The 118,787-nt window shown below is 53.3% G+C and overlaps 10 protein-coding genes across 19 annotated transcripts; 5 read left to right on the forward strand and 5 right to left on the reverse strand.

The window, feature by feature from the left end:
* The first annotated feature begins 31,142 nt into the window (after positions 1–31,142).
* On the forward strand, positions 31,143–43,719 carry SNX32 (sorting nexin 32). The gene is made up of 13 exons (XM_047071772.1): positions 31,143–31,178; positions 39,735–39,839; positions 40,232–40,342; positions 40,489–40,610; positions 40,788–40,911; positions 41,071–41,175; positions 41,370–41,475; positions 41,650–41,725; positions 41,988–42,027; positions 42,771–42,857; positions 42,971–43,130; positions 43,211–43,296; positions 43,629–43,719. Exons 1-13 carry the CDS (start codon positions 31,143–31,145, stop codon positions 43,680–43,682), a joined length of 1,212 nt encoding a protein of 403 aa, XP_046927728.1. The 3' UTR covers positions 43,683–43,719.
* Positions 43,720–45,025: 1,306 nt separating this feature from the next.
* Positions 45,026–48,585, reverse strand: CFL1 (cofilin 1). Its single transcript, XM_047071454.1, has 4 exons — positions 48,484–48,585; positions 46,243–46,550; positions 45,887–45,963; positions 45,026–45,670 (listed from the first exon to the last, which is right to left on the reverse strand). Exons 1-4 carry the CDS (start codon positions 48,484–48,486, stop codon positions 45,558–45,560), a joined length of 501 nt encoding a protein of 166 aa, XP_046927410.1. The 5' UTR covers positions 48,487–48,585; the 3' UTR covers positions 45,026–45,557.
* A 2,294-nt stretch (positions 48,586–50,879) lies between these two features.
* On the forward strand, positions 50,880–56,716 carry MUS81 (MUS81 structure-specific endonuclease subunit). Of its 3 annotated transcripts, none has more exons than XM_047071508.1 (16): positions 50,881–51,235; positions 51,324–51,453; positions 51,697–51,782; positions 52,333–52,431; positions 52,554–52,622; positions 52,785–52,870; positions 53,381–53,521; positions 53,701–53,796; positions 53,886–54,007; positions 54,104–54,201; positions 54,770–54,886; positions 54,987–55,082; positions 55,234–55,362; positions 55,438–55,541; positions 56,063–56,190; positions 56,283–56,375. In XM_047071508.1, exons 1-15 carry the CDS (start codon positions 51,101–51,103, stop codon positions 56,160–56,162), a joined length of 1,608 nt encoding a protein of 535 aa, XP_046927464.1. In that variant the 5' UTR covers positions 50,881–51,100; the 3' UTR covers positions 56,163–56,190; positions 56,283–56,375. The 3 variants fall into 3 exon arrangements, with proteins under 3 accessions (XP_046927465.1, XP_046927464.1, XP_046927463.1); XM_047071507.1 differs by having other exon boundaries at positions 50,883–51,235; positions 56,107–56,190; positions 56,283–56,716; XM_047071509.1 differs by lacking the exon at positions 56,283–56,375 and having other exon boundaries at positions 50,880–51,235; positions 56,005–56,174.
* Positions 56,717–57,126: 410 nt separating this feature from the next.
* Positions 57,127–63,797, reverse strand: EFEMP2 (EGF containing fibulin extracellular matrix protein 2). Its single transcript, XM_047071510.1, has 10 exons — positions 63,672–63,797; positions 63,393–63,441; positions 62,510–62,716; positions 61,796–61,918; positions 61,196–61,312; positions 60,937–61,056; positions 59,408–59,527; positions 59,194–59,320; positions 58,544–58,739; positions 57,127–57,430 (listed from the first exon to the last, which is right to left on the reverse strand). The coding sequence occupies exons 1-10, from the start codon at positions 63,780–63,782 to the stop codon at positions 57,269–57,271; spliced, it is 1,332 nt and encodes a 443-aa protein (XP_046927466.1). The 5' UTR covers positions 63,783–63,797; the 3' UTR covers positions 57,127–57,268.
* Positions 63,798–67,663: 3,866 nt separating this feature from the next.
* CTSW (cathepsin W) lies at positions 67,664–71,066 on the forward strand. 2 transcript variants are annotated; one of them, XM_047071187.1, is made up of 10 exons: positions 67,664–67,775; positions 68,043–68,127; positions 68,938–69,051; positions 69,437–69,591; positions 69,685–69,781; positions 69,873–69,953; positions 70,060–70,185; positions 70,384–70,448; positions 70,533–70,736; positions 70,819–71,066. In XM_047071187.1, exons 1-10 carry the CDS (start codon positions 67,689–67,691, stop codon positions 70,927–70,929), a joined length of 1,125 nt encoding a protein of 374 aa, XP_046927143.1. In that variant the 5' UTR covers positions 67,664–67,688; the 3' UTR covers positions 70,930–71,066. The 2 variants fall into 2 exon arrangements, with proteins under 2 accessions (XP_046927143.1, XP_046927142.1); XM_047071186.1 differs by having other exon boundaries at positions 69,437–69,781.
* A 160-nt stretch (positions 71,067–71,226) lies between these two features.
* Positions 71,227–75,521, reverse strand: FIBP (FGF1 intracellular binding protein). Its single transcript, XM_047071188.1, has 10 exons — positions 75,327–75,521; positions 74,931–75,129; positions 74,648–74,774; positions 73,425–73,525; positions 72,803–72,936; positions 72,383–72,491; positions 72,243–72,306; positions 71,879–71,965; positions 71,693–71,790; positions 71,227–71,351 (listed from the first exon to the last, which is right to left on the reverse strand). Exons 1-10 carry the CDS (start codon positions 75,409–75,411, stop codon positions 71,282–71,284), a joined length of 1,074 nt encoding a protein of 357 aa, XP_046927144.1. The 5' UTR covers positions 75,412–75,521; the 3' UTR covers positions 71,227–71,281.
* A 2,111-nt stretch (positions 75,522–77,632) lies between these two features.
* On the forward strand, positions 77,633–78,605 carry CCDC85B (coiled-coil domain containing 85B). The gene has a single exon (XM_047072167.1). It carries the CDS (start codon positions 77,754–77,756, stop codon positions 78,360–78,362), a length of 609 nt encoding a protein of 202 aa, XP_046928123.1. The 5' UTR covers positions 77,633–77,753; the 3' UTR covers positions 78,363–78,605.
* A 561-nt stretch (positions 78,606–79,166) lies between these two features.
* Positions 79,167–85,368, reverse strand: FOSL1 (FOS like 1, AP-1 transcription factor subunit). 3 transcript variants are annotated; one of them, XM_047072163.1, is made up of 4 exons: positions 85,270–85,368; positions 82,795–82,995; positions 80,721–80,828; positions 79,167–80,286 (listed from the first exon to the last, which is right to left on the reverse strand). In XM_047072163.1, the coding sequence occupies exons 1-4, from the start codon at positions 85,357–85,359 to the stop codon at positions 79,864–79,866; spliced, it is 822 nt and encodes a 273-aa protein (XP_046928119.1). In that variant the 5' UTR covers positions 85,360–85,368; the 3' UTR covers positions 79,167–79,863. The 3 variants fall into 3 exon arrangements, with proteins under 3 accessions (XP_046928119.1, XP_046928120.1, XP_046928122.1); XM_047072164.1 differs by lacking the exon at positions 80,721–80,828; XM_047072166.1 differs by lacking the exon at positions 79,167–80,286 and having other exon boundaries at positions 80,715–80,823.
* A 12,088-nt stretch (positions 85,369–97,456) lies between these two features.
* On the reverse strand, positions 97,457–99,690 carry CUNH11orf68 (chromosome unknown C11orf68 homolog). Of its 4 annotated transcripts, none has more exons than XM_047071469.1 (2): positions 99,554–99,690; positions 97,457–98,859 (listed from the first exon to the last, which is right to left on the reverse strand). In XM_047071469.1, exons 1-2 carry the CDS (start codon positions 99,673–99,675, stop codon positions 98,103–98,105), a joined length of 879 nt encoding a protein of 292 aa, XP_046927425.1. In that variant the 5' UTR covers positions 99,676–99,690; the 3' UTR covers positions 97,457–98,102. The 4 variants fall into 4 exon arrangements, with proteins under 4 accessions (XP_046927425.1, XP_046927424.1, XP_046927427.1 ...); XM_047071468.1 differs by having other exon boundaries at positions 97,457–98,862; XM_047071471.1 differs by lacking the exon at positions 99,554–99,690 and adding an exon at positions 99,145–99,495.
* Positions 99,691–99,912: 222 nt separating this feature from the next.
* Positions 99,913–104,131, forward strand: DRAP1 (DR1 associated protein 1). 2 transcript variants are annotated; one of them, XM_047071830.1, is made up of 7 exons: positions 99,913–100,161; positions 100,407–100,479; positions 100,591–100,684; positions 100,974–101,093; positions 101,193–101,307; positions 101,522–101,610; positions 101,984–104,131. In XM_047071830.1, exons 1-7 carry the CDS (start codon positions 100,120–100,122, stop codon positions 102,087–102,089), a joined length of 639 nt encoding a protein of 212 aa, XP_046927786.1. In that variant the 5' UTR covers positions 99,913–100,119; the 3' UTR covers positions 102,090–104,131. The 2 variants fall into 2 exon arrangements, with proteins under 2 accessions (XP_046927786.1, XP_046927787.1); XM_047071831.1 differs by having other exon boundaries at positions 99,915–100,161; positions 101,214–101,307.
* The last annotated feature ends 14,656 nt before the right edge of the window (positions 104,132–118,787 follow it).

Here is a 118,787-nt window from a genome sequence, read left to right on the forward strand (position 1 = left end):
CGTCGAGGATGGAAGTCGAGTCCTCTGGTCAGAGCTGAAAACAAAGCAGACAAGTGTGGGGTGGGAAGACTTTCTAACAACCGGAAGTGCTAGGAAGGTTTATACCTTACCTTTTTATGTGTTTTCTATTTTTTTTTTTTTTTTTTTTTTTTTTACAATAAGCATATCTGACGTTTACAACCAGAAGAAGATAACGTTGTAAACTAGTTTAGGGGTTTTCGCTGCCACAAAGTTCAACACATCCATGGGGAGACGGGGCTGCCCTCCCCCGAAAAGCGAATGTGATCTCGGACAAGGTCACAAGTGTGGCGTCAACAACCAGAACGGCCTCCCTCCACTTTGGGCTGCTCACCGGTCAGCCGGTCTGAGGCCCAGCCCTGTCTCGTGCTGTCTGCGCGGCCCCCGGGCAAGTGACCTCGCCTCTCAGCTTCCTCATCTTTAAAGGGAGGTGGGTTCCTAAGTTCGAAAGTCCCATTCTGGTAGAAAGACTCTGTGTCTCTAGGCCCCCATCTCGATAAAATCTTTGAAAAAACTCACAAACTGCAGTGGAGACGGGGAGGCGAGAAGGGCTGAGAAGCCGCTCGGCGGCCGGCAAAGACCGGCAACACAGCTGCTGGCTTGGGGCAGAGGGAAGGCGTCCCCGGGTGGTTCCAGCTGGCAGAACCTGGGCCAAGACGTGAGGATTAGGCGGGGGCAGACCCCGCTGCAGGGAGGGCAGGACTTCCAAGCCCCGGCACGGCTTAGCCATGAAGTGGCCGCATGGGGTGGGGGGGGGGGCCAGCGGAGGGGAGCCCCAGACACTGTCGCTGGAGGGCCGGGAAGCCATTTGTAAGGAATTCCTAACAGGACTGCATCATGGGACTGAAGGCTGGACAACACAACCCTCAGGACTCTACCCATGACATTCTAAAAGGTGGGGGGCCAAGGTGCAGCGGTCATGAGTTCCAAACCTGTTCACCATTCCCAGGAAGGCAGAGCCAGGGTGGAACGCCAGTGAACCGCATGGAATGGGACAGAAAACACTGGGAAGAGACCAGCTGGGGGCGGCTGTCTCATACTCTGGGCTTGAGGTGATGGGGACCTGGACTTGCTGGGGGAAGCAGGCCCCTTCTCACTGCCTCTGGCCCTCGCCCATCCCCTAGGGCCACCCAGAACCAGGCCACTCCCTCGGGACACCTGACTCCATGATGTCCTGCCCTCCTCGCGTCCAAGACCAACGTGCCCTCCTCCGTTCCTCACGCACAGCCCCCTTCCCGAGTTTCCACAGTCTGTTTTGACGTTCCATCCCCCATCCCCCACCCCCCAGGGAAGGCTGGCAGATGTGCAGATTCTGGTCTTGGGCAAGGGACGTACATAGAGAATTAGATCTTCCAGGTTCTGTTTCCTGAATATAAGAGCTGGGCATCAAGTGACAGATTTCCTCTGTTCTTCCCTTGTTCTCTCTGTGTAAATGGGCTGAGAACTTCTACCCTGATCGACGTTTCAAAGTAGAATAAAATACCAATCAGGTAACTACCGATGTGCTCAGAGGAGAGGGCCGGGGAGCCAGCCGCCCTGTGTCACCTGCCTCGATCTCAAACGGGGGCACCGCCAGCCCTTAGACTTCAGCTCTCTCTTCAAGCTTAAGGGGTGGCCACCCCCCGCCCTGCAGAGAGGAAACCCCGGGCGGGGCTGCCCCGGGGCAGACAGCAAGTGCCACAGGGTGGACCGCTCTGTGCCAGGCTGCTGGGCCACGCTGCCCATCGGCATCAACAGCGGCCATCTCATCCTTGAGAGCAGAGGGACCGCAGCATTCCGGGTGGGAGACCAAACGAGAGAGGCTCCGAGGGCACCTGGGAAGGCCGGGTGTCACTCACTCACTGCTGACCCCAGAATTCTCGGAGCAGGCGTTCACTTCAGGCACACGCGTAAACAGCCCTCGCACAGCAGCTAACCACTGCTTCCATCCAGTGAGCTCTTACTACGCGCCAGGCAGCTTCGAGCTTCGCTTCCCTCTGACGTCATCACTAATCCCCACAATGACGCCAGGAGGTAGCTATTACTGTTCCTATTTTTAGACAAAGAAATTGAGGCTCAAGGAGATTAAATATCTTGCTCAAGGTCACATGGACAGCAAGCGATGAGGCCGGGCTCTAGCCCGAGGTTGGTTGGACTCTCAAGCTGGGGCTCTTTCTTGTCTCTCAAATTCTCCACGTTTATGAAACGGGAGGGTTTTTCCTTCCCATTCTCTACTAATTCTCTGGACCCGGAGCACCCACTCTGTGTCAAGCACTGTGCTGACACATTGGCTTTGCAAAGATGAATAAGGTCACCTTCTGGGCCACGGAGGTGGCCCAGTCCGTGCGGGAGGGGGGGGCGGGGGGGGGCGGGTAGGGAGGGACAGGTGCACTAGTGGGTGAGCACTGAGGACAGCAGGAAAGGGCTGCCTCGGAGCCCCACCCTGGAGCACAGATCTCTGAAGCTCCCCAGTGCCCCCCATGTCAATAGGGTTGAGAAAAGGGAAAGGAGGGAGAAACCCGGACAAGGTTGAGCGCCCACCTACCAGCCCCAAGGTCGGCACTGTTTTCTGTCCAGAAGAGGAAAGTGAAGCCTAAAGAGGTCACATACTGTCAAGGTCATCATAGCCACCTGACTCCTGGCCAGATCCCTAGGTTCTCACCGTAGAGCATCACACTGCCTTCCCAGAAAGTGTGTGGGAAAAGGAAAAAAGAAAAGGTAGTTCTGGAAACTCCTAAGCCCAGCTGCAGAGACCAAGGGGGCCAGGGTGTCAGAGTCTAGCTCCTCCCCCAGAAATGCCAGGTGGCATGTCCCTGCTAAAGTCACAGCCACGGCCATCTTCCAAACAGGCCAACCCTGGAGAAAGGGCGGGAGGGGAGACACTTAGGGGAGTGAGAACAGGTCATGGCGTTCCAAACCCACAGGAGCGCCGAAGTGAACTCCCAACACCCACCCGCAGTGTACCCTGACCTCCTCCCTACAGTCCCAGTTTTCCAAGGTAGTGATCTTGGTGGGGAAGAAACTCATCCCGTCCTCACCACCTAGGCTCGTCCGGCCGGCTCCTGCTCAGCCCCCTCCTGGCCTCCCCCACCTCTGGCGGGGGGGTGGGGGGGGGCTCCAGGTAACAGGCCTGGGCGCCTCCTCCTCCCCATGCCCACGCACAGGCACAGGGCAGGGCGCAGGGCGCAGGGCGGGCCAGTTGCTGAAGGACACCAGGAGAACTGGTAGGACTTGTGTCCCTTTTGCCAGAGGCACAAACAAACCTGCCAGCGGTAATAACAGGGCAAAGGAACGGACCGCCTGGGACTCAGGAGGAGGACCGCAGGATCTCTGCCAGCGCACCCCTGCCATTAGGACCCTGCTCGGAAGCAAGAGGGGCCCTCCGAGAGTGGGGTTCTCTACATTCCTGCCCTGACAGACCTGACTAGTACCGCCTCCCCCACAAAACGCCTGCTCGATCGTTCTCTTCCACTGTTCTCGAGGGGTTCTGAGAGGCGCGTGTCGGAGTTTTCTGAAGCATTATGCAAGAGCCTCTGGGGGTCCACCACCACCCCCAGCCAGAGGCCGGTATAAGGGGGGGAGGCAGTGAGGTTTTGGAAGTCGGGGCAGAAGGGATGGAAGCCATCCTTACCGGGATTGGTGACTACACGGGGAGGAATGGTGTTCCCCAAGGAGGCCAGAGTGCTTCTGGGGTGAGCACTGGGGGAGGAGAGCTTTACAAAGTTGGCTTTATTGGGGGGAGGGGGGAGGGGGGAATTTGTTAAAGAAAACGTAGAGGAAAAAGAGCAAAGCATCTATGGTCCATTTGGGAGAGTTGGGTGGGGGGAAATCGGTACGTACCCAAATTCAAAATGGTGCATTAAAATGCAACGTAGGGGCGCCTGGGTGGCTCAGTCGGTTGAGTGTCCAACTTTGGCTCAGGTCATGATCTCACGGTTCATGAGTTCGACCCCCACATGGGGCTCGCTGCTGTCAGCACAGAGCCTGCTTCGGATCCTCTCTCTCCCTCTCTCTCTCTGCCCCTCCCCTGCTCACTCTCTCTCTCTCAAAATAAACATTAAAAAAATCTTTTTTCGGGGCGCCTGGGTGGCGCAGTCGGTTAAGCGTCCGACTTCAGCCAGGTCACGATCTCGCGGTCCGTGAGTTCGAGCCCCGCGTCAGGCTCTGGGCTGATGGCTTGGAGCCTGTTTCCGATTCTGTGTCTCCCTCTCTCTCTGCCCCTCCCCCGTTCATGCTCTGTCTCTCTCTGTCCCAAAAATAAATAAACATTGAAAAAAAAATTAAAAAAAATCTTTTTTCAAGTGCAATGTAAATTTTAGCTTTCACATAGAGAGTTCTTACATACCAATTAAAAAAAAAAGAAAATACACACCACTGAAAACTGTTAATAGTATGGATGGGCTATTTGTGAATGAGCTTCAAATGACAAAAATCGTATGAAAAAATTCAGCTTCATTCATAATCAAGGGAATGAAAATTAAAATCAGACCTAGAAGTCTATCATAAAACTGGTCATAATAATGAAAACTAGGAACAATCTAGATATTTAATTCTAGACTACCGTTAAAAATTATAATGAAATATTATATATCTAATAAATACGATATCACAAAAATATTTACTAACAGGAAAATGTTTACAATATGTTAAGCTTAAAAAGCAGATTCCAAAACAGTGTTATGGGCAGGCACATTTTATATTCCGGTATACACAAACAAGTCCACGTGCACACCATAAAAATCATGGAAGACTAAACACCATGGCGTTCATAATACTAAGTTATTACTCAGTGGTGGAATTCGGATTTTACTGTCTTGTTTGTTTATCTACACTTCGTACTTGTCCTCCAATGATCCCACATTCGTTTTGTAATGAGAAGAAACCTTTACGGTGACTTTGATTAAGAGTTTTTGGAAAAGGAAATGTAAGAACCATTTGCTTCGTGTATATACTCTTCTCCAAGAAGTGGAGATTCTCCTCCCACTTGGTGATCACGGAAGTAGGGGTAGCATAAGAATGGGCGGGAGGAAGGCTGATGTCGGAGGTCACCCAGGGTGCAGAGCTGGGGCCAGGAAAGAGACCCCAGAATCACAACCCTGACGTTACTCTGGAATCGCTACGGGGCCCACGACCTTGTATGGGAAGCCCAGAGGATTTGGGGCGCCTGGGTGGCTCAGTCGGTCAAGCATCCGACTTCAGCTCAGGTCGTTATCTCATGGTCGGAGCTCGAGCCCCACGTCAGGCTCTGTGCTGACGGCGCAGAGCCTGGAGGCTGCTTCGGATTCTCTGTCTCCTCTCTCTGCCCCTCTCCTGCTTGTGCTCTGTCTCTCTCTCAAAAATAAACAAACATTAGGAAAAAAAAGAAAGAAAGAAAGCGCAGAGGATTTGCAGTCAGAGGATGTGAGTGACTCTTATGTCTGCGAGTTGGCACCAAGGAAGATGCATTATCTTTCTGAAACTCAGGAAGTAACAGTAACACAGGATTCTTGTGAGGATTAAATAAGATACTTATTTGCTTTGTGAGGTGTAAATCCCTAAACAAATGTTGGATGTTGTGGTGAATAACATTAATCTCTGGTTCATCTTGAGCAGGAAGGCTGGCCAACTGCTACGGTCAAGTTTGCGCTGGCTGTTGAGAATGCTGGAAATGCCGGAGGGGAAAGATGATGTTCCCACGGGGTTCGGGCAAACTGTTAGATTTCCTGGGCCATGGTAAGAGAACATAAAAAGAAACAGAAAACAAACTTACTCTGAGCTCAGAGGGAGGTGTTTGGAGACCTTCTGACTACTGTTTAAGGAAAGAATACGCAGCCTGTGATGAGCAACCCCGGGTCGGTCACGTGCTGGGCCCTGGGAGAAAACGGCACAAAGCGCAGAGGTCTGTGACTCCCTTCACCTGTACTTGTTTACTGATGTTCCGGCAAGATGCTTGGGGGCTGAGTTGGGTGGACCGAGGATGCCATAGCTCGTCATCTAAGGAGACTGGGAGAGGCTGGGTGGCGGTTCCGGTTAGGTGGGTCCCCACCCTGCACGAGACAGGGAAGTCATGGCTTCTGTGTGGGGGCGGTTGGCGCGCTCATGAATCATAAACCCCTCTCGTTCATAACTGGTTAGCTGGTTCTTGCAGCGCCGCTCACGGTTTCTACGCGGTATGGTGCTAAACGTACACCCTCGAAGAGCACCACTCTCTTGGTCCCACTGGACGAAAGGGATTTGCCGGTCAGACGACAAGCTTTCCGAGTACCGACCACATTTGGAGACTCGGTCTTGGCTGCTCCGCTCCAAGGCCTTCAAATGAGGGGCATAATCTCCGCTCTCCTTTTCTTCCTTTTTTGCTCCTTCTAGGACGCCCCTCCTGCCTTGCCTTCTGTTTACCTCCTTTCCTTCTTCAGAGTTGGTCTCATTGATCTTCCTCTCCCTGTTCCTCAGTTTCCCTCTCCTTCTCCTCACGGCCACCTTCTGCAGTTCTGGATCCAGCCAGCACCTTCCCCTGTGCCCTTCATGTCAGAGGCACCTGCCACTTGGAGCCACCCGATGCCAGGGTGTCCTGAGCTAAAGCCCACCGGTCTGCAGTGAGAGGCTGCCCCTTCTGCCGGGGTCGCTGAGGCTTCCTTACTCCTCGCTGCACCTCGTCCCCTCCTAAATTACCCAACAAGACTTTTCAAATCTTTTTGTAACGAAGTTTTTTCCTAATCCTCCTGCCAACCTGGCTCCCTGCCCCCACCCCAGGCCCCTCTCTCTTCTGCGGGGGCCTCTGATCCATCTACACCTCGCTGAAGCTGACGCGTCCTAGACTGGAAACACGTTCCAGGTGTGGCTTCGCCTCCTTGTTGGTGATGGGCAGAGGTGGGGACAGCCTTGTGCTCGTGTTGGCTGTCCCCTCTCCCCCACTCTAGGCTCTTCAGGGCTCTTCTGTTTATCCCCGCTATCCAGCTGAGAGATGGGGGGGGGGGCGGGAGGGGAGGTTTTTTTCGGTCTCTTTTATTCCTTAGAGCCTCACCCCACTATATTTTTTCTAATCTAAATCTCATTTCGAAATCTCCTACCCAAAGGGTTTCCCAATGCCTCCTGGTTTTGAATCAACCTGTTGTTTACGGCACATCCAGATCAGAAATAGAGATGTCACGGGGGGAAGGGAGGGGGAAGGGGGAGGGGCGGGGGAGGACTAGATCTGATCCTACACCCTGAAGACACTCATGTGCCTGAGACAGTCATTGGATTGGTGGCACCTGGACAAACAGATCTATTCCCTCCTTATCTCCCGTGAAGGAAGAAGTCTCAGCCAAGTTGAGGACAAGCACTGGCCAGAAGGCAAATACCAACTTGGCCATATTCCTCCCCTGGGGAGACGTCTGAGGAAGAGCTGTCAGAGTAGGTCCAGCGGCACTGGGGGAGAGCCCCTCTCAGCAGCCCACGGAGTTCTCTGCCCCCCAAGGTGCCCAGTCCCTCTCAGGGGCCATTTCATAAGAATATGCATCTTAGTCCCCGACCCATGACTTAACAAGGCGGAGTTCTGGCCACAGGGACCCTGAGTCAGGAGCAGCCTCTGGGGCAAACACAGAGAAGTGGGTCAGTGGTTGTTTTGTTGTTGTTTTTTTTTTTTAAACAAGCGAAGCAGGTTATTCCCTGTATGCGAAGGTTGGCCCTGGTAACCTGACAGCTCTCCGTCACCAGCAAGGAGGGGTCACCTGTGGTCCTATCCACGGGCCACGCTTATTCTCCAGAAGAGGCTGAAGGACCAGTTTGGGGCTGAAATGGCAACCCGGACCTCTGTGTCGTGCTCTAGCCAAGACATTTCACCGTGATTTTTATTTTAAAAATCTATTCGAAGCCCCCATTCTGTATCTAATTCCCAGAGAGCCAATCCCTTCATCTAAACGAGCGGAGTGGAATATGGACCTTAAGTCAGCCTCTAGAGGCTCTTGTGACCCTCTCCTCGAGGGGAGTGCCGCAGACAGCAACTAGGCCTTCCTGCTCCTATAATTTGAGGAGAGAAAACCACACTGGCTGCCACAGCAAAGCTCCCACTCTTGGCACTTGGTGTCACTGTCGTTTCACCTTGCCTCCGCTCAGAGCCTTCCAGTGACTGGTGGAATCACCATAGAGGAGCAGAATCCCCTCTCCCTCCTCTCCCGCCCCCCATGCACACGCACACACACACACACACACACACACACACACACACATGCACAGATGCTTGGGCAGGAGCCCAGCTCTCCTGAGGAAGGGCAAGTGTCCAGGCAGAAGGATGACAGGAGTGCCACATGGTGAATGGAACGAGGAAGGGCCCCGTCTTCCCTGAGCAAGGCTTGGGTGGAACCCAGGCTCCTGGAAATGTTGGGTGTTGACTTCGCCAGTGTTTTCGTAAAGCTCAGAATTGTTCAGAAGACCATCTAATAGCATAAACGTGCACGTGCAAACACTAAGAGTCACTTGACATCGAGGGGCAAATTTTGGTGACGGAAACACAGAAATGACCCATTTATAGCTGCAAGGCTGGCTGTCTCTGTCCTTTCCAAGACCTTGGCTACCAAGCCTTCGTCCATCCCCGGTGCAGGATTTGACACATTTTTTTTTTCTTCTCATAATAGCTTTCGGCAACCAAATGAATGCCATATTCCCTTTTAGTTAGCTTAGTTAATTAGCATAATTAAACGTCTCCTCTTGCTGTGTTCCAGGGCCACTGGTCTCAATCCCTTTTAGCCTCTGCTGTTTCTCTTTCCTCATTCAACCACTGCCAGGCTCCTCTCAACAAGGATTTAATGAGCTCCCGCTGGACTCGGGGCCCACTCCGGAGTCTCCTTCTGCAAACCTCCAACCCCCAATGTGCCTGGTCTCTAGAAGATTCTTTCGTCCTTGAGGCTCTCCTGTAGGTGAATAACTCTTAGGAGTATAGTGGCTCCCCCTCCTCTGGGGCACACGGACCTAAGAAATCGAACTCCTTTACCACCCATGAGGGAAGGTGGTTCAGGGTAAAGGGGAGGCCTGAGAGTCCCTAAATAGCACAGGTTTAGCGAAAAGCCACTACCCAACGAGGAGTCTGGAAGGGGCCGCCTGCCCAAGCCACGTCCGCGCTTCGACCACATGATCTACAGCAGGTCACAGCATTGACAGCCTAAGAAGTTCGACGACATCTAGGTGACGGGGCTTGCAGCTACTGTGATGTTCCCTGAGCCCTGGTCACCCGGCTGTCCTGAGCAAGAACTCTCGGGAAGGGGGGGGCTTCACTGTGCCCTGCCAGCTGAGTTCAGACATCTCGACACACAAAGGAGCGGGGCTCGCCATCTCCCTGCGGCCTCGTCTTTGAAGACAGCTGGTGAGAGTACCTCCTAGGTTCCTCCGTTCCACCTTGTTCCCCTTTGAGTCTACCTTCGAATGGTTCCTGGAACATTCCGGGGCTGGAACTAACTATCTAGTCTGGTAAGTCATGCTGGAGGTGACCGAAGGCCCCCATGATGAGGAGTCACAAGGGGCTGAACTGCCATTTATCCTATTTCTGGAGATAAGAGTGTTGAGGCTAAGGTCAGGAGCGAGCGGCTCCAACCAAGAGCACCATGTGGCACTGTGTCCACAGCCCCAGCTGCTTCCTCTCGGGCAGCATCCCCAGGGAAGCAGATGCCAGAAGCCCTGGGCTGTGGGGTAAGTGAAGTGAGTCAGCCTGTACTCCTCCTGAAGTAATTCAGCATACTTTATGAGCTTTGTCCCATTGATCTTACTAACGTCCAAGGAAGGAAAGAAACAAGGAAAAGGGCAGAAGCCGTCGCATTTCATCAAAACAAAGTGAACGTGGAGGAGGAGCCTTTAGGTGAATGAGCCGATATTCACCCAAAAATACAATGAAGGGGGCACCTGGGTGGCTCAGTCAGTGAAGCGTCCAACTTCAGCTCAGGTCACGATCTCACAGGTCATGAGTTCGAGCTCCGCGTCGGGCTCTGTGCCGACAGCTCGGAGCCCGGAGCCTGCTTCGGATTCTGTGTCTCCTTCTCTCTGCCCCTCCCTTGCTCGTGCTCTGTCTCCCTCTCTGTCTCTCAAAAATAAATAAACATTTAAAAAAATTTAAAGACAACGAAGAAGCACATAGAAACCTAAAAACACAGACCCTGGCCCTGCGGCCACAGCAAATCAGACAGGTGATCGTGTGCGTGTGCGTGTGTGTGTTTGTGTGTGGTTCGGGTCCTCTACTCTGGTGGCCTCTGGTAATCTGACGGATCAGACTGATTGCAAAAGATGGCAGAATTTGATCCCTAGGTGCTAAAAAGGGAACCAAGGGACAAACATCCCCCCCCACCACCACCCTGCCTGCCTCAAACTTTGTAAATGACAGAGACGCTCACCAGAGTAATTAGCAGAAAAAACTGTCAGCTAAGTGGTTTGAGAAGGTGTGGCTGGAAGCATTCTATGTGTTTTCTCTAAAGCCGATGTGTAGACAGTCAAAAATACGAGTTTAACGAGCTTATTAATTTGGAGTGACTCTTCATATCTTATAGTGAGGTCTGGGGTTCACCTACTTCACCTTTGACATCAAAGAGGTAGCTACAGGGTGTTTGTCCCTGAACATTTCCTCCCAAGTCGGCTCTGGGGACGCCTGCCTCAGTTTACCTTTCTACCCAAACAGGCAACCGACCCAAACAATTCAGTCCCCAGTGTTTCATAGAGGGAGATAATGTCTGGTGCTTAAAGATGCTTTATGACCTTTCTTATCTCCTGCTGTCCCTCCTTGTTCTGCCCCCAGCCACCTGAAATACCTCCTGAAATTAATAGATACTTCCATGGTGTGGGGCAGCAAGGTCACCTCAGTTTAGCACACTACACGGTGCTGATATCCTTCAGGAACTTAGATGTGTCTTGTGAGAGCTGGAACTCATCCCAGTTAACTCCTACAAATTCGTAAGTTTCTCTAAGGCTCCAACTCAAAGCATTTTTTTTCTTTTTTTTTTCCACGTTTATTTATTTATTTTTTTTTATTTTTGGGACAGAGAGAAGCAGAGCATGAACAGGGGAGGGGCAGAGAGAGAGAGGGAGACACAGAATCGGAAACAGGCTCCAGGCTCTGAGCCATCAGCCCAGAGCCTGACGCGGGGCTCGAACTCACGGACCGCGAGATCGTGACCTGGCTGATGTCGGACGCTTAACCGACTGCGCCACCCAGGCGCCCCTCAAAGCATTTTAATTCCAGTAATACTGCTTGCTAGAGTGCTTTCTAGCCCTTTCGATCTACAGTATTTCTAAACATTAATTTAATTGAACTTAAAAGAGATCGTGCCTAATGTGCCACGACGTGGCGAACAAATCATAAAAACCGTGTCTTGCTGACAGGGTAAGTCTAACTCGGGGAAGAACCCTCTCAGCACTGTGGTCCCACAGCGGACTACAAATCCCGAACCGCCGCAGGTGCTCCCTCGAGGCACACGTGAGTGACGTCACTCGCCAGGGGCTTGGCTGCCCTGGCTGGATCTAAGACGCTCTCCCTCTCCATTCAGTTTGTTCTTTAGAACTAATATTTGGGATGCCACTTCAATAGTTTATGCTACTTCTGACCCATGCCAGCCTGGAGACTATGATCAAATAAGCCTGAAGCTGAATCCTTTGTCACCATTTTTTCCAGAGCCCCAGGACAGCATTGTGACTATCCAGGGCTACGTGTGGCCTTGCTGTCCCACACCATGGAAGTATCTATTAATTAAACAGACAGCCAACCTTATAACTAGGTCAACCACATATATTCCAACTTAAGCCCTTGACTCCATTCCTTTCTTTTTTTTTTATGTTTATTTATTTTGAGAGACACAGAGAGAAAGAAAGAGAGAGAGAGAGAGAGAGAGAGAGAGAGAGAGAGTGCCACAGAAGGGAAGGGGCAGAGACAGAGGGAGAGAGAGAATCCCAAGCAGGCCCCATGCTGTCTGTGCCAGCGTGGGGCTCGATCTCATGAATGATGAGATCATGACCTGAGCCAGAATCAGGGGTCAGATGCTTAGCCAACTAGCCACCCAGGCGCCCCTCCATTCCTTTCTCTGAAAGATTATTTAGGGGAAATTTCTCACTGACCAATAACATATCTCATGACTTCTGACATCTACCTCAATACACTGAGCCTTCTCTGTGAGAGTTTTCGTTTTTCAGACTCTCATTCTCATGGATTTTCCTGTGATTCTGAGGCTATAATCAAGACAAAAGGAAAGTCCCAATCCCGTGTGTGCTGGCTGAAGGAGTACAAACCTTAAGATAAGGGAATCTTGGGGGTGCTTGGGTGGCTCAGTTGGTTAACTGCCCGACTTCAGCTCAGGTCAGGATCTCATGGTTCATGAGTTCGAGCGCCACATCAGGCTCTCTGCTGTCAGCACAGAGCCTGCTTCAGATCCTCTGTCCCCTCTCTCTCTCTGCCCCTCCCTCACTTGCGCTCTCTCTCTCAAAAATAAATAATAACTGGGGCGCCTGGGTGGCTCAGTCGGTTGGGCGTCTGACTTCGGCTCAGGTCATGGTCTCATGGTCCGTGAGTTCGAGCCCCGCGTCGGGCTCTGTGCTGACAGCTCAGAGCCTGGAGCCTGCTTCGGATTCTGTATCTTCCTCTCTCTCTGCCCCTCCCCTGCTCAAGCTCTGTCTCTGTCTCTGTCTCTCTCAAAAAATAATAAACAGTTAAAAATAATAATAAATAAATAATAAAAAGATAAGAGAATCTTAGAAAAATCATCATAACATTCTAGGAATTCATGGTGCAAAAGTTCCTGATTCTACCCTCCTACCCCCAAACCAGTGGGAGACACAGACCCATCCTTCCCTGGGCTGACTTATTTCCTCCAGTTATTTATTTATTTTTAACATTTATTTATTTTTGAGACAGAGAGAGACAGAGCATGAACGGGGGAGGGGCAGAGAGAGAGGGAGACACAGAATCTGAAGCAGGCTCCAGGCTCCGAGCCATCAGCTCAGAGCCTGATGCGGGGCTCGAACCCACGGACCGCGATATCGTGACCTGAGTTGAAGTCGGACGCTCAACCGACTGAGCCACCCAGGCGCCCTTATTTCCTCCAGTTAAGCATCTTCCTCTGAGCTCTCTTCCAACTGAATCAGTGCCCAACCGGTTACCTCCCAGGGCTCCTCCAGGGCATCACCAAGTAGAAGTCCTTCCTAGGGGGTGATGGCACCATTCGGGAAGCCTAGCACCTCCCTGAGAGTGCCACCCTAGCCCCTCTGCCTTTGGTAGGTGCGTGGGGGAGGATTCAGGAAAGAGGGGTGCCTTGGGGTGTAGCAGCCCAGGTCCAAATGAGTAACTGAGCCCAGGGGGCAGGGAGAAGGCCCGAGCAGGGAAGGAGCTTCGTGAGACTTGGCTGCACAGGTCTGAGCTGGAGGCCGTGCTAGAAACTGAATGACGAAACAAAAACTCCTTCTCAGTAGTGATCAAACTCCCAGATTAGCTCGGCTTTATTTCTTTTCCTTTTCTTTTTTTCCAATTCATCTCTGTATGAATTTTTTCCTCTGGGCACATGAAACTTGCACTTTTCCTCTTCTTCTTCAGGACTCATGCAGAGGCAAGAGAAGTGGGAAGCACCCGGCTCCGATTCTGTGCTGGATCAGATCGCAAGATCTTTCTCCTTACAAGCGTCAAATCTAACCAATAAATGTGTTGGTCGGATATTCACTGAGTGTTCTGAACCAGGGGCCCCAGCAGTGAGGAGTTATGAAAGCCACAGCCTCTGCCTTCAGGAGCTGCTGTGGGACCAATCAGGCCAGCACGGCCGTTCCTGGCTTTCCGCTCCTGCCCTTGAAAGAGTCTGTGCAAGGTCAGATTTTTCTAAGTGGAAGCCTCAGCCCTTACTGACTCACTGGGCAATCAGACACTTTTTCATTTAAGACTCATCTCCCACTGGTAACAGCTTTTGAAAGTTAGCCTCCAGTGTGTCTGTCCTCCCTCCTACTCAAATGCTCTAGAAGAGCTTCATATTTAAATAAATCCGAGTGTGAATCTCTGGTGAAGTGAAAAAACTCCTTCTGTAAAACGAGGAAGTCTTCCCAAATTTGTTTGCCTTAGCTCAGAATGGCATAAAGAATTTTTTCTAGAACTGGTCTCCGTTGCATATTCTATATTCTTTTCATCTTTGTGGGTTTTTTTTTTTTTTGAATTTCCAAAGAAGAGGTTTGCCACCTAAACCGCAAAAGGGTTGATTACCAATTTCTGTCTTTCTGCCTCAAAATCTTTAATGTCCTACAGATACAAGTCATTATTACCAAAGGACCTGCATCATAGGTGAAAGAGGAATTGGAAGTACCCTCACCGGTGCCCTGGGGATCCCAGCTCTGCTTCACTGCCTGGGTAAGGTCATTGCTAAGGAGATAACGCCTGTCACGGCTCACAGGCCTCTCTGGTGAACACATTTCAGAACCAAGAATTGGTGGCCATCTGATGCATGACCTGGCGAACGGCCAGTGTATCTTCGGTCTCAGAAACGGAGATTGTCCCAGAAAACCGAATGCCACAAGGCTGCCCACAGGACAGCTCTCAAAAGCCGTTTTCTGCTGCATTCCTTCCAGGGCCTGCTCAGGGGCCTCTAAATCATTTGGTCCCTGGGTGCTCTCCCAAGCCCACTGTCAAGACACCCGGTGTTTACAGCCTTGATTAGAGCAGACATTCAAACAGTCCTTCAAACTGCCCTATCCACAGTTTTCATTTCCCCCTTTTCAAATCAGTCTCCCCTTTTAAAAAGAAATGTATCAGGGGCGCCTGGGTGGCTCAGCCGATTAAGCATCTGACTTCGGCTCAGGTCATGATCTCATGGTTCGTGAGTTCAAGCCCCGTGTCAGGCTCTGTGCTGACAGCTCAGAGGCTGGAGCCTGCTTCAGATTCCGTGTCTCCCTCTCTCTCTGCCCCACCTCCACTTGCGCTCTGTCTCTCAAAAATGAATAAATGTTTAAAAAATTAAAAAAAAAAAAGACATATCAGCAGTAAATGAACATAACTCTGTCTACTGGTTCCAGGAAGGAGGTGTTATTGTTCTGTAACAAACTGGCTCTTTCCAGATTAAAAAGTAATTACTCTAAAAGAAGCTCTTATGGTTAAAATTAAACCACAGCCCCAAAGCTACTAGAAACTGGACTTTGGACAAATGCCAAAGAGGACAGTCGCGGGCATCTTCCCGAGAAGAAAGGGAAGAGACCCACCAGAAGGAAGAGATCTCCAACAAGTGGTCACATTCGAAAATGAAGTAAAATGTTGGAACGGGTTCAACCACCCTACTTCAGTTAGGAGGCACTTTTTAACAACATTAGGAAAGCGAAACTAGCTGTGGGTGGGGTGGAAACGCTGCCAGGTCACCTTGCCTAAAGAAACCCGGCGACTGCGCCTACATGACGGACGTGCAGCGTGGGCACTGCCGGGGCTCTGCTGGACCACGTGGCTACGAGGACCACGCCAGCAGTTTTTGTGGCTCCCCGCCCAGGGGGCTGTACCTACGTTTTGGTGTTCCCTGGCTCGTCACTCGAGGTAACTTGGGTTACTAGCCCTGATTTGTTATTCCGTAGCGTGATTAAGAAACAATCATCTGGGAAAACGCAGACGCACACGTGAGCGTGCAAGAAAAGGCCTGGGGGAGCTGAGAGCTTGCTGGGTCATGAGTCTGGGGGCGGGGGCGCTGGAGGGCAGGACCCAGGAGCTCTGGTGAGGTGACTCCGAGGCCAGCCTAGCAGTGCCCTCTCCTGGAAGGCTGGGAGCACACCAAGTGGGCTGGGTGGATCCTGACCAACAGAGCAGGTCTTAAACCCAGTCAGGTGCAGCGCTGACCCCTACTGGACAAAATGCTTTTCAGCTCTACCAGACGGAGGGCTAAAGTGAAATAGAATCCCCACCAGGTGGCACGAGGCAAGGCACGCCCTTCTACGCCTCAGTTTCCACGTCTACAAAACGGGAGCAATGGTAACGCTATCTGTCGCCGAGTATCTCAACAGACTGATAGCAGGAGGAAATGAATGAGAACGTCACCGCTCTGACCTCAGCCCCCGCCTTCCCACTCTGTGCTAACACAATCCAGGTCACTTCCCGGAGGTGATCTTTCTTTCCAGTGTCTCTGAACTAAGAACAATATGGTCGTGCTAGCCTGAGCTTTAGTAGCTAGTAGCTATTAAACTTCTCACTTCTAGTAGCTTTTGTAACTCCACAAATGTTTTCTTTTTTTTTTTTTATTTTTTTTTTAAATTTTTTTTTCAACGCTTTTTATTTATTTTTGGGACAGAGAGAGACAGAGCATGAATGGGGGAGGGTCAGAGAGAGAGGGAGACACAGAATCGGAAACAGGCTCCAGGCTCCGAGCCGTCAGCCCAGAGCCCGACGCAGGGCTCGAACTCCCGGACCGCGAGATGGTGACCTGGCTGAAGTCGGACGCTTAACCGACTGCGCCACCCAGACGCCCCTCCACAAATGTTCTCAACACAATTTTCAAAGCACTTTTTTCTTATAAGCATTGATCCAATTTAAATCAATTTCCTGGTAATTACATGTTCAGAGCCTAAATCCCCACTAGATTACGAGTCCCCTAAGTGAAGGCCTGTGTGTCCTTTGTCCCCGCTATATCCTTAGTACCGACCTAGCCTGGTGCCCGTCGCATAGTAGCTGCTCGATAAATAGCTGTTGAATAAACACACGGAGGAGTCATAGGAACTGGGGAAGGCCAGCCAGAACCGGAACGGACAAAGTCAGATATGGGGGGAAAGGCTTTTTTCAAGAGGGGCTGCATAAACGAATCTGAAAATCTTAAGAGCAGGATGATGAAAAAGTCTGAAAGTAGTCAGGGATGGTGGGTGCACGCAGAACGAATGGACTGAATGCCACTGGAGTACACGCTTTATGGGGGATAATTACATGTTAGGTGAATTTCACCACGACAATACAAAAAATGAAAGGGCAGGACTGTAATATAATAATTACAATCCTGACGATTTAGACACTCTACAAAAGCCGGGTAAAGTCAACACAAAGACAGTAACTTTTTACACAGTGCCTGACGGTTGACATAGATACTTCCGTAAATGATTTTGTCTGTTCCTCCCAACTAGCCCATGGACTCGCGGACGAGGAAACGGCGGGGGCAGGAGTTCAGCTGGTGACTTCTGATTTCTCAAAAAGGCCAGGCCACTTGCCACTGGGGAGTCCTCCCCGCACCCCCACCCCCCTCACCCGGGGAAGGACTTCCTCCAAACAGCTGCTTCTCCCTCCCCTCCTTCTGGGCCCTGCTTCAGGAGTCACCTCATCGGAAAGGCCTTCCTACATACTGTGTCTAAAAGCGCAGGCCCCTCACTGCTGCCTCAGGTCATTCTCTCTCCCTTACCCTGCTTGGTTTTTCTCCAAAATTCTTAGCTCAGGTTACATATTGACACAGTTGGTTTTTTTTTTTTTTTTTCTGTCACCTTCTGTGACAGCGCAAGTTCCAAGTGACAAATGTGTCAGTTCTGTCCTCTGTTATAATCCTGACATCCCGCACAGCGCCTGACAAGTAATGGGTGTTTAGCAAATATTTGCTAAATGAAGGAAGAAGCAGAATTTTACCACGCGCCTGGCTGATCTGGGGCACCTAGGCTTTTTAGGCCTCACCACAGAAATGAAATTATAACGCGGCTGAGATAAAACACCAGTGGTTCGAGTCCTGTGACAAGTGCCACCTTGCTCACGAGCGAGTCCCTGCATGCTCCTCTCGTCCCCAGGAGCAGGGCACCCGTCTGTTGTGTCCCTGGCTGTCAGCATGGTGCTGAGTACCTAGTACCGACATGATATCAATAAGGAACAGCGGATTCCGAGTGACGAGTGACGCGGATAAGAATGGAAGAATTGGTCAAACGCACGCCCGGGTCCCACCCTGGGTGTGCACCTCAGGCGTAGGGAGTCTCTGAGGAGGGAGGAGAGGAGGAAGAAGAATGCTCTAGGCAGGGGTCAGAGTCCAAGGCACAGCAGTGTGACCTCAGGAGCCGGTGTAATCTGTGGAGGAACGGCTCCAGAGACCGGATTGATCTGCACCTCGAACCTGTGCACTCACGTCTAACCCCCCGGGGGAGAGCTTGCGGGGCTGGCCTCTCGAGAGTGGGGGTGGTGTGGTCTAACAGAACAGACGACCCTTTAGAGATGGACAGTGAACTCTGAGACCCAGGGGCCCTCCCAGAATGGTGCTCGGTGGCCTGAGACATTCCAGCCCAGCCGCAGCGGCTGCCTTCTTCCAGTTCCTGAATCAGGTGGCGTGAGGGGAAACTGTCTGGTGTCACTACAAACAACACAGATTAGGAGTCAAACTCCTACAACTCTGACGTCAGCTCTATTTCTCATTTGAACCCGTGTCTCCGAGTGCAGCTTACGACTTGCAGACAATCACACAAGCATAAAATCCATCATGTATCCAAGCTGACCGCTGCTGCGGGAATGGTTACACCTTTGGTGCAACAAAATATTTAATATGGGGGGGGGCACCCGGGTGGCTCAGTTGGTTAAGCGTCCGACTTCGGCTCAGGTCACGATCTCGCGGTCCGTGAGTTCGAGCCCCGCATCGGGCTCTGTGCTGACTGCTCAGAGCCTGGAGCCCGTTTCGGATTCTGTGTCTCCCTCTCTCTCTGACCCTCCCCCGTTCATGCTCTGTCTCTCTCTGTCTCAAAAATAAATAAACGTTAAAAAAAAATTAAAAAAAAATATTTAATATGGGAACATGTTTGCCACCCTCACATTTTAACTTAGTGGTACAGAAACATCTTTTCAAATCTTGAATAAATCATAAAAATTTTAAAATAAAATTTTGAAATCCAACTTCTGCAGAGAATCCCAAGCTACGGAGTGTAAGCTATGGCCCACGCACGCCTCACACACATCCATACGTGCACACGTATTTTCCTCCAAAGCTTCCTTGTAACATGCCCAAAGAAGCCAGTTCAAAACTCAGGCAAATTATTAAGTTCCGAACAAATTCAACAGAAAGAAGTCACGGCATGATTTGTATAGCTGCCATTACATCTGCTGTTTTCCACGGCACGACTGAGATTTCCTTTCACCTGGTGCTGGTTTCAGGAACTGTGACCGTTCACTTTTGTCCCACACTGCCTGTACGTGGCCCTCCTCCTGTGGGCATTCAAGTGTGGATGGGTAATTATTTTTTCTCAATTCCCACAGCATGAAGGGAAAAAACAAACAAAGCAAAACGTGTTGTTTGTTTTTATCTTATATTCCCTGAAGTTCAAAAGGAGAATTTAACCGTCAGTGGAGGCCTGGGCTTGACACAGGATGAAATGCACAAAAACAGCCTCGCATCAGACTGGACCAGCTTGTGGCCGAGGGATGCAAACTCCGGCACCCGTGGAGGTGGGCAGGGACCCCAGGCCGGTGAGCTCTGGCCAACGGGAGAGCACAGGTCCCAGCTGAAGGAAACACAGAACAGGCAGCAAGGGTTGCTATATGGGCCCAGTATGGCCAGATTTTCTCACTTTTCAAGATAATCAAGGCTGGGGACCCTGGCTGGCTCAGTCGGTTGAGCAGCCGGCTCTCGATTTTGGCCGAGGACATGATCCCAGGGTCGTGGGACTGAGCTCTGCTTCGGACTCTGCGCTGAGCATGGAGCCTGCTTAAGATTCTCTCTCTCTCCCTCTGCCCCTCTCCCCTACTTGCACCCTCTCTCTCTCTCTCTCTCTCTCTCTAAAATAAACAAAATGGGTGCCTGGGTGGCTCAGTCGGTTAAGCGTCCGACTTCAGCTCAGGTCATGATCTCGGAGTCTGTGAGTTCAAGCCCCGCGTCGGGTGCTGTGCTGACAGCTCGGAGCCTGGAGCCTGCTTCGGATTCTGGGTCTCCCTCTCTCTCTGCCCCTCCCCCATTCATGCTCTGTCTGTCTCACTCTCAAAAATGAATAAATGTTAAAAAAAAACTTAAAAAATAAATAAAATAAAATAAAATATTCAAATTAATAATAATAAAAATAATCCAGCAGGCTTTAATGTGACTCTCTAGATTTTTTTTAACATTAGCAATCAGTTCTAAAAATGTTTTTAAAAATATTCTGTAAGACAAACACAACACGGCTATGGCCTGATGGGGTACCCAGAGGCCTGTCTGTGAGCTTTGGGGGGGGCAGAAGGTGGGTTCAGCGGGCTCTAGGCCCTAATCTGCCCCTTGCGTAATTGCTTTCTGAAGTGGTCACTTCACATCCCAATCGGCTGGTCCCGAAATTCAGTCAGCTGCTGAAGCTATTCTCTTGGGTTCAAATCCTAACCACTACCCACACTATACCTACCTTGTCGCCTTGGTGGAACACTCCAGGCTCCAACTTCCTCTCCTACAAAATGCGAGTAGTAATACAATCCCTCTAATAGGGCTATTATGGCTATTATGGGATTAAATGAAATGAGTTAGGGCAAAGTGCCTAACTACAGAGCAAGCACCGGATGATACGCGTCAGCTACTGCTATCCCTAAGTGTGGTGCCTCCCTCCTCACCAGCCATTCACAATTCATTAGCAATCCTGTTCAACAGGACTTCTAAAACCCTCTCCAATCTATCCTCTGGTTTTTGTCCCCACTTTCTCTGCTTTAGTTCATAGCCTTGACCTCTCTACCTCGAACTGTTCATTCTTTTTTTTTTATATTTTTTAAGGTTTATTTTATTTTATTTTATTATTTTATTAATGTTTGCTTATTTTTGAGAGAGAGAGAGACAGCACGAGCGGGGAAGGGGCAGAGGGAGAGGGAGACACAGAATCCAAAGCAAGCTCCAGGCTCTGAGCTGTCAGCACAGAGCCTGACATGGGGCTTGAACTCACAAACTGTGAGATCATGACCTGAGCGAAGTTGGGTGCTTAACCGGCTGAGCCACCCAGGCACACCAAGGTTTATTTCTGAGAGAGAGAGAGAGAGAGACAGAGCATGAGCAGGGGAGGGGCAGGGAGAGGGAGACACAGAATCCGAAGCAGGCTCTAGGCTCTGAGCTGTCAGCAATAGAACCTGACGTGGGGCTCAAACCCATGAACCGGAAGATCATGACCTGAGCTAAGTCAGATGATCCAGGTGCCCCTTGAACTGTTCATTCTAATGATTTAATAATCATATCTCCCGCTTTATTGAGCACCTACTCAGTGCTCCACTCTGAGCCCCCCTGATGCTGCACCCTGTTGATTACATCTCTCAGCTTGGTAAGCCATGTAAAGCAAAGATCTCATGGTGTCATTCTCCCTGTCGCCTACAGAGCAAAGGCTAACTTCCTTAACCCTGCATTCAAGGCTGTCCCCAGGCTATGCCAAGCTCACATCCTGCCAGTCTCTATCATTTTATTTTATTTTATTTTTTTAAATTTACCTCCAAGTTAGTTAGCATATAGTGCAACAGTGATTTCAAGAGTAGATTCCTTAATGCCCCTGACCCATTGAGCCCCTCCCCCCTCCCACAACCCCTCCAGTAACCCTCAGTTTGTTCTCCATATTTATGAGTCTCTTCTGTCTTGTCCCCCTCCCTGTTTTTATATTATTTTTGTTGCCCTTCCCTGATGTTCATCTGTTTTGTCTCTTAAAGTCTTCATATGAGTGAAGTCATATGATATTTCTCTCTGACTGACTAATTTCACTTAGCATAATACCCTCCAGTTCCATCCACGTAGTTGCAAATGGCAAGATATCATTCTTTTTGATTGCCGAGTAATACTCCATTGTATAGATATACCACATCTTCTTTATCCATTCATCCATCGGTGGACATTTGGGCTCTTTCCATACTTTGGCTGTTGTCGATCGTGCTATGAACATGGGGGTACACGTGTCCCTTCGAAACAGCACACCTGTATCCCTTGGATAAATACCTAGCAGTGCCATTGCTGGGTCGTAGGGTAGTTCTAGTTTTGATTTTTTGAGGAACCTCCCATACTGTTTTCCAGAGTGTGCCAGTCTCTATAATACTCTCTCTGCTCCGGCTGCACCAAATGACTGTTCTCCTCTCCTGACTGAGCCATGCAGTCCCCAGTCACTGTCCTCAGCAATCTTCTTTCTGAGAATGTTTGCTTGTCCTCTCCTCACCCAGTGTGGACCCCTTCTCACCCGTCTAAGTCCAGCCCCAGGTGGTCACCTCCACGAGGAAGGCTTCTCTGATTGCCCCCCCGCCACCAGCCGCAAGGCCAGGCCCTCCCCCTTCTGCAGTTACACCACTCTTAGCACATAGCGCCCTCCTCGCCCGCCTCACAGTGCACGGACATCTACGTGTTGAGAGGTCTGTGTCAACAAGAGACAGGTGGCCAAGGCCAAGAACCTGGTCCTTCACATTTGTTGCATTCCCAGCTGGCACACAGTAAGTGTTCAGTGTTTGCTGAATGAATTAATGGGACCGGCAAAGGGGGGCATTTAAACACAAGTCAAACCATAAAGTCATTTTCTTTTTCATAAAGTCATTTTTAACACATCCCGTTGCAAGAAACAGGATCTTTGGCAAATATGCAAAGAAAGAACAGGATAATAGAGATACATAAAATCACTCGAGAGCCTCGATGCCCTCAAATGTGTGCATTTTGGTTAATTTTAAAGGATATTACATCTATAAAGTTCCAGCTATCTAGATGATTGAAAATATCGGCACTTACAAGGTGGCCTCCGTTTGTCGTGGCGTCTCAATCCTTTTCCTTTCTGTGGCCTCAGTGGAATGCATCTGGTGTCCCAGGAGAAAATGTAATCCATCCAAAGAACAGGTCTGATTATTTCCTTCGTCATTTATATATTGTGCAGTGCAGTTGGAGAGCCCCACACAACTGTCCTGACCTCGTGCCTGTGTGGGCCTCCTTTAAGAGAGGCAACAACTTCTCGGTGCTCAGAGGATCACCAGACGAGGCTAGGAGCAGATGATCTTGGGAAGGCAGAGATCTGGGAAAGAAAATAAACATCACTGCTTTTTGGCATTTATGTTCTTTAAAACTTGCCACCGAAGCACTCGTTCAACACGCCTCACTGAAGAGCTGGACCGGGTTGCTGCCCCGCCTCATTCCCCGCCCCCAGGGCAGGATCGCAGACCCTGCTTTGGCGGGCTGGGAAACCCAGTAGCAGGCCTTGTCTCGTAGGAACAGAGGGGGTAGTTCATCAGGGTGGCTTCCAGCGCAGCTGTGGGCTCAGGGCATGGCCCTGGCAGTTTCTACCCAGTGGAGTTGACACGGTAATAGTTCCCGTCTCAGAGAGTTAGTTGTTGGAAGGATGAAATGACAGGGAGCATGTAAAGTGCTTCGCATGGTGCCTATGAAATTATTCAGATTATCAGAAGAATTCAGGAAATGTTAGCTGTCACCATTTGCAAAAAGATCCTACTTCTAGGGCTGAGCCTTCTGTAGCTTATCTTTACAATTCTGCCCACACCAACTATGTCTATTTTATTGTCCAACTATGGGATCAGAGTTCCTAGAGAATAGAAGGATAAGCAAGCTATAAACGTCTGACAGTAAATTAGCAGAAATAACAGAGGCAAGGAGAAGAAAACACCACATATACAGATCGCTGGCTCATGTGCAATGGCTCAAGCACGAAAATGGATGTGGACTCTCAATGGCCATGAGTGAAGGAAGAACACAAAGGGGCATGTCTTCAAACTACCGAGGGACAATTCTATACCTAGACAAACCTCAAATATGGAATAAAGATATTTTCAGGCATTTGAGGCCTCAAAAAATGTGATTTATTCTAAGGAACGGGGTAAATTATTCTAGCAATTTCCCATTAGATGTTAAATAGTATTGACACAGGTAAAGTCACTTAATATGACTTTAGTTCATATCACAAACACATGCTGAGTGCCTACTATGTGTTGGTTAGACAGCAGACTAGAACAGGGAACCCAGCAGGCACACATTGATTCCCTCATGGGGCTTATATTCTACTGGGGAGAGATGATAATAAAAAAAGGACAGAAGGAAAATTCTGAGTCAGAGGTGATAAGTGCTACAGAGAAAGAAACCAGGGCCTATGGCTCCAACTTCTAGCACATGAGAACTACAGTGGATAGAAGAATGAACTAAATGATGCCATCTGGACACAACTAGACAAATCCAGAATGCTAGACATCTAAGAAAACAGGCTTAAATTCTTTAAAAAGTCAAAGCTGTTAAAAACAAAATGAGAGGAAATTAATGTAGATTAAAACGAGTTAACAAACACATTCAATACATTAGCCCTGAATGCATGCTTGGGTCAAGGAAAAAAGGTTATAAAAGATCTTTTGGGGACAAGGAAGGACATTTTTATTTTATTTTATTTTATTTGGAAGGAAATTTAAATATAGATTGAGTATTAGATGCTTTTAGAGAATTATTCTTAATTTTTAATTTATTAAATTTAAAATGTTTTAATTTACTTAGGTGTTGTGGATATGGAGGAAAATGTCTTTAACTTTTTAAAGTTTATTTACTTATCTTAAAAATTTTTTTTAATGTTTATTTATTTTTGAGAGAGAGAGAGTGAGGCACAGAATCTGAAGCAGGCTCCAGTCTCTAAGCTGTCAGCACAGAGCCCGACACGGGGCTCAAACCCACAAACCGCAAGATCATGACCTGAGCTGAAGTCAGAGGCTTAACCGACTGAGCAACCCAGGCACCCCTATTTATTTATCTTGAGGGGAGAGAGAGAGAGAGAGACCTCAAGTTGGGGAGGGGCAGAGAGAGAGGGAGAGAATCCCAAGCAGGCTCTGTGCCGTCAGCTCAGAGAGCAGCATCAGGCTCAAACTCACGATGAACAGTGAGATCATGACGTGAGCTGAAATCAAGAGGCCCACGCTTAACTGACCGAGCCCCCCAGGTGCCCCTGGAGGAGAATGTCTTCATTCTTAGGAGATCCGTGAGGTACTGACAAAGCACAACAGGGCAAACTATTACCAACTGTTAAATCCAGGCAAAGAATAGTTAGTTGCTCTAAACTTTCAACTTTTCTGTATATTTTTAAAAGTCCAATATAAACAGCTGGATAAAAAGGAAGGGAGAAGATTAGAAAAAGGGTAAACAACTATTTGGAGGAATCCTGCTGTGAAGGGAATGTATTAGTTTCCTAGAGCTGCTGTAAAAAATTACCTTTTCTAAGCTTCTGGCTTAGAAGAACAGAAATTTATTGCCTCTGGAGACTAGAGTTCTGGAGGCCAAAAGTCCAAAATCAAGGCCTTGGCAAGGGCCACACACTCTCCAGAGGCTCTGAGGGAGAATCCATTCTTTGCTGTTCCAACTGCTGGTGGCCGAATCATTCCTGCCTCTGGCTTTGGGCTCACATGGCCGCCTCCTCTTCTCTGTGTCTGATCTCCTTTGTCTCTTTCTTATAAGGATGCTTGTGATGGCATTTAGGGCTCACCCAGATGATCTAGCATAAGCTCCCCCTTTCAAGATCTGTAACTTAATCATATCTTTTGCCATGTCAACTAATATTCACCCTTCTGTCATATGAGGCTATATGCACAGGTTCCTGGGATCAGGAAGTGAGTATATCTTTGAGGGGCCACTTTTGTGCCTACCACAGGGAACCAGGAAAGTGGGGCGGTAGCCAGAGGGGAATATGTGTGTGGTCAAGAGAGGCTTTGTGTTGTTTTAAAGATGAGATAACAGGTTTAAGATGCGTTGCTGTTTTTTTAAGATGAGAGCAATTACAGCATGTTTATAATAACTGATCTAGTACTTTGCTGTGTGCTGAGGTTTATTTGTTCACTATGTTAGTCACTTTGACCCAGGAAAATTCATAAAGGAAATAGTAAGTTACCTTCAAGATGAAAATCAGGGTTACACTTGAAAATTCAATTAAGAATAATCAAAATGTATGGGAATGCAAGCTGGTGCAGCCACTCTAGAAAACAGTGTGGAGGTTCCTCAAAAAACTAAAAATAGAACTACCCTATGACCCAGCAATTGCACTATGAGGTATTTATCCAAGGGATACAGGTGTGCTGTTTCGAAGGGACACATGCATCCCAATGTTTACAGCAGCACTATCAACAATAGCCAAAGTATGGAAAGAGCCCAAATGTCCATCGATGGATGAATGGATAAAGAAGATGTCGTATGTATATACAATCGAGTATCACTCGGCAGTCAAAAAGAATGACATCTTGCCATTTGCAACTATGTGGATGGAACTGGAGGGTATTGTGCTAAGTGAAATTAGTCAGTCAGAGAAAGACAAAAATCATATGACTTCACTCATATGAGGACTTTAAGAGACAAAACAGATGAACATCAGGGAAGGGAAACAAAAATAATATAAAAACCGGGAGGGGGACAAAGCATAAGAGACTCATAAATATGGAGAACAGAGGGTTACTGGAGGGGTTGTGGGAGGGGGGATGGGCTAAATGGGTCAGGGGCACTAAGGAACCTACTCCTGAAATCATTGTTGCACTATATGCTAACTAATTTGGATGTAAACTTAAAAAAAATAAAAAATAAAATTAAAAAAAAGAATAATCAAAATGTATTGGAGGAGACTTTTTGTCAAACATGGCAGACTGAACACACAATGTTTAACTCCAAACCTCACCAAGATGAAAATAAAGGGATAAATACAGTAAAAACCATAAAGAATGAAGACCGTCAATTAACAAGCCCCATCTGTGCACACGGAATAAGATCAAACATTTGAGGAAAACTTCACACACACACACACACACACACACACACACACACACACACACACCAGAAAAGGTGGTGGGGGGAGAAGAATTCAAAGGAAACAATAAGAAAAACAGAACAATTAGAAACAGGAAAGTTCTTCCTTGGAGAGCTAAGAGAACATGTACATGAAATAAAAACAGAAATGCTATATAAAAAAAGAAACAATCAGTGAACAAGAGAATCAAAATTAAACAAAAAAAAAAACCCTCAATAGAAAGGATAAGAAGGTAAAGTTAATGACACTGTCCAGAGAGTAGAATAAAAAAAGAGGGACAAGAATAGAAAAAAAGATAAGAGCCCTAACCGGGCTCCAATGTCCTATAGTAGAAGCACAGAAAATGAGACAAGAGGGCAGGCTGACCCGTCAGAGTGGTAGAAAACAGGTAATTCATATACGGAAGAAAAACAGGTCATATCCATCTCTGGAAGCTATTAGAGGATGTGGTTGACCAAAATAAGTCTGTAAAACAAGAGAGAGGGAGAAGATCTAAGATCCAGGCAGTAGGAGATCCAACACAGAAGAACAGAGAGAAGGGTTAAGAAGTCCAGGAAAGTAGCTGTGGAGGAAGCCTGGAACAGAGCCACTCTACCTCAGACCCAGACGACAAAGGACTCAGAGAAGGAAATTGCTGGGAAAAAAAAGTGAAATTAATAAATTATCTATTAGGTTTGACTATATGAACAAAACTATGACATGGGCTTTACAGATCTTTTGGAAACTTGGCAGAAAATTAGCAAAGGGTATGTAAAAAATGAACAATTTAGGGGTACCTGGGTGGCTCAGTCGGTCAAGTGTCCAACTTTTGCTCTGTTCATCTCACGGTTCGTGAGTTTGAGCCCCACGTCGGGCTTCTGGCTCTGTGCTGACAACTCAGTGCCTGGAGCCTGCTTCGGATTCTGTGTCTCCCTCTGCCCCTCCTCTGTTTGTGTTCTCTCTCTCTCTCTTTCAAAAATAAAATATTAAACAAAATAAAAACATGAGTCTATTCTAAATTTGTGTCATGATACTTATGATATGGTGAAGTTTCTACTCCTCGGAAATATTACAGACTTTTAAAAGTACATGGAGGTGGGGCTTCTGGGTGGCTCAGTTGGTTAAGCGTCCAACTCTTGGTTCTCGCTCAGGTCATGATCTCAACGTTTGTGAATTCAAGCCCCGCGTCAGGCTCTGCGCTGACAGCGCGGATCCTGCTTGGGATTCTCTGTCTCCCCCCTCTCTCTGCACCTCCCCGCTCACTCTCTATCTCTGTCAAAAAAATAAAGAAACTTAAAAAAAATTACATTAAAAATAAGTAAGTAAATGAATGAATAAAAGTATATGGAGGAAAAGGGTGAAATATTTCTTTCATCCTAACACTCCATGGCTGCTTTCTGTCATCTCCTTACATCCCTATCCAAGAGAAAAACACGACCTAAGAACCTAAGTTTTGACACTGATGTCGTGACAGCAGGCACTCAGGGGGTCCTCTCTTCCCTGGGATGACAGTGGATGACGGATGGCATGTGGAAGTCATAAGAGAAATCCCCAAAGGAGACTGACACAAGAGGAAAAGTCCACGTGATTAGATGAGCAAATAAAAGCCAAAGATGGGAGTGGCGCCTGGATGGTTCGGTTGGTTGAGTGTCCGGCTCTTGATTTTAGCTCAGGTCACGATCCCAGGGTTGTGGGATCAAGCCCCGAGTTGGGCTCCACACTGAGTGTGGAGCCTGCCTGGGATTCTCTGTGTTTCCCTCTGCCCCTCTCCCCACCCCCCCACTTGCACTTTCTCTCTCTCTCTCTCTCTCAAAAAAAAAAATATATATATATATTTATACATAAATATATGATATACATGATATATAATGTATATCATTATATATGTGTATATACATACAATGCGTATATGTCATATATAATGTATATACACATATATAATGTGTATTATATATATATAACATGGGTCAAAAATGGAAACAATAATAACACAAATAGTTGAGGTAACTTCAAATTGAGTATGAGCAACTCGAATTTGATGTGCGAAGGGGAGGGAAACCCATGGAAATGGTGATCATGGTGAAGTGACTGAAATAGTGGAGGCCAGCAATTATTCTGGATACATTTGGGGGCTAGTTAGACGGAAGATCCATGAGGATGAGCCTGGTCCAGATGTACGGGGCCCTGCAAGAGGCCTGTCCCATCACATTGCAAAACTGGCTTACATGGGAGGGCATACATTATAGAAAGAGTAAAGGAAATAACTTTCAAACCCAACAAACATAATCATTATGATGGGATTTGACTTCTTACTTTTTTTTTTTCTTCCCTCATTTTCTTTGCTCTTGCCTTGGTCACTTTGGAGCCCCTCATTCTTCTTCAGGATCCTCTTTGAGAAGTTTTCTTTGCTCGCTCCAGCTTGCTTCTTCCTTCACAACCTCCATTACCTATCCTTTGTCCTTCTGTAATTTTCCATTTTTCTCACTATGCATTCTTCTGGATCTCGTAAACCCAATCACACATTAAACAAAATCTTCTAGCCCGTCCCAAATCCCCTTCTCAAACATTTCCCTACAAGTCACAGCTCTTCTCCAAGAAACCAATCTCCACTTGTCCTCTACTGATCAACACATTTTCAGATCTTTCCTTTCTCCTCAAAATGTTCCCATTTCCCTTTTTCTCACCCTTCTTTGTTTCCATTGGCCCTGGCCTCCACCTTCAACCCCAGAAGCTCTTCATTCCCGTGCTCTCCTTTCCTCTCTCGTGTTTACTTCTTCAGGGTCAATAATGCTCTGCTTGGCTCTTAATGTCTCCTTTTTGACTTGCAACACTTCCTCTATCTGCTTCCCTTTCTTTCTTTAGCTTCAGTCCTTCATCTGCCTCATTCACCACTACCTTCACCTATAACCTCTTTCTCTTCCACGGAAACAGATTCATCAGCAATATCATTCATCCCATCCAAGACATCCTCCTCAATTCCCGCCTCCTTAGCCCCTTCGAGCTCATCATTCCCTTCCACTCTTTCAACAGGAATTTCCATCTCAGCACCAGTAACTTCTATCAACCTTTCAATACTCTCTTCATTTATGCTCCCCATTCCTGAATCCTCCAGCTTCTCTCCACTAGGCCCCAGCTTTTCTGCACTTGACTGCAGTTTATCTCCAGTGGATCTCAAATCCTCTCCACTAGTTCCCAGCTTCTCTCCCAGGGATCCCTGGTTCTCTCCACTTGACCCCAGCTTCTCTCCAGTCAGACTCAGCTTTCGTCCACTCAGACTCAGCTTCTCTCCACTTGACCTCAGCTTCCCTCCACTTGACCTCAGCCTCTCTCTACTTGACCTCAACTTCTCTCCACCAGACCTCAGCTCCTCCTCATTCTGCCCTAGTGTATATCCCCTGGATCTCAAGTCCTCTCCGCTGGTCCGTACCCCAGTAACCTTCAACCTGTCTTTAAAACCAGACCCCATCCTAGACCCTGCTGTAGTGCCTGCACCTTCAGATTCAGCGCCTATTTTGCCTCTGAGTTCTTGCTTTCCCCACATCTCCCTTGGGCTGCTTTTCCCCAAACCTGCTGAAGCCTGTGATGCACCTACTACACTGGGCAGTAGCTTCACATCCATCCTTTCCTGACTCTGGCCTGACTTCTCTTTCAAGACCCTCTTTTCCACACCGTCCAGTCTCCAGCTCTCAGAGTCAAGCTTGGGGCCCCACATCCTAGGCTTTTGTGTATTTCTACCCAGGAGCTCCATTCTCTTCCCGATCACAACGAGCCCGTTCCAGGGCACCCACAATTTTTCTCGCTGAATCTGCGCCCCTCTGCTTCCTGGCTCCAGGTGCGACCGCCCGTGACCCCGGGCCTGGCCTCGAGCCTTGCCGCGTCCCCTCACTGCTCTGGGCTGCTTACCCCGCACATCCCTCATACCCCAGAGCGAAGAGTCTAACGGAACCCCTTTCTCCACAGACATTACCCCTCACCCTCGTCCCTGGCCCACCACCCACCCCTGCTCCCCATTCCCTCCCCCAGCCCTCCCCCACCCTCCCACCCTGCCACCCTACCACCCTTGCCCACTAGCCCGCCGCCTTGCCCACCGCCTGGAGGGCGCGCGACTGAGCTAGTGCGCACGCGCAGATCGCGCGAGGCCGTTGGCGCCGCGGCCCGGAGCTGCGGCGCGCGGCTCACTGCCAGCCTGGGGGCGGGGGCTGACGTGGCACGAGGCCTCCGCAACCCCAGAACCCCCGACCCCGGCCCCCACGCAGTCGCCGATTCCCGGCCCTCTCGGTCCCGCGCTGCCCCCTTAAAAGCTGGGGCCAAGCACAGGAACGACAGGCGTTGCAGCCAATGATGTCGCTCACGGTGAACCTGACACCCAATCAAAAGGCGCGGCTGCTAGGGAACGGGTGGGAAGCACGCCTGACTCCAGGTGACTCCGGGCAGGGAGGGGAACGTGTCTCCGTCAGCTGATCGAGTCCCGTGCAACCGGCGAGTTATCGGGGACGAAGCTGCGGGAGCGCGCGGACAGTGGCCGGCCGCGGAATAGTTGCGTGCTGCAGCCACGAAGGAGGGTGATGGAAGGGCGTCAAGAGGCTGGGAAGGAGAACAAGGTAAAGGAAAACGCAAATCCCCTCCCAACCTCCACCTCACTCCATGATACCCAATGATGCCCAATCAGGGAGTGGGGCGTGTGTGCGTGTGTTCGCGCGCACGCGTGAGCTAGAGGAGAGACCTGAGCAAGGGGGTGGGGCGCGTCTGTGGCACCTGCATGGGGCCAAAGGAGGCAGGGTTTACCTTTGCCCTGCCAGGTGGAAAGGGACCGGCACTGCCACTCCTCTCCTCCCTCCCCAGGTTCTGGCTTACCGGGGAAGGAGAGGAAGGAGGGATTGAGAAGGGAATGGAGTACACTTCTTTGCCCAGGAAGGAATCTGGTTCAACACTAATGGCTTCACTTGTGTATTCGTGTTCATGTAACATAAGATCATGAATTCTTCACCCTTTCCTCTTGATTTCGTTCAACAAATAGTTGTTGAGCATCCTTGGGCTCACGGGGGTGCACACTTTTGAGAGTTGGAGGTATGTGCATGGTGGGCTGTGGCTGAGGACAGGGATGGAGTAGCTGTGGTCCATCCCTGAAGTCCTCTCTCCCTCAAGCAGTTACCAAACAGTACAGGTTAGAACAGAGATACTAAGGCAGCAGGGGGGATACAGGAGACTTAGGGGCCCATTGTACCACTGAGCCAGATTGTGTGTGTTGGGGGGATCGCGGTTGGACACAAAAGGAGCCTGCCCTGGGGATGTTGTAGAAGCCAGAAAGTGAGGAGTGGGGTTCAAGTGGAGTTCGTAGAGGTGAGAAGGCCTGAGAGAGACAAAGTATGGAGGAGAAAATATGTGTTTCAGTGTTTATCTATGTTCGTCTTCATGGTTAAATTAATTAATATATGTAAGACGCTTAGATCAGTGCCTGGCATATAGGAAGCTCAAGTATAAGTGTTAGCTGTTGTTACCGTTGTTGTTATAACTGTTATTATATGGGATGTGTACTGGGCTATCAAACTGATGGGTGCATCCTCAAACTTTGTAAGTGCCAGACTCTCTGAATGTCCTCCATTAGATCATGTCCTCTAGAGTAAGCATTGCCTTCTCTAAGGTTCTCCTTTAAACAGAGACGAAAAGAATACTAAATGAAGATGTAAATAAAAATATAATAGAAGATAAAATGAAATAATGCAAAAATACTTGACTAATCTAACAGAAGGCAAGAAAGAAAGGATAAAGGAACAAAAAATAGATGAGCCAAAAAAAAAAAAAAAAAACCACCCAAAAGGCAAGATAGCAAGTTAGTAGCCTATATCAGTAATTACAATAATTATAAATAGACCAAACAGTCCATTAAAAACATATTCAGGGGGTGCCTGGCTGGCTTAATCGGTAGAGCATGTGACTCTTGATCTCGGGGTTGTGAGTTTGCACCCTACCTTGGGTGTAAGGTTACTTTACGTTTATTTATTTTTGAGAGAGAGAGAGCAGGGGAGGGGCAGAGAGAGAGAGGGAGATACAGGATCTGAAGCAGGTTCCAGGCTCTGAGCTGTCAGCACAGAGCGCAATGCAGGGCTTGAGCCCACGAACTGTGAGATCATGACCTGAGCCCAAGGTGGAAATTTGACCGACTGAGCCATGCAGGTGCCGTAGGTTACTTTAAAAAAAAAATCAGAGGCACCTGGATGTCTCAGTGCGTTAAGCGTCTGACTTGATTTCAGCTCCGGTCATGATTTCAGTATTGTGGGATCAAGCCCCACATTGGGCCCTATGCTGACAGCGCAGAGCCTGCTTGGGATTCTCTCTCTCCCTCTCTCTTGCCCCTCCCCCCTTCTGTCTCTCTCTCAGCTCCCCCCTCCCACTCATGCTCTCTCTCTCTCTCCTTCAAAAATAAATAAACATTAAAATAAAAAAATTCAGATTGGATTTTTTTTCAGATTGGATATTTATTTTTTTATTCATTTATTTATTTATTGGGGTGCCTAGATGGCTCAGTCAGTTAAGCAGCCAACTTCAGCCAAAGTCATGATCTCATGGTCCATGGGTTTGAGCCCCACATCTGGCCCTGTGGCTGGAGCCTGCTTTGGATTCTATATTTCCCTTTCTCTCTGTCCCTCCCCCACTCACATTCTGTCTGTCTCTCTCAAAATAATAAACATTTAAAATTTTTATTTATTTATTTATATATAGAGAGAGCATGAGTGGGGGAGAGAGACAGAGAGAGAGAGAGAATCCCAAGCAGGCTCCACGTTCATTACAGAGCCCAATGCGGGGCTCGATCCCAAGACCCTGTGATCATGACCTGAGCTGAAATCAAGAATCAGATGCTCAACCAACTGAGCTACCCAGCCACCCCAGACTGGACTTTTTAAAGACAACTATACTCAGTTAAAAAAGACATACTTTATAAGGATACAAAAAGAATGCTAACCAAAAGAATGCTGGCATGGCTATATTAATTTCAGACAAAGTAGATTCTAAGACAAAAAGTATTACTAGAAATAAAGAGGGACATTTTATAATGATTAAGGAGTCAAGTCAACAGGAAGATAAAACAGTCCTAAATTTATATGCAACTAATAACATCATTTCAAAATATGCAAAGTAAAAGATTATTGAATTAAAAGGAGAAATAGACAAACCCACAATTACAATTATAGGTTTAACACAACTCTCTCAAGTGTTAGAACAAAAAAACAAAAAAAAATATGTAAGGATTTGAGGCTTTAAAATACCATGATTAATCTAATTGATCTAATTGGTTTATGTAGAGCTCTGTACCCAACAACTGCAGAAAACAATTCTTCTCAAGTGCACCTGAAACATTTACCAAAATACATTATATGTTTGGCTATAAAGCAAGTATCAACAAGGTTTGAAACATTGAAATCATACAGAATGAGATCTCTGTCCCAGTAGGATTAAAGAATCAAAAAGATTCCAAAATATTTGGAAAGTAAGCATCATGCTTCTAAATAATGCACAGGTCAAAGAAGAAATTATAATTAACATTAGTTTTTTAAAGAAATTGTCTTGAAAATATGATATATCAAAACTCATGAGATATAGCTAAAGCAGTATCCAGAGGGAAATTTATACCGCCAAATGCATATGTTAGAAAAGAATAAAGGTTGAAAAGTCAATGACCTAAATTTCAATCTCAAGAAACTGGAAAGAGAAGAGCAATTGAAACCCCAAGAAAGAAAAAGGAAGGAAATAATAAAGAGCAGAAATCAATTAATAGATGATAAATATACAAATATAGAAACTCAATAATGCCAAAAATAGTTTTTTGAAAATACTAATATAAATTGATACACTTCCAGGAGTGCCTGGGTGGGTCAGTCGGTTAAGTGTCCAATTCTTGGTTTCGGCTCAAGTCACAATCTCATAGATTGTGAGTTCAAACCCCACCTCAGGCTCCACACTGACAATGCAGAGCCTACTTGGGATTCTCTCTCTCTCCCTCTCTCTCTCTGCCCCCTCCCTCCTCATGCTCTCTCTCTCACACACACAATAAATAAATAAAATTAAAAAAAATTTTTTTTAACATTTATTTATTTTTGAGACAGAGAGAGACAGAGCATGAACGGGGGAGGGTCAGAGAGAGAGGGAGACACAGAATCTGAAACAGCCTCCAGGCTCTGAGCTGTCAGCACAGAGCCCGACGCGGGGCTCGAACTCACTGACTGTGAGATCATGACCTGAGCCGAAGTCGGACGCTTAGCCGACCAAGCCACCCAGGCGCCCCTAAACTTTTTTTTTAATGATTAACTTCTGGGGTACCTGGGTGGCTCAGTCGGTTAAGCGTTTGACTCTTGATTTTGGTTCAGGTCATTCTAATGGTTCATGAGATTCAAACGTGAAATAGAATCCCACAATCTCTCTCTCCCCCGTCTCTCTAAATAAATAAATAAATAAATAAATAAATAAATAAATAAACTAAAAAAATTGATAAACTTGTAGCAAGACTGATAGAGACAGAGCAAGAGGGAGACTGAGAGGAAGGAACAGAGAAAATATTAATTACCAAAACCAGGAGTGATAAAAGTGCACATTGATAGAGATGTTTCAGACATTAAAAAGATAGAGTTTTTTTTTTTAATTTTTTTTTCAACGTTTATTTATTTTTGGGACAGAGAGAGACAGAGCATGAACGGGGGAGGGTCAGAGAGAGAGGGAGACACAGAATCGGAAACAGGCTCCAGGCTCTGAGCCATCAGCCCAGAGCCCGACGCGGGGCTCGAACTCATGGACCGCGAGATCGTGACCTGGCTGAAGTCGGACGCTTAACCGACTGCGCCACCCAGGCGCCCCAAAAAGATAGAGTTTTTAAGAACAAGTTTATGCCAACAAATGAGAGAATTCAAATAAAATGGACAAACTACTTGAAAAGTGCAACTTACCAAACCTGACACCAAAATTAGAAAGTCTGAATAGTCCCTGGGGTACCTGGGTGGCTTAGTCAGTTAAGCATCTGATTTTGGCTCAGGTCATGATCTCACTCATTCCTGAGTTTGAGCCCCGTGTTGGGCTCTGTGCTGACAGCTCAGAGCCTGGAGCCTGTTTCAGATTCTGTGTCCCTTCTTGCTCTCTGCCCCTCCTCCACTTGCATTCTCTCTCTCTCTCTCTCCTTCAAAAATAATAAACATTAAAATCTGAATAGTCCTATGTCTATTATAGGAAGTAAATCTATCATTTAAAAGTGTTCAAAACTACCTCTCTAAGCTCATATCATTTCACATGTGAATTCTTTTGAAACATTAAAGAAAAACTAATACCATTCTTATATAAATTATTCCAAAAGCAGAAATAGAAGGCACAATTCCAACTTATTTTAGAAGAATAACATAACCTTGATACAAAAACCTGTCAAGAGGAGGCGGGTGGTGGTGATGGTTGCACAACACTGTGAATATACTTAATACCAATAAACTGCTTAAAAATGGTCAAAATGAATCTTCTGTGTTATGTGTATTTTACCACACACACACAAAAATACCTGTTGAAATCATTAAAAGAAAGGAAAAATATAGGTTAACATCTCTTGTGAACATAAATGGAAAAATCACAAAATATTATCAAGTTGAATAAGCAATATATAAAAACATAGTACTTCATGATGAAGGCTTTATTCCAGGAATGCAGGGTGGCTTAATAATTGAACATTAATCAGTGAAATTAAGCACATACACAGAATAACAGGAGAACCCATATGATATCGCAATAAAGGGAGGAAACATTGATAAAAATCAACACTCTTACCAAACTAGGCATAGAAGGGAGTCTCACTGATCTGATAGGGCATCTGAAAACATCTTCAGGCTCACATTTTGAATGCATTCCCTCTGAGATCAGAAACAAGTCAAGGATTTCCTTTTTCACCAGGTCACCACTTCTGCAGAGGTTCTAGCAAGTGCAATAAGGCAAGAAAAAGAAAGAAAAGGTATAAAGGTTGGAAAGGAAAAACTAAAACTATCATTATTTTATATCGTAGGCTTGTATAGGGACGAAATCCAAAATAATCTACAAGCTATTAAAAGTAGTATGTAAATTTAGCAAGGTTTTTGGACACAAGGGATATAAAAATCAATTGTGTGTTTCTACATACTAGCAACAAATAATTAGGAAATGAAATTTTTAAAAATCGCATTTAAAATAGCAACAATAATAAAAAATCATGGGGCACCTGGGTGGATCAGTCAGTTAAGCCTCCAACTTTGGCTCAGGTCATGATCTCACGGTTCGTGAGTTCAAGTCCCGCGTCGGGCTCTGTGCTGACAGCTCAGAGCCTGGAACCTGCCTCAGATCCTGTGTCTCCTTCTCTCTGCCCCTCCCCTGCTCATGCTCTGTGTTCCTGTCTCTCAAAAACAAATAAATATTTTAAAATGTAAAAAAATAATAAATCATAAAATACCTAGGAATGAATGTAACAAAAGATGTGCAAAACCTTTACAGAGAACACTCCAGAACATTACTGAGAAAAATTAAAGAAGACCTAAATAATTGGAAGGCTATTTCATGTTGATGGATTGGAAGAATCAACATTGTAAAAATGTATATCCTTCCCAAATTGATCTATAGATTGAATTTAATCTCAATCAAAATCCCAGCAGGCTTTTTGGGTGGAAATTAACAAAGCTGGTTCTACAATTTATACATAAATGCAAAGACCTATAATAGCCAAAATGATTTTGAAAATGAAGAAAGTAAATTCTATTTGATTTCAAGTTTGTCTGTCAATTACAATCATCAAGACAGTATGATATCAGAAGTACAGACATGTAGAGTACAGAGCTGATAACATTTATGAAGTCCATTTATTTTCTACCAAGATGTGCACCAAAGCAAATCAATCAAAAGATAGTCTTTTTAGGCCACCTGACTGGCACAATCAGAAGAGCATGCGGCTCTTGATCTCGAGGTCATGAGTCCAAGCCCCATGTTGGGTGTAGAGATTACTTAAATAAACTTAAAAAAATCTTTTTTTATTTTTTTAAAAAAATTTTTTGACGTTTATTTATTTTTGAGACAGAGAGAGACAGAGCATGAACAGGGGAGGGGCAGAGAGAGAGGGAGACACAGAATCGGAAACAGGCTCCAGGCTCTGAGCTGTCAGCACAGAGCCCGACGTGGGGCTCGAACTCACAGACCGTGAGATCATGACCTGAGCCAAAGTCGGACGCTTAACCGACTGAGCCCCCAGGCGCCCCAGAATAGTCTTTTTTTAAACAAATAGTGCTAAAATGGCTGGCTATTTATATGGCAAAAATGAGTCACAACCCATACCTTACACTGTATACAAAATGAATTGAAAGTGGATCATAGACATAAATGTAAAAGCTAAAACTATTAATTTCTAGAAGAAGAAAAAATAGGAGAATATCTTTATCTTTATGACCTGGGGGTAGGCAAAATCTCTTCAAGAGTACACAAAAACCCTTAATCATAAAAGAAAAGACTGACATATTGGAGCTCGTAGAATTATAAGCCATTAGGAGAGTAAAAAGGAAACCAAAGAATAGGAGATATACTATTGAGAACACATATTGACAACACATATAACTGACAAAGGGCTTGTCTCCAGAGTATATAAAGAGTTCCTACAAATTAATAATTAAAAAAAGACAATCTGATTTTTAAAAGAAGAGGGTAGGGATGAAGCAAAAGACTTGAATAGGCACTTGACAAAAGATGTCCAAATGGCCAATAGGTTCATAAAATGATGTTCATCATCATTCCTCATCAGGAAATACAGGTTAAAACCACAATGCACGATTATCATACCTCCACCAGTATAGCTAATATAAAAAGGACTAACAACTCTAAGTATTGGCAGGGGTGTTGTGCGACTGGAACTTCCAAACAGTGCTGGCAGGAGTATAAATTTGCATGATCACCTTGAAAAACTGGCAGTATCTGTGATAGCATTTAATAAACACACGCCCACCCTGTGACCAAACAATTCTCATACCCAGCAGAAATGAGTACTTAGGTTCCTCAAAAGACATACGCAAGACTGTTCATGGAAGCCTTACTCACAGGAGAGTATCTATGCTCAAGGAGAGCCTTGAGTATCTATACTCAAGGAGAATAGATACGTAAACTCTGATATATTCATATGGAATACTACACAGCAGTGAAAGAGTTACTAGTGCACTCAGCAACATAGATGGATGTCATGAAGGAACATGGAAACAATGGTGTCTACTTCATTTACGTGAAGTTTAAGGCCAGGGCAAAATAATCTAGGGTGGTAAAAGTCAGTCGTCCATAGTATGTGCTAAATATGTGCCAAAGCCTGTGAGAGGAGAGAGTGAGACCCCTGGATGTGAGAGGTGGGAAGGTGCCAGTTTATATATACATACACACACACACACACACACACACACACACACACACGTATACGTATACGTATATGTATATGTATATGTATATGTATATGTATATGTATATACTGGCAAGCAATTCTTGAGGGTAGAATGGCCTCTTCCCCTTCACTTGGCACAGTGGTGTAGACATAGTAGGTGTTCAATAAATGTGTGTTGAAAAGCTCGGTGCAAGAATGAACTCGTAGTTTCATGCCTCGCGGATCTTTTCCCTTAGAGAAATGCACCCGCTTTGCCCACAAGCCAATGCCTCTTGGGACTAAAAGCGGTGAATGGTCTCAGGAACCCCTCAAAAGGGGGCGAGAACATCTTATCTAACTCTCTTTAGGCCCTGATGAAAGGGTACCTGAAGTAACCAGCTGGGGAAGAGGTAAGCTGGTAGCTAAGAAAGGATTTGGGGGTCTGGAATTGAGACACTGGGTTCACATCTGGTCCTGCCACTTTGCAGCTGTGTGATTTCAGAAAAGTTATTTCACCTCTCTGGTGGTCTGCTTCCGTGTCTCTGAAATGGGGAGCATTCTGGCTGCTTCTGAGGTTGGAAGTGTGGGAAAGTGTTGTAGTAACGGTAAGGCCCCGAGCCGTGACTTATCAGGATCCCTCTAGGGGTAGCTGGTGACCCCAGGGCATTGGAGAAGCAGTGCTGCTGAGGTGGGCTTTGCAGGAGGACCTGAAGTCAGAGGTGAGGATGCGGGTAAGGGGCTGTGGTCAGTCATGTCCGAAACCTCCCCTCCCCGGCAGCCCTCCTCCATATCAGTGGACCCGCAGGGAGACAGCTCCTTACAGGTGGAGATCTCTGATGCAGTGAGTGAGCGGGACAAGGTGAAATTCACTGTTCAAACCAAGGTGAGGCTGCCAGGGGAGCAAGAGGGCAGTTCGGATGCCTGCCTGAGGAGCCTGCTGCCCCCAGCCTTTGCTTGCCCCAGGGGGTGGTGGGCAGATGCCGACAGAGACTTCGGGCCCTGTTCCTCAACCTGGCCCCTGCCCCCTGCCCCTCTGAGAAAGCAAGCATCTTGTCTAGTCTCCAGCTGGCCGTTTGCCTCTGGCCCCAAGTCCTAACCCTCCCCCCGTCCATCATCCCGAGTGACATCATGGACGGCCAAGCCACCAAGGCCCACCTTGGGCCTCACCTGGGATGTGGGATTGGGGAAGCCCAAAAGTGGGTGCCCAGGATGCTTGATGGGTGCAGGGTTTGGGAGGGGAGGAGAGACACCTCAGACAGGCTTCTCGGCTTCCAGAGCTGCCTCCCTCACTTCGCCCAGACGGAATTCTCAGTTGTGCGGCAGCACGAGGAGTTCATCTGGCTCCACGATGCCTACGTGGAAAATGAGGAGTACGCCGGCCTCATTGTGAGGAGGGGCAGGGCGGGCTGGGGTTGTGAGGGGCAGGCCCGGGTGCTTGGATGGGGATAGAAGACCGGGCCACGCTTCGCCGTGCCGGGGATGGCCTTCTCAGCAACGAGAGAACCTCCCAGCTCTGTCCCTCCCTTGGGCAGATCCCCCCAGCCCCTCCAAGGCCAGACTTTGAGGCTTCGAGGGAAAAGCTGCAGAAGTTGGGCGAGGGGGACAGCTCCATCACGCGGGAAGAGTTTGCCAAAATGAAGCAGGAGCTGGAAGCGTGAGTGTCACGGCCTTTCCTTGTCTGTGACGGAGCCCCAGGCCCACCCCCTTCCTGAGAGTCCTAGGATTTCATCACCTGTGGATGGAGACCCTGGCCTCTGACCCCAGGGCTTCTGAGGGGCAGGAGACCCAGCAGAGCCTCGCAGGGCCTTGAGCTTCCTGCCATTTTCTGCAGGGAGTACCTGGCAATCTTCAAGAAGACAGTCGCGATGCATGAGGTCTTTCTGCAACGCCTGGCGGCCCACCCCACCCTGCGTCGAGACCACAACTTCTTTGTCTTTTTGGAATATGGCCAGGATGTGAGCTGGGCCAGAGCACTGGGGTCACCCTCGGGGGCAGGGGGCACGACGCGAGGTGGGCTCAAGCCTCTGTCTCGTCAGCTCCACAAGTGGCATGTGCCTGGGGTGGGAAGTGCAAATGCCCTCCCCAACATCACACTCTCCCCATGTGTGCTTCAGCTCAGTGTCCGAGGAAAGAACAGGAAGGAGCTCCTTGGGGGATTTCTGAGGAATATCGTGAAGTCTGCGGATGAAGCCCTCATCACCAGCATGTCAGGGCTCAAGGTGACCCGTGGGGGCCCTCTGCAGATTCCACCCAGGCCCTCAAGTCCACAGCAAAGATTGAGGCCTAGGGTGGCTGGGGGAGGGAAACCGCTGGTGGGGGCGTGGCCTAGAAGGAGATTGTGCTACCCTTGCATGTCCATGGGTGCCGTGCTCCTGCTGACTCGGTATAAGGGGCTCCCGTCTGGCTCCCTTAGGAGGTGGATGACTTCTTTGAGCATGAGAGGACCTTCCTGCTGGAGTACCACACCCGGATCCGGGATGCCTGCCTGCGGGCAGACCGTGTCATGCAGTCCCACAAGTGTATGCAGGGCCCAAGGGATTCTGGGTTCTCCGCCCCCTCTCGCCGGCATTCCTACTCCCTGCAGGGAGAAAAGAGAGCAGGAAGTGCCCCGGGTCTCACTATGACCACAAACACCAGGGGTGGGGCTTGATGTGCAGACCAAGGGACTCTGATGGAGGGTTGTTCCCCAACAGGCCTGGCAGATGATTATATCCCTATCTCCGCTGCACTGAGCAGTCTGGGAACACAGGAAGTCAACCAGCTAAAGACGTGAGGACTCCCTCTCACCCCTCCTGCCCTCTCTCTATGCCTGTAATACTGTGTCTACCCACTAGGGGTCACTGTGGAAACCTACTATGGGCTGTAGGTGGGAGGTGCAGAAGTTCCTTCCTGCTGGGATTTGGGAGAAGTGAGGGAGATTTCCCCAAGGGCGGGGTGGGGGGTGCGAGTGCTAAGGGAGGCTTTAGGGTGGGAGGCTTTAAGCAACACCCCCTCAAGATCTCTGCCCTAACTCTTCCCCGCTGCCTCCTAGGAGCTTCCTCAAATTGGCAGAACTCTTTGAACGACTAAGGGTGAGTACTGCTTCCTGTATTGGAAGGGCACCCAACGATCCTTTGCAGGGGACAAAAGAGTCCTGAAAATGGAGAAAGCTCCAGGGTCATTTTGGAATGTTCGGTGATGACTTGGACCCAGCGGTACCCTGGACTCACCGTTAGTTAAACCCTATTGAGGGGGAGTGGGGACAGGGATCCAGCCTCAAGTGCGTGTGTGGCGTTAGGGGAGGGGGTGGGCACCAGGGTTGCCAAGGCATTTACAAGGATGTGCCACGTGCCTCTAGCAGGCTGCACTGCATCGCCAACATCCTGCCCCAGACACACACTTCCTCTTCTCCAAGAGTCACTGCAGCGTGCCGGTCTTTCTAAAATGTGTTGGATCACATCTCTTCCCTGCTCAAGGCCCTTCAGTGACCACGCCGCTTCCAGAAACTGCCCCAAATACAAAGCCCGAAGTTCTTAGCTTGCATTTTAGGCCTTTCAGGATCCAACCACCACCGTCCAAGTGCCCCCACTAAACTCATGAACACATACTAGGCTTGCACACCTACAGCGCCTTTGGCTGTTGTCTTAATTCCTTCCCAAGATCCAGATCAGATGCCACTCTTTAGTGGTTTTCCTTGGCCTGCTCCCCTGAATATCAGGGTTTGACCTAGAGTGGTTATCCAGTGACTCTCTGATATTAAGATGAGCAGCAGTACCCCAGCCCTTAGCTGCCCCTCTGTAAGCTCCCTCCCCAGCCTCCAAACTTCCTGATTCAGAAGCTGGAAGGCCGAGTGGCCTCTGACGAGGACCTCAAGCTGTCAGACATGCTGAGATACTACATGCGAGACTCACAGGCGGCCAAGGTGAGACGTGGCCCCGGAGCAAACCTCAGGGCTGGAGAACAGCAGGAGCAACAGGGGAGGGCAGGCAGGCGAGGCCGTGGGCACCAGTGATCCCGTGCCCCTGCTGGCCCCAGGACCTGCTGTACCGGCGGCTGCGGGCGCTGGCCGACTACGAGAACGCCAACAAGGCACTGGACAAGGCACGTACTAGGAACCGGGAGGTGCGGACCGCGGAGAGCAACCAGCAACTGTGCTGCCGACGCTTCGAACGCCTCTCTGACTCAGCCAAGCAGGGTAAACCCCATGGCTCCGCAACCCCTGCCACTGGGCAGCCTACCCTGCCAGGGTCCCCACTTCTCCCCCCTCCTCCCCAGAGCTCATGGATTTCAAGTCCCGCCGTGTGTCCTCCTTCCGCAAGAACCTCATCGAGTTGGCAGAGCTGGAGCTCAAACACGCTAAGGTGAGCCCTCCGGCCTCCGGGCCGTCTTGCTGTCCCTCTGCCATCCACTCCCAGACCTCTAGATTCTTGCCAAATGCTTGCAAGTATGTGTCAAGGGGGAGGTGGACCTTGAGCAGCCCCAGTTGAGGTTCAGGGCCAGGTTTCCTCTTGCACCAGGACCCCTTCCCTTATCACCATCAGCAGTAAGCCCTCAACAAATGGTGGCCGTTATTGCTGAGAATAAGAATGCAAGGATGGAAGGGACAGGAGGTGTGGGAAGAGGAGCACCCTGAAGCAGGGAGCAGGGTGGCAGGGCGTTGGGGGGGGGCATCAAGGACCTCTCTCCTATGCAGGCCAGCACCCTCCTTCTCCGGAACACCCTTGTCGCGCTCAAGGGGGAGCCTTAGAGCAGCCAGAGCCTGCTCTGGGGCCTTTTAGTGGCAAGAGCCCCCCCCCCCCACCCTTCTCACCCCAACAAGATGCCACCCCCACAGCAGCCACTAGCCAGGCCCCATGACCTCCCAGGGTAAGGGCAAGCCCAAGCCCTACTCCCACCCAAAGGTGTCAGGTCCTACAAAAGGAAGATAGGGCAGCATGAGTACCATCCTTGGTCACAGGTAAGCAGAACCCCAGCTTTGGGGAGGCCTGGGACCTGGACCTCCCTCCTCTCCTGGGGACCAAGGGGCAGCCCCCACACCTTGTCCCCCATCCCACCCCCAGAGTTCATTTGTCCCCATCCTGTTCACAAATAAAGAACTTGGTTCTTGCTACAAGGAGGCGTTTGTCCTCACTTCCCACAGCTCCAGGGCCCAGATTCACCAGGGTACTATGGAGACCAGACCCTGGGTAACCCCCCCCCCCCCCCCCCCGTGTCCTCAAAGGTAACTACTCCTTCCTGCTTCCCTCTTGGATACTGGCAAGCTCCAAGGAACTAAGGGACCAGCTTTAACACCGAGGCTTTTTTCCCTCCAGTTCAGGTGACTGGGAGTGGGGAACTATAATCCTGCATCCACACCCTCAGGGTACAACTTCTAGGATACTTTTACCTCCTAGGCAGGTGAAAACCCAAAGTACAGGTTGGAGAGCCAGCAGCAATATCGGCAGAAGGCTCAGGGCCACAGCCAACACCCTCTTGATTAAACACAGGGAGGTGGGACCCAAGACACTTGGGTCTGAAGTCCTGGGCTCTACCTGGCTCGGCCCCACCCTGGACTTCAGTCCCACCTGCAGGAGGCCAAAGGCTTAACTTGGCTTCTGACTCACAGCAGCCACTGCACCCAGCCCTCACAGATGAATCAGCCATCCATGAAAGAAGGTAGAGAAAAACCAAAGAAAACCTCGCAGACAGACTAAACAGCTCAACAGGCAATTTGTAACTTGCAAGCTCATAGCCTCCATTAGGCAGGACTGAGCGGGGAGTCAGGGAATGGGTCTCAGCGACCAGGGACCCACCCGTGGAAATGCTATGGGCTTAAGAGCTCAAGCACGAAGCCCCTTCTGCTCAAGGGACTCCTGTGACTGGCAGCAGGTGCGCCCTGGCTCAGCCACCTCAACAGCCAGTTTGGCACCAGCTGTGGCACCACCTAGGAGTGTCAGAGGGAGGCTCTGCCAGTTGCTGGGGCCAAGTGAGGAGGGGGTGGGTGGAGCTCTGGTATAGAAAAGAGATGCTGCTCATTATCTCAGCACACCTCCCCCCCCCCCCAAGGTCCCTGGGGCCCCAACCCTGAAACAAACATCCCATTAGTGAGCCTTTTTATTGTCGTGTGTGTGTTTGTTTTTTTTTTAATTGAAGGTCCCTTACTGGTCCTGCCTCCATGAGTGGCGAAGACCAGGGGCAAAAGGGAGGGGAACCAGCGGCGCGAGGAGGGGTCATCTCCACAACATTCCATTTATACACAGAACTAAACAGACAAGCACAGAGTCACTATTGCGGTTAGAAGTTGGCAGCATGGGAAAAGGGAGGAACAGGTGGGGAATTGGGGCATCGTTAAAAAAAATACAGGCCCCCCCCAAACTGGGGTGCCTGGGGGGAACTTGGTCTGCTTCAACCCAAGAGGAATCAGAAGATCAAAAGCAGTTTGGGAACGCCAGAACCGTCAGGGATGGAGGGAGGAGGAAGGTCCAGGGGGTGAGGGGGCTGTTTGGCAACTGGGGCGAAGGGATTGCCCTCCCCCTGCTGGGATCCCCCCAGCCCCTCCGGTCTGGCAGGAAGGGGGCAGCCTGCAACCCCCACGGGCAGGTCTGGGGCTGCCAGATGCTCCAGGCAGGGGGCTGGAGGGGGCTCACAAAGGCTTGCCCTCCAGGGAGATGACGGCGCTGCCCCCCAGTTTCTCGGCCAGGGTGCAGCGGTCCTTGACCTCCTCGTAGCAGTTTGCTTGTAATTCATGCTTGATCCCTGTGAGGAAGAATGAGAGCATCTGTGAGCAGGATGCACTGGGGGAGGGGAAGTCGGGGCTGGGAAGGAGCCAATCAGAACAGATGGTAGGGACAAGGTTACGTTCCAGCAGGCGGGGGAGAGGAGGGGGAGGTATCTTGTATACCATGCCATTCACCCCCCACCTGCAGCCAAAGCCTGAGTGAAGAGGCACATGGCACCAATGCCGGCCCTTACCCGTCAGCTTCTTCTTGATGGCGTCCTTGGAGCTGGCATAAATCATTTTGCTCTTGAGGGGTGCACATTCAGGTGCCCTGGAGGGAAACAGAGTCAGAGAACATGCGACAAAATTCCCTCTTGGAGTCTAGCAAGTGCCCTCAAGTGGGAGAGGACCTCAAGAACCCCCTGAACTGGTCCTCAGCTTTCAAGCTTTTATCAAGTTCCTCTCTGACCAGTGTTTCGTTCCAACACCCTCCCCCCAAACACACACACCTCTGGGTTAACCAGGAGCCACAGAAGCTGAATACTGAGAAGGAAGAGTGGGGCGGGGCTGGGGCAGGTGACAGGAGGCAGTGCCTGCATGAGGGTCTCACCAGAAGATAAACACCAGGTCCTCCTTCTTGCTCTCCTTGGTCTCGTAGGTGGCATCATAGAGGGCATAGCGGCAGTCCTTGTCTGGCAGCATCTTGACAAAGGTGGCGTAGGGATCGTCTACAGTCTGGCCCACATCACCCACCAGGATCTCCTTGCCCTCCTCCAGGATGATGTTCTTCTTGTCCTCACTCAGGCAGAAGAGTACCGCCTTCTTGCGCTTCTTCACCTCCTCTGGTGTTGAGGACTTACGAACCTTCATGTCATTGAACACTTTGATGACACCATCAGAGACTGCCACACCAGAGGCCTGGAGAATGAGCCACATATACTTTACAAACGAAAGATTTCTGGGACTCCCTGTAAAGTCCCTTCTTTGCAATCTTAGGAGATCTGTATAGATGCCAACAAATATGGTCCTCAGCCCCAAGAGCTCATCAATCCCCTTCCCAAGATAAATGTCACCATTTTCCCACCCAAGCCACTGTCCAAGAACTAGACAGGACACAACCCCAGAATGGCAATCACAGAAGAGACCTCTAATCATCGAATTCAACATCATCCTCCCCCACCGAACATCTTACAGCCTAGAAACTGCAGACCTGTGAAGACCAGAACCTTGGCTTTGATGTGAGCCCAGAATTAAAAGAACCCACAAGCTACTGACTCGTTTTCTTAAAGTACTCAATCTCAGTTCCTGGATAAAAGTGCTGACTCAAAACTTCACACATAGGGAAAGGGGACCCAGGTACTCAAGTCATAGATAGCCACCTCTTCTGCAAACAGAACCACAATGGTAGGTGAGACACCAATGAGTTCAACAACCCTCGCTAAGTCTTTCAGAACTACTCAATGCAGTTGTTACACAAACCATCCTCTTTCTTGCCGAGGTCTTCTTCAACCAAAGCAGAAATCACAATCCCTAATTAAGGCCCTACCCCATAACCTTCCTGTCCTCCCGGAAAAATGCAGGACCCCAAGATCGCTGATAGAAGTTAGCAGGCCAAACCCAAGTGCCCACGGACCCCGAAAGCTTCTTAAACGTCTATTTTGGGCCATCCTGGGGGACACCCTCAACACGAGAGGGTCTACCGCCCACAGTGAAATCAGCTGTGCCCCCCACTCCCGGAACTGCAGAAGCCGGCCACGTGACTCCGCCGCTTCCGGAGTAGGCGGAGAAAAGTGCTCGCCAGGGCCCGGCCCGTCCGGGCGAGAAAGCTGTGCCCGGAGGCAGTAGCACCCCCAGGGCCTCAACCCCAAGGAATCGCTTTTACCGACCGGCGTTATCAGCCCCGTCCGCTGCCGGCTGGAGCCTTGGGCAAGTTACACAACCTTCAGTTCTCTTAGCCCTGGGGCCGAACATGGGGCGGGCGGGGTGGTTTCCGGGCGGTGCCCGCCTGGGTCACTTCCCCAAACTCGGCTCCACCCTCAGGCCCCATCCGGGAGAGCCGAAGGCCCCGCTGGTCCAGGGCTTCGGGCCCAGCGGAGGGGCCTGAGCGTATGCGCACGCGCCGGCCGACTGCGCCGTTCCAGCCTTTGCCGGATGTACGGAGCACACAACCCTGATCGCTTTGTGGGCTCCCTCGCTACCGATCAGAACGGTGATCTCCGCGGTGCAAACCCGCGGCTCCGTGTCGCGCGGTGCAAGCCCCCGATTCCAATCGCCAGTGCCTGGACCCCGACGCCCTCGCATCTCCATTGGCCCAACGCCCCCGCCCCTCCTGGGTGCAGACATCCTTGCCACCTGCTCTCGAGACAGACCCGCCAGTCGAGGGAGGGTGACGCGGAGACAGGAACAGCCCTTGGGTGGGGTGCGCGCGCCAAGACCGCTCGCGCGCTTTTCCTTCGCCGCCCCCCGGGCCGAGTTCCGATGCCGCATGCTCCTATCGAACGCGCGCCCCCGTGAACCGACTTGCCTCGGCGCGCGTCCCCGGCGGCTCCGCGAGGGGCGGGCGCGCGCGCGCCACGGACCCCTCCCCCACAGTCGGTGTCCGCGCGAGCGCACCAGCGCGGTGGGGGAGGGGAAGGGAGTCCAGGGGGCGCGCGAGCGTCGTCCGAGGCGGCCCTCCCCAGCGCCCGCGGGCGCGCACGCGCGTCCCAACGCCGCCCGCCCCTCAGTCCGAGACCCTCATCCCGCCCGGGGCGCTGGGGGAGGGGGTGCCGACGTCGCTCCCCCTTCCCCCCCCCCGCGCGCAGACCGACTCGCAGCCACCACCCCTCAGTCGCCATGGCCTGCTGCTCACCATGTTTCCGGAAGCGAAAGGGAGATAGCAAGGAGAGTCAGAAAAGACAAGAGCCGCTGCAGCTGCTGCCGGGATCCGACTGAACGCGGCCTCTCCCGGCCCCTTCCGTTTAGTATGAGCCGCACAATGAGGGGCGGGGCGGGCTTCCGGCGCCCTCCCCACGGGCCGACGGGAAGTGAAGTCCAAGGGTCCTGCGCTGTTCTCGGGCTCGCTGGGTAACGGAGTCTTTTTCGCCAGCAGGCCTCCCAGCGCCACATTGCATGCTGGGAAACGTAGTCCGAGGCAGCCAAGAGGGGCGGGGCCATGGCACGGAGAGCGCGCCCATTGGCCCAATTTTCCAGGAAACGCTCAGCTGAGCAAAGGGCCCCGGCTCTAGGTAATGGGACCCGAAAATGAGTCGTCGACCTCGCCGCTCTTTATCCGCAGCGAAACTGTTTCCTAAGATCCATCTTGGCACTTTCTGGTCTGAAAATTTTGAGTTAATATTTTGCTTTTCTGAATTGAAGCAACTTATTCATTGACCTGGAATCCAGTCCTAGAGCAAGGAGAATAGAAAGTGTAAGGCGTCTTCAATTCAATAAAAAATTTCTTGAGCACCCTTCATGTGCAAAGCCACTTGCATACTGAGAAAAGGCTATCTGCAACTTCGATTAAATTAGAACAAGAAAAAAAAAAACCAGGGGGAAAAAAAACAGGGAAAGGCTACAAGGAAGTCTTTGAAAATAGAGCTTTGTCCTTTTTTTTAAAAGATGTCTGACAAATTCACGGAACAATAAAGGGAGAAGGGCACGGTTTTGTGCGATCAATTCAATTCAAAGATTTTGTGCTAGACACAGTGAAAAGGGGAAATAGATATTAAACCAGACTTGACTCTCGTTCTCGAGTTGATAGCCAGGCTTACGTCTAACTTAATACCCGGGAGAATTAAGACACAGCTTTGTGTGGGCCTATGTTTTAAACAAAACGGATGAGGGTACGGGAGTTTTCGTTGGCCTCGAACAATGACAATGGCCATAAGCTCTACAGAAACACATAAAGAGTCGCAAACAAGGGAACTGGGGGCATGGATCCCATCACTGGAATAAAGGATGTAAATGAAGGGTTGCAAGTCCGGTCTTCCCGACCGGGAATGGGGGCCCCTCGTAGGGCATGCCGGGGATTGTAGTCAGAGACATCCTGCTGCACCGCCTACCAGCCGAGTTGCCTCGAGCCCCAGGTGGAGGCCGCCGCTCGACCCCCAGCCCCGTAAACGACCCTGCCAGAAAAGGAGGCTGGCTCCACTTTTCTCAAGCCTCGGGGAGTTTCCAAGAGCAACAAGGAGGGGGAGAGAGACTTCGAAGTTACCCTGGAGACGCGCTCCCGCCCGCCCCTAGCCACGGGATGCCCTAGATGTCCTTATTAGGACAAGAGACTAGAGGGGGTGGTGCCAAACCGAAAGCCCGATGGAGGCTCCTTATAAGGCAGCCTCGGGAGGGAGGCGGGAGTTCGGAGCTAGCTGGGGGGGGGGGGGGGGGGGGCGTGCAGAATCGCGGCTGGGCGGAGTCTGAAGGGGCGGGCCTGGAGCTCCGGCGCCCTCCTCTCCGCTCCTCGAAGGCCCCAGACCTGCTCCTCGATACTTCCGCAAAACAGCTGGGGAAGGCTGTAACTTCCTGGCGAGATCCTCGAGCCGAATTCGGCTGTACTCGTCTCTCAACCTGTGTTCCTTTTGCATAAGCCTAAACCTAAACCTCCTTGAGGGTCTCTCATCTCCAATGAGTCACGAAAACGACATGTTCTCCCCTTCCACCCTTGTCCGGGCTCTTACCTCCAGTCGGTTCCCCAGAATCCAACCACAAGCCCATCTCAGACTCCCTCCACACACCTGCCCTGAGTTCTAGCATCTCCTATTTGTCCCTTTTCAACTCGTTCTCTGTTCCCTTCCGTCCTCCTAGCTTTGGCCTTCCTAATACGTCCCCTGTTTTGCGCCCCTCCCCCACTGCTGGGTATCCACGCTCCGCTCCCTCCCAGTTCAGGACCTCCGTTTCTTTGGAGGTCCTTCAGCATCTCTCCTACATTACCTTTGTATCTCCATCCCTGGAGCCCTTTCTAGATGTCCCTCCTGCAAATATATCTGTATTCATTTGTCCCTCCCCCGCCCCCCCCCTCTCCGTTTCTGAAAACCCCGTCTCCAGCCTCCTCCGCAAAGGTGAGACTGAAACTGACAGCCTCAGGTTACTCGGTGTTAAGCACCACCCCAGCCAGCCCTCCCAGCCACACGGGGACGCTGTCCGCCTTCCTGTCTCGCACAAAGAGGACCCCACTCTTGAATCTGGGATGGAGGAAAGGGCGGGTCAAGGCTCCGAGGGTCTGGGTGGGGCCCGTCCCGAAGGCTGGTTTGGGCCGGGAGGGGCGACGGGGTGAAAGGGTATAGAGAAAGCTCTCAGCACCAACCACTTGGAGTACTGCAGGGGCGGGGAGGGCAGCGGGAGGCTCGTCTAGTTAGTGCCGCGCGTGGGACCACGTGATTGGAGAGGTTCCGCCCTAACCCTTTCGAGTCAGGTGTTCGAATCCCGTCTCCAGAACTGGCGGCGTCCCATTCCCGTCGGCGCGAGGCGCCAGAGGACCCGCCCTGGGGCTCATGGCAGCGCGGGTCCGCATGGGCCGGAAACGCCCGCTGCCGGTTTGCCCCAACCCGCTCTTCATACGCTGGCTAACCGAATGGCGGGACGAGGCAGCCAGTAGGGGGCGCCGAACGCAATTCGTGTTTCAGAAGGTGGGTCCCGGCTTAATGGGGACAGGTGCGGGCGGAACCAGACCACCAGGCCCGCCCTGACCTAGTACCGTACCCCTACCGCCGCCAGGCGCTGCGCTCCCTCCGGCGGTACCCACTGCCTCTGCGCAGCGGCAAGGAAGCAAAAATCTTACAACACTTCGGAGACAGCCTCTGCCGTATGCTGGATCAGCGGCTGCAGCAGCACAGAGCATCAGGCGGTGAGCGCTGGGGTCAGGAGTCGGTGGTCCCCGAGTCTCCCCCCCCCAGGAGCAGTCTCCATAATCATCTGGTATGCCTTAGCTTCAGGCACCTCACTCATGTCCAAGTTGCCGTTTAACCTCGGGCTAGTGGCTGGCTTACGCACGGAGCCTCACCTGTCTCACCTACCACGTGAGCTGGCAGCGTCTCAGACCTTCCCACCTGTTGGATTCCGTGGGGTTGACTGTCTTCTGCTCCCGCAGGTGACCATGCTCCAAGTTCACCATCTGGAGAGAAGAGTCCAGCCCCAGAAGGGCCACTTGCCAGAGCCCAGGACTCTTCCGTGCCAGTGAGGAGTGGGCAAGGGTAGTGAAAAGGAAAATGGGAACAGCAGGAGTAAGATTTTGTGGCTTGGGGGACTTATCAGGCCTGGGTACAGATCTCCCACCAGTGACGCCTGGCCTTGGGCAAATGATTTATCCTCATACTTCGTTTTCTCCTCTGTGGATGGAGATCCCGAATGATAACAGTCAGTTGAGGAGTTCCACGATCAGGCTATTTAGGGGGCCAAGCCCAGTAAGTCGTGGGCATTGCTATTGTTGGCTTTTTCTTACTACTTCTGTTGTGCAGTGGATGGTAGAACTGAGGCTGGGTCAGGCCAGTTCCACCCCTGACCCCCCTCCTGCTCCCATCCCCCACTCCAACCATCCACCGTTTCGCTGCAGCTTTTACAGGCCGGCCCATCATCTGAGCCATTTTACAGATAGGGAAACAGAGGCAGCTTGCGTGACTTGTCTGGAGCCAGGCGCTGAGCTAGAACCTGAACCCCAGCCCTGCCAGGGATTCAGTCTCTGATGGCTGATTGGTTTTCCTCTTCAAAGCCGCTGTGTGTCTTTCAGGTTTCAGCCCAGCCCAAAGCAGGAGGCCGTGGCAGCTACCGGCCCACTCGGCACTCGGGAGCCCGGGCAGTCCTGCTTCTGCTCTACAGGGAACACCTGGTGAGCGCTTGGTGGTCCCAGGAGTCAGGGGAAGTCGGGCAGTGGGGCGTGAGGCTCCTGGAAGCGACTGGACTGGCCCCAGTGCTGAACCCGCCTCGGTTACACTTCTGCCTTGGTTCCAGAATCCTAGTGGTCATGGCTTCCTGACCAAGGAGGAGCTTCTGCGGAGGTGTGCCCAGAAAACTCCCAGGGTGAGCACTGAGATGGGAAAGGGTGGAGCCGAGTGGCTCTTGAGGAGACCCCGAGTCCACCAGAGACTTCTCTTCTTGGGAGCAAGCAGTGGTTTGGGGCCCAGGGAGCTGGACGTGTGGTAGTACCAGGAGCTTTCTAAGGGTCTCCTCCCCTGTGGACAGGCGGCCCCTGGGAGTGCTCGACCCTGGCCAGCCCTCCGCTCCCTCCTCCACAGGAACCTGGTTCTCAGGACACACCAGCCAGCCAGGTAGGGTCAACTACAGGAGGTGCAGGGGGGGAGAGGTGGCATGATGTTCCAAGTGGGGCCCTACAGTCACCCAGCTAATCTCAGGCCTCGTGCTGTTGAGATAGGTGGGGGAGGGAAGACTGTACTCCCAGGAGCCCCCACTGTTGGAGTACCAGCAGGATCCGAGAGGAGAGGGTGCCACAGGTTACTGTAAGAGCAGACAGGCTTTGCTGGAGGACACGGCATTTGACGCGTCTCAGAACGTAGTGGGGAGAGACGCAGAAAAGGCGCTCCGGAGAGAGGGAAAGTCTGTCTGAGATGTGCTTGTTGCAGACTGAGAAATATCCCTGGGCAGGTCCACAGGATGCTGATCTGGGGAGCAAGAACACAGCATGGGGGCGTGGAAGCCACTGGACTTGTTTGTGCAGGGTCACCGAGGCTGGCGAGGCCAGCCTCGCTGGGGGCCGGCGGGAGAGCCTGCCAGGTGTGAGTGAAAAAGGGAGGTCTGTGTTCCTCTCCTCCATCTCCCAGGTACTCATTGACCCCTGAGGGTCTGGAGCTGGCCCAGAAGCTGGCTGAGTCAGAGGGCCTGAGCTCACTGAATGTGGGCCTCGGACCAGAGGAGCCCCCTGGGGCGGAGCCAGAAGAGCCAGGAGCAGCCTCCGCTGAGCTGTGAGGAGGAGCGGGGAGGGGGACAACAGGGGAGAAAAGGGGGGTCCCAGAAATGAGGCCAACGCTGTCTCCGTCAGCTATAGCTGAGCTGCCCCACCCAGTGTGGGTTGTTGGGGGGAACCTGCCTGGCACTGGTGTTCTGGCCTCAGACACACCAACACCCCCTCCCCGCCTCGTAGTGGCGCCAGCGAAGGGAGTGCCCAGCAGCTGTCACTGGAGCTCAGGCCTGGAGAGTACAGGGTGCTGTTGTGTGTGGACATCGGTGAAGCCAAGGGGTGAGTGGGGTGGGGGAAGCGAGGGGGAGGGTGCTGGGAGGCGGCACGATCAGGCGTCCTGATCTAGGCCTCTCGTCTCGCAACCCCAGGGCCAGGCACAGGCAAGAGCTGCTCCTCGAGCTACAGCGGCTGCGTGTCACCCACACGGTGCGCAAGCTGCACGTTGGGGACTTCGTGTGGGTGGCGCAGGAGACCGAGCCCGGAGACCCAGGTAAGGGGCATGGACGGAAGGGCAGGTAGCAGAGGCCGGGCCCGGTTGGGGGGTGGGAAACGCAAGCCGATAGAACCCTTCTTGGCTTCCTGGCAGCGAGACCTGGGGAGCTCGTCCTGGACCACATCGTGGAGCGCAAGCGGCTGGACGACCTGAACAGCAGCATCATGGATGGCCGCTTCCACGAGCAGAAGGTTCCCGTACTGGCCTCACTGTGCTCCCAGTTCCCTGTCTGCTCTAGGGCTCCTCCTCAGCCCAGAGGAGCCCGGGGCACTTCCGGGTGGCCTCAAAGCAGAGTTCCCGTTAGAGGTGCACCCAAGCAGCCCCAAGATCCGACCCGTGGAGCCCCTGCAGGCACGCGGGAGGGGCTCAGGGTGACTGGACCGGACTGAGGAGCGTATTCAAGTACCCTCGGGCGGCCGGCCCCTGCAGTCCGGGATAAATAGGACCCAAAGCTCCAGGAGCGGGACGGAAGCAGCTCAGTCTCGGTGCTGGCTGCTGGGCTAACTGCGTAGTCAGGCCATGTGTAGGCCAACAGAGGTCTGAAGAACGGGCACCATTCAGAGATGGTGGAAGGGGTGTCCGTGCAACGAGAACAGTGCGAGCAAAGGTGGAGGCCGCTCTAAGACAGGCAGAGACGCTAGGGAGGGCGAGGAGGTGGGTTGGTGGGCCCAGGGTCCCGTGACGATCTTGAGCGTGACAGATAGACAGCTGGCAGGTGGGCATCCGGGCCTGACCCTGCCCGTCTGTCTGCCTCCTCAGTTCCGGCTGAAGCGCTGTGGCCTGGGGCACCGGATATACCTGGTGGAGGAGCACTGCTCGGCGAACAACCTCAGCCTTCCAGAGAGCACGCTGCTGCAGGCTGTCACCAACACTCAGGTGAGCCGAGGGGGCAGGGCCAGGCTGGCAGGGACCCCGTGGCCCACGGCTCCCGCCAGGATCCCCTCCTTCTCTTGGGTGGGCTCCTCCTCTTCCCCAGGTCATCGACGGCTTCTTTGTGAAGCGTACAGCGGACATTAAGGAGTCGGCTGCCTACCTGGCCCTCATGACGCGGGGCTTACAGAGACTCTACCAGGTGAGCGGGTGTATTTGTCCTTGAGCCCTGGGCTTCCCCCAAGGAAGGGGAGGGAGCAAAACCTCTGTTTCTCAGGCCTAGGATCGGGCAAGGACTGGCTGGGGGCTGTCCCCTAGAGCTCTGTCCTGGCCTCAGTTCCCTCTTCCCTCAGGGCCATACCCTACGCAGTCGCCCCTGGGGAACCTCCGGGGACCCTGAATCGAGGCCTGGGCCCTCTCCAGATCCTCTCTGCTCACTCCTCACCTTCAGTGACTTCAACGCGGGAGCCATCAAGAACAAGGTACTGCCTCTACCCAGCGCCTCCTTAGGTGGCCCAGCCCCAGACCACTCCTGATACAGTCCTCCCCCGTCCCAGGCCCAGTCAGTGCGCGAGGTGTTCGCCCGACAGCTGATGCAGGTGCGCGGTGTGAGTGGGGAGAAGGCAGCGGCCATAGTGGACCGGTACAGCACCCCTGCCAGGTAGGCCTGCAACAGAGCCCCTTAGGGGTCCTCTGCCTCTGCCCTACCTGCGTGGAATTCAGCTCAACCAGTGCTTTGCGGAGGGGTCTGGCTCTTCGAGGGCTGGACAGACCCGGCTGAGTTCACGGAGAGGAGTTAGTGGACGTCAGATGGTAAGGAAAACAGAGCCAGCCAGGACCAGACAGTATCTCAGCCACTAAGAGGGAGGGAGGAGGGAGGGAAGGGAGGGAGACATTCTGCCTGGTGCAGCAGAGAAGGCTTCTGGAGGAGGGGTTGGGCCATGAAGACTGGGCCAAGAATGGCCATACTTGGAGAACATTTGCAGCAGCACGAAGGGAGTGTGAGCTGGATAGAACAGGGCCTTGAATGCCAGGCTCAGGAAGTGTAGCAGTGGTCCTGACCCCTCTACCCCATGCTGACCTCTTCTGCCTGTCCCCCGTGATGCTGACCTCACCACTCAAAGTGGGCCAGCCGTCCGCTGTTGTCAAGCTTTAGAAACTCAAACACCACCCCCCACCCAGCCTACTGGCCGCCTATGACGCCTGTGCCCACCCACCCCCCCCAGCCTACTGGCCGCCTATGATGCCTGTGCCACCCCCAAGGAACAGGAGTTGCTGCTGAGCACCATCAAGTGCGGCCAACTGCAGAGGTGATGGCAAGGAAAAGGACCCAGAGGGAGTGGCTGGGGCTGGGTTGCTCCGGCCCGGGGCCTGAGCCTCACCTGCCTCTCTCTTTGTGCAGGAATCTGGGACCCGCTCTGAGCAGGACCTTGTCCCAGCTCTACTGCAGCCACGGCCCCCTGACCTGAGCCACGCCACAAGGCCGACTCCAGCCCCCACCTTCACAGGCTAGCCAGCCTTTTAATCGGAATCTTTTGGGCTACGATAAAAGTAGAAGTATTTGCAGCCTTATGTATTATGAAGGTGGTGCCAGGCCCCAGGGGCCTTGTGAAATATCCAGGCAGGAACTGGGGAGACCGGCAGGTCCAGTGATTTTTAAACCGAGCTCCCCAGGACCCTAGGGCTCCCTGGTGGAGCACTGAGACCACCCGGGAGATGGAGTAAGCAAGGCACTGCAGCTTGGAATCTAGTCCTAGGTCATCAGACTTCCCTGATCAAATAAAATTTCCTTTGATGAGAGGTTGTGTAGCTTGGAAAAGAAAAGTTTGGAAAGCACTCATAGTCTAATTGCCTCATTTTATGGATTGGAAGACAGAGGCCCGGGAAGCCACGAGGGTCGAGCCAAGTTGACAGTTTGAGGCCAAGCTGGGATTGAAACCCAAGGCTTCCATCGTCTACAGTGGGCTTTCCCAGGCGCCCTGCAGACCAGTCAAACCCCAATTTCTGGGCTGGGTCCTGGAGTCTGTAGCCTTATTACCTCCTACCTTCTCAGAGCGATTCTAATGTGCGTGGTACCTAGACCAATCCTGGCTTGGGGCTGCAGTTCCCAGTTCTTATCCATGGGCCCCCTCAGCCTGAACAGAGACACCCCCCCCTGTGGGTGGTGGACCCTCCTCCCACCGCCTGGTCCCTTCCCCGGTCTGGGGTTCACTACAGTGTGACCCACCCCCCTCAGCCACCAGGACTCCTTCTTTCTCCCTTTATTGCCTTTCTCTTTCTACTCTTCACAACAGCATCTTCCCTTTTAGCCGAACACAGTCATCCCTGAGCCCCCGGCTCTTCGGCTACAGGAAACCTCTCCCTCCCTGAGGGCTCCCCACCCACACCTCAGAAAGTGTAGGCCCCCACGAAGACGGTGAGTCTCAGTACAGAGCTGGCCCGGTAGCTCATGAGGGAGTTCATGGTGACCATCTCGAGGTCCAGCACGTACTCCCGGGGGCCTGTCACAGGCCGGGCGAGGACCAGCATGGCGCTGACATTGTTGATTTGCTGCAGGGCACAGTGGGTGGGGGGACATGCAGATTGTGTCAACCTACGTGCCAAGACCCTGCCCTGGCATCCCCTCCCTGTCCCTTTTCCTGCACCCACAACCAGTTTGCTTTGAAGTAGAAAGCCCTAGCCAGGCTGGGACTCCAGGCCCTCATCTGGCTCTGTGACACCCGTGACATCTCCTCTCTCGTGCCCCCAGGCTCCTGCCCTCAGAGATCTCCCGCTGGTGGGGCGCCTGGGTGGCTCGGTGGTTTAAGCGTCTGACTCTTGGGTTTGGCTCAAGTTGTGAACTCACGGTTCGTGGGTTCGAGCCCTGCACTGGGCTTCATGAAGATAGCACGGGGCCTGCTTAGGATTCTCTCTCTTTCCCTCTCTCTCTCTCTGCCCTTCCCCTGCTCATGCCGTCTCCCTCAAAATAAATAAACTTAAAAAAGAGAGAGAGAGCGATCCACCACTGGTATTCTTCCCACCTTTCCCATTTAGTTCTTTTGTCTAACCGGGGTCAACTGATGATTCAAGGCGAGGGTGGGAGACTCTTGGGAGTGGTGGGGCCTTTGGTGACCTGGAGGAGGCCGACTTCCCTTCAGAGCATTCAGTTTCAGAAAGAGAAAACAACTGATATCCGATAACCCCTTGGACCCCTCTTGTTGTCAGTCCCACCTGGACCCCTCCCTCCTAACGGTTCCACAGGCAGAGAGCTGGACTCTTGTACCGCAGGCCCCTGCACCAACCCCCACTGCCTCTCTCTCCAAGGCCCAGCTTCATCGGTTTGCCTTCCTCAGACTGCTGCATCTGTCACCTGGGCTGGCCTCTCATGCCAGTGCCTTGTTCTAAAGGTGAAGAAATCTGAGGCCAGATATGGAAGCCGGTGCAGGGACTCAAACCCCAGCGTCCGAAGGCCCCGTTAGAACTGTATTTAACAACTTGCAGTTTGTACCAAGGGAATTTAGAATACCCCTACCTTTCTACAGAAATTGCACCTCCCAGGGGGCGGGGCTTTGAAAGAAGAGGCGGGACATGGTGATAAAGCCGAGTCTCCCACTTAGGGTTTCCTGGAATTCAATTTTGGGTTATGCATATCAGTTGAAGGGTGGAGTTAGGGGAAAGCCTTACCCTAATGTAGAAGTCCCCCTGCGAGTTTCCCGCACGGATCTGAAAGGCATTGTAGGCGCCAGGGTAGACAGAGGTCGCTTGGATCTGGAACACATCGGCGGGCACGCTCCGCTCCGAGGTGATGCTCATGTAGCGGTGTACGATGGACGAGGGCTGCTCCCGGCACAGGGGGTTGGAGGCCGGACAGAGGCAGCGACTAGAGACCCGGAGATGAGGACATGAATGAGGTCCTAGCCCATACCCCAGGTTTGGCCCCACCCCTAGAAATAGGGATCCCCAGGGGCGCCTGGGTGGCTCAGCCGGTTAAGTGTCCGACTTCAGCTCAGGTCACGATCTCACGGTTTGTGAGTTCGAGCCCCGCATCGGGCTCTGTGCTGACAGCTCAGAGCCTGGAACCTGCTTCCGATTCTGTGTCTCCCTCTCTCTCTGCCCCTCCCCGCTCATGCTCTCGCGCGCTCTGTCTCAAAAGTAAATATTAAAAAAATAATAATAAAGAAATAGGGATCCTCAAAGGATCCTCCCACTCTTGCTCCCACTCCATGACGGACTACAACTCCCATCGGCCCTCGAGGCACCAGCCAGGCAGAATAGCAGAGGCCTCTGAGAGTTGCAGTTTCTGGGGTAGGGGGGAGCTGTGCGAGTGGACTCACTTGTCCGACACCTGGACGTAGGGCTCCACGCAGCGGTTGGTGTCCACGCAGCGGTAGCCCCCATGGAAGTTGACACAGGTTTGGGCCTCAGAGCACTGGTGTGTGCCCGACTCGCACTCATCAATGTCTGTGTCAGGGGAAAGGGGCTGGAACCCAGACGTCAGGCCACCAGCCCCCGATACCACCCTGCCCGCCCCACCGGGGCAACCCGTACCTTGGCAGAGACGCGTGGCCAGAAGCTGGTAGCCCTGCGGGCAATGACAGGAGAAGCGGCCGGGTTCGTTGACGCAGCGGTACTGGCAGAGGTAACTGGAGTAGCTGCACTCATCGATATCTGAGGGAGAGTGGGGAGGAGGGCTCTGGGCCAAGGGCAATCCTCTCGATCCGGTCCCACGAACGAGAGCCCCGGCCCGATGTCAGGCTCAGTGTGGAAAGACGAGGGGGATGAGACCAGCCTAGCAAAGCTCAGTCAGGGGACAGAGGATTCAAAGAAACATCTGCCCAGACCGCCCAGCCCACAGGCCTCTCTGCCCCAGCACTGCAAGGCGATACTACACGAGAGCACTGGGAATCTATAGGTTTGGCAACTCGCCCAACTCCTGCAACCCACAGTCAGCCTAAGCATACGGTCCCGTCCTGCCAACTGCGAGCTGCACAGGCAGGAGCCAGGTTTTCTGCTCTGGCTCTCCTCATGATGCCCAGCACCGAGCCAGGTATCAGTGGGGACTTACACAGCGGCAAAGCGGAACATAAACAGGGTACATGGCCAGCTGACATGGAGTGAGAAGTCCGGAGCGGAACCCCGGTGCCATCTTGCCCTCACTGTATGACCCTGGGCAAGTCACGTAACCTCTCTTTGTATGAAGGATGTTACGCTCACTTTTTTTTTTTTTTTTTTTTTTTTTTAACAATCCTCCCACTAAAGCTCAGGGGAGATATTACCATGCTCGTTTTCCAGAGGAAGGAAACATTCATACTTACATCAAAGGGTTGTTGGCAGGATTAAATGTGGCCAAGTATGTACAGGAAATGCACTGCACAGGCAAGGTTCTCAATAAATGGTAGTTCGCCTTAAAACGTTGTGGCCTGGGGGACGCCTGGGGGGCTCAGTGAGTTAAGCATCCAACTCTTGGTTTCGGCTCAGGTCATGATCTCACGGTTCGTGGGATCGAGCCCCGTGTCGGACTCTGGACTGCCAGTTCAGAGCCTGCTTGGGATTCTCTGTCTCTCTCTCTCTCTCCGCCCCTCCCCCAACTCGCTCTGTCTCTGTCTCTCTCAAAATGAATAAATACACTTAAAAAACAAAACAAAACCACGTTGTGGCTTGGAACTTGATGAAGCCTGTCTTGTCATCTCCCCACATAATCCTCAAGACAACCCGTTTTACAGAAGTAATGGGCTCACAAGAGTGGCTTGCCCTAGTCCAGGATTCGAATGCAGGGCAACCTGACCCGCAAAGAGGGGAGGACCCACGTGCTCTGTGGGTCTCCCCGCCGAGCTTGAGCTTCCGTGCTTCCTGCTGCTCCCCTCTGGGCCTTCCCGCCCCAGCTGGGAGTCCTGGTGAGCGGGTCTGCAGGTGCCCTACAATCAGCCCCAGGGTGGAATACACAGGAGGTCCACGAGGGCAGAACGGATGTGACCCGGAGGCGTCCAAAGGACCACCGACCGTGTGGCAGAAAACACGGCATGGCACAGGACCCGGGACAGCAACAGAGGCACACGCGGTGGATGCGGAGCTCTCACCATTGCAGGAAAAGCCATCCCGATGCAGCTCGTAGCCCTGGTGGCAGCGACACAGGAAGGTCCCGTAGGAATTGAAGCAGCGCTGCTCACACGGAGCCCCCATGTCGCATTCGTTCACATCTGGAAGTGCAGGGCAAAATGGGAGGGGTGAAAGCCAGGAAGCAGCACGCTTTACCTAGGCCGCTCAGAAAGAGAGCTCCTCTGCCCCGTACCACCCTGCCCAGGATCCAGGAGCTGGCTCGGCCCGGCCCAGCCTCACCTACACAGGAGCGGTTGTTGGGCCCCAGCTGGAATCCCGGCTCGCACTGGCAGCGAAAGGAGCCGGGCAGGTTGACACAGCGGTGCTGGCAGTAGCGGTAACGGCACTCATCGATATCTGCGGCGGAGGAAGAGGAAAGAGCGCAGAGGGCACAAGTCACGCGGGCCTCGAGGCCTCACCACTGATAGTCTTTTTTTTTTTTTTTTTTTTTTTTTTGAGAGAGAGAGTGTGCAAGTTGGGGAAGGACAGAGAGAGGGGGGCAGATGAACCCAAGTGGGCTCCGTGCTGACAGCCTGACGCGGGGCTTGATCTCCCAAACCGTGAGACCGTGACCTGAGCCAGAGTTGGATGCTTAACCGACTGAGCCACCGAGGCACCCCCTCACCGCCCACAGTCTTGCCTGGGGCCGGGGGCAGGGCCTGGTTGGGCCAGGTCAGCCAGGACTCAGACATATACCCTCACGGTCCTGTGACCGGCAACAGGAAGGCAGAGGTGGCGGGGGACTGGGGCAAAGCCTGACGGTGGGCCAGAACAGGTGCAAGGTGAGAGCCAGGTCAAGGGCACAAGGCAGAGACTAGAGGGTCTATTCCCCGGACTCACCTACACATTCGGGCCCAATCTTTCGGTAGCCATCGGGGCAGGTGCACTGGTAGGAGCCAGGTAGGTTATGGCACTCCTGGCTGGGGCGGCAGTCATGCAGGGCCTGGGCACACTCGTCCACGTCTGCAGGAGACACCACTCAGCCCCCACTTGGGAGCCCATGCACCACCCAACATGACAGATACCTCAACACGGGAAGACACAGGTCAGGTACCACTCACGGGGTGTGTGAGTAACACCAGAACTCTCAAAAAAAGGAGCTCACGGATTCGACTCAACAGTCCGTCAGCCTGGGAGCCAACAGGAAGGGCACCCCTCACCTGTGACATTCCCATGCCAGAGGGGCATTAGGAGGTAAGGCCCTGCCCATACTCCCAGGAACACTGATTCCAGGGCCTTCCTCCAAAGCCCGTGGCACCCAGAAGCGGGGTCCAGATCAGGAAGAGGGTAGAAGACAGAAGCTGAGAAGCAGAGCTCTTGCAGTGTGTGCCCAGCAATCGGGGAGGGGGGCTCCAGATGCTGGCTGGAGCAGTGGGACAGGAGCCGGGGCCACGTGTGGCAGGCCCCACACAAAGCGAGGATCTGGATGGCATCCCAGTAGCCCTGAAGAGGCTTTCGAGCAAGGGAGAAACTGAGGTCTGACTTTTTAAGATGCAGCGACAGATGCTTGGTAGGAGGACTGGAAGTCCCTGCGTCAGGGTGACTCTCACTCACCCACACAGCGCTCTTGCTCATCAGGTTCATAGCCTGGTAGGCAGGGGTTGGGATGTTCAGCAGGGGGCACTGGTGGTGGTGGTCCCTCGCCGTGAAGGTCATTGATGACAGCGGCTGAGCGGGGCAGGCACAGGTAGCCCCCATAGTGGTTGATGCATTTCATCTCCCCCTTGCAGGCCTCGGGGATGGTCAGGCACTCGTTGACATCTGTAGAGAGGGGCCTGCTGGGCACAGCCGGTCTCCTGGGCTGGCCGTGGGGTGGGTGGCAGGCAGGAGCCCAGCTTGGCCTTCTATAAGCTGTGTGACCCAGGCAAGGCCTTCCCTCTCTATTCAACAAGCTAAAGGTGCTTGCCCAGGACCCTTCCCCAAGCCTGCCAGGGCTGATGGTGGGGCGGGGTGGCTGTTCCCATAGTCCCCCCCACCCCCATTCTCTTCCCCCAAGAGGGTCTCTATCCCTCCCCAAAGCCCTGGCCCTGGCTCAGCCCAAGAGTGATGTGCAGGCCTCCTCACCCACCCCACCGACACTGCCCTCCCAGGACGTGATGGGACAAAGCTACATAGAAGAGTGATTAGAGGTTCCAGGACCCAACTCCTCTGGGCAGTGCCCTGTTTGTTCTCCTGCCTACTGAGGGGTGGGGGCAGGGTGTCCTGAGTTTCTCTGAGAGGGAGGGGCCTGCATGGCTTCTCCACCCCTAACTGAGCTGGCCCCCAGGGAATCAGAGCTGGCCTCCGCCAAGCCAAGCTGGGCAGAGGACAGGTCATCGGGCTCCCAGTGCTGCTCTCCGAGCTGAGGCCGCAATCCCCTTCCCAGTTCCTGGGGGTGGGTCCTGAGGCCGCAATCCCCTTCCCAGTTCCTGGGGGTGGGTCCCGCAGGCGCACTCACCCCGGCAGTGCTGGCTGTCGGGGTCCCACTCATAGCCATCTGTGCATTCCTACAAAGGGACCAGAGATGGCCAGTAGTCCTTCCCAGTCCCCTTCAAATGACCAGGCCAAGATCAGGGCCTGAGCCTGGCCACCCTCCCAGCCTGCTCCAAACAATGGCCCCCCAGCCGCTTCACCAACCAGGGGAGGGGAGAATCGTCCCCAGCAGCAGCCACCCCAGGATCCTGGTCTCTGTGTCCCTACCCAGCCCATCCCAGGCCAGTGGCCCCACGGTCCCCACCGTGTAGCTGTCCGGCTCCTCCGAATCCTGGGGAGATGCTGCCCCCAAAAGCAACAGCAGCAGCGCCCAGAGCAGTAGAGAGCCGGGGAGGCAGGAGGCGAAGGGGAGCATCCTGGGGCTGGGAGGTGGTGGGCGAGGGGGTGGGGTGGGAGGTGGTTAGGGAACTTCTGCCACGCACCCCCCATTCCCTGTACCGGGACTCCGAGCCCTGGCCCGAGCCGCCTCCCGCTCGGGACTGTGCTTGGGGCCCCGGAGCTTCCCAGGGCCGCGGGCCCACTCCTCCCGCAGGCCGGGGTTCGGGGCCCACCCGCCCCCGCCCGGTCCCCCTGTGGCGCGGGCCGAGGAGCGCGGGCCTCTCGGCTCTGCGCTGACGCCGACTCGGCCGAGACTCCGGCTCGCGCCCTCCCCCCCACGGACGGCCACTCACTTGAGCCCGCGACGCCCCCGCGGCCCGGGTCTCCGGAGGCTCGGCTGGTTCGGGCAGTGCCTGCGGGCAGACGGACGGGCGGACGCCGCAGCTCCCTGGACGCGCGGCCCCAGGAAGCGCCCCCCGCCCGCCCGCCCGCCGCGGCGCGGCCCACCCCGGCGCCTCCGCCCGCCCCTCGGCGGATTCCTGAGCCCGCGCCAGGGGGAGGGACCCCGACCCCCCGCTTCTCCGCCCCCGGCCAGCCGCAGGCCCCCACCCGGTCCCCCGCGGCGCTGCCCGGAGCCGCCTCCCGGCACAGGGCCAGGGTCCCCCTAGCGCCCGATCCTGGGGGCATGGCCTTGATGCCAGGCCCCCAGACTCAACCAGGGGAACCCCCAGGCCCTCACTTTGCGCACCCCAGAATGTCATCCTGTGCACCTGGACGCTAATCTGGGCTCCTAGAATTCCATCCTGTGCACCCACATCTAAATGCCGGGGCCTCCACACTCTGCGCCTCCCAGAAAGTCATCCTGGGCACCTGGACCCCACCTAATCCCGGGGCTTCCGGACCCTCCCTCTACGCCCTCCAGAATTTTATTCCGTGTACCCGGACAGTCACTCTGTAAACACCAAAATTTCATTCAGGGTCCCCAGACCCTCGCCTGAGGACGTTCCCAGGCCCAGAACTGTTCATGTCTGTCCCTTCTCGCCTCCATCTCTAGGGCTGCCAGCCAGGTGGTCCCTTCACTCCAGGACCGCCTCCTCCGAACAGTCCATCTGGGAAACTACAACAGTTTGGAAGCGGGGGCGGCAGTTCCCTTTTGGCCCAGAATGAATGGAAGCCCCTGAGAAGGCGGGCAGGGCTGAACCTGGGCGCACAGGACGCCAGGGTCCGGGGCCAGTGCCTTACCGGCCCTCCTCCCACCCAAACGCGTCCCCCGCCCTCCCCCGCCACCTCGGGGTTCGGCCTCCTCTCCCGAGCAGGGCGCGCCTTTCGGGGAGGAGTTTAGGCGGAGTTGGCTCCCAGGAAGGGGCGGGGCCTCGTCCTGCCCACGTCTCAGGGCGGGGCCAGACGGGAAAGGGCAGCGAGTGCAGGGATCTCCCGCGTGGGGCCGAAGACGTGCGGGAACTGTTGAGCCCTCCCTTCCCTTTCCCACCCTTGTTTATCCTCACGACCGCCCCCAGTGCGGCCCCGCCCAGGGAGAGGGTGTGCCGACGGGGGCACGTGGGTACCGATATCAGCCCTTGGGGTTCATTGAAGAGTGTACCCTCCACCCCCCAGACCCTTCCCAGCCACAGGGGCGAGGACGCTAACAACAACAGCTCTTTGAAACCAAAAAGACAGACAATAACAAGTGTTGGCGAGGATACGAAGGAATTGGAACCCTCATACACTGTGGTCCTCTTTGAAAAAGTTTGGAAGGACCTCAGAGTGTTACCACATGACCGGGAACTTTCACGCCCATGTATATACCCAAGGGAATTGGAAACCTGTGTCCATAGGAAAAGATCTATACACAACACTCATAGCAACGCCATTCATAAAACCAAAACGTAGAAACAATCTAACGCCCATTAATTGATGAATGGATAAACAAAATGTGGTAATATGATGGAATGTTATTCAGCCACAAAAAAGAATGAAGTACTGATATGTGCTCCAAGGATAAATCTTGAAAAAATACTACACAAGGTGAAAGAAGCCAGACACAAAGGTCCTCATATCCCACATATATGACATCCAGAATGGACAAATCTGGGTGACAAATTAGGGTTTGCCAGGGGAAGGGAGGGCTAATGGACGTGGGTTTCTTTTGGGGTGAGGAAAATACTCCGAAACCAGATGGTGGTGATGGTTGCACAATTATGCAAATACACTAAAACCACTGAATTGTACGCTTTAAAAGGGTGAATTTTATGGCATCTGAATTATGTCTCAATAAAGCGGTAATTAAAAAATAACCAAAGTAATAGTTCTTAGGGCACCTGGGTGGCTCGGTTAAGTGGCCGACTTCGGCTCAGGTCACGATCTCTTGGTTTGTGAGTTCCCGCATTGGGCTCCGTGCGGATCCTGCTTGGAATTCTCTTTCTCTCTCCCTCCCTCTCGGCCCCTCCCGAGTCTATCTGAAAAAATAAATAAACTTAAAAAAATGGGGTGCCTGGCTGGCTTTCAGTTGCGTGTCCAACTTCAGCTCAGGCCACGATCTCGCAGTTCATGAGTTCAAGCCCCGCATAGGGCTCGCTGCTGTCCGGCCCAAGCCCGCTTCAGATCCTCTGTCCCCCTCTCTGTCTGCCCCTCCTCTGTGCTCTCTCTCAAAGATAAACATTAAAAAATAAAAAGAATAGTTATTACTAAGATATAAAACCTTTCTGGGCACCAGCATGCGTTTCATGCAATCCTCCTGCCCAGCCAGGGAAGGGGTACCGGTATCACCCTGTTTCACAGACGAGAGAGAGGCTGAAATTTGCCGAGGCACAGCCAGAGTGGGAAGGACAGGATTTGAACTCAGGCACTCTGATTCCAAGACTCTCTGGGTTCTTTGCCCCAGAGTAGAGTATTAAGAGCCCACCATTTTGAACACCTCTTCTGGGCCAGCCGGGGTCATAGGTGCCCCACGGTCATCCCACTCAAAGGAGTTGTTGCTGCCACTGCGAGATGAGGATCCGAGGCTGAGAGGGGAATGGCTGGGGGCGCAGTTGGCCAGACTTGAGCCTCCATCTTTGTGCTGAGACCTCAGTGCACCTGCCACTCGGAGTTGCCTCCCTGCAACGCTTCTCCTGACCTCCAGGGCACAGACTTCCCCTGCCCTCACCCCTTCTGCACCCCATCTGGCCCCTCAAGCCCACCCAGACCCCTCATCTCCACCCCCAGACTGTGATAAGAATGAGGACTAGAAGGCAGTAGCTGCCGCTTACTGTACCCTAGAGCCTGAACTTTCCTGTTCAAAACCCGCCAACAACCAATTGTTCGGTCTACGAACATCCATAAAGCTTGCTCTGTGCCCAGCCCTGTGCTGGGTGCTGAGGGCACAGGTGTATCAGACGCTTCTTGTGTGGCTGGGAGGCAGATGCCGGGCGGGCACAGGCACAGCAGGGGCTCAAGGGGCTGCTGGTTACATCAGAGGAGGGGCAACAGGGAAGGCTTTTTGGAGGGTGACCCTTGAGCTGACTGAGCTTCCCAGGATGAGCAAGAGTACTTCTCCAGGGGGCACTGACCGCCCACCACCCCGACCCAGGTGTCAGGAGCCTGTGGCACCCGCTGCCCCCTGGATTTTCCCGTCATGACACCGATGGCCGTACACGGTCACTCCTCACTTAGGATCTGTCTATTCCTGTTTCCTTAAGGACAGATCCACCTCTGTATCCCTAGAATTGCCCAGAACAGGGTGGACAGAGGGCCTCTGCTGAATAAAGAAGAAGGGTGGAGTGGGCAACAGGCAGGCAGAGGGCTGTATAGGACAAAGGCCTGAAGGTCTGAGGTAGCTCCTGTGTGGAGGGGTCCACCCCTCCCAACCTGGTTTCCCCTTCGTGGTTTCTCCAGCTCCGCCCCCTCGGCCCCTCCAGCCTGGTTTGCACAGCTTCCTGCTCCCAGTACTCTTGTCTGCAGCATCATGGCAATTACTGTCTACCTTTCCTGCCTCCTGGTCCTGTCTGTGGCCGGCCTGGCTCAAGGCATCAAGAGCCCCCTTAGGAGCCAGGTAAGTGCCCCCCACCTGCTTCCCATACCCTTCCTCCCGCAAATCCCATGCCTGGGTCTCACCCTTTCAGAAACAACAGCCTTATTCCCATTTCTCAGGGGGGAGCAACTAAGGCTGGAAAAGTGACTGACATGCTCGGGGAGACAGAGCAGGCTAAGCTGCTGATCCCCAGCCCAATCCCTGCAAGGCTGGGGTGAGGTGGGGTCCCAGCAATGACTCCTCACCCGCTCTCCCGTCCCACTCCCCACCCCCTTGGTTCCCTGCTAGGACCCAGGACCCCAGCCGCTGGAGCTGAAACAGGCCTTCACATTGTTCCAGATCCAGTACAACCGGAGTTACTCAAACCCAGAAGGTATCACGGGGCATGTACATCTCCGGCCCAACCCCCTTCTCCCGTTTAATAGATGAGGAAATCGAGATTCAGGGTGGGGAATCGGCTTGGCCAAAGGCACTCAGCAGGACAGTGGCATGGCTGGGGGTGCACTCCCTGGTTTCCTAAACGTACAATCATGCCTAATCATTCTTTGCTACGAACTTGGAGGGCAGGCAGCAGCTGTCGGGGGTCTGCCCTGGGCGGAGAGGATCCCTCGCCTCCACAGCCGCTTTTCCTCTGCCTCCAGGCAGCGGGCTGACCGCTGCCGTGAGTTCACTCAGAAACACCAAGCTGGGAACTCACTCTCCATGCACGTGAGGTCGCAGCCCTGCCCCTGCCCTCTCTGGGTCTCATCTTCCACAGGGGAGTGGTCTGTGGACACCTCTCAGGCCAAGCTGCCCACGCCATGGGCCTGAACCCCCACTCCTTCCCCACCTTCATCATATTTCAGCTCCGAACCTGCAATCAGAGGTGTGAATTGGAGGTGGAGAATGTAACCTGGCAGGAAGCCAGTCTCTGATCACCCACCTTTCCTTTCTGAGTCACTCTGCCTTCCTTCAGACCCTTCACTTATCTTCTCCGTGGGTGGGCAGAGATGTCCCCCTTGCTGCCTCTGGGGAAAACCCAACCCTAGACAGGCTGGGGAGCCACTTCCTTGGCCTGCAGCGGCCACAAGAGAAGAGTGAACGCTCACCTGGGTGAGTGTGGGTGGTAGGATGCCCAGCCAGCGGCCACTTCCTGCCCACGGGGGCCTAGGAGGCAGCTTAAGACAACCCTCTTTTGGTCCAGAGTATGCTCGTCGCCTGGACATCTTTGCACACAACCTGGCCCAGGCTCAGCAGCTGGAGGAGGAAGACTTAGGCACAGCCGAGTTTGGGGTGACTCCATTCAGTGACCTCACAGGTAATGGACACTTCCTGGACCCTAGGTGGTAGGTGGGGAAGCAGTGACTTCTCCAGGGATCCTGGCAGATGGACGGGGCAGACGTTCAGCTTTCATTTCCCAGAGAGGAACCCTGAGGGCCAGAGGCCTGGTTGTTTGCCCCAAGTCACAGAGAGCAGGGTCAGGTCTGGGCCCCAGCCCAGTTCAGGGGCAAGGCAGCAAGTGCACGGGGATGCATCCTAGGAAGAAATCTGACTGCTCTCCGGGCCTCGACATCCACGCCGGTCTCCCAGGGTATCATGGGGACTCAAATAACCGAGGATGTGGATGGTTGGAGTATGCGAGGCAGGATGTGGGGGAGAAGGGGTCTAAGTTGTGACCCTGGTGGTCCTGTCTATACCCCCAGAGGAGGAGTTTGGCCGGCTCTACGGGCATCGGAGGATGGATGGAGAGGCTCCCAAAGTGGGCAGAGAGGTAGGGTCTGAAGAGTGGGGGGAGTCGGTGCCCCCAACCTGTGACTGGCGGAAGTTGGATGGAGTCATCTCATCCGTCAAGAAGCAGGTACCTGCCCCAGTCCGGCCTAGTCCAGCCCTGGGGGTGGAGGGACGGCGGGGGCAAGGCCCAGAAATCTCTTCTGCTGCCCCCCTCGTGCAGGAAAGCTGCAGCTGTTGCTGGGCCATGGCAGCGGCAGGCAACATCGAGGCCCTGTGGGGCATCAAATACCGCCAGTCCGTAGAACTCTCCGTGCAGGGTATGGCTGACAGAGTGGGGCAAGTGACGGGGGAGAGGGAGGTGCAGGGGGCCAGGGCATAGTCAACCCCCATTGTCCCTTCTTGCACCAGAGCTGCTCGACTGTGGCCGCTGTGGGGATGGCTGCAGGGGTGGCTTCGTCTGGGACGCGTTCATAACCGTCCTCAACAACAGTGAGTGCCCCGCCTCTCCGGGCAGCTGTGGTGGAGGTGGGGGGAGGGGGGAGGGGGGAGCCACACTCAGGAGCTGAGCCTCCTCCCCGGCCTTGCTTATCTCCAGGTGGGCTGGCCAGCGAAAAGGACTACCCATTCCAAGGGCAGGTCAAACCCCACCGGTGCCTGGCCAAGGAGCATAAGAAGGTGGCCTGGATCCAGGATTTCATCATGTTGCCGGACAACGAGCAGAGTGCGGGCAGAGGGGAGACAAGGGCAGGCGTGGGGGGAGAATGACAGGGACAGACAGACCAGGATAGAGACAAACAGACTGGGCTACAGACAGAGATGGAGGGACAGAGAGGTGGAGGGTGGGGACGGGAGGTAGAACCACGAGCCAAGAACAAAGGGCACAGAGCAAGCAAGGCCTAAGGGCACCTTCCACCCCCAGAAATCGCCTGGTACCTGGCCACCCAAGGCCCCATCACCGTGACCATCAATATGAAGCTCCTGAAGGTGGGACACGATCTGGAATGGGGGTGGGGTGGGGAGAGGCATCTAGGGGAGGTGGCCTCAGACTCAGCCCCTCTGCCACTGCAGCTATACAAGAAGGGTGTGATCGAGGCCACGCCCACCTCCTGTGACCCTTTCCTCGTGGACCACTCTGTCCTGCTTGTGGGCTTTGGGAAGAGCGAGTCAGTGGCGGACAGGCGGGCAGGGGCAGCCGGAGCCCAGCCTCAATCTCGCCGCTCAATCCCGTTCTGGATCCTGAAGAACTCCTGGGGCACCAAATGGGGTGAGAAGGTGAGAAGGAGACCTACTCGGGGGACGAGGCAGGGTAGGCCTCCCCCTACCTTCTGGCCCTGAGGTCCCCTTAACTTCCTAGGGCTATTTCCGGCTGTACCGAGGGAATAACACCTGTGGCATCACCAAGTACCCACTCACCGCCCGTGTGGACCAACCAGCGAAGAAGCGCCCAGTGTCCTGCCCTCCCTGAGCCTGCGCGACTGACCCTCAGCTCTGTCCTGCTATGCCAGCTGTCTCCTCGCCAGCCCTACCCAAGGCTTTTGCCCGTCCTCTTAATCTTGCTACGGCTTGAATAAACCAAGATAAGCTCCCTGGCTTCCAAGCGTACTCAGCTGGGGTGCAGAAATGCGTGGGGAGGGCACCGACACCGTGCGCCGACCCATCCTAGTCTCTGTGGGGCCCACGGACACGTACAGCCGTGTACTCGTTCACCTGACCCTTAGAGACAGATGCGTGCTCACCTACGCACACTCCCATGCACAGGCTCTTCCGAAGTCATGGCAACTTTATTGTCAGTGGGGGCAGGGTGGCGGGAGGGGACCTCAGTCATGATAGAGGCGCAGGAGGCAGCCACGGAGGGTGCCCATGTAGCGGTCCCAGAGGGCCTGGTGCCTGTAATGATAAAAGTAACAGTGACGGCTGCCTTCTACTGAATCCCTACTGCTTCTGAGCACTGCTCGGAGAGCTTCCTGTGCCTAAGTGCCCCTTCACGCCTCATAATATTCTTATGATCGTTATCATCACCATCTCCAGGTTCTATGGGGGAAACGGAGACGTGGAGAGCTTAAGGAACCTACCCAAGGTCAGGTCACAGCTTCTAAGAGGTGGAGCCCACAGAGAGACTTCCACCCCTAGGACAGAACAGAGAACGCTGAGTCTGCAGGAGGGCTAGGCCCTGGCAGAAGGCTGGCTACGGCAAGGACAAGCTGGAAAGGAGGCCTGGGGTCTCTCACCGGAAACCATCCAGGGAGTGGACGGATGCCGAATACTGATTCAGGAAGAGCCGCACATCATTCAGTGGCCAGTGGTCAGAACGGCAGGGTTCCACGAACTGTGGGCCCAAAGAAACATCTAGGATTGGTACAGCCCAGGGACAGGCCAGGTTGGGGAATCAGAGGACGGCAAGCAGGACAGCTCACCTTCTCCACGAGGTCCACAAACAGGTCTCTGACATCCTTATTGTGGGTCAGTTTGGCGGCCACGTTCACCAGCCCCCGGGACAGGTTCTGTGGGGCAAGGAGCCTGGGAGTTCTGCCCTCTGTCCCAGAGCCTGGAGGCTGAGCCCAGAGGCTGGAGGAGGGGTAGGGCCCTTGCCAAATCTATCCACCTCCCTCAATCAAATAACTCCCCAATGTCTAGGAGCTGACTTTCCCCTCCCAGGTGGGTGGAAGGGGCGGCCGACTACCTGCCGGTCAATGTCCGGCATGAGCAGAGTTGCCCAATGGGGACAGTGCACTGAGGCCGACGATGCCCAAAGGACAGAGGCTGGATTGGGCCACAGACCTTGAAGTTGGCTTCCATCTCAGAGAAGACACCAAGCTTTCCCCGGAGGGCAGTGCACACCAGGCTGTAGGGAGATAGGGTAAGCCCAGAGCCGCCTGGGCCCCCACTCGGGCCCCACCCTGTGGACTCCCCGGGGTCACCTCTTATGCAGGTCCAGGAGGTCTTTGTCAGCCACAAGCATCTTGAGCTCCTTCAAGTCTTGGAGAAACTCCTTGTCTAAATCCACATCCATGTCAGCCACCTGGGAGTCTGGAGGAGGCCCAGCAAGGGAGTTGGGGCAGGGGGTAAAAACCCCTCCAGGGATCTCCTGAGCCTTCCACACCCACCACCTCAGTGAACCCCACGAAGAGGAAGTGTCAGAAAGGCGGAGTGATTTGTCCCAGGCCGCAGAGAAGTAGCAGGCCCTTTGTCTGCAGACAAGGTGTGCAAGGGGACACTGGACTGTGTCCAGAGGTGGCTGCGGTGGGGGCACTGAGGCCTGCAGGAGAAACTGCTGATGGCGAGCCAGGCCCTGAGAAGGTGGGGAGGTATCTGGGCACCAAGGTCAGTGGGGGCCTCACCGACGGCTCCGAGGGTCCAGTTCTGGATCATGAGCTCGGCACAGAAGGCAAAGTCACCAAAGCTCAGATACTGCAGTTTTTTCTTCCCCGTCTCAAAGCGGTTATTGGCAAAGAAGACAATGGCCGCATAGTCCCTGCAGGGAGGGGAGAGGGGGCCTGTCAGGGTTTGAGATTCCTTTTTAGCAAGCAGCTCCCCCCTGCAGCACTGGCTGGGCATTGGAGTTCTGGCCTATCTCTGCCCCAACTCACTATGTGACAAGTTTCAAGTCCCTTCTCCCTGGGCTTCCTCACTTGCCTAAAGAGAAAGTTTCAGCCCAGGTCTGCTAAGGGATACAGAGGGAGACCACGAGGGTGAATTGCGATTTACTGGGCACTCCCTAAGCCCCAGGGGTGGCACCATGGACTTCATATGTAGCATCTCACAACAACCTCACTGGTAAGTGGCCGGGCTGGGATTTGAAACCAGGCCAATCTGATCCAAAGCACAGACTAAAAGTAGGATAATCATCCCCAATACAGCCAGAAGATCAAGTGGGTTGGGGTGGGGAAGGTAGACCCACCTCATGGCCCAAGGAGAGTGTGCAGGAAGGGGAGACGGCTGGCTCCTTGCCCAGCCCCTCACCTGGCCAACCGGTCAGAAAGGAGAAAGTGTTGCTGAATATTGTCCACCAGGGAGCCCCGCATTTCCTCCACCACCTTGAAGACTCGCTTAAAGTTGTCAAACTGTAGGGCAGTTAGGGGAGGAGGGAGGACTGGTCAGAGGCTGGTCACCCAATAAACTGATTGAACATCCCTCCCTCATCTGTCCATCTATCCAGTCAGCGGAGGCTGACACAGCCTGTGGTATTCTTCAGTAAACTATTAATTGTTAATACCTGTTGTCCATTCAACCAGGATGTTGGATAAATGTTTCCTCACTCCTACCTCTGAATTCCCCCTATTTTAGCATCATGCTCTCCAGTTCTCCAGGAGTTGTGCTGGAACTGACCCTCTTGGCTAAGGTCCAGGAAGTAAAAAAAATGAACAAATGCTAAGCTGCACAGAGGGAGTGAACAAGACACACAGAGAAAAGATACTAAAGGCCAGAAGAAGGGTTACTTCTCCCTGTACCTCCAGAAAGGCTTGTGGAGGAGGCGGCATCTAATCCCCCTGCTTTGTACTTCAAGGGGGAGACAAGGCCAAGAATAGTACCCTGGAAGTAGGAGGAGCATGAGCAAGAAAGCCACCGGCTGGAAAAATGTAAGCCAAGAAGGGTTGGCAGGGACCAGATCACACAAGAGTAAGAAGGTCAAGGCCGGGGGCGCCTGGGTGGCGCAGTCGGTTAAGCGTCCGGCTTCAGCCAGGTCACGATCTCGCGGTCCGTGAGTTCGAGCCCCGCGTCAGGCTCTGGGCTGATGGCTCAGAGCCTGGAGCCTGTTTCCGATTCTGTGTCTCCCTCTCTCTCTGCCCCTCCCCCATTCATGCTCTGTCTCTCTCTGTCCCAAAAATAAATAAACGTTAAAAAAAAAAAAATTAAAAAAAAAATAAAAAAAAAAAAAAAAGAAGGTCAAGGCCGAAGAGTATGGCCACCATCCAGGATGGAGTGGGAGCCCATTAAAGTTTATGAGGAGGGGAAAGCTACGCTCAGATCTGAGCTTCTGAAAGAATAGCTCCCACAGAGCGTAGGAGATGGTTTGGAAGTTGCAAAAAGATGCGAGAGGAGACTGGGTAGGAAGCCCTTGCCACAACCAGAGGTGGGGAAGGAGAAAGGCGCTGGGGCGGTGACCACACAGACGGAGTGAAGGGGTTAGACTGGACATGGGATGTTGTGTTAGGGAGCGGGGGGGGGGGGGGTGCAGTGCCCACTTGTCTCCGGCAGCTCTTGAGGGTGATGCCTGTTTTGGTGCTGATGTCATCCAGGTCTTTCTTGGTGCCCTTGGACAGCTTCTTGCCCAGGACCTCCCGCACAAAGGCCTCGTCAAAGGCATAGTACCTGCGTGGGGGCAGAGGACACCACTGACTTTCCATATAGGAGGGGAAAGGGGGTCTGGCAGGGCCTAGGTTTGGCCCCTCCTGCTCGCAACTTTCCATCCCGGCCCGGGCCTTAGTTGCGGCCTGCAAAATGGGTCAGACTGGTGGGCGTCCCCACCTCTCGATGAGCAACGCCTGTCGGGACGGCGGGATCTGGAAGATGAGCTGGTGCAACAGCTTGGGCGGCGCGTGCAGCAGGCGCTCGAGCATGTGGAAAGTACGGTAGTGGTCCATGGTGTCACTCTGAAGCACCGCTGCCGTCGCGCCCGTCTGCTCCAAGATTCCCGAGCGCACCCTCAGGGACACCGCGTCGCTCACTAGGGAGTCGGAGCTAGCATTAGGACCGGCTCGGCCGAACCCACAGACCCTCCGGGGATCCCAGCTCCAACTCCCGACACATCCCTTACTCTCTCCGCCCACCTCCCCATAGGACGCCCGAGTCCTGGCTCCGCCCCCTCTCCCAGCCCAAACAACCGCCCCTTCTGGGCCGCTCCGCAGACGGCCCCCCACACACCCGAGTAACCGTCCAGCCAGAGGCGATACACGTCCTCGTCGATGAGCGTCGTGTTCCCCACGAAGATATCCAGTTCGCTGGTCATGGCGACGCCCGGACCCGGGCGCGGCTGCAGCGCCCCGGCTGGAGCGAGCACTGCCCCGGGCCGGGCGCGCCGCCGGCGGGTTACTTCCGGGAACGCGGGGGATTCGTCTCCCGGTACCCGGAGCCAGAGAAGGACCACTTCCGGGACAGAGAGGGTGGGGGCAGAAGCGGCGAAGGAAGAGGAATGGCTCCTCCCCCCCGGCGGGAGGGGCAATCTCAGGTCCCTTGTCCCCGCCCCCTGTCCCAACCCCCCATCCTATCCTGGCCCAGTTTGCAGGAAGACGTTGGGAGTCGAGGCCAGCGGCCAGTCTCCCTTGCCCCTGTAACCTTCCCTCTCACTTCCTCCAGGCTTTTCTCCCACTTTCTCTGCCCTTTTCCGGGCCTCCCTATTTTGACCCGTATCCTAAATGTGGTGGTTTCACAGGTCTCTCTCCTAAATCTTTTCTGTGCAAAAAATAGGTCTGACCTGACTTCCAAGGGCCCTTACTGGGAGTCCCTCAGGCCAACTTGCCGATGAGCACCTCTTCCGGGCATGGGCCATTTCTTCCTATGGCTTTAACCCCGCCCCCCGCCTCCCCCCCCCCCCCCATGACCTCTCTTACTCTGCAGCTCAGAGCTCTGCCTGGAAGTCCACATCAGGAGGGCCGTCTATCCGCAGGTCTTTTCAGGCTGTCTCCCCCCTACAGGCCCCTCAAAAGCCAGACCGACCTTTTTCCAATCTGTTTCTCTGCTGCGTTCCTATCACAGTGAAGTCCCAGCATTCACCCAGTTCTCGTGCCACAAAACCTGAGCTTTCTCCCAGACTCATCTCTCCTCACATTTAGTTCTGCTGATTTGCCTCCTGAATATTTCTGGGATGTTTTGTCCTCTCCATCCCCACTGGCACTGTCCCAGTCCAGTCCTGCGTAGCTCTGTCTCTCCCATTGATACAGTGTTCTTACTAATCTCCCTGCCTGCATCCTTTCCCCAGGGTCCATCCCACACAGAGCAGCCTGAATAATTTTTTTAGTGCGTATTATAGTTTAATTACTTTTTTTGAGAAGGAGGGAGTGCACGCGTGTGCAGGGGAGGGGCAGAGAGAGAGAGAGAGAGAGAGAGAATCTGAAGCAGGCTTCATGCTCAGCTTGTAGCCTGAGGCAAGGGTCAGTCTCATGACCCCCAGATCGTGACCTGAGCCGAAATCAAGAGTTAGATGCTTAACAGACTGAGCCACCCAGGTACCCCAATGCATACATATTTAAAATGTTAATCCCCCGCCTAAAATCTTTACTGGCCTGTGGAAACACTCCGGTCAACTACCTTTGTTGCTTCTCTCCCTCACTTTATCACTTTCTCCACACACGTACCTTTCGAAAACATCGAGCGACTGTCACTGTTCCTGAAGCAGCTGGCCCCCAATGTCTTTCACCATGCTCTTCCCACTCCCTGAAATAGCTCTATTTGGCAAAGGCCTATACATCTTTCAAGGCCCCACAGATGATCACCTCTTCGAGAAAACCTTTTTTGGGGGGGGGGTGGAGGTCCCTCAGACCATGCTCCTCCCCCGTTTGCTTCTTGTTTAACACAGCCTGTCTCCCCTGCTAGATTACAACCTGTTTGAGGACAGGATCAGACTCTTAGTCAAGTTTATTTCTGCACAGTTTTTGCACACAATAAAAGTTTATTGAACAAATGAATCCTTGTATGTGCCTTCCCCCGAGGCAGGAAACCGGCCCATGAGAGGGTAGGCTGATCGGTGAGGCAGGCACATTTGGACTCAGGGTTCCCAAGAGCTGGGAGCGATGTTCAGTGAGCCAAGACTCTCGAGTATGAACTAAGCCAGGAAAGATGGAAACGAGATCCTTCTGGGTTCCGTCGGGAGGTGGACACGAGAGTCCGAGAGTCGACGGCCCATGCCGGAGTCTCGGTTCCTGAGAAGGAGCCGAGAGGCCTAGGCTAGGGCTTGAGGAGGTTTGGAAGTGGGAGGTACAAAGCGCCTAGTTTGGGGGTGACTGTCGGGGAAGGTGGTGGCGCTGGGACCCAGTGTCCACGAGGGTCAGTCGTTCCGCGGTCCGGAGGGGGCAGAGAAGGGTCTCCCTCTCTCTTTCTGTCTATTCTGCGGTCAAGTCCCGCCCCTTTCCGGGGAGGCTTCCTGGATTGGCTGTCCTTCCTTAACGTCACACGGCCCCGCCCCGGCGCGCGCCCCGCCGCGTGCCCACCCCTGGGCGGCTGGTGCAGCCTACGCTTGCCCGACCACAGCCTGCCGCCCGCGGAGCCGGAGCCCAAGCCCCAGCGCGCCGGGCTGGACGTGGGGCTCCTGGGCCGCGGCGGCGGGCAGGCGATGCTCCAGAGGCCTGAGCAGCCATGGAGGCCGAGGCGGGCGGCCTGGAGGAGCTGACGGACGAGGAGATGGCGGCGCTGGGCAAAGAGGAGCTGGTGCGGCGCCTGCGACGGGAGGAGGCGGCGCGCCTGGCGGCTCTGGTGCAGCGCGGCCGCCTCATGCAGGAGGTGAATCGGCAGTTGCAGGGTCACCTGGGCGAGATCCGCGAGCTCAAGCAGCTTAACCGGCGCTTACAGGCCGAAAACCGCGAGCTGCGCGACCTCTGCTGCTTCCTGGACTCGGAGCGCCAGCGCGGGCGGCGTGCCGCGCGCCAGTGGCAGCTCTTCGGGACCCAAGCATCCCGAGCGGTGCGCGAGGACTTGGGCGGTTGTTGGCAGAAGCTGGCCGAGCTGGAGGGCCGCCAGGAGGAGCTGCTGCGGGAGAACCTGGCGCTTAAGGAGCTCTGCCTGGCTCTGGGCGAGGAGTGGGGCCCCCGGGGCGGCCCCGGCGGCGCGGGGGGCTCAAGCGCCGGGCCGACACCCGAGCTCGCTTTGCCCCCCTGCGGGCCCCGCGACCTGGGCGATGGAAGCTCCAGCACGGGCAGCGTGGGTAGTCCCGACCAATTGCCCCTGGCCTGCTCCCCAGATGACTGAGGGCTCAGCTTCCTTCTTGTCGACGCCCGACCAGATTGCTTCCCAAAGCGCAGGGACTGCGGTGGACCTCGGGACCTAGACGCCGTCCCCCCTCGCACGACGGGCCGCTGGCATGGATCTGGAAACTCTGGCACTGAGGAGGGCCCCTTGCTCTCGCTGGTGTGGCGGCAGGGGAACTGGATGCTGGAGAGAAGGGACTTGCCGGGGACGGGGTGGGGGCTAATAAACTGGAACGGAAGCAGAGCCCTTGGCCTGGGCAGCGTCTCTTTGGGACTCGCCGTGGTGGGGACGAGGGCGGGGACGTTGAGACGGGGTACTATTCCCATCCGGAGGGGCTGCAGAACTAACGTGGCCGACCCTCGCTACCTCAAGCCTGGGACGGGATGTGGGACCGTGGTAAACCACTGGCTCCCCCCATCGGGCCTCGGAACAGGCCGTATTCTGGCCCCTGAAGTGGCTCCAGCTCCCTTCCCGGCTCCTTCCTGTCCAAGACAATGGGGCAGGAAGCAGGTGTTGGGGGCCTAGAACCCACTCAGCGACCTCCCCTGAGGCTGGAAGGGGCATAAGAGCGCCCTCCTGTGGCACACGCAGGAGCGCTGTGGGCCCGCATCCGGAGGAAGATGACAATCCTTTGGCTTGCACCCAACAGCAGCACTCTGTTCCTCCTCTCAATGCTGGAGATGAGGCAGAGCAGATGTAACCTCTTTTGTCAGGTAAGACAATTGAGGTCTAGAAATATCAAATAGCTTGTCCAAAGTCATGCAGTAAGTCCGTGGAGCTGAGACTGGAGCCTAGGGCTTCTGGTTTCAAATACTCTCCCTTTAGCCTCTGGGTTCAATGAGACCAGGCCAGAGCTTCAAGCCTTTTATTCGATGTTGGCAGGTTTGTATAAAAATACTCTCTGTAGGAAAATAAATAGCAGCTGCCTTCGTTGTGGAGGCTTGGATTCCCTGGAGCTAAAGTCTTCTCAGAGCTGGGGGCTGCAGGTCAGCTCATCACAGAAGCCTCTGACACCCTCCTGCCATTCAGGAGGGGCCAGCAGAATGCCCTGGTCCAATCACTTGGTGCTGCTGGCAGTGTGGGGCTAGGTGAGTTAGTGTTCTAGGCTGGTAGAGTATCACCCGTCAGAGTAGGATTGGGTGGATCGCAGGAAGAGGGTGATGAAGACTGTAGGTGTGGTCTGGAGGGAGTTAGGGCTCTAGAGGACCTCTAGGGAGTCACAAAGTCCTTTTGGGCTGCCAGGAGTTCTCGCGAACAAATAGGAAATCTTTTGTCTCTGATTTAGTGCAAATTGCTAGAGAAGCCAGCTCTAGAAAAACCGTGGGCAGCGCTGGTGGCCCCAAGCTGGCTCTACTAGGAAGCAAAATATGCTCAGTCTCATCTGGAGGCATGGAGAAGAACCTGCTGGGCTTGGGCATGGGATACGGTCCAGACCAGCTGGACCAGTGGGTGGGAAGGCATTGGCTAGGGTGGCACCCGTGGGTAGGGATGCTAGTTTGCCTCATAAGGCAAGGAGGGTGGGAGAGCCCAGAGGGTCGGAGGATGGGTCCCCGCTGCTGCTGCTACTCCTGCGATGGGCTGAGGCACAGGGCTCAGGGGTGCTGGGGTAGGTGAAGACAGGGCTAGGGGTGAAAGGAGTCAGGGAGGGTGTGGTCATGAGCGTGGGGGTGTGCAATGCTTCAGGTTCAAGCACAGGCCCCGAGGAAAGAGAGATACATGGTACAGGGCGGGAGGGGGCTGGTGGTGGGCTGCTGGTGCCGCTGGTACCGCCTGTGTCGCCAGTGTCCCTCTCCGTGGCCCCCTCCGGGATTTTGCAGATGGGACGGTGGGCTTCGAGCACCAGCTCCAGACGCTCCTTCTGCTTCTGCAGCTCCTCAATCTCTCGCTGCAGACCAGATTTCTCGTCTTCCAGTTTGTCAGTCTCCTGTAGAAGGTTGGAAGAGGAGTTAGAAGAGGAGGGCGGAGTACCGCGTAGCCTGGGCGGGGGGGGGGGGGGGGGGGGGGGACGGTTACGGGGCTGGGTCTCCAGCGAGTCTGGACTACAACTCCCATGAGGCCTTGGGAGAAATCCGGCACGACTCCCATCAGGCCCGGGAGCATTTTAGGAGATCGTTGGCCGAAGCTTTAACTCTTCTGCTCTGCTGGAGTGAGACGCGCCGTAACTAATATTTAATCGCTTTTTCGTCATTGTTGTTTCCGAAGGGCTGCACCTCCGACGGGGTGCTGGGGGGGGGGGGGCGGGGGGAGGAAACTTCATACACCGGCGCCCCCTGGGGCCGGGCAGGCTCGGGGGAGCCGCGCCCCTCTGAGGTTCGGTGGGCCCGGGCCTCGACACCCTCCGCACCAGCCAGTGCTCACCGCCTGCAGGAAGTCGGTCAGTTCCTTCCTCCGGTTCCTGCACTTCGCCGCGGCCAGCTTATTCCTCTCGCGCCTCACTCGACGGCGCTCCTCCTCCTCCGGGCTGATCTGGGGTGGGGGTGGGGGTGGGGTCGGGGATGGGGTAAAAGGATCAGTGAGGTAGACCCTGGGCCACTGGTTTGCCCGGCACTCGCCTCTTGAGGTGGCCCAGTGCTGGGACCCTAGCGGAGGACATAGCAGCGTGGGGCGCCCCCAGGCTGCGCTTCAGGGACCACTGCACGGCGACCCGTTCCCCGCATTCACGCTTTAGTAAATCTGAATTAATCACACTTCCTCCTCGCACCCAGCTTTTGCCTCCTCTGATTACCCTCTCAGAATGCTCCCCCCACACACGCACACACGCCACAAACCTTCAACCTCCTCCCCCATCTCTCAGGACTCCACTGAGATACCCCCGCCTCCAGGAAGCCTTCTCTCATTCCCTGGCCAGAAGTGGCCTTTCTTCCTCTGAGCCCCTGGGACCCAGCCTCTCTTTTTCGAAAGACCCTCATCCTTTTCAGTCTCTTGATAACCAAGCGTGCTCTTCCCCAGGGGCTGTAAGCACTAGGAGGGGTTAATGAGTGTTGCCGCTGAGTAAATTATTTATTGGGAGCCTATTACGTACAAGCTAAGAGCTTCACACAGATTCTGAACCCAACTTTCCATGTAAGGAACTAAACCCCGGAGACGATGAATAACTCGTTTATGGTCCCAGAGCTGAAATGAAAATCCACTCACTTTATTCAACATAAAATTGAGAGGCCCACAGATGAAGACCACCTCCCCCAAAAGGGGAGCTTACAGCCCCAGTCTAGGAGGACTCAGGAACAAGGAGCCACCCTCAGGACGGGACTGAAGGAGGGAAGTCCAGCAGCCTGCCTCGGGCCCAGCATGGTCTTCTTCTCCAGTTGGTCACAAAGGGCAACCATGCTGTTTCTGGGAAAACCACCCCTGTCTAATTGCACATCTTTCCCAAGATCCTGACCTCTCTCCTCATCTTCTACCCTGCTGTCAGGGCAAGCTCTTTAATGGTCCACTCCCTTCAAAGACCCTCTGTCTCTGGGGCACCTGGGTGACTCATTCGGTTAAGGCGTCCAGCTTTGGCCCAGGTCAGGATCTCACAGTTCATGAGTTCGAGCCCTCCATCCGGATCTCTGCTGTCAGCCCAGAGCGTGCTTGGGATCCTCTCTTTCCCCACCCCTCTCTCTGCTCCTTACCCACTCATTCTCTCACAAATAATAAACAAACAAACAAACAAATAAATAACCCTCTCTTATTTATTTTGGTAAAGACTTTCTTAGCAGTGTAAAGGCAGGAACCCTGGTTGGGGAGCCGAGAGTTCCCAGCTCACTCTGCTTCGAGGCTCTGTTCGCTCTGGATGAGACAGTGTGGCTTGATGGTTAGGATCTGACTTTAGAATTGAAAAGACCTGTCTCATTACTCACTACTTGTGGGATTTGGGGCAAGTGACTACCTCTGTTGTGCCTTCATTTCCCTAGCGATAAATTGGAGAAAAGCAGAGTGCATTCCCCAGAGGCTTTTTGTAAGGATTAAATAGGATGGGGAACCTGAAACCCAGAGAGTAGCTGCAGAGAACCCTCTCTTTCCATTCTCTCCCCAGCTACACTGACTCATTAGCTCAGCCTCTCCGTATACGTCAGCAGGTGGAGCCCCTCTACCGTCCACACACCTTTCCACAGGAACCCCTTACACATTCTCACCTCTACCTCCATTCTTGCTCCGCCCTTCCTCTCTCCCGGGAATGTCTTTTTCTTCATCTCGATCCATGCAAATTCTACCCATCCTTCTACACTACTGTACCTCCAGTTCCAGAAAGCTTTCCCTGATCTAGGGGTGACCTCTGCCCTCTGCTGGATCACCCCAGGGCCTCCTATCACTTTCTGCCTTGGCCAATAGTCACCAGCGGCCCTACCCACCTGCCTAAGCCTGTGTTCTTTTAAGGAAGAACTTGTCCTCTGCACCTCAGCACCCCGGTAGGCATCAGAACCAGCACCACAATGCCTCTGCTACTTACCTGTTCACAGGGCCTGCGACGGACCCCTGGAGGTGGCCCTAGGGCCCTGATGACTCCTGGCCGGGGCTGGGGGGGGCTGTACTGGGGGTAGGCCAGGGGCCTGGGATAGCTGCTGCTGGGTCCCAGGAAGTGAGGCTGTACTATCCACTGCAGTTCCTGGCTGCCACTCACAGCATTGACGCTTGGCACGAGGTGGAACTTCTGAGGGGTGAGAAACGGAGGGGCCAAGGATGAGGTCTCTGTGGATTGAGGGGCTTCCGCTGGACAGAAGCCACACCGCCATCTACCCTCGATGCAGCTGCCGGTTCTGAGAGCCCAGAAAGAGCACAACTGGGCAGTCAGAGAGACTAACTTGGCGATAAATCCCTGCTCATGAGCTGTGTGACTTGGGGCAGGTCTCATAACCTTGCTGTGCCTTCATTTCCCCATCAGAACTAATACTTATAGTAAAGTATGAATTCTAGGCACAGTCCCAACCACTTTACAAATACTGAGTCATAATTTGCACAACAGCGTCTTCATTTTCAGACAGGAAAACAGTTGTCCACAGACACACAGCCGGCAAGTGGGAAGTGGAGTTTGGACCCAGGCAGTCAGGCTCTTAACTACTCCTGTACTCTGCCTGAGTCTCATCTGCACAAAGGGGATAATTCCAGTTCCTATCTCCAAGGGTGGCTGTGAGAGTCAGATGAAAGAATGTGTGTGACAGAGCCTGGTAAGTGGCAGGTAGGTGCCCAATGAACAGGGGCTGTGGTGGGCAAGAACCACTACCCTGGGTTTAGGCTGACCCAGCTAGCTCCTTTGCTCAGCCACTTACTGGCCAAGACTCTGGGCAAGTCATTGAACTTCAATGTACATTAGTTTCCTTTTTTTTTTTTTTAATTTAAAAAAAAAAACATTCATTTTTTTAAGAGTGAGACAGAGTGTGAGTGGGGGAGGGGCAGAGAAAGAGGGAGACACAGAATGCAAAGCAGGTTCCAGGCTCTGAGCTGTCAGCGCAGAGCCCGACGCGGGGCTCGAACTCGTGAACTGTGAGATCATGACCTGAACTGAAGTCGGCCGCCTAACCGACCGAGCCACCTAGGTGCCCCTCCTTGTCTTTTAATATTGTCCTAGGTGAGGATTATGACATCTCCTTGATGCTAAGAAATGCCCTTTAGTAGCTCTGAAATCATAGTTCAATGGCAACTTTAGAAAAATTTAGTGGCACAAAATGATGGGTTTTTAAACCAATGAAATCTTAGATTCTGTGAAATACGGTAAATGAGGTAGAAACCGCTGTTCTAGCTGCACTGTTTGCTCTGCCTGTATTACCTGCCAAGATTTTCTTTCTGCCAGAAATCTGAGGAAGGGGTTGAGATGGGGGCTCAGTGTTTGGGGAGGAGAACTGGGTTCAAGCCCTGGGGCTGGGCTCTGGGTGTGGGTGCCCGGTCCTCCGGGAAGCGCGCCACAAGCCCAGGCAAGTCCAGACAGCGATGTCCCCGGCCCAGCTCTGCGGGCCCAGTGGCCCAGGGACCCCAGTTCCGGGACCGAGGTACCGCCGGCGGCATCTCTCTCTCCCGAGGTTGTCCGGGCCGGGGCCGCTCCGGGCCAGGAAGGGAGGGGCGCCCCGGGTGAGTCAGCCACCGTGACTCGGCCGCTGTGACTCGGCGGAACGGACGCCGAGCGACACGTGCGCGCTGCCCGCCGACAGGAAATGGGCACCTGCGGCCACCCATGTCCCCCCAGCCTGCAGCGGGCGCCGTTTGGTGCCGGGAGTCGAGGGACGCGGGAGTTGTCCGCTGCATGACCCCGCGCACGTCCCGGCATCCCGCAGTCTCCATCGGGCCCCAGCTTGTAAAGGGGTCAAAAACCAGTCTCCCGGAGCCCGACGGATTCCACTGCGTCAAGAAGGGGATAGGGACTTGGCGACGGGGGGGAGAGAGGGACAGACAAACGGACAGACACACAGACGGTCACGGACAGTGCTGAGGATCCCCAGTCTGTCGGAGTTAGCCTGCCGGTGGATCCCGCCTCCCTCCTGTGTGGGAACATCTCGGCCTCCCAGGAATTTAGTCCGAGATGGATCAGACCCTCTGATCCAGTCCGAGGTGGGACTAATCCCGGACTAAGGGGCGCCCTTCTGGCGCAGACAGGACAAAATTAAGCGTGGACGGGAGAAAAGTTGGAAGGTAACAGAGACGGCGGGACAGATAGCAGACAGCGGAGGAAAAGGGGTGAGCGACAGAGGGGACGCTCGTAGATCTTTGTTGCGCCCACCGCGCGCGTTCCCCTGGGCTTGCGGGGGGGAAATGTGCCTCTAGACCGCGGAGAACGGGCAGCATCCGCGGCCACGGCCACGGCCACGGCCACAGCCACGGCCCCAGATCCAGTCCCTACTCCCGTTCCCGGTCCCAATCCCAGAGTGTGCAGGAGCCGACCGCAGCGTCCCAGGCGCTGTCCACCCGGGATCCCCAAGCGTCGGGTCCCTCTCACCTGCTGGCCTGAAGTGGGGGGCTGCGCCGGGCCGCCGTACGCACCGCCGGCCCCGGAGCTCGGTCCGGGTTCCCCAAAGTCTCGGAACATGCCCTGGCTGGCTGCTCTGTGGGGTCCGCGTCGGCGGCTTCGGTTCTGACTCACTTGCTCCTCGCGGAGTCTTTTCTTTTATGAATGAAAAGGGCTCGGGCTGAACCACTTCAATTGGGAGGGGGGGGCGGGCGTTTCTCCGGCGCTGGACACCTCGGGGCTCCACCTCTCCAGACGCCCCGCCTTTTGCCAGCCCGCCCCGAACTTTTCGACGCCTCCTACCGTCCGGTGGCCGCCTTTTCGTGCGGGGAAAGGGACGGACCTGGCGTCCCCCGCGGCAGCGGCGGGCCCGCCCTCTCTGACGTAGCTGCCCATACATGGTGCGGTTTCCTCGCCGCGCCCGGGTGGAGCCGAGGATTCCCCCGCGGATTGACGCACCTGCGAGCAGCTGGGCGCCCCGCCTCCCCCCGCCCCGGGGCCGCCGACTCGGGCCCGCCGTCGCCCTCCCCGCCGCCCGCGCCGCGAAGCCCGGGCTGGCCTCAGTTTTTGCCTCCGTCAGATGGGGCGAAACCATCACCTAGCTGCCTTGCGGCGCGTGGGAGGTCGGGGGGAAGAATGAGAAAGGGGGCCCGGAGACAGTAAAGGGGGTTATTCATGTGATTGTTGCTACGGGTTTACTTACCGGGCGCTTATTTCATGCGAGGGACCGTTGCTACTGGCGTCCCAGGCTTCACGGTGGTGGCCCGAGGCGCTTCTGCTGGCCTTGTTTTAAGGTTCAGGCACACTAAACAGCGGATAAACGACAGAGCAGGGTTACCGAAAGGGCGATATACTTCAAACGCTTACAACGAGCAAGTTCGTGGTTTGAACTGCCCGCAAAAACAATGCCATAGAATTGTGCCGCTGGCAGGATAATTTCCGAAGTTAGAGCAAGTTTCAATTCAGAGCTTCTCTAAACGGCGAGAGGCCGCGGGGGGCCCCGGTTATCCAGTGGTCTGACAAATACGATCTTCTTTCATTTTTTTTTATTTTTATTAAAACATTTTTAATGTTTATTTGGTTTTGAGATAGAGAGAGACAGAGCATGAGCTGGGGAGGGGAAGAGAGGGAGACACAACCCGAAGCAGGGTCCAGGCTCCAAGCTGTCCGCACAGAGCCCAATGCGGAGCTCAAACCCATGAACCGTGAGATCATGACCTGAGCTTAAGTCGTAAGCCCAACGGACTGAGCCATCCAGGCACCCCAGTGCCATCTTGTTTAAATACTACCACTGCTCTTTGGGAACTGTGTGGTCACCAGCCTTGTTTGGAGATTATGTCCAAGGTCTGTGTGAACGTGAGGCCAGGGCCAGATTTCAACAACCAAAGGCCAGCAACCTTGGGGAGTAGGTACCATCAGCATCCCCATTTCACGTGTGGGGAAACTGAGGCCAACAGGTGTTGACATGAAGTGGCGAGGGGCGCCGGGGTGTCTCAGTCCGTTGAGCGTTTGTCCGACTGTTGACTTCGGCTCAGGCCATTATCTCATGGTTTGTGAGTTCAAGCCCCACACTGGGCTCTGCACTAACAGTGCGGAGCCTGCTTGAAATTCTCTCTCTGCCCCTCCCCCGCTCGCTCACGCACACCTCTCTCTCTCTCTCAAAAATAAATGAACATTTAAAACAAAAAAGAAATGAAGCACTTAATATCACTGATCGAGTGGCCGACGCAGGTTGCCAAACCAGGGCTGTGGGAGCTCCAGGCTCAGACAAGCTCTCTCCAAGGCTCACGGACGCGTTTTCACGGGTGCAGAAGGTCTGTGCTGAGAGGACCACCCCAAAGCTTCTCTGTTTCCTCCCACTGTGCAGATGGGAAAACTAAGGCCTAGAGAGAGTAAGGGGCTACCAGTGTCACACAACTACAGAAAGACAGCTGGGCTCTCCTGCTGTCCACTGCTACCCCCATTTGATGCGCTCGAGTTTTGTTCTCAGGGAAGGAAGATTCCAGGGAAGCGGGTTCCTGGGCCGTCTTCCTTGGGCCAGGTGTCTGTGGGGGCACTCAGGACTCGGGGACAGAAGGCCAGCTTGGGCCTGGGCTTCCGGTGCCAGAGTTACCATTTTCTGTCTCTGTGACCCTGGGTGGGTCACTTCCCTGTGAGTCCCGGGCCCAGTGGGAACGACTGAGCCTCGTGCTGACCTCGTGGGGTCCCCACAGGATCAAATGAGATCATAAATGTGAAAGTGCTTTGTGAGCTATAAAGTGCTGTGCACTCAGCCCGCTGCCTCTCCCTTGCCTTGTTCGACTCCATGCTTGTCCTTCTCTAAAAAGAAAAGAAACCAACATCGGTTCACCAGAATTATAGAACTAGAGATGTGTAGGGTGGGGGAGGGGAGAGGGAGAGAGGTTTTTGAGGCAGTGTGATCCATGGACAAGAACACGCATGCTGGAATCAGACAACTCTGGGTCCTGGAGTTTGAATCCTGGAATTCTGGGTAGGTGGCTCGCCAGCCTAGGTGAGGCACACGATGTCTCGGAGCCTCTGTGCCCTCGTCTGTAAAATGGAAACGTAATGATAATTACAGCTCAGGGTTGTTAGAGAATAGAAATGAAATAATATCACACGTGTGGCACAGCATATAGTAAGAACTTGACCAGTAGCCAAAATAAATACACATGTTAATAAAAAGCTCCGGAGGTGGGAGCCCTTGGGGTCCTGATCACACGCTAAGGCAATCGTGCAGGGCGCACGCGCTGACATGCGCACTCTTGGGCTGAGCCCAAGTTGGAGGGGTCAAGGTGCCGAAGGCGGCCAGGTGGTGGCACGTTCGAGGATGACACAGGTCAGCCTTGACTGCATCCATCCATCCGCCTGATCCAGAAACACCGCCCTGTCCCACTCCCCCAGCATCCTGGGGCAGCGACTGAGCAGGGGCTCAGGTCTCAAATGTGTGCATGTGTGTGCGCGTATGTGTGTGATTACATGGTTCTGAAAGTCCCTTCCTGCTCTAACCGTTGGTGGAGCCACAAGGAGGCCCTTTCAGAGACAGGCACATTCCAAGCTCCTCAGTCACCAACTCCTGCTTCGTGGCTGCAGAAACGTTCCTGGCCCCTGACCTCACCAGCTCCCACCCAGGGAGGCCTGGCAAGAATCCCAAAGGGCCACTGTGATCGCAAGAGTCTGGGGGTCCAGAGGTCTGAGGAACCAGGGCATTGTCCCTTGGCAGCCTGTGTGAGCCTGGCTGGGTCACTTCCCTCTCTGAGCCCCGGAGAATGTCCGCCTCCTGGGGCTGCAGCAAAGCAAAAAGAGGCGATCGATGGTGTGCTTTGCACCCAACGCGTTCTGTCAGTGCCCCCAGGACACTGGAGGTGATGTTGATGCATTTCATTTTTTCACTCGCTTTTTTAAATCAAAGTTAATTTTTATTTATGTATTTATTCATTGATTTATTATTTATTTTTGAAAGACAGAGAGAGAGCGTGAGCGAGGGAGGGACAGTGATAGAGGGGGACACAGAATCCAAAGCAGGCTCCAGGCTCTGAGCTGTCAGCACAGAGACCGACACGGGGCTCGAACCCACAAGCTGTGACATCATGACCTGAGCCAAAGTCTGACACTGAACGGACTGAGCCACCCAGGTGCCTCAAAGTATTTATTTTTAAAAATGAGGTTGAAATTTACATAACATACAGTTCACCATTTAACTTTTTTATTTTTTAAGAGACTGTAATTTTTAAAATCAAAAAAATTTAATGTTTATTTATTTTTGAGAGAGAGAGAGAGAAAGAGAGAGAGAGAAAGAGTGGAGGAGGGGCAGAGAGAGAGGGAAACAAAGAACCCGAAGCAGGCTCCAGGCTCTGAGCTGTCAGCACAGAGCCCGACCCGGGGCTCGAACCCACAAGCCGTGAGATCATGACCTGAGCCAAAGTCCAACACTTAACCAACTGAGCCACCTAGACGCCCCAAGAATTTAATTTTTTGAAGTAATTTCTATACCCAACGTGGGTCTCTAACGCACAACCCTGAGATTCAAGGGCTGCACCCTCCACCGACTGAGCCAGCCAGGCGCCCCACAGTTAAACCATTTTAAAGTGTAGATTTCAATAGAATTTTGTGAATTCACGATGTTGTGCAATCACTACTTCCCTCTAGTTTCCCAGACTTTTTTTCTTTTTTGTATTATCCCAGAAAATCACCCCATTCCCATGAAGAAATCACTCCCAGTCCCATCTCCTGGGAACCACACCTTCTTTCTGGCTCTATGGATTTTCCCATTTTGCACATTTCATATACGTGGAATCCTGCAGTCCGTGGTCTTCTGCGTCTGGTTTGTTTTCACTTACCACGATGTTTTCCAGGCTCATTTGTGTTATAGCATGTATATTGATACTCAGGTCCTTTTTACTGCTGAATAATATTCTATTGTATGGACATACCACAGTTTATTTATTCCTCAGTTGATGGACATTGGAATGTTTCTCAGACATTTGTGTACAAGTTTTTGTGTGGACATATATTTCTATTTATCTTGGGTATGTATCTAAGAGTAGAATTTCTGGGTATTATAGCAAGTCTCTATTTAACCTTGTGAGAAACTACCAGACTGTTTTTACAAAGTGGTTGTACCATTTTACGTTCCTACTAGCAGTGTATAAGGGTTATAGTTTCTCCATATCCTTTCCAGTGCTTATTATTTGTTTTTGAAATGAAAGACATCCTAGAGAGTGTGACGTGTTTCAATTTTCACTTCCTTAATAACTGGTCATGTTCCTTAATGATCAGTGAACTCTTTTCATGTGCTTGTTGGCTATTTGTATATATTTTGGGGACAAAATTCAAGTTCTTTGCCCGTTTTTAAATTTTTTTTTAATGTTTTACTTATTTTTCTTATTTATTTTTTTAAAGGAAATTTTTTTTAATTTTTTTTAATGTTTATTTATTTTTGAGACAGAGACAGAGCATGAATGGGGAGGGTCAGAGAGAGAGGAAGACACAGAATCTGAAGCAGGCTCCAGGCTCTGAGCTGTCAGCACAGAGCCTGATGCAGGGCTCGAACTCACAGATCACGAGACCATGACCTGAGCTGAAGTTGGACGCTCAACTGACTGAGCCACCCAGGCGCCCCATTCTTGCCCATTTTTAATTGAGTTGATGTTTTGTGTGTGTGTGTGTGTGTGTGTGTGTGTGTGTGTGTGTGTGTGGTTGAATTATATGAGTTCTTTATATATTCTGGCTCCCAAACCCTTATCAAAAATAGGATTTGCAGATATCTTCTCCCATTCTGTAGGTTGTCGTTTCCCCTTCTTCATAACGTCCTTCGATGCACAAAAGATTTTAAAATTTTTATGAAGTCCAATTTCTCGGGTTTTTTCTTCTGTTGCCCATTCTTCCAGCGTCAAATCTAAGAATCCACCGCCAAACTTCAGGTCATGGATGTTTACCCCTATGTTTTCTTCTGTTGTATAATCTTCATTCTTGTATTTAGTTTCTTGACTTAATTGAAGTTTAAGACACATCTAGTGAAGTGCATTGATCCAACATGTTCAGCTCAATGACTTGTTACATGTATGCAAACCCATGTAGCTACTGCGCTGATCCAGGACGTTTCTAGCAGCTCACAAGCTCCCTGTGTCCTTCTCAGTCACCACTCCCCACCCATAGGTGCCATTATCCTGACTTCTTTCATCACTGATGATTTTTGCCTGTTCTTGACCTTGGTATAAATGGATATACCCTTTGGTGGCCAATCGCACTCATTTCCCCCGAATAAGCGCCCAAGTTCTGATTTTCTCCAACAGTCCTTCAAAGGGGTTGTACCCTTTTCCATGCCACCAGCAGTGGGTAAGAGTTCTGGCTGCCCCACCGCTGGAGGTGACATTTTAGTTCGCTTCAACGAACATTTCTGTCCCCCGGTCCTGGTCCCATCCTCTCTCTCCTGGACGCTGTCCACAGCCGCTGGCTTGGCTCTTTCCTGTCCATTTCCCACCTGGCAGCCTGAGGGAATCTTTTAAATTCTGAGCATTTTGGGGCACCTGAGTGGCTCAGTTGGCGAAACATCCCACCCTTGATTTTGGCTCAGGTCATGATCTCACCGTCGTGAGATGGAGCTCCGCCATCCGTGCTGACAGCACGGAGCCTGCTTGGGATTCTCTCTCTCCCTCTCTCTCTCTGCCTCTCCCCTGCTTGCCCTCTGTCTCTCTCTCTCTCTCTCTCAAAAATAAACGTTAAAAAAATTTAAAACATGATCTTTATTTTTTACTTTGCCTTCTATTTTTAAATTTTTCATTGCCTTTCTTTTTCTACCGGGTAATGCATTTACATGCTTCAAACTCCAGAAGCTGCACAAGGGTATGCAGTGAAAACTACACTCCATGGTGTGACCAGTGTCTTGCGTATCTTTTTACCCAGAAGGTAGCCTGCGCTACGTCCTGTCTTCTCTTTGTTTGTTTTTTCCCTTATATCTTGGAAATCCTTCCACTGAGTACATGTAGCTCTGCTTCATAAGAAGAAAAATATCTGGGGTGCCTGGGTGGCTCAGTCGGTTTAAGCGTCCGACTCTTGATTTTGGCTCAGGTCATGATCTCACAGTGGTTTGTGAGTTCGAGCCCTGCATAGGGCTCTGCACTGAGCCTGCTTGGGATTCTCTCTCTCTCTCCCCGCCTCCCTTGTTTGCACTCTGTCTCAAAATAAGTAGATAAACCTAAAAAAAATACCTACTTCGTTGCGGTATATCTAACATTCAAACCGATTTATGGGCCAGGTGTTTGACCATTTCACACACCTGTGAGCGACGTGCCAATCAAGTTACAGAACATTTCCATCCGCCCAGCAAGTTCCCTCCTGCCCCTTTGCGGTCAACCCGGGAAGTCACTCAGTCTCAGTTCTATTGCCATAGATCGGTTCTGCCCCTTCTGGAACTTCACATCAATGGAATCACACGGCGTGCATTCTTTTGTGTCTGCCTTCTGTCTCTCACCATTATGTCTGTGAGACTCTTCCAGATGTGCGGAGTGCTAGTTCACTCCTTTTGATCGCTGAGTCCGATCCCATTGCATGATGGACCGGTTTCTATATCCATCCTCCTGAATTAACGGAACACAAAATGGAATGGAGCCGGCTGTGGAGAAGGTAGGGATGATCAAAGACTTGCTCTTGGCCCCAAGGCGCTCACAGCGCAGAGAGGTCGTCAGACACTGAAGAAAGCAGTAGGTCGCCCATGCTGGGGACAGGCACGGCACCGGGGGCGCTGCAGGAGCCCCCGGGAAGGAAGGATTCTTTCCCACTGGAGGAGGGCAGCCTTCCTGGCACAGGAGTATTTGAGGTGGGGGGAGACATCCCCGGGGTTGAAGTCGGTGGGTCCAAAAGGCCTGGGGGTGGACGGAGTGAGGCCTCAGCCTCACGAGTGATTTACATACTGCGACCCCTGAAACCAGAAATTTCAGTGGAGGTCCACCTGGGGGAGGGGCACAGGGCAGACCCCTGGGCTCCTCTCCCTGCTCCAACCAGCACAGCTTGGAGAAGCAGCAGGGGATAACAACATGAGTTTTGGAGTCAGATGGCTTGGGTTCGAGTCCCAGCTCAGCCACTTTCTGACTGTGGGACCTGGGCCGTTCTCTTAACTCCTCTATGCCTCAGTCTCCTCGTTTGTAAAAATGATATAACAATTGTCCCTGCTTCTCAGGGTTGTTGGAGGAGTAAACGAGACATGGCGTGGATGGCACTTAGCACAGGAGTGGTACAAGAAGAGCTCAGTAGGTGTTAGTGAGCATTTTCTTGCTGCGATATTTTGTGCCCTGTGGAACTTCCTCTGAATGGAGGGCATCAGGGGCTGTGCTGCCAGTGCCCAGGATGGCTCTGCCCGCTCAGCCTCTCTCCTGAGGTTTCTTGGAGCAGCTCCCGCTCTCTGTAGCCCTAAGCCCAGGGCAGTTAGGGCTCGTCACCCAGTTCTGGAGCTCTCCTGACCCTCCCAGACCTGAGGCTTACCCCCACCCCTGGGCTCTTGGGTGCCAGTTCCTGCTCTGGGCCAGGACGGGGATGAAACGCTCATCCTGGGATAAAAGGCTGGCGGGCCTGGGCTGGGCCAGTAAGCCACCCCACCCTCGCTGGGAGGTCCTCTGGGCACCCATGTAAACTGAGTCATGGGGGGCAAGGGGGTGACTCATGTAGCCTGTGAGTGGGAGCCAGATAGGGCAGAGCTTGCCTGCGGAGGGCCGCTGGCCCTGCCTCATAACGTCACAGCTCTCAGGGTCCCTCCAACACCGGCAGGACCCCAGCGTGCCTCGCCGAGGGACAGGGTCTGGAGGCTGGACTCCCAGTGAGCACGCCTGTGCCCGTGTGTTCCTGTTTGAATGTGTGGCGTCGGGGAGTGAGGCTGGCAGACCGGAAACAGAGGCTGTGACTCGGGAGGAAAGGATTGGGGTTTGGAAAGGAGTCAAAGCCCTAGAGAGGACAATTTTGGCGGGAATGCTTCTCTGCCCTCTTCTGGCCTCTGGGGGTTTGGCTGATTTTTTTTTTTTTTTTTTTTTTTTTTTTTTTATTCTTGCGGGACTAGCTTTCTCTTTTTAGCCCGGGAGGAGCTAGGGCCCAGTGGGTAACATGTCTGTCCCGGGAGCCAGAGCCGCTCCGGGACGAGGGACACAGCTCCCTGCCACAGGGGTGTGTACAAGCACTTTGGGGAGTTGTGGAGGCTGCCAGAGCGTTTCTAGCCTTGACTGTGGCCCAGTGACTTTACCTCTTTTGGCTGCAGATTTTTACCGTCCAGTTTTTACTGAGGAGGCTCAGTAAAACAGGGGCTGCGAGGACCAAAAAGCTAATGCATGCAAACCGCTTGGAGCAGTGCCTGGTACAGAGCAGGTCTTTGTGCCCCTTTGCTCTTACTATCTGAGCCTCGGTGGCCTCATCTAAAAAATGGGTGAGGGGAGGGGGCCAGAGGCATCCCTTGTCCGGCCATTGCTTTGGCTCTAGTCTCTGAGATCATTCCCACTGCCTGACTCTGTCCGTCTTTCCAGCCTGGGGGGTTTCATGATCTGCTGGGAAGCCAATAAATCAAGGGAAAATGGGTTCAGTGGGTTTCTGGGCCGGGTGCCCTCAGGTTACCCCTCGGTGTCTGGGGGATGCGCGTCAGAGAAGTGGGGAGTTTCCCTCCCAGGATGAATCAGCTGTGTCCCTGCCAGGGCCCCTCCCAGAGGGCGGGAGAGGGGTGCAGTTGCCCTGCTGGGAAAATCCCCAAAACCTCGCCAAAGTCCTGGCTGAAACTTTCTCCCAACTCAGCCATTTCCTGTCTTCCCTGGTTTAGCCCCTAGCCCCGGCTGAAAGCAGGGGTCCGGTAGATATTCTCTCCATTCCCTGGCCAATCCCTCTCGAGCCTCCTCCCTGAGGTTTGGGGTTCACGGGACATGTGAATGGGAGCTGGGGAGGGGGAGTCTCCTTGCCCTCTTCTGTCATCCTTCCCATGGTTTTGTAAAAGAGAGCTGAGCACGGAGGCTTGTCCAAATTTACTCAGCCTGGCCCACCCCGGGCCCGGGCTGCTTCCTTCCCCCAAACAGGGCAGAATCCCCTGTCAGCCTGAGGGGGTGGGCCTTGGGGAGCCCCCGGCCTGGTAGGGAAGCAGTCCTTACCACAGGCCTGGGAGATCCTTCCTGCCCAAGTAGGCTTAGTCACTGTACTCTCTGGGCCTCAGTTTCTCTGCCAGGAAAATGGGAATCTTAGTCTTGGCCCAGGCTCTCTCTCCAGCAGTTGTGAGGCCCCGACTTGTGTGCTTTACAAATCAGATCCTAAGTCCTTGCTGGGACTTGTAGCCCCCCACCACATCAGCACTTTCTATCGTGGGGGCTCAGCAATGCATCAGGTGCTCTGGAGTTGCACGACCTGGGTTCAAATCTTGGCTCTGACACTTATGGCTTTGCAACCTGGAACCAATTACTGAACGTCTCTGGGTCTCAGTTTCCTCTTCTGAAAAATGGCAATAATGATAGAGCCAGGTGAGACTTCGATGAGACGGCGTATGGAAACACTCCGCATGGTGCCTGGCTCTCCTCACGAACAGAATGAAGAAACAGGCCCAGAGACAGAGAGTGACTTCATTCAATCGCTCGTTTATTCAGTAACATTTATTTGGCACTTGTGCTAGGCCGGGTCCTATGCTGGACACTGAAGATACCCTGCGGGATCAAGTGTGGCCACTGTCCTTGAGGGGCCCCAGACATACAGATGAGAGGTGGGTGGGTGTGACGGGAGCCTGTGGTGCGGATGAACGGGGAAGAAGAAATCCAAGAGGATGAGCTGGGAGGTCTGAGGTGCGTTCAGCCAGGAAAGCAGGTGAAGTTCAGGCACACCAAATGCAGGTGACAGCGTGAGCAAGGCACAAAAACGGGAAAGGCCAGCATGGATGCAAGAAAACAACAGACAGCTCAGATTTCTGGAACAAGAAGGGTGAAGCGGAGAGTGGATGAAAGGACTCCAGAGGAACCGACAGGGGCCGCCTTTGCTTTGAAATTTGGATTCGGATTTTAGTTAATTTACGGAGAGGTTGCTCTGCCCAAGCACTGTGTTAGGCTCTTGGGACAGGGCTGAGACTTAGACACTGTTTCTGCTTTCGCTAAGCCCCACACTCTGGGCCTGTGGCTTAGGGACCAGTGGGAGACAGACATCAAGCAATTACATAAGTAACCTCTCAACCCTTGCTGAACGACAGGTGTTCAAGCAGAAGGAACGGCCTGAGGCCCAGGGCTGCATGCCAGGCGGTGAAGGACATGCCAGTTGGCTCCGGTAGGGTAAGCACAGGCAGGAAGGGGCACCTGAGGGAAGCTGGGGCTTGGCAGGGGTCTAGGTCACGGGAGACCTCAGGAGAGCGGACTCTATATTGCAGGCCATGGGGAACCATGGAAGGACTCTGAGTAAGGGAGGGGCTCGGGCAGCTCTGCAGGAGAGCTCTGTAGAGGGGTAGCGGGGGTCACTGGGAGGGAGTGGAACAGAGGAGGCAAGCTGCAGTGGTGTGTGGGAGAGTGGGAGAGAGAGAGAGAGAGAGAGAGAGAGAAAGAGAGGACAGGGCGAAGGCAGGGCCAGGAGGCTGGAGGAGAGGGGAGGAGCGTGTGAAATGCTTAGTTAGGAAAAGAGAATCAGGTGCTGCAGACACCAGTCGGGCATCTTTGTGAGACCCACGAGCGCCTGGCCGGGATCCCTGCAAGCCTCGGCCCGATGTGGTCAAGTGCAAAGCACCGCTTGTCTGAGGGAGGCAGGGCAGTGGGCTCTAAATCGGAGGCCACCCAGCTCTGGGACTTCCCAGGGCTGGGGCTGGGGGGGGGGGGGACTCAACCCTGGGGAAACTTGGGGTGAAGAGGAAGCTGGGGAGGGGGCTGAGCCAGCATCTCATGACTCACCCACTTCCACCCCGTCAGCCCAGTGGCATCTCCGCTCCCCTGCTCCAAATTCCAATTTGGTGAGGCTGCCGAAGGCTGAGTCAGCTCCGGCACGGCACGAGAGCGGCATCCCAAGGGGCCCCTTGCCAGAAACCTTGGCTTCCAACCAAGGCCGGGGCCAGGCTCCCAGGCTCCAGGAGCCTCGGCTGAGCGGGGCGGCCCGGCAAGATCACGAGGGTGAACGTGCCTCGTGGGTTGTGAAGAGCTCGCTGTGGCCGAGGCCCTGGACAAGCGTCTGAGGAGGCGGCGGGGGCCAGGGCGCAAGTCCGACTCTGCTCGACTCACCACACGACCCCGAGAGACACTCAGGGCGGGAGAAGGGAGTATAAATGGGAAAGCTTCCACAGCTTACAGCTGTGCAGGTCGTTCACTGCACAAGGATGTTCAACCGAGGCTGCTGAAATCTAGCCCACTGTCTGCTCACGAGACCATATGCCCTAACCTACAACTGCCAGGACCAAGGGGATACCTTTCTCTAACTGGCACAAATACACCCTGTGGGCTAGTAGAAGTCCCTCAGACTTGGCTGGGTCAAGCCCTTAGCTTTACGGGAAACCACCAAGAAACCGACTCTGACCCTTGGGACGGAGGAGAAGCAGGACTGGCTTTGCAGAGGCTCTCAGAGAGGTTCCCGGCCTTGGCAGTGAGGTGAATCTTATCACTGGGGGCAGTCAGGGGTGCCCAGTTAGGGCAGAGAGGCAATCTCTCCCGGCCTGCCTCTCTCCAGCAACCAAAGCAGGGAAACAACCAACACAGCATTTTAAAAAACACTCAAGACACAGACCCAAACTGGGTTTTATTGAAATGCCAGGAGCAGGCACATGTCAAAGTAGCGAAGGAAGAAAGGAAGGTGGTGCAGGCTGCAGGAGATGGCAGGGAGGGGCCGGCCCCATGTCCATGGCCCTGGCATCCCCTCTCTCTGCAAAGGGCTGAGTGGATACAATCACCCTCTCCCCCCAACAAAATAGCATGCTTAGGCCTGCAGGGCCTTTGCCCCCTGGACTGCAAAGGCTCCAAGAGGGACCGGAGCGCTAATTTTTCTCTCTTGTGAGGGAGGAGGAGGACAGAATGCAGGAGGAGACAGAGGTACAGCTGGACATGACGGTGGCCAAGGAAGGCTCTCCTCCTGGAAATCTGTACCCAGCCTGCAGTTCTGTATGACAGAGGGGGGCAGCAGTGAAAAGAGAGGCTGAGGGTCTGGCCCTCAGGGAGGGAGCCAGCTGGTGGGGACTCGAATCAGCCCTGAACAGAGGGCAAGTGTTCAAAGGGATCGAAGATGCAGGCAGTTCCCGGTTGACCTAGTCCTCAGAGCTGGGGGGCTCAAACTCTTTGGGACACAGAGGAGGAAGACGGGAGGATCCATCCCGAGCGTGGGAGGGGGCAGAAGGGGGTCGTCCCCACTTGGCCACACTAGGTCAGTTCCACATTGTTGGCGCGGTCCAGCACACGGGAGCCACGGGCACTGCCCCCCAGCTGGAAACGACTCTCATAGAGAGTGGGGCACAGGTGCCAACGGTTGGCCCGATAGATGCCCAGGTAGGTGTAGACGTCAGGCTTGTAGGTGAGCAGGCACTTAATGCCCGCTGCGCGGATGGCCGCATCCGCCTCCAGTACACCCAAGCGGTCCGTGAAGTCATCCGTGTAAACACAGATGACCTGGCGCCCACCCTCCCTGGCCCGTGGGCTCACCTTGGCCACCTGAAGCCGGCCCTCGACCACGGCCCGAGCAATGCCAGCCCAGGCATGGTCCAGCTTGAAGCCAGGTGCCAGGTGTATCAGCCACTTGCCGGAGAGCACATGATGGGCGATGGCCAGCTGGCGCAGGGTACTCGGTGTGACGGGCCGCCCGCTGGTCTGCAGAACCTCCCAGGCTGCCTGCAGGCCCTGCACGTCGCCCGAGTTGGGGACATAGCCCTGCCCATACGCTGCAATCCAGCCCACAGGCTCGGAGTTGGGTGAGCCAGGGTCCCCATAGCGAGTAACTTGGGATGGTGGGTACTTGGCCAGCCAGGCATCCAGCTCAGCGGCAGGTGTGGTGCGGGCATCAAACACCAGCCAGGGGTCCATGTCGGCTGCCATGGCCTCTGCGGCCAGGTGCTCGGCAGTGAAGCCATCCTCACGGCCGCCTGGAGAGTCTTCCTCCTCCATTTCTTCACCAGGCTCCATCCTGCTGTGAAGGAACCCAGTTAGGGCAGGTCCAGGACAGACCTACAACTTGCCGGACCCTAGCAGGTGCAGCCAACGAGCTAAAACTCTGTGGCCTTGGGCAAGACCTAATGTCCTCAGTTGCCTCATCGTTACAGTGGACAGTAACTGTTCCGGTCTCCTAGAGCTGTTGAGAAAGCGAACACCTGAGGCGGAATCAGCGCTGCAAAAAGGCTGCTGCTAATATCGTTACCACTCTCCCCGATTTACAGCTCAGAAAACTGGAGCTCAGAGAGAAGTGACTTACCCAAGGTCACACCTGCCGTGAGTGTCAGGGCCGAAACGTGAATTCAGGTGTGGGAGCAATCAGCCCGGCTACACCACCGGGTCCTGCCAGTAACCGGTAGGAATCCCGAGCACTGGGATCTAACGGAGGGCGGCAAAGAAGCGCGCGTTCACGCAGCGTGAGGCAGGCCCAGTAGGGCCAGACCTCTCAGGCGGGCACTGTCGGGCCCGCTTGAAGACGAGCACAGTGATGCTCAGAAAGGGCAGTGACCGGTCCAAGGCCAACGGGGCGGTGGCCGGACAGGAACGCAGGCTTGTTAAGGGCCTACGAGAGGGCCAGCCTCCGGCCCGCCGCGCCCGCCGCCATTAGCGCCCACAGCCCGAGCCGCGCCCCCGCCCAGCCCTGCCCCCTCCCGCAGCCCCGCCGTCACCTCCGGCCTTCGCCGCGCTCGGCGCCGCTCCAGCCCCGCGCCCGGCTCCGCTCCTGCCGGGGCTCCGCGCCGCTGCCGCCGCCGCCGCGCCCCGCCCCCGCCACGGCTGCCGCCGCCGCCATCTTAGCGCCCGCCGCCTCAACAACAACTTTATAGACAAGCGCAGCACGGGGCGGGGCCACCGGGCCGGTCGGCCGCGCCGCGGGGCGGGGCCCGAGAGGGGAGGGGTTGACCCCGGGGGCGGGGCCGTCGGGGAACCCGGGGCGGGGCGGGGCTTCGGGGGCGGGGCGGGGCTAACGTTCGCTCTCCCAGGCTTGGGGGCGGGCGGGAGTGGCGGTCGGGTCCGGGATCGACGCACTCCGCCGGGGAGGCTCCAAAGGGAGGGCGCTCGGGTCCTGCGAGCGGCGTCCTGAACGGCGGCGCTAGGACCCCGTGGGGAGCGGCGGGGGCGGAGCAGGCGGCACCAGGACCCGGGGGAACCGCGGCAGGCGGGCGGCGAGCAGGCCCGGGGGCCGGGAAGCTGCGGGCGGCGGCGCTGGGCCCGGCGCGGCGAGAGAGGCCCTGAGATGCCGAGCAAGAAGAAGAAGTATAACGCGCGGTTCCCGCCGGTGAGCACGTGGCCGGGCCCGGGAGGAGCGGTCCCGGCTCTCGGGAGGCTCCGGCCCAAGTCCGGCCGTGGGGGCGGGCGCATCGCGGTGTTCGGGGGCACGGACGCCCCGCCCCCTTCCGTGCCCTCCTCGCGTCGGTGCCCCCCGCCCCCTTTCTCCCGGGATACCCTCTCTCGTTCCCCCCCACCCAGCACCCCTTTCTGGGACGGAGGCGACGGGGTCCGAGCTTTGTGCTCCCTCCCCAGGCGCGGATCAAGAAGATCATGCAAACTGACGAAGAGATTGGGAAGGTGGCGGCGGCTGTGCCTGTCATCATCTGTATCCTGTCGGGGCCTGGCCAGGCTGAGGGACGTGGGGTAGGGAGGGAGCCCGGGGTCGACTTGTTTAAGCAGGGGATCCCCCACCCGTGTTCTCCTTGACACTTCTCAGCCCGGGCGCTTGAGCTCTTCCTGGAGTCGCTGTTGAAGAAGGCCTGCCAGGTGACCCAGTCCCGAAACGCCAAGACCATGACCACATCCCACCTGTGAGTGGTCTGGGAGCTGGGAGGGCCCAGTGGGAGTTCACACACTCAGGGGAGGTGGGAGGCTGCTGGGAGACCAGCAAAGCCTCAAGCACTGGCGTGTTTGAACTGGGGTGGGGGGGGGTGGGGGGGGGTGGGGAGGGATTGGGTGGTCTACCGAGATCGGGAAGTTCGGGTAGTGGAGATGGGGTGGAGGTTTTCCAGGTTTATTCTCCTGACATACAGAGACCCTTGCTGAGGGACCAGACATCTGGGCCCTACCTGAATGCCACGTTCCCCTCACCTCTTCCAGGAAGCAGTGCATTGAGCTGGAGCAGCAGTTTGACTTCTTGAAGGACCTGGTGGCCTCTGTGCCTGACATGCAGGGAGACGGGGAAGACAACCACATGGATGGGGACAAGGGTGCCCGCAGGTGGGGAGCCGGGGCCAGGTGTCCAGGCAGGGAAGGCCAAGGCCACCAGGGTTGGGGGTGGTTGGGGGGTGGTCAGGGAGTGGTGAGGCCTCTGGGCAGATGGACTGTGCCTTCCCGAAGGGGCCGGAAGCCAGGCAGCGGTGGCCGGAAGAATGGTGGGATGGGAAGCAAAGGCAAGGACAAGAAGCTGTCGGGGACGGACTCGGAGCAGGAGGTGAGTGAGGCCCCCGGCCTTCTGCCCTACCCTGTGGTGGGAGAGAGCAGTCTTGCATCAGCCTGAGCTGGCTGGACTCCTGGGCCCATCCTCACCTGTGGTTTTTTTGTAAACTGGGGCTCTAGGGGTCAGTCTGCTGACCCTGCCACTCCCAGGCTCTCCGGCAATGGCCTCATGCTTTTCTTGTCCCCTCTGAACCCTGTCTTGCTCCTAGGATGAGTCTGACGACACCGACACTGATGGGGAAGAGGAGACGTCACAGGCTCCACCACAGGCCAGCCACCCCCCTGCCCACTTTCAGAGGTGAGCCGCTCAGTGGCACCAGAGGGGGCTGACAGATTCCTCCAGGCTGACTTTGTCCTTCCTGTCCTCCGTGGCCACTTGGTTTCGTTGGCTGTGGCAGATTTGGGGGATGGGAAGGGAGGAACCAAGGAGGGCTTAGAGGCAGGAGACTGCTCTCAGAAGGTCCCTGCCCCCACCCACACCCCGCCCTGGTGAATGCGGCTTGAACTGGTGCTGTGTGACCTGCTCTGGGCCCTTCTCTTCTCTGAGCTTGGCTGCCCGTTGGTACAGGGAGCCGTGGGCTCCATGCTCACTGGGATAGGGTAGGGCTCAGTGGGCAGGAATGGGCCCTGGAGAGCGGCCTGATCTTTCTCTCCTGCTTTCTGCCCTGCAGCCCCCCGACACCCTTCATGCCCTTCACCTCGAGTCTGCCTCTGCCCCCGGCCCCCCCGGGCCCCTCAGCACCTGACGCAGAGGATGAAGAAGACTATGACTCCTAGCGCCCTCTGCCCCCCAGGCCACACCCCCTTTTAGCTGGTTTTAGTTGCTCTGGGGGGAGGAGAGAAGGTAGAGCTGTTCTTAAATTTATTAAACAATTAATAATAAAAGGGAACACCAGTGTCTGTCCCAGCCTATGTCCAGGGCGTTGTGGCCACCTTCCCATCCACCCACCTGCATTCCCCATGCTGAGCTGAGGCCAGGAGCGGTGGTGGGCAGGGTAGCAGAGTGAAGGGAGGGGCCAGAGGCCACGATTCTGCCAGGGTAGGAGCAGGGGTGCTGACAGAAGGAAGGCGGGCAGAGTGGTGGTGTAGGGCTTAAGCCAGAGGTGCTGCTTATGCTGGGGGACGACCTGTTTCGTTGTGCTTTACGACCCCGGAAAGGTGCCTGTCTTTCTTTGAGTGGCCTCTTCGTGTCTCTCTGATGGAGGCTATTCTGCCCTCCCCGGGCTGCTGCAAAGGGACCGATTGGACAAGTAACGGGAAGAGGCCTTGCACGCTGTAGAAATCTGCGTCTGGTGCCACGAAGGGTATGTGGGAAGGAGCTGAGGGAGCAGAGGTAGGTGGGACTGTCGAGGGCCCCAAAGATCGGCTTTCGAGCAGGAACAGTGACACAGCTGGGCAGTCCGCCCCCATTTCTGAGCAGACCTTGGAATTGCGGGGTCCACGAGGCAGATGCGTGCCTTCCGGGAGCAGGGGCTCGGGGAGGCTGAGCAGGAGACGTGGAGGACGGTGGGCAGACTTGAGGTGTGTGTTAGCAGACTCCAGCGTGCTGAGAACTGACTGGAAGTGGGGCTGAAAGGGAGAGAACTTTAAGGATTCCCAGGTTTCTGTCTGCAGTGACTTGGGCAAGCCCCCCCCCCCCCAGCTGGAGGACACAGAGAGCAAGATTAGGTGTTAGGCTGTGACGAGTTTGGGGTGCCTGTGAAGCTGCTGGGGAGAAGGCACTGGAACGTAGGGGCCTGGAGACAGATGCGCGAGCTTAGAGAGTGGATGACCTCGCCTCAGGGAGAGAGGGTGGAGCCTGGACAGGCCACCAAAGGAGACTGAAGAGCAGCCGCCCCCAGGGCCCCCAGGGGCCACTGGCAGTGCCCACGCAAGCGTGTCTGGGAGGAGGGAGAGGTCAGCGGTCCCAACACCTTGCAGGCTTTAGGGAAGGCTTGCTGGTCGTTGACAGGCTGGGAGCTGGAGGTGAGAAGCCGAGGTGAGGAGAAGTGATGCTCAAGGCTGAGAAGCGGAGATAAGAGCTGTGGCTCGGAACGAGGACAGAGGGGACAGTTTTGGGTTTTGTGTCCTAAGGTAGCAGAAATGTCAGCTATAGCGAGGAAGGGGACCCGGGATGGGAGGGGGCGGATGCGGTGAGGTCAGGTCGCCTGGGGCCGACCCCAGCCTGACCAGGGGGAGGTGCAAGGTGACGAGGGGGTTTGGCAGGGGCATTGAGGTTCTCGGTTTTTATCTGACAGGGTCTGGCTTCTCTGGGGAAGAGGAGGCCAGGTGGCAGGCGTGGATGGGCCTGGAGCCTAGGAGCAGCTGGGTCCTGTCTGCTTCTCCTCTGCTCCCCCTCTGGTTATAGTGTCCCTGCTATCTTTTGGGGACAACCCCAACCTGTAGTACGCGCAGCGGCCCCCACTCCCTGATGTCAACGGGTGGGGACATCACACTACACACTGTGGCCACAGTGCGTGGTGCGGGCCAACCAACACACCTGAGCCCTTGGGACTTTAGGTGGGACCGTCGGGGAAGGGTATTCACAAGACCGCTAGCTGTCCCGTGGCACTGGAGGCAGGAAGGAGCCCACTCGGCAGCCTCGGAGAGGATGATGGTGGCCACACCGGGGTAGGAAAGCTGGCAGAATGTAGGCCGGATGCTGCTAGAAGCCTTTTCCCACCCCGAGGAGCGCTCCTGGCTGAGGATGAGGTCAGCGCAGCAGATCCAGGAGGCTCAGAGATACTGACGTCTGATGACACCTGGACCCAGTCTTGCCTGAACCCTGTATACCTTGGACTTCTGAGTCACGTGAGCCAATAAACCTTTTCCTTCTCGAAGCCAGTTGGCTTTCTGTCACTCATAACTGAAAGAACTCTGGCTGACGGGGACCGTGAATGGAAGGCGGTTCCCAAAGGCCCAGGAACGGGAGCAGCTCTCCCCAGCAGTAAGTTGGGCCCATCCGGGGAAGGTGGCCACTGGGGTCCTCTGAGCTGAGGGCGTGCCAGGCAGGTGTGATGAGTCGGGGTGGGAGAGGAGGAGACCCTTGGAGCCTGTTGCTGGGCTCTGTCCAGAGGTGAGGTTCTGAACTGAGAGGGTTCGCAGCGACCAGGCTGGGGAGGATTGGGAGAGGCAAGGAGGCCAGGGTGCTGGAAGCAGCCTCCAGGCAAAAGGCTGGAGGAGGCGCAGGTGAGGTAAGATGCCAGGAGCCGCTGGCCTGCGCCTCTGCTTTCCAGGCCTGCTTTTTTAGCCTGGGCAGTGGGCTGATGGGCATAACCTCTGGAACCAGGCCCTGGATTCAAATCCTGACCTCTCCATTTATTAGCTTTGAGCAAATCCTATAGCATGTCTGTGTCTCAGTCTTCTCAGCTGTAAAATGGGGCTAGCGATTACCTATGTCAGTTATGTGTGCTGTAACATACATACTAATTACTGGTGAGGACAAAGGGCCGATGTAACAAACTCGAAGTACCCATGACTTTGAAGGTCACTGTGGAAAGGGCAAGCTCATAGACCACGGAGGGTTTTTGGGGCCAGGGCTGGAAGTGGCCCCGTTGGCTCTTCACCTCCCGTAGGAACTGTCACAAGGCCCCACCTGAGGGAGGCTAGGTGGCCAGATTGACCTCACAGGCCTCTGGGAAGGGCCTGACCCAGTCCGTACCAAGTGTTAGGAATGTAGCCTCCTGAGTGAGGGCAGGGACTCCGGGGAGACAGCACCTCTGGCTGGGCCTGGGCTCTGGGTGCATCCCGGGAATGGGAAGGGTGGCTGGGCCCGGCAGGTGCCACTGGGCACCAGGAGCCGCAGCTTTCAGCATTCCGTCTGCAGAGCCCTGTCCGGGCCCATTGATTTTCTCCCTTTGTTCTCTGTTTTCACGGGGGAGCCTTGAGCTTGGGGCCAAGTCCTATCCGAATGCCTCGGTCCAGACTTGGCTGCGCCCTGGGGTGTAACTGTGACCAGTGTGTGAAATGACCAGCAGCTTCTAGGCACCGTGGCCGCCCGGGGCTACCACCCTCGGGCGAAAGGTGTGGACCCAGCCCTCCCTGCTGAGTGGAGAGTCTCCCTCCACCGCGCCCCTGGGGATTCAGGCAGCAGACGTTCCTCGAGTACCCAGCATCCTCACTCAGCAGGGAGAGGAGGTACCACAGTCTCCCTCCCGGAGCCTGAAACAGGGTGCTCGCACCGAGTGCTGGCGAGGAGGTCACGGCCCCAGAGCTCACGCTGCTGGTGGGAATGTCAGAGGGTGCAGCCGCCTTAGAAAATGGTTTGGCACCTTCTCCTGGAGTCTGTTGACCCACACGTCCCACCCCGCCCCGGTCCGATTCCATTTCTAGGCATGTGGCCACTGACACCCACCTGTTCATAGCCCCCAGCCAGAACCAACCAGAATGCCCAGCGACAAGAGCACGAATAAATAAATGATAGAATATCGTACAATAGAACAGCACTAGAAAAGGACTGACAGCTTTTAGACGCAACATCACGGTGGATCTTGTAGACGTTATATTGAGCAAAAGAAGCCAAACGCAAGACTACACCCTGCAGTACGCATTGATCGAAGTCCCTCAGGTGAAGTTCAGGAACAGACAGGGAAGTCAGTATAACGGTACCTCAGGAGGTGGGGGTTGGCCGGGAGGGGGTGCAAAGGAACCTCCTGGAAATGTTTTACCACTTGAACTGGGTGGTGGTAGTATACAAAAATACGTGAAATCTGCACATTTAAGATGTGCATTTTTATGATAGGCTCCTAAAAATTTTACCTATCTACTGAGCACCTGTTGCACGCTAGGCGTTATTATAGGGGTGACGATTATGCGTGTTCTCCGCGTTTATTTCTGATGGGGAGAGACAGACAATAAGGCAGATGAGCGGTATGTCAGATGGTAACGCGTGCCCTGGGGAAAATACAGCATAATAAGGGAGGGGTAGGGAGTCCTGGGGCAGGCAGGGTGGCCCCAGCCATCCCCAACAGGGCTCAGGGGAGACAATGATAAGGTGAGATTGGAGTAGAAAACCCCGCTCAGTAAGGAGTTATCTGAGGAGGGGGCTCCAGGCTAAGGGACAGGAAAAGCAAAGTCCTGGAGGACTGCGATTTGAGTCTGTCCGGTTTCCCCTGGGCTCCCCAGCTCCCACTACCTCGGCCACCACCCACGAGCCTTACTTAGCCACCAGCCCTGTACTTGGCCTGCCTTGGCTGGGGCGTGTTTCTGTGGCCGCCTCTCAGGGCCCCGGGAGCTTCCTGAGGGGAAGAAGGTAGTGCTGTGGGCTCCTATCCACACCTGCCCTGGGTGCTACTTGACCTGGAGGCTCCAGGGTGAGGGGGGGACAGCTGAGGGATGGGGGTGAGCTTGCCCACCATCCACTGGCCTGGAGATCTGAGATCAGACGCACCGTGTGACCTGTGTGACGACCTCTTGACCTCCGTCAAATGGGGCTGTTGACACCACCCCTTGTGACAGGAGGCCAAGCATGTTGCAGCCCGTCACTGTGATATGAGTCCCCGATTATCTCAGCCTGTCTCTAGGAGAAGTGTCCTCATCGCCCCCACTTCACAGATGAGGAAACTGAGGCTCGCTCGCGAAGTGAGCTGAGCAGCCTAAGTTTGCTCTTTGGTTTGGAGGTGGGTGGGGGCTCGTATACAGGCCTGGGCGGGGTCCTGGGGTCCATGTGTGGGGAAATGGAGTTAGTGGCCTCCTCCTCTCACCCAAGCGCCATCCCTTGTCAGCTGCGATAGGTTTGTCTCCAGGGCATGGACAGAACCGCGTTCCCGCTGTTCCAGGCCATGGGCACTGTGGCAGGGGAATGACATGGAGCACCCAGATCTCTGCAGGGGGCCTGGTCCCTCCTCTCCTTGGGCAGAGCCTTTGTGAGAATGGCCGGTGGCTCTGGACGCCCTCGGGGGACTCCTCGTAGCTGGGGAGCGGGGCAGGCAATGGGGGACCCTCACCTCCTTTCATCAGAGTGAACTGCATTCTGAAATCACATCCTTCCTGTTGTGTGTGTGTGTGTGTGTGTGTGTGTGTGTGTGTTCAAATGTCACTTTAAGAAAAATGGCCTAAGGACAAAGATCTCTGCCCCCCCCCCCCCAACCCGTGGCAATCAGAGAGCTGCAAAGGAAAACACAAGATCCCACGTGACACCTGTCAGATGGGCAAGAAGAGAAAGTCAGGTAAAAATGATAGCTGGTGGATGGGGCACCTGGGTGGCTCGGTTGGTTGAGTGTCTGTCTGACTTCGGCTCTGGTGATGATCTCTTCATTGGTGAGTTCGAGCCCCGTGTCAGGCTCTGTGCCGACAGCTCAGAGCCTGGAGCCGGCTTCACATTCTGTGTCTCCCTCTCTCTCTGCCTCCCCTCCTGCTCTGTCTCTGTCTCTCTCCCTCTCTCTCTTCTCTCTCTCAAAAATAAGTAAACATTAAAAATTAAAAAAGAAAAAGATAACTGGTGGAGAGTCGGTAAATGTGAGTCTGGTGCTTTTTGTGGGAATGTAAACCAGTGAGGATGTCTGAGAAGGAGGTTTGACAGCTAAGTGCCCCCTGGCAGGTCCACTCCGGGGTAAAACCTCTCGCAAATAGAAAGATGTGTCCTGGGTGTGATTTGAGGTGGCGAAGAGCCGGAGGTTAAGTATCTGTCCCTGGGGAACTGCATGGCAGATAGCAACGTGGACAAAGCTTCAACACATAGTGTTGCGTGAAAAACAGAAAAATACAGACCAACCTCTACAGCACAGCTGTGTTTATGGAAACTACAAACACAGAGGAGCACAACCATCTTGTATATTTCTGCCAATTACTCCGTGACCTTGGGCATCTGACAGAAGGTCTCTTTGCTACAGTTTTCTCATCTGTAAAGTAGGGACAATAGTAGCAATTCCTTCAAGGACACGTGATGTTTAAATTTTTTTTTTTCAACGTTTATTTATTTTTGGGACAGAGAGAGACAGAGCATGAACGGGGGAGGGGCAGAGAGAGAGGGAGACACAGAATCGGAAACAGGCTCCAGACTCTGAGCCATCAGCCCAGAGCCCGACGCGGGGCTCGAACTCACGGACCGCGAGATCGTGACCTGGCTGAAGTCGGACGCTTAACCGACTGCGCCACCCAGGCGCCCCGGACACGTGATGTTTAAATGAGATTTGATACATGAAGTGCTTGACACAGTGCCCAGCACATAGTAAACACCCAATAAATGGTGCCTCCCATCACTGATGTATATGGAGTTCAATGCCTGGAAAGCAGATTGGAAGGGCATGCGTCAAACGCAAGAGTGGGGAGCTATGGGAAGCTGGAATAGGACTGGGGAGAGGCGGAAAGGGAAAGTTCATTTCAAACGGAGGCTGGTGATTCATTTTTTGCGAAGCTTGTGATGCATAGAGTGTCCCAAACTAAGGAGCATGGGCTGCTCCTGTCTATGTTCCCAAGTTTATTTTATTTTAATTTATTTTTAAAAAATTTTAATGTTTATTTATTTTTGAGAGAGAGAGAGAAGAGAGTCAGAGCACCAGTGGGAGAGGGGCAGAGAGAGGGGGGAGACACAGAATCTGAAACAAGCTCAATCTAGGCTCTGAGCTGTCAGCACAGAGCCCGATGCAGGCCTAAAACCCACGAACTGAGAGATCATGGCCTGAGCTGAAGTCGGACACTTAACCGACTGAGCCACCCAGACGCCCCTATGCTCCCAAGTTTAAATAAAAACAAAAGAGATTGCCAATTGTCGTCTTCCAAAATGGGCTCAACCCACAAGGTGGCCTCAACCCACAGGAAAAGAGTGGCCCTGCCGTGTTTATGGGGTCGTGTATGTTTTTCTCATTCACTCAGTCAACAAATATTTCTGAGCACCTGTTCCATGCCAGGCCCCGTCTAGGCTCTGGGGAGGAAGGCACAAAAGAATTCACAACCTGCGGCTTCTGGTCTGACTCTGGTGTCCTCGCTGAAGGGTCACATTGACCTTCGAGCTGCTTTCAGGGGTGTCTTTAGGACTCAGCAAGCACCACGGCAGAAGACATCAAGATCACAGTCAAGAGCTACCGGACTGCCCCTTTGACAGCCGCTTCCCCGCCAGAATCAGACCAGGAACTTCTGCCAGAACTCCCTGGACTTGTAGCGCTGTCCCAAGGGCAATGACTGTTCAAGGGGCGATGTCTCCGTGTGCAAATGGCACCGGCGTGTGTACAAGTCCCTCTGCCCCACATCCTGAGCGCCAGCCTGGCACAATTGCAGGGCAGAAGGCACGTTTCCTGGGAAGATCTGCACTGGCTCCTCCCACCTCTCCTCTGTCCTCCATCCAGGGTGCTGGAGGGTGACCTGGGTACATGGTGATTTGCACCCTGGGATCCTGAATCATGGCTTAGCTGATAATAAATACTCGTTGGAAAAGTGGAAGACTCTGTGTGCGTGTGTGTGTGTGTGTGTGTGTGTGTTAAAGAGCTGGATGATCGGGCAAGAAGCCGGGGGGGGGGGAGGGGGGGAATTAGTACCTTGACCAGTAAGAGGGGCTTCAGGTTGATTGTCTTTCTGTTTTGTTTTGTTTTTATGTGGTCAAACTAACCACCTTCTCTATACCAAAACCAAAACCAAAGCAAAACAAACCTGAGGACCTGCTCCCAGGGGGCGGGGGTTTCCATTCTAGTCGGGGTGGCGAACCGGCAGACGGAGAACAGCACCCACCGAAGGGCTGGGCGGTGGGTGTCAAGAAGGGAAAGAAAGAAGCGGGGGAGGGGAGGAGAGAGGCGGGCGTGGGTGTGCCCGCGGTGCCAGGAGCTCAGGGGAGCCCCCGGGGCCACGTGACCCTTCCCCCTTCCTTGTTCCTGTGAGGGGATGTGCTGTCGGGTCTCCAGCCACAGTCTCCGCTGTGGCCTGTGCCCCCGTGCTGGCCACATTTCGCTTTCCCTTTCCCCTAAGTGCTTCAAGTTCAGTTTCTGCCCGGTGGGTTCTCTGCCCCTGCTTGCCTCCTCTGCTTGGAGCCACATCTGACCTTGCAGGCAAACGGGTCAGTCGGGGGCGGGACGCTGATGATGGGGTAGGGACCTCCTCGGGAGGTCCCTCAGGATCCGCACCCCCACCACGCTTGAGAGTGGAGGACCCCGTAAGAGTCTGGGCTCTGGGGTCATGCTCCCTGTATTTCGCAGCACGGCGCTGCCTTTGCCACATGGGCTTTCTCAGTCTTCACAGTCCCTAATACTACACGGCCTTTAAAACTCAGCTCAGGGGTGGGGCACCTGGGTGGCTCAGTCGGTTAAGCGTCCGACTTCGGCTCGAGTCATGATCTCGAGGTCCCTGAGTTCGAGCCCCGCGTCGGGCTCTGGGCTGATGGCTCAGAGCCTGGAGCCTGTTTCCGATTCTGTGTCTCCCTCTCTCTCTGCCCCTCCCCCGTTCATGCTCTGTCTCTCTCTGTCCCAAAAATAAATAAACGTTGAAAAAAAAATTAAAAAAAAAAAAAAAACTCAGCTCAGGGGTGGGGCACCTGGGTGGCTCAGTCAGTTAAGGCTCCCACCTCAGCTCAGGTGGGAGGGAGCCCCACACTGGGCTTTGTGCTGATAGTGAGGGGCCTGCTTGGGATTCTCTCTCTCTCTCCCTCTCTCTCTCTCTCTCTCGCCCCTCCCCTGCTTGTGCTCTCCCCCCCTCTCTCAAACAACACAAAACAAAACAAAACAACTCAGCTCAAGTGTCACATCTTCCAGGAAGCCTTCCTGGATGCCTGGCTGACAGTGGCTTCTGCTTCCTTTCGGTCGTGGGTTAGTGCTTGCATGATATACCTTTTTCCATTCTTTTCCATTTAAACCTGTCTGTGTCTTTACATTTAGAGTGGGTTTCTTGTAGGCAGAATGTGATTTGAGTCTTGCATTTTTAATGCGACCTGACAGTCTCTTCTTTTTCATTGGCGTGTTTATACCATTTACATTTTTTTTACTGTTCCAAAATACACATGCAATTTACCATCTTAACCGCTTTTAAGTGTACTGTTCAGTGGCATTAAGTACTTTCACATGGTTGTGCAGCCATCACCAGCATCCGTCTCCAGAACCTTTTCCTCTTTCTGAATTGAAACCCTGTCCCCATTAAACACCAACTCCCTATTTCTCCCTTACCCCCAGCCCCTGGTAACCACGGTTCTGCTTTCTGTCTGTCTTTGACTATTCCAGGTATCTTATGGAAGTGGGATCATACAATATGTATATTTACATGTCTGGCTTATTTCACTTACCATCACGTCTTTAAGGTTTATCCGTATTGTGGCATGGGTCAGCATTTCCTTTTTAAAAATGTTTATTTATTTATTTTGAGAGAGGGAAGGGGCAGAGGGAGAGAGAATCCCAAGCAGACTGCCTATCGTCAGCGCAGAGCCCAACGTGGGGCTCGATCTCACGAGCCATGAGATCATGACCTGAGCCGAAATCAAGAGTCAGATGCTTAACCAACTGAGCCACCCAGGTGCCCCAGAATTTCCTTTTTTAAAAGGCTGAATAATAGCCCATTAATGTATATACCACATTTTGTTCGTCCATTCATTCATCGAGGGACATTTGGGTTGTTTCCCGTTCTCGGTTACCGTGAATAGTGCTGTCATGAACGTGGATACGCATATATCTCTTCCAGTCCCTGCTTTCAATTCTTTTAGATAAATATGCAGCAGGGGAATTTCTGGCTCCCTTGGCAATGGTATGTTTAAGTTTCTGAGGAAGCCCTGCACTGCGTTCCATAGGGGCACCATTTTTGTTCCTACCAGCAAAGCACGAGGTGCCCATTTCTCCAACTCCCCACTGATACTTGTTACTTTTTATTTTGTTTTTGGTTTTGGGTTTTTTTTTTTTTGTTTTTTTGCATTTTTCTTGTAGCTCAGCATCATTCGCTATTTTCTTGTTCCAAATTCTTCAATGGCTTTCCCGTTGCACTTAAAGCAAAAACCTGACTTCCTTACTGAAGTGTCATAAAGGCTCTGTGATTGGGCCCTGCTAGCTTTCTGACTCCTAGATCACCATCCCCCTATTCACACTGCCTTCTCTTTCCTGGAAAACACTGAACTTGACCTCCTTACTTGCCATTCATGTGCTTATGGGCTATTTGAATGCATTCTTTGGAGAAATGTCAATTCAAAATCGTTTGCCCGTTTTTTAACGTCTTTTTTTCCCCCTTGAGGTATAGTTGACATACAATGTTATATTAGTTGCAGGTTTACGTTACTTTACAACATAGTGAATTAATTGACAGTTCCATACATGACGCAATGCTCACCGTGATAAGCGTAGTGACCATCTGTCGCCATAAATATTATTACAATATTGCTGATTATATTCCCTGTGCTATACTTTTCATGTCTGTGACTTATTTATTTTGTACCTGGAACTTTGTACCTCTTAATCCCCTTTGTCTATGTTGTTCATCCCTCTCCTCCCTCCTCTCTGGCAACGACCAGTATGTTCTCTGTATTCATGAGTCTGTTTCTGTTTCTCGTTGCTTGGTTTGTGTGCACACTTTGCCCATTTCTATATTGGGTTATTTGCCTTTTATTGATGAATGTTAAGAGTCCTCTATATATGTTGTATACAAGTCCTTTATCAAATCAATGATTTCCAAGTATTTTCTCCCATCTTGTGGGTTGCTTCTTCACTTCCTTGATGGTGTCCTTTGAAGCACAGAAGTTTTTTTTAAATAATTTTTTAATATTATTTATTATTTACCCTTTAGAGAGAGAGAGAGAGAGCAGGGGAGGGGCAGAGAAAGACGGAGACACGGAATCCAAAGCAGGCTCCAGGCTCTGAGCTGTCAGCGCAGAGCTGGACGCGAGGCTCGAACCCACAAACCGTGAGATCATGACCTGAGCCTAAGTCGGACACTCAACCGACTGAGCCACCCAGGCGCCCCAAAGCACAGACGTTTTTAATTTTCATGAAACCTAATTTATTTATTTTTTATTACTTGTGCTTTTGATGTAACTTATAAACCATTGCCTAATCCAAGATCATTTCTATGTTTTTTTCCCTGCGAGTTTTATAGTGTTGGCTCTTACACTTAAGTCTATAATTCACTTTGAGTTAATTTTCATATATGGTACGAGGAAGGGGTCCAACTTCACTTTTCTGCATATAAAAATCCAGCGGTCGTAGCATCATCTATTGAAAAGACTATTCTTTTCCCATCCAATGGTCTTGGCACCCTTGTCTAAAATCAATTGACCATAAATGTAAGAGCTCTCTTTTCTGAACTCTCAGTTCTATTCCATTGGTGTCCACATCTGTGCCAATGCTAGTACCACACTGTCTTGATTATAATAGTTTTGAAATTGGAATAATCAGAGTCTTACAGCTTTGTTCTTCTTTTTCAGGATTGTTTAGCAAGGCTCCTTGACTTTCCACGTAAACTTCAGGATCTGCTTGTCAATATTTGCAAAAGGCAGCAGAGATTTGGACAGGGATTGGGTTGAATCGGTTTGGATAGTATTGCCATCTTCTGGGTTTGTTTTCGTGGGCAGATTTTCTGCTGGTTATTCATCACATTTCCCTCCTTCTTTGTATGTATACTAATTTTTTATTGGATGCCAAACATTGTGAATTTTACACTATTAATCTGAATTTGATTGAATTCTTTTAAAGAGTATTGGACTTTCCCTGGTAATTTAGTACTTGTGGGTTAGGTTTGATCATTGCAAGATTTGTTTCAAGCTCTTTTATGGTGGGTCTAGAGTGGCTTTCATTAAGGGCTGATTTCGGCCCACCTCTAAGACACGGTCTGTCTGGTTCTCTACTGAATTTTCTACGTACTTAGTGAGATTTTTCTACTCTGACTGGAGAGAATCTTCTTACAAAGTCTTGTATGAGCTCTGGGAATTACCTGTCTTCAGCTCTGCAGTAATTCTTCTCTTGAAATGTGTTTTTGTCCAGCTTTGTGGGGCTTCACCTTACACCGTGTGCAGGTTAGTATTCTTCCTAAAGTAGCTTCCTAAAAGCTTAAAGCCCCTCTACTGGGTTTGGGGATCTTTCTCTACATAGGCTCCTCCTCTTAAATGTTCTACCTCCCAAATTCTAGCTGCCTTTTGCCTGTCCAAACTGGTCTCTGACTCGTTAAGCAGTGAGACTGAGGGACGCTGTTTGGGTTCCCCTCCCCGCACGCAGTAGGGCATGTGCCTTTAGGCAGATCTCAGATGTCAATGGCCCGGATGATGGTAGGGCTCACCTTGTCTGCTTCCTTTTTCTCAGGGATTACAGTCCGTGCTACCAGTTTTCTAATATCTGAACGCAGTTGTTTCTTATGCTTTGTCCAGTTTCTTAGTTATTCATGGGGAAAGAATCGTTTCGGTTCAACTTACTTCCTTGTGGCCAGACTCAGCAGTCCCTCGCCCTCCTTGGATTACCCCGACTCCTTCGCCTGTTCCTCTTCCAAGACTCTTCCCATGTTCTGATCCCAGCATAATTGTCAGTGCACGTTTTACCTCCCCCATTGGACTGCTCAAGGCACCTGAGGTAGCTTCCAGCAAGAACCAAGAAGACAAACTAAAGATAGAAACGGAAAACCAAAAATGTGATAATTTAAGAGAGAACATGGACATCAGGATCAAGAACATAATAATAAATAAATATGTAGCCCATAAAGTGTTCTCAGCTCTATTAACTGAGTATCACATTCATCTCTGAGCTTCCTGGCAGCCAAAGCAAAAAGGGAGATATAGTAACTTAGCTCCTCCCCCCTCCCCCTCCCCCCGAAGATAGCACCTACAATTTCTTCGGAGGAAAAAAACCACATTTTTCCTAGGCTAAAGGAAAAGTTTCATATGGAACTCCATGAGGAGATACTGTGTGGTGTGATAGAGGCCATCTCCACCCACATTCCAACAGCCAAAATCTGTAGGGACCTCGTGTGTCCTTGAATTGGGGCCTAGGGAACAAGTGAGGTTGCCAAATTTTGTTGTTAATTCTGTCAGCCTTGCCTTGAACTTTCAGTGGCTCTTGTCACAGTCGGTCACTCCCTCCTCTTTGAAACACTTTCTTCACTTGGCTGGGAGCCCTTGCTCTCTCCACTTCCTCTTTACTGGCTGCTCCTGTCTGGTCTCCCTGACCTCTCCTGACCTCTAAATGGTGGTGGGCCCAGGTCTAGTCTCCAGGCCTCTCCTCGTCTCCCCTCTGCCTGTCTCTCCTGGCCCAAGTCTTCCGGTGCCTCTCCTAGATGACAGCCCCTCATTTCCCCGCCCTCCAGTCTATCTCTCTACAGTCAGAGGGGCCTTTTTTTATTTATTTATTTTTCAACGTTTTTTTTATTTTTGGGACAGAGAGAGACAGAGCATGAACGGGGGAGGGGCAGAGAGAGAGGGAGACACAGAATCGGAAACAGGCTCCAGGCTCCGAGCCATCAGCCCAGAGCCCGACGCGGGGCTCGAACTCACGGACCGCGAGATCGTGACCTGGCTGAAGTCCCGCGAGATCGTGACCTGGCTGAAGTCGGACGCTTAACCGACTGCGCCACCCAGGCGCCCCCAGAGGGGCCTTTTAAAAACATAAATCAGCTCACATCACTCCCCCTCTCAAAGTCCTCTGCCTGATGGCTCCTTTCACCAAAGTTCGTGGGATATAATTAAAGATTATTTTTTTCTCCCAGTGTCCCTCTAAAACTCGAAAGGGAACTCTCCTCTCTGCCCACAAATGAAGTCATGACCTTCTGTGCCAACTTTGCTTACAGCCCTGTGATCACTTGAAGTCATTAAATAAGTTCCGTTAGAAAGCCCAGTTTTGTGTAGTAGCCAGATCTCTACACTTGATGAGATCGTTTCCATCTCCCCAGCCATTTTGGCCCCTGCTGATGAGGGATGCGGGGGAAGTCAGGTCTGCCTCTCTGCCTTCCCTCCTGCTCCCCCAGCTTCAGAACCCTCTGCTGTTGGAGGGCAGGGACGAAGGAGGGAAGTGGGTGCAGAGGGTTCTTCCTTGATTGGCTCTGAGTAAGATGGCGAGTCACTCTATGGGTGGCAGCTGTTTCAAGTGGGCTCTTGGGGGAGCGCGTGACTCTTGATCTCAGGGTTGTGGGTTCAAACCCCGTGTTGGGTGTAGAGATTACTTAACAACGTAAAATCATTAAAAAAAATAATAAAGTGGGCTCTTGCTCTGTGGGGGCTTTCACAGCTCCTTTATGGGCCACTTGCTTGACTGTAACTCCTGGAAAGTGGGGAGGGACTCTTTCGGCTGGCTCTGGTTTTCTTTTGACTGGCAAACACCCACCTAAATATAATAGAAGCCCTCTGGACAGGACCTCCTGCTCCCTTGCCGCAGGCCAGTTCCCACTGTGGTGCCACAGTCTCCCCGGAAGTCTCGTGGACCACTGACCCACCGGGCCGCCATGGCTTCCGGGAGCCCCTCCCCAGCTCTCCGGGGGCGGAGACTGACTTGGAGATTAGTGGGCAGTCCCCAGTCCCACCCCCGGAAGGCAGTGTCGGGGCTCCTCTTTCAGGGTCCACCGTCCTCCATCTCTTTATACTCTTGAGGTGGGACCAGGGTTTGCAAGAGTGGCTAAATGGGCTTTTCCAATATTGTCACATTTTCCATCGTACTTAACGACAAATTTACAGTCGTTCCCATGGCCACCAGGCCCCCTATGATCTGACCGCTGAGACCCCCACAAAAGTTTAAAATATGAAATATCAGGGTAGGAGCACCTGGGTGGCTCAGTCGGTTAAGCATCTGACTTCGGCTCAGGTCATGATCTCAGGGTTCGTGGGTTCAAGCCCCGCATCCGGCTTCAGATCCTCTGTCTCCTTCTCTCTCTGCCTTTTCCCTGCTCGTGCTCTCTCTCTCTCTCCCTCTTTCAAAAATAAAATAGCAAATATCAGGGAAGCGCAGTCAGAAGTGCATGCATCTCAGAGTCATGATTTCAAGCCCTCCGTTTGGGTATAGCGATTACTCAAGTGAACAAATAAATAAAAAAATAACTTAAAAAATAATAAAATATCAAATGTCAAAGAATGTTACAGGGGCGCCTGGGTGGCTCAGTCGGTTGAGCATCTGATTCTTGATTTCAGCTCAGGTCATGATCCCAGGGTTATGGGATCGAGCCCCCAGTTGGACTCTGCTTACTTGGGATTCTCTCTCTCTCTCTCTCTCTCTCTGTGCCCCTCTCCCCTATTCATACTCTTTCTCAAATTAAAAAAAAAATACATAGTTCAAAGATGAGATCGATAGCATAATACCATTTATATAAGCCAAATCTACAAATGCATAAACATGATATTAGATATTTCCCAAGGACCCATTCATATTTAAGTGGGATGGGAATGGGGATTGAGGATAAAGGAGAACAGAAATGAAATCAAAACAATGAAGTGGCCTTATATCCATTGACGATTCTTGCTCATTGTAAAATGGGGAACACCATAAACTCAGCTCTCTGCTCCTGAGGACGGGAAAAAGAGAAATGTGCAAATATCCCAAGCAGACAGTTCACAGAGTAAGCACAAATGGCTCATAAAGAAAGGAAAATACATGGGGCGCCTGGGTGGCTTAGTCAGTTAAGTGTCTGACTTTAGCTCAGGTCATGATCTCGCAGCTTGTGAGTTCGAGCCCCAAACTGGGCTCTGTGCTGACAGCTCAGAGCCTGGAGCCTGCTTTGGATTCTGTGTCTTCCTCTCTCTCTGCCCCTCCCCTGCTCACGCTCCATCTCTCTCTCTCTCTCAAAATGAAATAAACGTTAAAAAAAAAAAGAAATAGAAATACACTACTAGTCTTACAGATAATAAAGGGAATGCAAGTTTTAGCAACAATGAGATCATATTTTTTTCATCACATCAATGATTTTTAAAAATTATGATATACTTTGCTGGGGAGAATGTAAACACTGTTGGTGGAAATCCACATTGAGCATTTGGCGGGAGTGACTGGGCGTTACCAAAATGTAAGTTTCTTAGAGCCAGCAAGTTTGCTTATAGGAATTTATCTTGCAGAAATATCCAATGTGCAATGGTGCATTTACACGGATGTCACTGCTGCAATGTCTGTAGTAGGGAAGCTAGTGGGAGCCACATGTGTCTTTGACAGAAGGGGGGACGAGTTAGGGTTAGGGTTACATTATGTCGGTCGTGCTGTGATGCCCAATGACTGTGGTGACACTGAGGTGGCTTTGCATGTACTGACCCAAAACAATGAGTATAACATACTATTTTTTTAATGTTTATTTATTTATTTTGAGAGAGAGAGAGAGTGAGACAGGGAGAGCACGCACGCTGGCAGGTGGGGGAGAGGCAGAGAGAGAAAGAGAATCCCAAGCAGGCTCCACGCTGTTCGTGCATAGCCCAATGTAGGACTCAATCTGAACTGTAGATCATGACCTGAGCCGAAATCAAGAGTCAGATGCTTAACCAACTGAGCCAGGTGCCCCAAGCATAACATACTATTTTTTAAATTGAATTATTTTTAAAATTTACATCCAACTTGGCATATAGTGCAACAACGATTTCAGGAGTAGATTCCTTAGTGCCCCTGACCCATTGAGCCCCTCCCCCCTTCCACAACCCCTCCAGTAACCCTCTGT

This window comes from Lynx rufus, unplaced genomic scaffold, assembly GCF_022079265.1.
Source record: "Lynx rufus isolate CCGP_SWC_20201006 ecotype Redwood Valley unplaced genomic scaffold, mLynRuf1.p SCAF_9, whole genome shotgun sequence".
Classification (NCBI taxonomy): domain Eukaryota; kingdom Metazoa; phylum Chordata; class Mammalia; order Carnivora; family Felidae; genus Lynx; species Lynx rufus.

Coding starts and splice junctions, on each gene's coding strand:
- SNX32 (XM_047071772.1), top strand. CDS start 31,143: ATGGAAGGGCGTCAAGAGGCTGGGAAGGAGAACAAG. Junction 40,611..40,787: donor ATGAAGCAGGAGCTGGAAGC/GTGAGTGTCACG, acceptor CATTTTCTGCAG/GGAGTACCTGGCAATCTTCA. Junction 41,726..41,987: donor GAAGTCAACCAGCTAAAGAC/GTGAGGACTCCC, acceptor GCTGCCTCCTAG/GAGCTTCCTCAAATTGGCAG.
- CFL1 (XM_047071454.1), bottom strand. Junction 45,964..46,242: donor GACCTGGTGTTTATCTTCTG/GTGAGACCCTCA, acceptor GTTTCCCTCCAG/GGCACCTGAATGTGCACCCC. Junction 45,671..45,886: donor CATCAAGAAGAAGCTGACGG/GTAAGGGCCGGC, acceptor TCTTCCTCACAG/GGATCAAGCATGAATTACAA.
- MUS81 (XM_047071507.1), top strand. CDS start 51,101: ATGGCAGCGCGGGTCCGCATGGGCCGGAAACGCCCGCTGCCGGTTTGC. Junction 52,871..53,380: donor AGGACACACCAGCCAGCCAG/GTAGGGTCAACT, acceptor TCCATCTCCCAG/GTACTCATTGACCCCTGAGG. Junction 55,083..55,233: donor GCTTACAGAGACTCTACCAG/GTGAGCGGGTGT, acceptor CTCTTCCCTCAG/GGCCATACCCTACGCAGTCG.
- EFEMP2 (XM_047071510.1), bottom strand. CDS start 63,782: ATGCTCCCCTTCGCCTCCTGCCTCCCCGGCTCTCTACTGCTCTGGGCG. Junction 61,313..61,795: donor GATTGGGCCCGAATGTGTAG/GTGAGTCCGGGG, acceptor CCTCCGCCGCAG/ATATCGATGAGTGCCGTTAC. Junction 59,528..60,936: donor GGATGGCTTTTCCTGCAATG/GTGAGAGCTCCG, acceptor ACTCTCCCTCAG/ATATCGATGAGTGCAGCTAC.
- CTSW (XM_047071186.1), top strand. CDS start 67,689: ATGGCAATTACTGTCTACCTTTCCTGCCTCCTGGTCCTGTCTGTGGCC. Junction 67,776..68,042: donor AGAGCCCCCTTAGGAGCCAG/GTAAGTGCCCCC, acceptor GTTCCCTGCTAG/GACCCAGGACCCCAGCCGCT. Junction 70,449..70,532: donor TCAATATGAAGCTCCTGAAG/GTGGGACACGAT, acceptor CTGCCACTGCAG/CTATACAAGAAGGGTGTGAT.
- FIBP (XM_047071188.1), bottom strand. CDS start 75,411: ATGACCAGCGAACTGGATATCTTCGTGGGGAACACGACGCTCATCGAC. Junction 74,775..74,930: donor CAGGCGTTGCTCATCGAGAG/GTGGGGACGCCC, acceptor GCCCCCACGCAG/GTACTATGCCTTTGACGAGG. Junction 71,352..71,692: donor CACTCCCTGGATGGTTTCCG/GTGAGAGACCCC, acceptor TTATCATTACAG/GCACCAGGCCCTCTGGGACC.
- CCDC85B (XM_047072167.1), top strand. CDS start 77,754: ATGGAGGCCGAGGCGGGCGGCCTGGAGGAGCTGACGGACGAGGAGATG.
- FOSL1 (XM_047072163.1), bottom strand. CDS start 85,359: ATGTTCCGAGACTTTGGGGAACCCGGACCGAGCTCCGGGGCCGGCGGT. Junction 82,996..85,269: donor CCCCCACTTCAGGCCAGCAG/GTGAGAGGGACC, acceptor CTCACCCCTCAG/AAGTTCCACCTCGTGCCAAG. Junction 80,287..80,720: donor TGACCGACTTCCTGCAGGCG/GTGAGCACTGGC, acceptor AACCTTCTACAG/GAGACTGACAAACTGGAAGA.
- CUNH11orf68 (XM_047071468.1), bottom strand. CDS start 99,675: ATGGCGGCGGCGGCAGCCGTGGCGGGGGCGGGGCGCGGCGGCGGCGGC. Junction 98,863..99,553: donor GAGCGCGGCGAAGGCCGGAG/GTGACGGCGGGG, acceptor GTTCCTTCACAG/CAGGATGGAGCCTGGTGAAG.
- DRAP1 (XM_047071830.1), top strand. CDS start 100,120: ATGCCGAGCAAGAAGAAGAAGTATAACGCGCGGTTCCCGCCG. Junction 100,162..100,406: donor ATAACGCGCGGTTCCCGCCG/GTGAGCACGTGG, acceptor CTCCCTCCCCAG/GCGCGGATCAAGAAGATCAT. Junction 100,685..100,973: donor ACCATGACCACATCCCACCT/GTGAGTGGTCTG, acceptor CACCTCTTCCAG/GAAGCAGTGCATTGAGCTGG.